The sequence below is a fragment of the Primulina huaijiensis genome, chromosome 2, assembly GCF_012295235.1.
Source record: "Primulina huaijiensis isolate GDHJ02 chromosome 2, ASM1229523v2, whole genome shotgun sequence".
NCBI lineage: Eukaryota > Viridiplantae > Streptophyta > Magnoliopsida > Lamiales > Gesneriaceae > Primulina > Primulina huaijiensis.
In genome coordinates this window covers 21,317,723-21,447,332 of record NC_133307.1, presented here as the reverse complement: position 1 = coordinate 21,447,332, position 129,610 = coordinate 21,317,723, and the positions used below count along the sequence as shown (strand labels likewise).

General features: G+C 34.6%; 15 protein-coding genes, 2 long non-coding RNA genes, 2 other non-coding genes and 1 pseudogene across 25 annotated transcripts; 5 read left to right on the top strand and 15 right to left on the bottom strand.

The window, feature by feature from the left end:
* The first annotated feature begins 13,755 nt into the window (after window positions 1-13,755).
* On the top strand, window positions 13,756-14,519 carry LOC140959873 (uncharacterized). Its single transcript, XM_073417909.1, has one exon. It carries the CDS (start codon window positions 13,823-13,825, stop codon window positions 14,327-14,329), a length of 507 nt encoding a protein of 168 aa, XP_073274010.1. The 5' UTR covers window positions 13,756-13,822; the 3' UTR covers window positions 14,330-14,519.
* A 4,336-nt stretch (window positions 14,520-18,855) lies between these two features.
* LOC140969334 (probable E3 ubiquitin-protein ligase ARI2) lies at window positions 18,856-22,800 on the bottom strand. Of its 4 annotated transcripts, XM_073430673.1 has the most exons (6): window positions 22,465-22,800; window positions 21,867-21,899; window positions 21,235-21,514; window positions 20,536-21,016; window positions 19,227-19,775; window positions 18,856-19,156 (listed from the first exon to the last, which is right to left on the bottom strand). In XM_073430673.1, exons 1-6 carry the CDS (start codon window positions 22,579-22,581, stop codon window positions 18,955-18,957), a joined length of 1,662 nt encoding a protein of 553 aa, XP_073286774.1. In that variant the 5' UTR covers window positions 22,582-22,800; the 3' UTR covers window positions 18,856-18,954. The 4 variants fall into 4 exon arrangements, with proteins under 4 accessions (XP_073286774.1, XP_073286758.1, XP_073286765.1 ...); XM_073430657.1 differs by lacking the exon at window positions 22,465-22,800 and having other exon boundaries at window positions 21,235-21,629; window positions 21,867-22,435; XM_073430664.1 differs by lacking the exon at window positions 22,465-22,800 and having other exon boundaries at window positions 21,235-21,590; window positions 21,867-22,435.
* A 930-nt stretch (window positions 22,801-23,730) lies between these two features.
* Window positions 23,731-27,303, bottom strand: LOC140969327 (uncharacterized). The gene is made up of 7 exons (XM_073430644.1): window positions 27,202-27,303; window positions 26,861-27,034; window positions 26,673-26,769; window positions 26,455-26,572; window positions 26,058-26,261; window positions 25,765-25,917; window positions 23,731-25,458 (listed from the first exon to the last, which is right to left on the bottom strand). Exons 2-5 carry the CDS (start codon window positions 26,981-26,983, stop codon window positions 26,258-26,260), a joined length of 342 nt encoding a protein of 113 aa, XP_073286745.1. The 5' UTR covers window positions 26,984-27,034; window positions 27,202-27,303; the 3' UTR covers window positions 23,731-25,458; window positions 25,765-25,917; window positions 26,058-26,257.
* Window positions 27,304-28,030: 727 nt separating this feature from the next.
* LOC140969317 (4-hydroxy-3-methylbut-2-enyl diphosphate reductase, chloroplastic-like) lies at window positions 28,031-31,674 on the bottom strand. The gene is made up of 10 exons (XM_073430635.1): window positions 31,349-31,674; window positions 31,035-31,231; window positions 30,153-30,332; window positions 29,918-30,049; window positions 29,732-29,806; window positions 29,557-29,662; window positions 29,381-29,475; window positions 29,054-29,239; window positions 28,891-28,977; window positions 28,031-28,357 (listed from the first exon to the last, which is right to left on the bottom strand). The coding sequence occupies exons 1-10, from the start codon at window positions 31,608-31,610 to the stop codon at window positions 28,292-28,294; spliced, it is 1,386 nt and encodes a 461-aa protein (XP_073286736.1). The 5' UTR covers window positions 31,611-31,674; the 3' UTR covers window positions 28,031-28,291.
* A 644-nt stretch (window positions 31,675-32,318) lies between these two features.
* LOC140959865 (uncharacterized) lies at window positions 32,319-34,224 on the bottom strand. The gene is made up of 5 exons (XR_012172071.1): window positions 34,123-34,224; window positions 33,782-33,955; window positions 33,376-33,493; window positions 32,686-33,182; window positions 32,319-32,379 (listed from the first exon to the last, which is right to left on the bottom strand). It is a non-coding gene; the product is annotated as an uncharacterized lncRNA (long non-coding RNA).
* Window positions 34,225-34,951: 727 nt separating this feature from the next.
* Window positions 34,952-38,595, bottom strand: LOC140969309 (4-hydroxy-3-methylbut-2-enyl diphosphate reductase, chloroplastic-like). Its single transcript, XM_073430625.1, has 10 exons — window positions 38,270-38,595; window positions 37,956-38,152; window positions 37,074-37,253; window positions 36,839-36,970; window positions 36,653-36,727; window positions 36,478-36,583; window positions 36,302-36,396; window positions 35,975-36,160; window positions 35,812-35,898; window positions 34,952-35,278 (listed from the first exon to the last, which is right to left on the bottom strand). Exons 1-10 carry the CDS (start codon window positions 38,529-38,531, stop codon window positions 35,213-35,215), a joined length of 1,386 nt encoding a protein of 461 aa, XP_073286726.1. The 5' UTR covers window positions 38,532-38,595; the 3' UTR covers window positions 34,952-35,212.
* A 1,604-nt stretch (window positions 38,596-40,199) lies between these two features.
* LOC140971913 (small nucleolar RNA snoR83) lies at window positions 40,200-40,342 on the top strand. Its single transcript, XR_012174387.1, has one exon. It is a non-coding gene; the product is annotated as a small nucleolar RNA snoR83 (small nucleolar RNA).
* A 1,030-nt stretch (window positions 40,343-41,372) lies between these two features.
* LOC140969298 (dolichyl-diphosphooligosaccharide--protein glycosyltransferase 48 kDa subunit-like) lies at window positions 41,373-45,479 on the bottom strand. The gene is made up of 13 exons (XM_073430617.1): window positions 45,123-45,479; window positions 44,868-45,004; window positions 44,600-44,725; window positions 44,327-44,380; window positions 44,118-44,231; window positions 43,866-43,921; window positions 43,755-43,796; window positions 43,315-43,390; window positions 43,017-43,088; window positions 42,789-42,914; window positions 42,582-42,686; window positions 42,113-42,196; window positions 41,373-41,740 (listed from the first exon to the last, which is right to left on the bottom strand). The coding sequence occupies exons 1-13, from the start codon at window positions 45,388-45,390 to the stop codon at window positions 41,693-41,695; spliced, it is 1,308 nt and encodes a 435-aa protein (XP_073286718.1). The 5' UTR covers window positions 45,391-45,479; the 3' UTR covers window positions 41,373-41,692.
* A 497-nt stretch (window positions 45,480-45,976) lies between these two features.
* On the bottom strand, window positions 45,977-49,027 carry LOC140969282 (isoamylase 2, chloroplastic-like; annotated as a pseudogene).
* On the bottom strand, window positions 48,563-51,274 carry LOC140969290 (uncharacterized). Its single transcript, XM_073430607.1, has 4 exons — window positions 51,186-51,274; window positions 50,931-51,084; window positions 50,348-50,439; window positions 48,563-49,051 (listed from the first exon to the last, which is right to left on the bottom strand). The coding sequence occupies exons 1-4, from the start codon at window positions 51,257-51,259 to the stop codon at window positions 49,048-49,050; spliced, it is 324 nt and encodes a 107-aa protein (XP_073286708.1). The 5' UTR covers window positions 51,260-51,274; the 3' UTR covers window positions 48,563-49,047.
* A 942-nt stretch (window positions 51,275-52,216) lies between these two features.
* On the bottom strand, window positions 52,217-72,872 carry LOC140969273 (phosphatidylinositol 4-kinase alpha 1-like). The gene is made up of 26 exons (XM_073430584.1): window positions 71,658-72,872; window positions 71,202-71,543; window positions 70,947-71,108; window positions 69,537-69,707; window positions 69,199-69,357; window positions 68,977-69,104; window positions 68,598-68,904; window positions 68,138-68,306; window positions 67,794-68,011; window positions 62,199-62,357; window positions 61,920-62,102; window positions 60,926-61,444; window positions 60,485-60,844; window positions 60,051-60,265; window positions 58,677-58,860; window positions 58,446-58,582; window positions 58,183-58,333; window positions 57,558-57,824; window positions 57,089-57,166; window positions 56,935-56,982; window positions 56,001-56,173; window positions 55,698-55,893; window positions 53,731-53,871; window positions 53,441-53,649; window positions 52,862-53,023; window positions 52,217-52,740 (listed from the first exon to the last, which is right to left on the bottom strand). Exons 1-26 carry the CDS (start codon window positions 72,612-72,614, stop codon window positions 52,482-52,484), a joined length of 6,054 nt encoding a protein of 2,017 aa, XP_073286685.1. The 5' UTR covers window positions 72,615-72,872; the 3' UTR covers window positions 52,217-52,481.
* A 7,011-nt stretch (window positions 72,873-79,883) lies between these two features.
* On the top strand, window positions 79,884-81,739 carry LOC140959856 (uncharacterized). Its single transcript, XM_073417894.1, has 4 exons — window positions 79,884-79,919; window positions 80,017-80,711; window positions 81,018-81,179; window positions 81,260-81,739. Exon 2 carries the CDS (start codon window positions 80,152-80,154, stop codon window positions 80,692-80,694), a length of 543 nt encoding a protein of 180 aa, XP_073273995.1. The 5' UTR covers window positions 79,884-79,919; window positions 80,017-80,151; the 3' UTR covers window positions 80,695-80,711; window positions 81,018-81,179; window positions 81,260-81,739.
* Window positions 81,740-82,605: 866 nt separating this feature from the next.
* Window positions 82,606-85,553, bottom strand: LOC140969259 (guanine nucleotide-binding protein subunit beta-2). The gene is made up of 6 exons (XM_073430568.1): window positions 85,247-85,553; window positions 85,067-85,161; window positions 84,137-84,561; window positions 83,666-84,023; window positions 83,430-83,543; window positions 82,606-82,861 (listed from the first exon to the last, which is right to left on the bottom strand). The coding sequence occupies exons 1-6, from the start codon at window positions 85,353-85,355 to the stop codon at window positions 82,826-82,828; spliced, it is 1,137 nt and encodes a 378-aa protein (XP_073286669.1). The 5' UTR covers window positions 85,356-85,553; the 3' UTR covers window positions 82,606-82,825.
* Window positions 82,835-83,429, top strand: LOC140969270 (uncharacterized). Its single transcript, XR_012173913.1, has 2 exons — window positions 82,835-82,956; window positions 83,004-83,429. It is a non-coding gene; the product is annotated as an uncharacterized lncRNA (long non-coding RNA).
* A 30-nt stretch (window positions 85,554-85,583) lies between the features above and the next one.
* TRNAE-UUC (transfer RNA glutamic acid (anticodon UUC)) lies at window positions 85,584-85,655 on the bottom strand. The gene has a single exon. It is a non-coding gene; the product is annotated as a tRNA-Glu (tRNA).
* Window positions 85,656-86,776: 1,121 nt separating this feature from the next.
* LOC140969253 (glucan endo-1,3-beta-D-glucosidase-like) lies at window positions 86,777-90,307 on the bottom strand. Its single transcript, XM_073430556.1, has 6 exons — window positions 90,157-90,307; window positions 89,314-89,688; window positions 88,656-88,945; window positions 88,060-88,383; window positions 87,415-87,706; window positions 86,777-86,959 (listed from the first exon to the last, which is right to left on the bottom strand). The coding sequence occupies exons 1-6, from the start codon at window positions 90,227-90,229 to the stop codon at window positions 86,922-86,924; spliced, it is 1,392 nt and encodes a 463-aa protein (XP_073286657.1). The 5' UTR covers window positions 90,230-90,307; the 3' UTR covers window positions 86,777-86,921.
* Window positions 90,308-99,132: 8,825 nt separating this feature from the next.
* LOC140969244 (probable receptor-like serine/threonine-protein kinase At4g34500) lies at window positions 99,133-103,566 on the bottom strand. The gene is made up of 7 exons (XM_073430542.1): window positions 102,844-103,566; window positions 101,029-101,133; window positions 100,822-100,944; window positions 100,416-100,586; window positions 100,160-100,289; window positions 99,820-100,029; window positions 99,133-99,548 (listed from the first exon to the last, which is right to left on the bottom strand). The coding sequence occupies exons 1-7, from the start codon at window positions 103,407-103,409 to the stop codon at window positions 99,435-99,437; spliced, it is 1,419 nt and encodes a 472-aa protein (XP_073286643.1). The 5' UTR covers window positions 103,410-103,566; the 3' UTR covers window positions 99,133-99,434.
* Window positions 103,567-112,869: 9,303 nt separating this feature from the next.
* LOC140969234 (uncharacterized) lies at window positions 112,870-114,566 on the bottom strand. The gene is made up of 3 exons (XM_073430531.1): window positions 114,355-114,566; window positions 114,156-114,274; window positions 112,870-113,123 (listed from the first exon to the last, which is right to left on the bottom strand). Exons 1-3 carry the CDS (start codon window positions 114,486-114,488, stop codon window positions 113,104-113,106), a joined length of 273 nt encoding a protein of 90 aa, XP_073286632.1. The 5' UTR covers window positions 114,489-114,566; the 3' UTR covers window positions 112,870-113,103.
* A 901-nt stretch (window positions 114,567-115,467) lies between these two features.
* LOC140969216 (uncharacterized) lies at window positions 115,468-117,158 on the top strand. 4 transcript variants are annotated; one of them, XM_073430502.1, is made up of 5 exons: window positions 115,468-115,510; window positions 115,682-115,780; window positions 116,029-116,121; window positions 116,213-116,337; window positions 116,771-117,158. In XM_073430502.1, exons 1-5 carry the CDS (start codon window positions 115,483-115,485, stop codon window positions 117,005-117,007), a joined length of 582 nt encoding a protein of 193 aa, XP_073286603.1. In that variant the 5' UTR covers window positions 115,468-115,482; the 3' UTR covers window positions 117,008-117,158. The 4 variants fall into 4 exon arrangements, with proteins under 4 accessions (XP_073286603.1, XP_073286618.1, XP_073286611.1 ...); XM_073430510.1 differs by having other exon boundaries at window positions 115,482-115,510; window positions 115,682-115,752; XM_073430517.1 differs by lacking the exon at window positions 115,682-115,780.
* Window positions 117,159-117,375: 217 nt separating this feature from the next.
* On the bottom strand, window positions 117,376-122,021 carry LOC140969208 (transcription termination factor MTERF2, chloroplastic-like). Its single transcript, XM_073430482.1, has 6 exons — window positions 121,242-122,021; window positions 119,755-120,163; window positions 119,292-119,507; window positions 118,569-118,676; window positions 118,172-118,446; window positions 117,376-117,774 (listed from the first exon to the last, which is right to left on the bottom strand). Exons 1-6 carry the CDS (start codon window positions 121,985-121,987, stop codon window positions 117,585-117,587), a joined length of 1,944 nt encoding a protein of 647 aa, XP_073286583.1. The 5' UTR covers window positions 121,988-122,021; the 3' UTR covers window positions 117,376-117,584.
* Window positions 122,022-129,610: the final 7,589 nt, after the last annotated feature.

Genomic DNA, 129,610 nt, shown 5'->3' with positions numbered 1-129,610 from the left:
TAATAATAATAATAATAATAATAATAATAATAATAATAATAGATTAATATTAATAATTAATTAAGATCTATAAATTAATAAAGTATTGGCTCTTTTATATAGGTAATAAATAATAGATTAATATTAATAATTAATTAAAATCTATAAAATAATGAAGTACTTAAAAGAAAAATCACATTTAGGTATAATAGATAGGTAATAGAAATAAATAAATTATATATTCTTGAGTTAATTTTAATAATTAAGTAAAATCTATAAATTAATGAAGGACTTAAAAAAATAAATCACAATTCTAAAAACAATTACTATTTTATATTGGTAATAGATTATATAGGTAATAGATATATATGTATAATAAATAGGTAATAGAAATAAATAGATTATATATTCTTGAAATTAAATTTCATTAATATATAGGTAATAGGAATAAATAAATTATATATTCTTGTATATACATTAATAATTAATTAAAATCTATAAAATAATGAAGTACTTAAAAAAAATCACAGTTAGGTATAATAGATAGGTAATAGAAATAAATAAATTATATATTCTTGTGTATATATTAATAATTAATTAAAATTTAGTAATTATTAATGAAGGTCTTTTCTAAAAAGATTGGCTGTTTTATATATGTAATAATTTATATAGGTAATAATAGATAATACATTAATATTAATAATTAATTAAAATTTAGTAATTATTAATGAAGGTCTTTTCTAAAAAGATTGGCTGTTTTATATATGTAATAATTTATATAGGTAATAATAGATAATACATTAATATTAATAATTAATTAAAATTTAGTAATTATTAATGAAAGACTTAAAAGACAATTCACAATTCTAAAAAGATTGACTCTTTTATATAGGTAATAGGTAATTAAAATTTATTAATTATATTAATAAAAGACTTAAAAGACAAATCACAATTCTAAAAAGATTATTTCTNAATTCACAATTCTAAAAAGATTGACTCTTTTATATAGGTAATAGATTTAAAAAATTATGACAGAATATAAAAATTAAAACTTTATTTTATCGACACTTTAAAAAAATCAAATTCAGGATGAAATGGTATGAAACATAAGAGGCTCTAACTTTTTTTTAAGCTAACAGTATAATACATTATTAACAAAGATCAGTTACAAGTAAATCAGAAACCGATAATCTCGACCAAACAAAGAAACAATGGCCGAGTGCTTCCCGAATATCCAATTCTTCCGCAAATAAAGTATTTGATAAACCCGGATTACTCCCATTAATAGCTGCTACCATAACGCCTTGATCATTCCGAATGATGCAATCATATCCCGTATGACTACGGCTTGAAAAAACCATGGCGTCAACGTTACATTTCAGGTAGTCTGTCGGTGGAGTAGCCGTCAATTGGGAAATGGTTGTCTGTGGGTTACAGAATGGTTCAAGGATGAGCGATGCACTTCTTGCTATTTCACGATTGCTGAAAACACCACGAGAAATTACGAACCTTTGCAGAGACTCTTAATGTCCAGATGATCTTCTACTTGATATTGTGTGGAATTTGAGATGGACCACAAAATATTTTATGATAAAATTATCCAAACTTTTTTGACAAACCATTGAACGAAGTTTACTACGAAAATCCAAAACGAATTTTTAGGTTTTTCATTAAAAAAAAAAAAATCAAGTTTTAATAAAAAAAAATGCAATATAAAATTGAATTAAATAAATTTAAATTTTATTAGAAATTTATATCTTAATAACTTTATTAGAAAATTTAATAATATATTAATTTTTTTTAAATAAAAGTTCGGTTTATTTGATTAACCGAAGTTTTATATTAAAACCTGAAATCGATCCAAACCGAAATAACTGATATTTTAAAAAACTAAAATCGAACTTCGAAATAAACGAACTGATTTTTAAAATTAATTCACTTCAATCGGATATTTTTGTTGAAAGTGAAATTTTGCTCACATCTGGATAGCCTGAATTATATTTGCCCTTATCTTGAATCCCAAACGGATTTTTCAATTTTTTTGACTCTTAAGAATCAAATAATCTCAAAATCCAAAATCATTGCATAGATTTGAAATTGACAAACATCAAATAATAAGATGAATATTAATAAGAAACAAAAAGTTAGGTACATCATTCAAATAATTATATTTGAAATTCAAATAATTGACAAATCATATAATAACAAATATATTATTATGATATACATCGAAATTTTGAAAATTTATTTTATTTTATTTTAATCAAAATCAATCCTTATAAATATACACTAATTCATAATAAAAATTTAAAATTCTATAAAATTTTTAGTATTAATTTAAATTAAATAAAGGTCTAATAAAATATGTAATAACTTCATTTTAACTCAATGGCCAAAAAAAATATTTGAAACTTAAAGATAATTTTAAAATTAATTTATATTAACTCCTTCAATCTTTTGATCAAAATATCGATCGACAAACAAATACTCAAAAATAAAAACTATTGTTTTTTTTAAAAAAAATTTGGGTGGATCTAGAGCATACAAAGCTTGGGTTGGATCCAATCCGAGCATCTAAAAATGTACCACGAGGAAGGTATCAAACGAATTAAAAATAAAAATTTGAGGGAGGAATTTATATTCCATAATGCTGCCACTTTCAAGTTTATGGCCGTTATTCTTTGTAAACTTCCGAACTAACGTAAAAACCTGTAAATCACGTTAATCAAATAATTAAACCACATTGAGTAAGTTACATGTGCCAGTCTTTCTCAAAATGATGTTAGTAATAAGAATCGAATTCTGATCATTAATTAAATACTCACCACCTACTCCACCATTTCAAACATCTATTGGAACCATCTTCGAGTCTTCTTTGCTAGTGTAATATAAGAAATTAAATAACATTTTTCACGTGAAACAAATTATATATATGTCTCATAAAAGTAAAAAAATCCTCGATTCCTTCAAACCCAATCAAAACCATAAATTAATTCCTCAGCATTTTATTTTATTTTATTATTAAAAAATATATATACCCATAAAATGGGGAAACCTTTGTAGTTTCTTTTCTCTGCAGCAACCCCGATATTCCACCATGAAAAACAACCAGATCTCCGTTCAAATGCGACGGCTGCAAGGAAGTCGGGATCGGTTCTCGGTACAGGTGTGCCGCATGCGATTACCATCTCCACGCCCATTCCGCCGTCCCCTCCCCTGCCATCTCCCACCGTTTCTACACCAAGTGCTCGTTCCAGCTCCTCAGCCGGCCGCCTGGACCATGCGTGAAGTAGATGTTAGTGGAGAGAGCTGGCACGAAATTTACGCAGGGGAGGGAATGTACACCGGGAACAGGAATCCAAGCCTAAAAGCTAGGCAGAGTCCGTCGGAAAGGGAAAGTGAGCAAGAGATGGGAAATGGCGCTGCAGTTTGTGATTTCCGCCGTTCTAGGGGATCCCACCCCACCACCTTCATTGCTAATTAATGTTTTATAAATTAATTACACTATGAGTCATTTTCAGTGAAAATGAAAAGCGTACTAAACTAAAATTGGTGGTTATACTCTATTCTGGACCATTAATGATGAAGTTAATTTCATTTATACCACTCATTTTAAAATCGAGTAGGTATTGCATGTGACCAGACGAATAGGCCGATTTATAATTATCATGAATAATAATATTTTTGATATAAAAATTAATATTTTTTCTTGAGTTCGGTGGATCATCTCTCATTGCCTGTCGGATAAATCAACCTTTATGTCTAAAATATATAACAGATAATCGTTGAACACTCGTTTCAATACATCATTTTCAGCGTAAAAATGAAATCTTGAAACCAAATGTAAACCATGCATTGATTTCCTCCTCCACTTCTGATTATTCACAGCTGCAAGAAATTGACTAATTAAATTTGTTTTAGGCTAACAATATTCAATCCTTGCTACCCAAATCTTCAAATGGAATTAGGAAAAAAGAAACTATACCCCTTAAATTGTTTTTGTTTTCCAAAAAAGATGTTTCTTCAAAAAAAAGAAAAAAAAAATCGAACTTCGAGTCTGCAAAACACACATACCACTCAATATCAATGAGTCATACGAATCACAAACCAGATATTATACTTAATCGATTATTTTTGTATTAAATCAGACTTTGAAAATCAAGCTAACTAATTTTGTACAGCTAACCTCCTAAGTCCTAACTACTTGCTAACTATCATTAGCCAATTAATCGACTAAGCTAGTAACTGTAAAACTCCCCTCAAGGAAGGTCGATGAATTTCATGCACAACTACGTATATATCTTGAATAATAATGGGAAAAATGTCGTGGCGGCCAGTGGTTTGATGAAGATATCGGATAGCTTGTGTTGAGATCGATCGAGTAGGCATGAGCTTGACGAATCTTTCTTTGACCTTATCTCACGAGAATGAAATGACATTCAATTTTAATATGCTTCGTTCATTCATGAATAATATGAATAACAATACGAAAAATATTTTTAACGCATTAAAATTAAATTTGTATTTATTTATATTTATCATAAACATGACTTGTGATGGCTTGTTTGTGTACACCATTTTCTAGTTGCTTTTTTATTTTATATATTGTAAATTGTTCCCAACCAAAATTTATATCTAATCAATAAATTTTTTGTGGACAAATTTGGATAATTTTGTTACAAAATTTATTAAACTCTATNTTTTAGTCCAGAAATTTAGGTTCTCTTGAGTGTTTTTGCCTAAGAAAGTCTGGGTAGTAAGTCCTTCAAGGCTGTAATCCCTAAGAATTGCTTAGGATTGTAGAGAGAAAATAAATTTTAAGAATAAAATTTTTAATTATGGATCCAATCTTCTCTAGATCTATCTCTTTAAACTCTGCTGCTACATCTTCTTATGATAATAATAAAATAATTAACACCGAAGAAATAATTATAGAAGATTTTTATAAATCCATTGATAACTGGGAAATTCCTAGAATAAATAAGGACCAAATTTATAAATATTCTAGATTCCAAATATTTAAATCTGATTTCACAATTAAAACAGAAGAAAGAGATATACAACTTACTAAGCCATTTGAAACAATCAATTTATTATCTCAAAATTCATTACGAAAACACAAAGATAAAAATTATAAATACATTCACATAGGATTGGTTCAAGTAGGAATAAAACCCTTAACTAAAGAAGGATTAAATACTTCCATTCTTACTATTTTAAGAGATGCCAGATTCACAAATTTCGAAGATTCATTATTAAGTTCAGTTGAATCTAGTCTATGTACTGGGCCAATCTCTTTTGATTGTTATCCAAACTTCTCAGTATCCCTAAATGATAAAAACATTTTAAAATCCTTAGTTTTACAAATAAAAACTCATAATTATAATATGCTTAAAGGATCAATACCGGTTGCTGTTATTTTTAGAATCCATTACAAAGCTATGAATTCGGCCTTTGCTACAAAAGTAAAATATCATAGTAAGAAAGGTGAAACCCTATTATTACAAACAGATTTAGGAAAATCCAATACTGTAATTCCAAAACCAATTCAATGGAAAGATATAACACTACCTGAAGAATGGATCTTAGAAGGTGCTGCTAACCCAGAACCTATAGGACACATAGAAACAAACACCCAATTAAAAGAAATAACTCAATATGCGAATGGAAAAGTCAAACTCTCATTTAATAGAAAAACTGGTAGTAGCAATAGATATGATGATTCTTCTATTGTTGATACCATAGATTTAGGAAGAATATCACAAATCCCTTCAGTCATAAATATTCCCTATAAGACACAACCTAGAAATTCTACCTCAGATATACCAAATTCAGTTTTAAGAAATGTAGACTACGCCTCTGAAATTCCTAGACCAGTCTATACAAAAATAAAAGAAGAAAGCTCTCAAAAACAATTCCATACTTCAGAAACATATCAAGAACCAACTAGTCCAACATTCTCTGCAATTACAGAAAACATTACTAATGAATTAAATGTTATAGAAAAAGACTTTCGAATAAATAAAAAATTCTTGCATGATGATTTTTATGCTAAACATAACCTGGAAAAAAGATTATGGTTTTTCCAACACTTTATAAATTCTAGAAAATCTATTCAAGAAAAATTCTATGAATTTGTAAATACAAATAAAATACATATTCTATTCTTTGATTGGTTTGAAATATATGCTGCTAAAAATTCATTGGAATATCCCTTTTCTAAAAGTGTAAATCCTGTTACAATAAGAAATAAAACACAAGAATGGCAAACAATTACTGATACTAAAATAATCCAATCTAATCATCCTCCTTTACAAGGAATTAAAATAAATATGCAAAATCAACAAATAGAAGCTATTCCAATAAAAAATCCAGGAGAAAATGATAAGGTCAACATAAAAAATATTATAACACAAAATAATTTCACAAATGTTAATTTAAATACCATAGGAAAACAATTAGATAAATTAGAAAAACATTTACAAAAACAACAAATAATAAACCCTGAAAACAATGATACTAAACTTAAAAATCCCGTTTTTAAGCCTTACCAAATATCTAAACCTAGTGTAAAAAATATTCAAGATAATAAGTCTGAATTTATAAAAAACATTCAAGATCAATTAAGTAGAATAATGGCAACAGCTAGTAGTTCTAATGAAACAATGAATCAGACTGCTCCGGATACACCTTCATCTATCCCTAGAATAAATACTTTAAGCCAAGATTCTGATATTAATGAAACCATAGAACAATTCCAAAATTCTACAAATATCAATAAAATAAGTTGGGACCAATCCCTACAAATTATCCCTGCTCCTGATTTAGGAGTAGTAAAACCATTGACCCAACCAAGTTTTAAGGCATCCTCAGTCTACAATTGGAATATAGACGGAATGACAGAATATAACATCTTGAATTTATTACAACAAATGACTATGGCTGCAAATGCCTATAAAACCCAAATTGGGACTCATGATAAAACTATTGCTGAACTACTCATAGCAGGATTCTCAGGTCAAATAAAAGGTTGGTGGGATTACTATCTCACAAATCAACAACAAGAAGATATTTTAAACTCTATAAAAACAGATGAAGAAGGAATACCAATTCTAGATGAAAATGGTAATCCACAACAAGATGCTGTAGCAACCTTAATATTAACAATTTCCTTACATTTTATTGGAGATCCTTCACATCTAAAAGATAAAAATGCAGAACTCCTATCAAATCTAAAATGTAAAAAATTAAGTAATTTTCAATGGTATAAAAATACTTTTTTAACTAGAATAATGCTTAGAGAAGATTCTAATCAACCTTTTTGGAAAGAAAAATTCCTTGCAGGATTACCAACTCTTCTAGGAGATAAGGTAAGAAATAAAATTAGAGAAAATAGTGGTAAACAAATTATAGCTTATAATGAATATACTTATGGTCAATTAATTAGTCTAACCCAACAAGAAGGGCTAAAAATATGCCAAGATTTAAAATTACAAAAACATCTAAAATGGGAAATGAAAAGAACAAAACAAGAATTGGGAACTTTTTGTAATCAATTTGATATAAATACTAATAAACCATCCTCATCAAAATGCTCAGAAAATTGTCAAAAAACATATAAAAAACCATATAAGAAAAACTTTAAAAGAAATCAAAAAGATAATTTTAAACCAAAAGAAGAATTTTACAAAAAACCAAGAAGAAAACCATTTAAGAAATTTAAAAATAACAAGTCAGAATTCAAAAGATCCTTCAAAGATATTGAATGTTATAGATGCCATAAGAAAGGTCATACGGCAAATTATTGTAGGTTAAATAAAAAACTAAATGAATTAGAACTAGAAGAAGAAATATTAAACAAAATTTCTAATCTCTTGATTGATTCTTCTGAAGAAAATTCAGAAACTGAAAATTCTATCAAAACTGATGAGTCATTAGTAGATGAACAAATCATAACTAGTAGTGAATCTGAAAAACAAATTAATATGCTCACCAAAGATCAATCACTTCTTTTAGATATATTGAAAAATATTAATGATCCAACAATCCAAAAAGAATATCTAGAAAAAATTCTAAAATCTCTAAATGAAAAAGAAGAAAACAAAAAATTCCCAAGTACTTCAAAAAATACTTACGACTTAACTGAAATATTAGAAAAAAGAAAAAAAGAAAAAGGGATCACAATTCAAGACTTACAAAAAGATATAAAAGAAATAAAATTAGAAATAAGAGAATTAAAAGAAAAACAGATTCAAAATTCTGAAGAAATAAAATTAATTCTACAAAATATAAACATTGAAAGTTCTTCAGAAACAGAAAATGATGAAAGCCAAAAGGTTGAAAATATTGAAAAAATTCCTGAAGATTTTCTTTTTGTTTTAAGAGAAATAACTTCTAGAAAATACATCTTAAAAATAAATTTAGTATTTTCAGAAAAATTCAAAATGAATACAATAGCCTTATTTGATACTGGTGCAGACTTAAACTGTATCAAATCAGGAATAGTACCTAATGAATTCCAACAAAAAACACAAGAAAAACTTTCGGCTGCTAATAATTCTAGATTAAATGTAAATTCAAAAACAGATGCATCAATAATAAATAATGGAATTTTCATAAAAACCACTTTTGTTTTAGTAAATGATATTCATCACACTGTAATATTAGGAACTCCTTTTATAAGTTTAATTACCCCATATAAAGTAAACAATGACTCTATTTCTTTTAAATTCAATCATAAAAAATTAAAATTTGAATTTTTAGAAAAACCTCGAACTAGAAACCTTAACTTAATAAAAGCATGTTCAATTTATGAAAATAATATTAATACCATAATCCAAGGGAAGACTTTTCAATTAGAAAATCTTAAAAAAGATGTTTCTTTAAAAAGAATACAAAACCAAATAGACACAAAAGAAATTCAAGATAAAATTCAAAAATTCAAAAAACTTCTAGAAACAGAAGTCTGTTCAGAAATTCCTAATGCTTTTTGGAATAGAAAACAACATATTGTTGATCTTCCCTATGAAGAAGATTTCAACGATAGACAAATACCAACTAAAGCTAGACCAATCCAAATGAATTTTGAATTAGAAGAACATTGTAAAAAAGAAATTCAAGATTTAGAGAAAAAAGGATTAATTTCTAAATCTAGATCTCCTTGGAGTTGTGCTGCCTTTTATGTTAATAAAAATTCAGAAATTGAAAGAGGAACACCCAGATTAGTAATTAATTACAAACCATTAAATAAAGCATTAAAATGGATCAGATATCCAATACCAAATAAAAAAGACTTATTACAAAAACTCCATAATGCTTATATATTTTCCAAATTTGATATGAAATCTGGATTTTGGCAAATACAAATTTCTCAAAAGGATAAATATAAAACTGCTTTTACAGTCCCCTTTGGACAATATGAATGGAATGTTATGCCTTTTGGACTTAAAAATGCCCCTTCTGAGTTCCAAAGAATTATGAATGAAATATATAATGATTATTCAAAATTCTGCATTGTTTATATTGATGATGTATTAATATTTTCTAATAATGTAGATGATCATTTTAAACATTTAAAAACATTTCTTTATATCACAAAACAAAACGGTCTAGTTGTATCAAAATCAAAAATAAGTTGTTTTCAAACAAGGATAAGATTTTTAGGTCATTACATATCTCGTGGTACTATAACTCCCATTGAGAGATCTTTAGAATTCACAAATAAATTTCCAGATAAAATACTTGATAAAACCCAACTACAAAGATTCTTAGGAAGTCTAAATTATGTTCTAGATTTTTGCCCAAATATCAATAGAATAGCAAAACCCTTACATGATAGACTCCGAAAAAACCCAAAACCATGGACAGAAAAACATACAGAAATTGTAAAAAATATCAAAAGGCAAGTGTTAGAAATCCCATGTCTCCATATCGCAGATCCCAACCTGCAAAAAATCGTAGAAACAGATGCATCAGATTTGGGATATGGAGGTATATTAAAACAAAAACAAGAAAACAGAGAATACATAGTACAGTACACATCTGCCCATTGGAATGATACCCAGAAAAATTATTCAGCTATAAAGAAAGAAATTTTGAGCATTGTTTTATGCGTCCAAAAATTCCAGAGTGATCTTTTGAACCAAAAATTTTTATTAAGAATAGATTGTAAAAGTGCAAAAGAAATTTTACAAAAAGATGTCCAAAATCTTGCCTCAAAACAAATTTTTGCAAGATGGCAAGCTATTCTTAGTATATTTGATTTTGAAATCGAATTCATAAAAGGAGATACAAATTCTTTACCTGATTTCCTCACAAGAGAATTTCTCCAAAACAGAAATGCCACCCAAAAAGGATAAAAAGCCTATTCAAACTCCTACCGAACCAGCAAAACCCAAAACCTGGTATGACATTGTTACGCAGGAAGAAGAAGAGGAACTTAAAGATACTGCACAATCCAAACCACAGGTAAGTGATGATTTGGAGAAAAGACTCAAAATTCTTGAATCCTTTCTCCAAACACCCGAAATAAAAAATGCCCTTGAAAAAACCCAGGCAAGTGAAAGCTCCGACAAGAAAGCTAAAGAAATCCTTACCAAAGATTCCTTCCAAACTGTTTCATTTTCCGATAATTCTTCAAAAACCTCTTATCACACTACAAATTCCCAGCTTGTTCTCACACAACCACCATTTAATCCTCCTTCTGATTATTTTGAGAAAAATAATTGGCAAACTATAATACATGTTGAACTAGGATTCCATGAAAAAGATCCCTTTGAAACACTTCAAAAATATTTTGGAAAAGGACGATATTATAAACCTTGGGACGAAAATAAGACCCCTTATTTCTACCAAGCAATTTTGGAAACTACTGACTCCGCAATGTTTAAAAACTTTTTCTTGGACCAAAGTCATAATGATCCTGCTTATTCAACCTGCAAAATCCTAAAAGTCATTGCTCCAATTGACTGGGGCTATGAATTTTCAAAACCCATACTATTTCCAGAAAAATATAAGGAAGCATCATTCTTTGAAATACCTTTTAATTACTGGGACTATCAACAAGCCTGGTACAATTCCTTCTTAATTCAAAACCAGAAACACAAGCACACTTGGTTATTCTATTTTGATACCAAGATTTGTAATCCAAAAAAGTTCCCAACCTGGTGGTACTCATGGTGGGAATATTTTGGATCCACCTATGAAATCCTCAAACACCCTGTCCAAAATTCCTTTAATCTTTTTAGAGCCCAATATGCCCCGACAGCAGAAGAGAAACGATTCCATCCTCTTGCCCTTTTTTGCATAAAATTTTATCTTCCTTGGGTCCTTTCCTGGACTGTTGAATTTTCAGACGAAAAAATTTTACATATTAGGAGAAGATTTAAAGTCAAATGGTGGGACAAATTTAAAATTCCTCCAAGCCTTACAGCTACCAATGTCCAAGCTTGGATCACCAATAATAAAAATACAAGAGTCCCAACTCAAAAACCGCTTTACAGGATTCCACCAAGACAACAGACAGAATTCCTGGCACAAAAATCCCAAATGACTGCAATGCTTGCAGCTGCCAAAACTCCTGAAGAAATGCAAGCTATACTAATGAAATTCTCACCAGGACCTTCAAGAAAGTCAGAATCCTCTGATGATTCCCTTAACCTGGAAGAAGATGACCTCCTTGGACCAGACGACCATGGACCGATATTTGGAAATAGTGGAGTGTAAATGTTTATTGTATGGTATTGTATTAGTATTTGTTTGTATTAGATTGTATGTCACTGTATTGATATGTACATTTTCATGTGTTAAAAAAAAAAAAAATTCCGAAAATACCCCTAAAAAAGTATATAAAAGGGGATGTAATCTCAGTATAGAGGCACCGAAAACATCCTACCACTCTCTACCCATATCTCTCTCTCCTCTCTCCCTCTCTCTATCTCGAATCATTCATTTCCAGATCCAGATTCCAGAAATCCGAATCCTTTAAACATTACCCAGAAATCCCAGAAATCCGAAACCTTTAACCTTCTAAAAACCTTTAACCATTACCCAAAAATCCGAAACCCTTTTTAATTTGTATCTTCCATTTATGTAAAGTTATTTGATTCCAAAGGTTAGTAATGAAATCTTGTTTTAAATTCTGAAATTCTTAAATGTATATATATATTTATGTCTGTTCAATATCTATGGCCGGTTAAACCGCCTACTTCTTTAGGATTTGTGGAGTTCTTTGCAAAAGTATGCTCTGTATATAGATCCCTTAAAGATTTATATACATCAGAAACTGGAGGAACCACGGCCTTAAAGAATTTTAATTTCTGCTATTCTGCAATTTGTGGATCTCCTCAATAGAGGAACCATCTTATTTATTTCTTGCATATTTAAATTCCTATATTTGTGGATTTCCTTCTCTAGGGAACCATTGTTATTTGAAATTATTTTACTTTCAGAATAATTTTTCTGGTGTTAAATTCCATAATCTCAGATCCTGGTCTCTATGTATCAGTCAGAATCCTCTGATGATTCCCTTAACCTGGAAGAAGATGACCTCCTTGGACCAGACGACCATGGACCGATATTTGGAAATAGTGGAGTGTAAATGTTTATTGTATGGTATTGTATTAGTATTTGTTTGTATTAAATTGTATGTCACTGTATTGATATGTACATTTTCATGTGTTAAAAAAAAAAAAAAAAAAAAATTCCGAAAATACCCCTAAAAAAGTATATAAAAGGGGATGTAATCTCAGTATAGAGGCACCGAAAACATCCTACCACTCTCTACCCACATCTCTCTCTCCTCTCTCCCTCTCTCTATCTCGAATCATTCATTTCCAGATCCAGATTCCAGAAATCCGAATCCTTTAAACATTACCCAGAAATCCCAGAAATCCGAAACCTTTAACCTTCTAAAAACCTTTAACCATTACCCAAAAATCCGAAACCCTTTTTAATTTGTATCTTCCATTTATGTAAAGTTATTTGATTCCAAAGGTTAGTAATGAAATCTTGTTTTAAATTCTGAAATTCTTAAATGTATATNATATATATTCTTTGATATGCATGTTTAAATATAATAATTTCATAATACTTTAAAATAAAACATGGTCTAAAACTTAATATATAAATTCAATTCCTAGAATCTAAAAGTATTAATTTTTAAAGTTCAGAAATTGGACTTGATCAAATTAAATTACCACCCAAAACATGTTCAAAAATAAATAAATAAAAACTGAAAATTGTCTTCTTCTTTTTTTTTAAAAAAAAACTTTTTGCTTATAATCTTGTTGTCACGCTCTTGACCTAAGCCCGAGTAATTCGTCATTGACAAAAATAGTTAACTAAAATTACTATCATTTTAATTAATTCATTTAAACCTCCAATTTTTATCTACGTGCATGGATGGATGATATATTAAATTGTATCAATAATCGTAAAAATTCTATCTTTTTCAAAATGTGTGGCAAGGCTATATCATCATCGTGTCCCTACTATCCAATAATGATTTTCCTCTAAATCTTTGGAAAGGACATGTTTATGTTAGACGCGTGTAGGAGTTGAATATGCGCCATATATATATATGTAAATATCTAATTTAATTAGATATAGACTTGATGCGTTCTATATATCACGAGTTCATGCAGTCCTTGTTATAGGCATTGATTTAGAATTATTAAAGTTTGAATTTTGCGACCAAATTTTGACCTCAACATCTGTATACAGTAACCGATACTCGGGCGGGCTAAACCTTCGAAACTTTCCCTCTATAAATATTCTGCATTCTTCAAATATTTTATACACAAGTGATTGTTCCAGATTTAGACATAATAATTTCATTAAAAATATGGGAAACTGTAGGTCCTGTGAATCCAGGTCTGCTGCAACGGCGAAACTGATTCTTTTGAACGGACAGCTTCAAGAATTTCAGTTCCCAGTTAAGGTTTCAAGTTTGATGCAACTTGGTACGGTTAATCTCGACAGATTCATATGCAGCTCCGATGATATGGATATCGGCGAAGCATTGGTTGCTGTGAGCGGAGACAAGGAGTTGAGGCCAGGAGACGTGTACTTTGAACTACCCACGAAGTGGCGTAACCACCGTCTGCAGGTGGAGGACATGGCAGCTTTGGCCGTGAAGGCGAGCTTGGCTCTGGGTGGTGGTAGTGGTGATGATGATACGGTTAGCTGCAGTTGCTATGCATTTAAAAGGGTTGATGATCATGCGGTGGTTGAGTTATATGAGAAGGAGAGGCCGCTCTTGGTGGCGGGCCGGGGCCGAGGCGGAGGTTGTGGTCGTTTTAAGGGAGGTAAGTTTCTTCCCAAGTTGAGCGTGATCGTCGAAGAATTGTGAAAAAAGCTACGAAGTTTAGCCGTAGTTATTTTCAATAGTTTGAGAACAAATCCACATTAAAGTATTGTCCATCAAGTTTGATGAAAGTTGTATGTTTTTCTGTATATTTGCTCAAAGTTAGTACTTAGTATCATCTCGTAGACGACAAAAGTCCTAAGTTTAAGACGAGATCTCAATTGTAACAAACTTCTTTTNTGTATTTTTTTGTGTTTCAAATGAGAATTATAATAACTAGCCGTCAACGTACACGTATTATATTAACATAATAGTTATATACATAAAATAAATTTTGTTATTACAATTTTTTTTTATCGTATATAATTAATTTAATTTGAAATGAAAGGAAAACAATATAAATATTTATAAGTATTAAATAATTTATATGGAAAGGGAAACTGAAGAGAGAAAATACGAAAATTTGGGAGAATAAAAGTGCTGAAAATTGAAAGTTATTAGGATCTTTATAGAAGACTTTACCAACATACCAAAATATTTAATATAAGAGGTTTAACTATTATAATAACTGATCGTAACACACACGATGCGTATATTCGGTAGAAAAATTAGAAAATGAAGTAGCATTTTTTAAAAAAAATAAAATAAAATGAAAGTTGTTAAAATTTGAAATTACAATAATATGAGAGAAATGTAAAGAAAAATATGGTATGTATTTATTGAATGATTAAAGGATGTTTTATGAATCATAAATAAGTTTTACCACCATAGATACCAAAATTAGTTAGTAAACTAGATTTAACTTTTAATAAATATGATATATAAAAAATGTTTTAATAGTTTTTGTACAACTTCAAAACGATACTTGTGGGACCCTTAGCTCCTAATCGTTATTACAACACAATTTGATTAGGGTTCATTAATCACAGCGGAAAACGAGTTTAAATTTTTCTTTACAATGAGCCCAAAACATATTATTTGAATACTAAAAATAGTATTCCATCTCATATCATAAAACATGCTCACACATAATCAAAACCAATCATATACAAACAACTCATATCCTCGGGACATGCTTCGGTATATAGATACATACATATACTGGGAACAAAACATAAAACATCAGCTCAAACTGTGACTCCCTCTAGAAGTACCATCTCCGGTCTCCTGATATCATGGAGTCCCTGTCATTGTCCACATACAAAGACAACAACAGCCCCATCTGGGGTGAGCAACGCTCAGTCTGAAGCAACCACAATATATACCACAGATATCTAAACAATGATATATGATATGCAATGCATGTATGTCGTGGAGGTATCAGGTCAAATGCCCATCCACTGAGCACATGTCAGAATCAAACGAATCGCTATCAAATCAATGCTCGAGCTGGCACACCGGCCTCAATAAGGGATACTCGTATGATAGCATCGACGAAGCGCCATCAAATCCCAAATCTCATATCCAATCATCGGGGCCACAAATGTCTATGCTTTAAGGTCATTTAATACCAAACATAGCATTGTGTTCACAAACCCCAGAATCAAATCAAATCATATCAGGGTATCCAAGGATCATAGCTCAACGTGCATGTCATGTATGCCACATAAACTCAACAAATAAGGCATATAGACATGTATTCTCAATCCAATCAATCAAATCAATCAAACATATATCATATGATACAGATACCTGTCGTATGTTACCCGGTCGCAACATACCTCAATTCTTCGTTTCCAATTGATGTAGCTTGAAGATTTCGGTATAATAATCTATCTACATCAATAACATATTCATTTCAATCAATAACATCATTCAAAATCAACAATATAAGTTTCAAATATCTTTTGAAACTTTGAAATTTCATATCAAATTGAAATCATAACATAATTCAATTTCGACTTCGAATACGAGTTTCTTGTCGGTTATTCTATCGCATATATTGAAATCACCTTCAAATACATGCTATTCCAGCACTTTAATATTTAGAGCTGCTGAAACCAAAAGAATCTTACCTCAAAAGGAAGCTCTCGACGCGAGGATTCCGAATATATAATTTGTTTCGCGTTTGGACAACGTTTCGAGGTGCTTTCGTACAAAAGAAATCGATTTCTCACTTTCTTCCTCGAAGCTTCAGCAAAGGAAATGAAGAAATATGGCCAAAAACTCATCCTTATCATTTTTATAACGTGTGCTACAGAGATATTCGCGCATATGCGCGGGTAGTTCTGCCCGCCCGCGCAGTTCTGCGCGGATGCGCGTCTTGTTTTGGCCAAAATGCTATTTTAGCTTCCGAATTAGCAAAAGTGGTCAACATGAAAGTTGTAGCTCTATGTCTTCGCTTTCATTTGCCACCAACCTCACTCAATTTGGATATCGTGTGCGAGAGTTATGCTCATTCCCCCAAAATGTGTCATTGCAAGAACTGCAACGCACATGATACACTTCGGGGTGATTTTGCCCATATTTCCAAATGGATTTAGACAAAACTCAAAACATGAAAGTTTTAGTACTATGTCTTAGCTTTCCAATGAAATTGGCCTCATGTCATTTGGACCAATACTCAGGTAATTATGCTAAAAACCGTAACATGTGTCATTTTTCTGTTGCGGTTCAGCACACGCTTCAAACACAAATCAATTTCTAATACAATCTTTCATCCTCACCATCTATTTTCTCACTCTCATTGTCATGATATACATCATATACATAATCACATGACAATTTCATGCATTATCGATAATCAACATAAGATTTACGATAATACGATACACGGTCCTTACAATACTTTATTTTGAGTAGGTCTCTTGTGAGGTGCCCTCACGAATTTTTATCTGTGAAACGTGTCAACTCGACCGATATTCACAATAAAAAGTAATACTCTTAGCATAAAAAGTAATACTCTTCCATGGATGACTCAAATAAGAGATCCGTCTCACAAAATGCGATCCGTGAGACCGTCTCACACAAGTTTTTGCCCTTTATTTTTATTTTCATTGAATGTTTACAATTGTTTCAATTTCGTTAAGAATTTTCAATATTTTTTCTGAAATTTATTATTATTTTTATATATAGTCAATACAAGGACCAACGTTGTTGTTTAATTATCCCTTTCAAATTCGTCAGAGGAATGAATTTAAAACGTATTAAAAAAAACATAAAGATGAATTTAAACTTTGAACCAAACATTTTAATTTGTGAATGAATTTATGTTATAATTATATACAATTACATGTTTCCAATATATATTTGAATTCACTTATTTAAGCTATGGCTGTACCTTTTCTCTAAATTTTTTAATACTGATAATAATAAAACTTATAATATTTTACAATAATTCTAAAATTTTATATTTGTAATTTAAATTTTAATTTCGAAGAATCCAGCACAAAAACTCACGTGAGACGACGGTGAGTAAACCTATCTTGTCTATTGAACTAATTGAAGCTAAAAGAGGGTAACATGGTACTGGAATTTAATGAGAGATATGGAAAAAGGCAGGTCTGATTAGGGCTGGTTTGATTACGTCTATTTAGTACCCTAGAATGAATCAAGAAACATAAAAGAATGATGGTTAAATATTTTATATGCATCCGCAAGGGTCAGGCGAGTGTTGCTGAATAAATTTAAATAAGTTGTCTCAGTCCTATTTTTATACTGTGAGTGGCTTTGGTTAATTGTTAGCTGTTAGATTTCTCCTCCATTTCAGTAGTTGTTCGGCAACCATGTTTCAACATTTTCTGTATGCAATCTGTACTGTAGGGTTGTTACCAAATAAATATTTTTTAGGATCGATTAAGTATGTAGAATTAGGTTGAATAAACACTAGAGCACAATATGTAAGTTTTTTCGATTAGTTTAGATGGGTTGACAACTAAACTGATTATTCTCCAGTGTCTATTTCAGTTTGTTAACATATAAGTGCGGAAAGAAACTAGACTGATCTATTCGAACGAATCACAGAATTAATGAGAAGATGCATGTAAGCTTAAGTGTATAAAAAGACATATATGTTTTTGGATGTTCGGAGAACTGAAGCTCCTACGTCACCCGGCCTTCTTCTTTTAGGAATGTTCGCACTAGAAAACTTTGGATAATACAAGTAGTTTGCAAAATTCCGATTCAGTTTAATCTTATACACTGTAAAGTTAAAATTCCTAGTATATATTAATAAGCAAAATANACATGTAAATAATTTAAAAATGATAAATTGGTCGGTACAGTAATCATTAATAATTTCAGTCATGTATCTAAAAAAATAAGTGTAATTTGTATACATCATTAAACCATCCAAATTAAATAGTTGCAAATACTACAAACATTCACTGAGACAATAAGACTTGGCGTAAGAGGGAAGTGAGTTCAGACAAGGTAGAAGAAAAATTGAGGGAAAGCTTATATTAATTATGCGGACACTCGCTAAAATTCATAACAGGAAAGTACAACAACTGGGAATAGGTGTGTTGAAAGCTACAGGGAAAGGTCATAACAGAACAACGTGACAGAGATATAACCATTGTTTGTGATATTGATCATCACTAAAAGGGTGAATTCTTTTATAGTCTTTCAAATGAAAACTAATTTCGGGAACATTGATTTGGCATATTACAATATTTACTGTAAGGATCTCTCACTAAACATAATACTACAAATTCTTTCCAGAGTTTTCCTCAGACATTAAATGCAAGCAAGTTCCCAGCATTTTTACCATCCAAGTGATCCATGGTTTTATGATTATTGTAGCCACCTGCTTGAGCACTTGATACAACCATCAGCTCTTCAGCCTTCTCAATGCCTTTTGACCGGTATGGAGCTATACTCTGAATAGTGAATTCAAGAGAACCCAACAAATCATTTTCGATACATTCATACCTGCAACATAATTGAGAGAGTAAGCTTCACTGTTTCTTGTGAAATTTAGGCAGCAGTCTTCGATTCTTACATCTGTTTGCAGAGGTTATCAGTAATTGCCGAAAGATTAATGATTTGCATCCTTACACGCATAACTCGTTTCTCAGAATACTCATCAAATCGCTCCTCAAGAAGTTTCGATAGTTTCTCAACATTTGACTCGAGCTGCTGTTGCTGGTCCTCAAACAAATTCTTTTTAATTTCCTTTTCCTCATTGGTCATTTCATCATTAAACAAGTCATCACCAAACATGTAGAATGCAAATGGATATGAATATGAAAGAGACCTTCTTGATCGAAAGAGCCTGTGAAGCCCATTTGTGACCCAGCTGAAATCTCTTAGTTTGGAATTCTTTGCTTTCAAATGTGATATTTTCCCAATTATAATTTCACTCAATCTAGACTCCTGCTTAAAGGAGTCCGTATGAGCTTTATAGCGATTATGATAATGCATGTATCTGTAAAGATCTCGCATTCCATACTCAGCCTTTTTCTCATCATCCTGTTTGTATCGGCCACAGCTGTGATTAGCAATCTGGGACCATGTATGCTCTCGGCCTGTAGCTCCACCACACAGCCAACTGTAGAAAGCACAAGAATAAACTAAAATATGAAATGGTTACTCCAACTACAAAACCATCGTCATGGATTTTGAAATTGTGGTCATAAGTTTAAAGGTACAAATGTGAAAGTCAAAGGCAATGGTGTCACAAAAATATGTTAGAAATCTCATATCCTTCTTACACTAGGCAACAATGTCTGATACGTAACTTACCTGAAAAAATTTGTGTTAATTGCAATATAAGACCTCCAAAAAACTCTTTCCAGCCTAATATATGCAAAACATCGGCGTATATCTTGTTTACAAATGAAGCAATAACACACAACAGAAAGCATCATCGCATGAGCCACGATTTGGAATTTGTTAAATCCCGCTTAAAATATGCTTCACATTCATTGACCCTCAAAATTAGCAAATTTGAAGCTAAGCCCGGATTCAAAAATGAGATATCACTCATCATGGGGGATGTGCTGACATAATTAGTTGTGCAGCTCTTCTATTTGCTCCAGAGAAGCTAAAAGAAAAAAGAAAAGAAGGAAAACAAGGAGATTTCCTAAACTTGCCAAACAAAAAAGAGAAAATGAATACGAGGGAAATAAGAATGGAATCTAATTGCCACACTGCAGATACCCCCAAAACAAAGGAGGGGTGAGACCATCTAATGATATAAGGCAAAAGCTAAGTCAATAAAGGAACATTTCTCAGTAGCGTGCTGTGTTATTGTGTCAGTACACATTAAGTAGCATATACGAGGAACGAACTCTAGCAAAAACTCTTACCAAAATGCTTGCCCGCAGATGCAACTAACTAAATTACATCCACCGTTCTTCTCAACAAGTTTATGACACTTAGGACATGGCTTGGTATGTACAGCAATCCAATTAACTGTCTCAGATTCATCTCTGCATTTCTTTGTCCATAGTTCCCACATCAAGCATGAGCAAGGGGAATGTGCTTCTGATAAGCAACTGAAACAGAATTGTGAACCACAAGAACATTCAACCTCACAAAATTCATCATTTTCTACCCGTATTGCATTCCCACAATGTGGTATGCTGGGACACCATTTAACCATTTTATTGTCTTCAATATACGACTCAAGGAGAAATCTCTCAAATTTCTCAGCCAAATCAGGGTGTTTGATGCTAACTAGTTTCCTGACAATTGCTTCATCACATATAGCATTGCATTTATGGGCCATACACTTGATCCGTTTGCTCTGCCCCTCATTTATTTTCACAACAAAATGCTCCGTCCAACCTGAAAAACTTTAATATAAAATACTAGATATTTCAACAATTTACTATTCTGTTCTGAGCACATGTAAATCTGGAAACTGAAAAGATGGAAAACGATGCACTGAAAAGCACAAAACTAACTACAACACAGTATTGAGGAATAGCAGGAATTATTACAGGATGTCAATTATACAATACAGACAGCCCTTGAACACAACCAATAAAAGGAAATGTGCTTACAATTGTCACAAAAGCAGTGTCCGCATTCCATTGTGGTTACCTCTTGTGCAGGGACATCATCCATACATATATTGCACTTCACTGTCGAGGAAGGCTCAAGTGGATCAAGGTTAACTAATTTGTCTGCAGTGACACCTGCTTCAGAAAACAAGAAAGCTTTTCCCTTTTCAACATACACTGCAATCAGTTTCTCAACATCCCAACGATGATGAATGAGAAGAGTTCTGGCATGCTGTTCTCTTAGTGATATCAAGTCCACTACCCTTTGCAAATCTTCCCTCTGCATGGATGAAAAACAACCTCATTCTTCAGGTCATCATGACATATGCTCCACCAATTTGTTCTTCTAATTTGACCTTACAGGATTAAGAAACCACACTGAGCGCATCTCCATCCTACATTTGATAAGTCGCTTATCTAACTCTTAAACAGACAAATTACATTTTGGGTTTGCATTTTAACATCAGCAAAAATTTCACCCATGTTAATATACTTAGGGGCATGACAGGTCTTACGGTGTAATTGAATAACTAAGTAAAGAAACTGTTTAGTAAAAAAATTGTCATGCAGAAGGTTAAAAAGTGACAAAGCATACACAGTGTGCACACAACAGAAAAGAAATAACAGTATACCTGTGCGGCCAAGAGAGACTCTTTCGTGATTAACTGCCATAAGCACAACAAAAATCAGTAAACACCTCTCAACCAATATACCAACAAAATAAAACTCATTCCACAGCAGAAATCGACTTTTCATTGAAGTAAGAGGACACTGCAGGGCTGAAACGTGAAAAAGCACCACCAGAAATAAGAATGGAGTTTCATCTCCATTAAATGATAGACCAAACCACGTCAAGACGATTCAACAGGACTCCACGTCAAGGATTAATAAACAAAGACCCAATTTTCCAAGAAAAGAAGAACACTCAGATTCTCTCATCAAAAAATAAAAACTCAGAATAACATCAAGAAGAAAAAGTACAGCCTTCACTCTGATTACGAAAAAAAAGTACTTCTTCTTTCTACCTTCAAATGAAAATAATTGACATTCTTAACAAAGGAAAACAATTGAACTAGAAGCTGATACAAGTATACAACCACGCGAGCTCCAGACTAATCCAACTTGAAAACTTACAGAAGCCAAAAAAAGGAAGAAACCTTGATCACATTATAATACTCAAACACAAATTTTCAAAAAAAAAATCTAAATACGTTCCTTGCAAGACGAAACTTTTGATGGAGCACACTGAGCATCGGAGTCTTCATTCTCAATCCCGTCCGACGATTCCGCCTCGCGATCGGGGGAGTAGCAATAATCCTCTTCGCTGCCACTCACAGAATCCTCCATCTCATTAACCCAACACCGAATACCTCTCTATGCAACTGTATTAAAATCAAGTGCATCAATCGACAAAAGAATCGGATGCCAATATTGATCGTCGTTTGTTTGACGACTAATATCGACTCCGGAAATCGGTCGATGACGACGTAACCGATCGAAATGGCCGGAGAAATTCCCGATGATGGGGGAGAGGGTTTATTGGGAATGGGGAGTGTAACGGCCTCACTTCAAGTTGTTCTAAATCCGCTGGAATATGGTCATTTGCGTTTACATAGCTTCGCGTGTAGTCGTTTTTTTTTTTTTTTGGGAAATTTGTTTTTTTTTAAAGAAGTGACCTATTGTATTTGAGTTGATAAGATTTAAAAAAAATTAATTTGAGTTGATAAGATTTAAAAAAAATTAAATAAAATTTAGTTTTAATAATTTTTTTAGTTTTTTTTACATAATTTAATTTTTCACGAATAAAAAAAAAAACTGAAAAACGAAAGAAAAATATTTTGAGACTTCAAAAATGAAGAGACTAGACTCTTTTCTCTCCTACTCAAATATTATAAGTAATATATACATTAAAAATATTTTATTTATATCCGAACAAAACTCACAAAATAAAATTGAAAATGTTTAATTTTTAATATTATATTATGATTAATTTGAATAGTATATATATGTGTGTGTGTGTTTCCACTTATATACGAGAGATGAATTGAGTGGAATCCCACATCGACTCATATTATTGGAGAAACTCATTATGACTGTCTACTAATATTCAATATTGATTAGTCAGCTTGACACGCGATAATAAACGACATCATATTATTGATTCTTTATCAAAACGTGAGACCAATCATATAGAGGTTGCATGTGATGAATTTGGGCTCTATATTTTGAGAGTTATGATTTGTTGAAATTATTCGAGATCATAATCAACAATTGAACTCCAGTTCTCACTAAAGAAATACGATTACTCATTTTCGTTAGTGGGTGATGAAAATATCAAAATAGTTGGGGAGTAACTCAAAATTAAAAGTCCATAATTTTGTCTTATTAAATTATTTAAAATATTCGACAATGTTTATCTGTTTAACACTCAATATATATTTCAACATGGTATCTCGTAATCCATTATCTTCAATTGTCAACAAAAATAAACTAATTGATCCTAGCTATTCAAACTGGCTAAGAAATTTATAAATTGTTCTAGTGTCTGAGAAGATCACATTTAAACTTACTAAAGCTCCTCCAAAAGAGGTGCCTTCATATGTTAGTCTTGCTAAACTAGCTACACTTGAAAAATTGTAGGACCACGATCTGCAAATTGAGTGTTATATATTAGCTTCTATGTTAAACAGATTGCAAAAGGGGTTCAAGGAAATGGTGCATGTTGACATCTATCTGCAGCTACAAGAGTTGCATAGTGCATAAAGTCGTTCGATGATGTACGCTACTGTCAAAGAGCTTATGACTGCAAGCATGCGAGATGGAGTCTCAATCCATGAGATTGTCACAAATGATTCGGCTCATTGAGAAGTTGATGTGCATGGAGTTGATGATTCCAAACGAGCTCTCCAGTGACATATTCTTGTTGTCATTCATTTCCTCATTCGACGGATTTGTGGAGAACTATAATATGAACAAAGCCTTGAAGAGTTTATCAACATACTTACTATATATGAGGCCAGCATAAAGAATGATAAACATGTTTTCTGTTTTTCTTGTGAAATCATCATTTGGATCGAAGAAAGGGCCCAAGAGCAAGGGAAAGAAGATTGCCGCTCCTATAAAAAAACCAAACTTGAAGCCCGACAAGTTAGAGCAAATCTATTTCCACTGCGACCAACCTGAACATTTGAAAAGTATCTGGCTCAAAAATGTTATGACAATTCTAAACAATGTTCAAACATAAAAAAATTAAAGAAAAGTAAATAAGATACTCAAAACCCAACCCATGACATGTTTGACTTGCCAAATATAAACTTTCTACCTATTTGTGAGCCCTGAATGAAAGAAAAAAAATGATCAAGGCTTTATTTAAGGGAAAAATGGAACGTGCACACGATCTGTTGAATTTTATCCATACAAAGTGTATAACATAAAACTGTTGATGCTTTTAAAAAATATTTTAGGGAATTAACTTAAAAAAGTGTTTTTTCATGCACTGAAATTTGATATTCCAAAGCAAAATCAATCATCGACTTAATATGGAGCAAACTGGACCCACGCTGTGTATGGAGAAAGTGGCCTCGTAGCAGTTGGCTTCACCGGTTCTGGCTCTTTCTTTGGGGAACTGCTTTCTGGAACTGAGCGAATGTTTGCATCATCTGTTACGGCCCAACCCACTTGTGATATTGTCCGCTTTGGCACGAGACTTCACGGGTTTAAAATGCGTCACAAGGGGTTGCTACACGCTCATTTAAATGCCCAGCATCTCTCCCGTTGTTTGGCGATGTGGGATTTCGCCTAAGGGTCCTCTCACCCCTCTTTCGAGACTCAGCGTCCTCGCTGAGATTTGCCCCACCATCCCAAACTCACACGGAGTCGCTCTGATACCAAATGTCACGGCCCAGCCCACTTGTGATATTGTACGCTTTGGCCCGAAGCCTCACGGCTTTAAAACGCGTCACAAGTGGGCTGGGCCGTGACATTTGGTATCAGAGCGACTCTGCGTGAGTTTGGGATGGTGGGACAAACCTCAGCGAGGACGCTGAGTCCCGAAAGAGGGTGAGAGGACCCTTAGGCGAAATCCCACATCGCCAAACAACGGGAGAGATGCTGGGCATTTAAATGAACGTGTAGCAACCCCTTGTGACGCGTTTTAAAGTCGTGAGGCCTCGGGCCAAAGCGGACAATATCACAAGTGAGCTGGGCCGTGACATCATCTGACACCTAAAGCCGAGATAAAACTTTCAGCCTCAAGGAAGAACAAGCATTGCAAAGATTTAATAAATTTCCCAATTTGGTATGCACAAAAATATCTTTCAAGTACCAGCAAGCAAGCTGTATGTTCTATTGATCGATCACAAATGCATTTCTCGTTGTCCCCGTGCATAAATCTAAGCAAACCAAATTTTAAACCAGGCTTGTGGCAACGATGGATCTTAACTTGAGAGCAGAAAGGGCAATATGCAAGAATTTAACACATACATGGATATTAAAAAATCGATGTCCTACGTATATTTGACAGAATTTTACCCGGGAAGCATAAACTTCAGCACGATGAGATGGTATCTTTTGAAGGAGTTCTCCAATCGGAGTCAAAGGAGCTGGAGTTTCTGCAATTACTTCAACAATTTTGAAGGATGAAATGCTACGATTTTTTGCCATGAATGCCAGTAGTTCTGCTACCTGGTATTCATAAAAAAAATTTTTAATTAATTCTGAGTTAATTAGGAAAAATCTAAAAACCGCTATCCATCTGTTTTTTTACTTGAAAAACTATCTTTTTAAAAGATCATATTGAATGGATGATTAACCCGACTCCGAACCTCGACAGGATCAGGTCAAGCTCGTATGACTTTCTCCAACACTGCCCCAAACAATGTAAAATAATGCATGTAAATATTGTAACAGGGAACCTGCAGATAGATTTTACACTAATCCACCAAATAAGTATCCTCCTCCGACAAGGTAAAATTATGTGTTTCTTTGAAAGAATCGGTAGGCCGCTCCATTCCTCCAGGTCTCACTATCTGCAATAGTTGTTCCGAGCATGAGTAGGAAAATTGTTTGTATCAGAAAATTATGTATCCCATTTCACATATTTCAATAGGCTATACATAGGATTGACTCCAAACACTAAAGCAACAACATGAGAGAGTAAAACAATTCTTAAGCATCATAGTCCAGAAGATTTCTCATCGAGTGATTAAGTCAAAAGGGCACCTCAGAGTTCGAGATCCAACTTTTCCAGTGGCGCCAGCAACAAACACAAGATTCTCGTCCTTTCCACCAACATCACTCGAAGTAGCATTTCGTGCCTCAACTTTTAATTTTGTGGTGCCTTATATAGCAGCATAGCAGTACAGTAAATAGAATGCAGGAGATACACCATCGGTAAACATTTACACAATGGGAGAACAAGAATTTGAAAATTCGCATACAACGAAATAAAGTTAGTTCAAGAAATCCGAGAACATTATTTCTGGCCGAATTCCTTCTTCCGAAACAAAGATTCAACAGATTTCTCCACTCTATCCCCTGCATTATATTCCCCCATCACACACAATTCAGACATGACTTCAAAAGAGTTGCACTAAATCATACAAAGATTCACCATAATAATTAATACCTGACACTCGTGCTTTGTAATCAACAAATTGAAGCTTTCTGGTACTCGGGCAGTTTCTGTTATCCAACGGAAGCTTGACATTGGTGAGCCCACATAAAAATGGCTTCTATGTAAACCCGCCATGAGAGATGCAGCTCACTGCACACGGACACTGCAGGGAACGGATGTCCATGGCTAAAATCAGGGGCGGAGACTCATGTTTAGCTCGAGTGACCTAATTTTTTTAAAAAAAATATATATGTAAATTTTTTATAATTTTAGAATAATATGATATTAATTAAGGTAGATCAATTTAAAATACTTAAAAATTTTAGAGTTTAAAATTCTAACTCGAACACCACATATTTCTGGCTCGCTAAAATAAAAATTATCCTGTGATGGCCTATGGATAGTTCCCTGGATGGATCCTATTATTTATTGATTGGTCGCCGCCAAGAAAGCTGCGATCACATATTGAAGGTCCACGTCATTTACTTGTACAGTGATCCGTTAATAGAATAGGCACAGTTATTATTTTGAACAATTTTTTTTGTTAATTATAATTAGTCTCGAACTTTTTTTTAAAAAAAAATATAAGACATTGATGTTAGATGATTTAAATTACAGAAATTCACTTGTTTCAAAATTTGAAAAATTTCGATAATTAACTTTCTTTAGATGTATCTTTGTATAAATAAAGTATATGTTATATTTTTCTTGCTAATATCTGTATTAAATTATAAACTGTAAAAAAGATAAAAAATAGTGAATTTCACAAAATACTAGTCACCAAATTATAATTAAAATCAGCATTTGCACAACTGTTATATATCAATAACCATCTTAATTATGAATCCGCTCATCCACGTTTTTACGTACCTTTTTCATAAGACAAACAAGATGAAAATACTAAAAATATGAATCACAAAATGATGACTTCCCTATTAATATAACTCAATGTAATTCATATTCGTCTGGCTCAAAATTTCATATGTTCAAATTTTTTTTCTTTTACAAACTTAACAGCCCAAGGCATCCAACCTGTGGTATCCAGAAGGGGTATTACAGATACAAGCACTGCCCCTCACGACACATTCACTACATTACAATTCACTCAAAATGATCTGATAATGTTAGGGAGAGAATTTGAGATCGCTAATCTCTTAAAAATTGAGCTGAGAAACGAAGAAGAAAGAAAGAAATAAAGGTAGATTGAAATTCAGAGAGAATTCATTCTAAGAATAGAGTACAATTACAAGTATTTTCTATCTCCTCTCGTATCTTACTTTTCATATTTATGCTCTCAGTTACAACTCTACTAATTCCACCAACTAACTTGCTTAGCATTCAAATCCTCTTATTCTTGACCCATTTGCTCCACCATCGTATTAGATAACTTTTAAATCGAGGTGAACCTAGTGAGTATACTTGTGATGCCCATAGCGACACAGTCTAGATATATTGTAATGCTTCCTCACGCTTCATGTCAAACACCTTTACAAGGACATCCTCCACAACCTGGCCGATATCATAAGAACCAAATGAATAGAAAATCGTTGCAGGCAACATTGATAACATTGAAAGCTGTAAGATGAATGCTGGATTGATGTGGGGTAAAAATTAGGCCTAGACAAAATATAAGATTTTAAAGTTGACTGAATATGCTTATAGATAATCTTCTATTTATCCAGTAGTGGTTTTCAGATATGTCTAGTTTCCTTTGATCTCGATAGAGATAATCTATTATTACCATGTGGTACAAACAAAAATAGCACAGATTAAGACATTGCTATAAGATGTTGGGAGACCTAAATATCTCAGCTAAATTTACATAGATCGCAATTATAATCAAGTTCTTAGGTAAATTATGGCGTTATCTGCTCATTTCCTCTGAGTTATGATACACCTCTATTAGATCATTTTTAGTCCATTTAGAAACACTTTCATTCATCCTCAAACAGAAAATAAAACACCATTTCGGAGAAGAGATCTGGACTGCTGAAGAAATATATACCCAAGTGAAAAACTATAGAGAATTCTTCCAGAATTACCTTATCAGGAGTGGATGCACCAGAAGTAATACCAACTGTGATAGGACCCTCTGGTAGCCAGTTCTCTTTCTCGACCAACTCTCCATGCTGTAATACACAATCATATCATGTTTGCAAGACTAGCATTTCCAATTGCAAGATAGAACAATTAGCAGGCATGTACCATCAACTTGTAACTTATTCTGTTTCCAGGTCCGATTCTTTTCTCGCTGTCAATCCAGTATGATGGAATTCCCCGATCCTCGGCAATTTCTTGCAAGTGTGATGTATTGCTTGAGTTCCATCCACCGACAACTAAAATGAGATCCACTTGTTGATCCACCAGCTTATACATGGCATCTTGCCGCTCCTTAATATAACAAAAAAGGGCGTAAAGATGAGAAGGTCCATATTGAAAATGGCCACAAAATAGTTAAGTTTGTGGCTCTTGCATATTACAAGTTCGTATCAGGTGATGATATACACAGAAAATTGATGGAATAAAAATTACCTGAGTTGCGTCGCAAATAGTGTTGAAACTCATGAAGTGGTCATTTATATTTTCCACTCCATATTTGCGCATCATGGTTCTCTCAAGTAATTTCCCTGCAGAACAAAGAATAAGCATAAGTGTTACAAGTTGCATGTTCAAGCATCTTGAGAAAATATGATTCTTTAATAACTAACCAATCTCCTCTGTCTCTCCTTTTAACATAGTTGTTTGATTTGCAATACCAAGTTTCACAAGATCCTTGTCAGGATCAAACCCTTTCGACACGGCAGATTTAAATTTCTGCGACCAAACAAATTAGATGAAATTCAATGGTAAGAGAAATTTTCAAGAGTAAGATACTCATCCTACCTCAAGAAATGCCTCTTTGGTCGAGCTAGATCCATCAAGTTTACCACCAAGAACGTAATCACATACATATATTGCCTGTGATTTAAGTAAAACCATTCTATAATTAGTCTGACATGATGATTAACATTGCTATATTTTTCACGAATGCTGAATGGATGAACAGTATAGGTAAGAAGCAAGAAACACCTCTATCAAGTTATTCACAATTAGATATTTCCCAGCAAAGGAGGCAGTTGCAATAGTCTCTTCATGAGCATATTTCCCATGTATTATTGAAGTATAGTCTCCTCTCTTGTGCTTTTCAACTACATTCCAAACCTGCGAGTATAATAATAGAATGGGCAAATTTCAAAGGGATTCATATCAAGGAAGTGAGAGATAAAATTTTTGTTTGTTAAAACTTATCATCTTGACATAATACCTTGGTTACCCATGGGCAAGTTGTATCGACTATCTGCACGCTTTTGTCACTCAAAATCAGCATCTCATCTACAGCAGCTCCAAAAGCCGGAAGCACAACAACATCACCCTTGTCAACTAAGTCAAATTGTTTGTTGCCATCCTCAAGAGGAATAGTTTTTACTTCCATCTCTTCAAGTCTCTGGTGGGATAGGATTGAATCGTTTAATTGCATCCATTAAAGTGTGTCTCCTCGCTTGATTCATGAGTAAGATTTACATTCTCAATGAACAGTATGCATAGTAAGGGTACCAGAAACAAGACTATTTATTCAAAGGTGCACAACCAGAGCTTTCAAAACCGTTGATGTGTTTCGGTGAGCATCAGGAGCAGAGTCATGAATCATGATCCTGGGTGAGGAAGCAGCGGGCGAGGTGTCCATTTAATATGATTGGGGGGTGGATTTTGGATTTTGGGAACAATTAAGGAGAAAATATATTCAAATTGGTGGAAGATTTCCACGATCCATAGGGATCATACACAATTCAGTTGTACAAACTGATGGAAGGAGTTAATGCATATCTCGAAATATAAATCATACATAGAAGGGACCGACCGATGCAGTACATATTATACTCCTTAAAGGTGATCATAATCAATCATAGAGTTAAATCGCAAGTGACAAGTTCATCATTTTACCATGTTATTCAGACAAAATTATAGAGAAAGGGCCGAGCAAACAAAAAAATCAACATTTAACTGAAAGGAAAATCAGCCAAAATTTTTATGGATTCACACAGAACCATGAAACTAGTATTGAATTCTTGTTTTTTCCTCACCTATCATCCATATCCAGAAACATCGAAATTCTGAGCAAACAGTGAACATTGAAAGAAATAGGAACCTGATTAACAGTGGGGTTATGGATGATTTCATTAGTTATCCAAATCCTCTCCGTTGGAAATTGTTTTCTGGCTTCATAAGCAATCTGTACAGCTCGCTCAACCCCCCAGCAGAATCCATAAGCTTCAGCGAGCTTCACAGTTACATTTCCCCATGTATACTCATATCCGTTCTCCTTCAGTTTGTTTATAATATCACCTGAAAACTCAGAAAACAAGCATATCCGCAGTTAAAACAAATTCAGTTATTCCAAATAAACTAAATAGGAACCTCACAGACTTTCATCAAACCAGCGAGAACAAAATCGAATATTACTCGTGTATTCGCGGTTCATTAGCTCCATAGTCTCTTCCTTATGCCCAAACCCCTTGCGGTTGTAATTCTTGCTCCTCGTCAAGTTGCGGTGGAACGCCTTCGCATTAAAGTCCAACTCCGCGGAGGCAGTAGACGAATGATCAGCTTCTCCGGCTGCTTCACATCGTACGGAGGAGGTTATCCGGCGACGGGGATCTCTACTCTGCGGCAAGCCGAAGTCCAGGCAAGTGGGGATACGAGAGAACTGCAGAGCGATCGCCATGTGGCTGAAATTATCTCAACGCGCACGTTAGTACAGGTGCTTATGTTAAGTTGAAGCGTATGCGTGTATGGTGCGGAATTTATCTCCCACGTCACACGTGTGGTTTAAACGTGCTGTGAATATGTGCCAATGATGATGGACCACGTGTCACAACAACCGAAGGTTGGCCAATGATTTTTCTGATTTTTTATTTCTGCGGCAGAGGCCGATGTTAAATGGGTGACCAACAAAATTGGCATTTAATTTTAACCATAGATTGAGTTCGTACTATCTTGATACCACACTATCCGATATTGGTTAAGAATCAACATATCTATATTATCTATATTATATTTTATTAAGTTTGAGACATTTAGAGTAACTAATTTTTATGTCATGGTTTATTTTAATAATTATATATATTAATAAAATATTAAAATTTTAATACAATTTATGTGTAGTTCAGCGGATAGAGTTATTGTTTGTTGGAGTTTAGGTTATAAGTTCAATTCTTATTGATGTCATTTTTTATTCTTTATTTTTCAATTTATTTTTAAATTTATATATCAAAATTACAGTGTAGTCCTTCACTTNTTTTAATAATTATATATATTAATAAAATATTAAAATTTTAATACAATTTATGTGTAGTTCAGCGGATAGAGTTATTGTTTGTTGGAGTTTAGGTTATAAGTTCAATTCTTATTGATGTCATTTTTTATTCNTCGTGAGGCCTCGGGCCAAAGCGGACAATATCACAAGTGAGCTGGGCCGTGACATCATCTGACACCTAAAGCCGAGATAAAACTTTCAGCCTCAAGGAAGAACAAGCATTGCAAAGATTTAATAAATTTCCCAATTTGGTATGCACAAAAATATCTTTCAAGTACCAGCAAGCAAGCTGTATGTTCTATTGATCGATCACAAATGCATTTCTCGTTGTCCCCGTGCATAAATCTAAGCAAACCAAATTTTAAACCAGGCTTGTGGCAACGATGGATCTTAACTTGAGAGCAGAAAGGGCAATATGCAAGAATTTAACACATACATGGATATTAAAAAATCGATGTCCTACGTATATTTGACAGAATTTTACCCGGGAAGCATAAACTTCAGCACGATGAGATGGTATCTTTTGAAGGAGTTCTCCAATCGGAGTCAAAGGAGCTGGAGTTTCTGCAATTACTTCAACAATTTTGAAGGATGAAATGCTACGATTTTTTGCCATGAATGCCAGTAGTTCTGCTACCTGGTATTCATAAAAAAAATTTTTAATTAATTCTGAGTTAATTAGGAAAAATCTAAAAACCGCTATCCATCTGTTTTTTTACTTGAAAAACTATCTTTTTAAAAGATCATATTGAATGGATGATTAACCCGACTCCGAACCTCGACAGGATCAGGTCAAGCTCGTATGACTTTCTCCAACACTGCCCCAAACAATGTAAAATAATGCATGTAAATATTGTAACAGGGAACCTGCAGATAGATTTTACACTAATCCACCAAATAAGTATCCTCCTCCGACAAGGTAAAATTATGTGTTTCTTTGAAAGAATCGGTAGGCCGCTCCATTCCTCCAGGTCTCACTATCTGCAATAGTTGTTCCGAGCATGAGTAGGAAAATTGTTTGTATCAGAAAATTATGTATCCCATTTCACATATTTCAATAGGCTATACATAGGATTGACTCCAAACACTAAAGCAACAACATGAGAGAGTAAAACAATTCTTAAGCATCATAGTCCAGAAGATTTCTCATCGAGTGATTAAGTCAAAAGGGCACCTCAGAGTTCGAGATCCAACTTTTCCAGTGGCGCCAGCAACAAACACAAGATTCTCGTCCTTTCCACCAACATCACTCGAAGTAGCATTTCGTGCCTCAACTTTTAATTTTGTGGTGCCTTATATAGCAGCATAGCAGTACAGTAAATAGAATGCAGGAGATACACCATCGGTAAACATTTACACAATGGGAGAACAAGAATTTGAAAATTCGCATACAACGAAATAAAGTTAGTTCAAGAAATCCGAGAACATTATTTCTGGCCGAATTCCTTCTTCCGAAACAAAGATTCAACAGATTTCTCCACTCTATCCCCTGCATTATATTCCCCCATCACACACAATTCAGACATGACTTCAAAAGAGTTGCACTAAATCATACAAAGATTCACCATAATAATTAATACCTGACACTCGTGCTTTGTAATCAACAAATTGAAGCTTTCTGGTACTCGGGCAGTTTCTGTTATCCAACGGAAGCTTGACATTGGTGAGCCCACATAAAAATGGCTTCTATGTAAACCCGCCATGAGAGATGCAGCTCACTGCACACGGACACTGCAGGGAACGGATGTCCATGGCTAAAATCAGGGGCGGAGACTCATGTTTAGCTCGAGTGACCTAATTTTTTTAAAAAAAATATATATGTAAATTTTTTATAATTTTAGAATAATATGATATTAATTAAGGTAGATCAATTTAAAATACTTAAAAATTTTAGAGTTTAAAATTCTAACTCGAACACCACATATTTCTGGCTCGCTAAAATAAAAATTATCCTGTGATGGCCTATGGATAGTTCCCTGGATGGATCCTATTATTTATTGATTGGTCGCCGCCAAGAAAGCTGCGATCACATATTGAAGGTCCACGTCATTTACTTGTACAGTGATCCGTTAATAGAATAGGCACAGTTATTATTTTGAACAATTTTTTTTGTTAATTATAATTAGTCTCGAACTTTTTTTTAAAAAAAAATATAAGACATTGATGTTAGATGATTTAAATTACAGAAATTCACTTGTTTCAAAATTTGAAAAATTTCGATAATTAACTTTCTTTAGATGTATCTTTGTATAAATAAAGTATATGTTATATTTTTCTTGCTAATATCTGTATTAAATTATAAACTGTAAAAAAGATAAAAAATAGTGAATTTCACAAAATACTAGTCACCAAATTATAATTAAAATCAGCATTTGCACAACTGTTATATATCAATAACCATCTTAATTATGAATCCGCTCATCCACGTTTTTACGTACCTTTTTCATAAGACAAACAAGATGAAAATACTAAAAATATGAATCACAAAATGATGACTTCCCTATTAATATAACTCAATGTAATTCATATTCGTCTGGCTCAAAATTTCATATGTTCAAATTTTTTTTCTTTTACAAACTTAACAGCCCAAGGCATCCAACCTGTGGTATCCAGAAGGGGTATTACAGATACAAGCACTGCCCCTCACGACACATTCACTACATTACAATTCACTCAAAATGATCTGATAATGTTAGGGAGAGAATTTGAGATCGCTAATCTCTTAAAAATTGAGCTGAGAAACGAAGAAGAAAGAAAGAAATAAAGGTAGATTGAAATTCAGAGAGAATTCATTCTAAGAATAGAGTACAATTACAAGTATTTTCTATCTCCTCTCGTATCTTACTTTTCATATTTATGCTCTCAGTTACAACTCTACTAATTCCACCAACTAACTTGCTTAGCATTCAAATCCTCTTATTCTTGACCCATTTGCTCCACCATCGTATTAGATAACTTTTAAATCGAGGTGAACCTAGTGAGTATACTTGTGATGCCCATAGCGACACAGTCTAGATATATTGTAATGCTTCCTCACGCTTCATGTCAAACACCTTTACAAGGACATCCTCCACAACCTGGCCGATATCATAAGAACCAAATGAATAGAAAATCGTTGCAGGCAACATTGATAACATTGAAAGCTGTAAGATGAATGCTGGATTGATGTGGGGTAAAAATTAGGCCTAGACAAAATATAAGATTTTAAAGTTGACTGAATATGCTTATAGATAATCTTCTATTTATCCAGTAGTGGTTTTCAGATATGTCTAGTTTCCTTTGATCTCGATAGAGATAATCTATTATTACCATGTGGTACAAACAAAAATAGCACAGATTAAGACATTGCTATAAGATGTTGGGAGACCTAAATATCTCAGCTAAATTTACATAGATCGCAATTATAATCAAGTTCTTAGGTAAATTATGGCGTTATCTGCTCATTTCCTCTGAGTTATGATACACCTCTATTAGATCATTTTTAGTCCATTTAGAAACACTTTCATTCATCCTCAAACAGAAAATAAAACACCATTTCGGAGAAGAGATCTGGACTGCTGAAGAAATATATACCCAAGTGAAAAACTATAGAGAATTCTTCCAGAATTACCTTATCAGGAGTGGATGCACCAGAAGTAATACCAACTGTGATAGGACCCTCTGGTAGCCAGTTCTCTTTCTCGACCAACTCTCCATGCTGTAATACACAATCATATCATGTTTGCAAGACTAGCATTTCCAATTGCAAGATAGAACAATTAGCAGGCATGTACCATCAACTTGTAACTTATTCTGTTTCCAGGTCCGATTCTTTTCTCGCTGTCAATCCAGTATGATGGAATTCCCCGATCCTCGGCAATTTCTTGCAAGTGTGATGTATTGCTTGAGTTCCATCCACCGACAACTAAAATGAGATCCACTTGTTGATCCACCAGCTTATACATGGCATCTTGCCGCTCCTTAATATAACAAAAAAGGGCGTAAAGATGAGAAGGTCCATATTGAAAATGGCCACAAAATAGTTAAGTTTGTGGCTCTTGCATATTACAAGTTCGTATCAGGTGATGATATACACAGAAAATTGATGGAATAAAAATTACCTGAGTTGCGTCGCAAATAGTGTTGAAACTCATGAAGTGGTCATTTATATTTTCCACTCCATATTTGCGCATCATGGTTCTCTCAAGTAATTTCCCTGCAGAACAAAGAATAAGCATAAGTGTTACAAGTTGCATGTTCAAGCATCTTGAGAAAATATGATTCTTTAATAACTAACCAATCTCCTCTGTCTCTCCTTTTAACATAGTTGTTTGATTTGCAATACCAAGTTTCACAAGATCCTTGTCAGGATCAAACCCTTTCGACACGGCAGATTTAAATTTCTGCGACCAAACAAATTAGATGAAATTCAATGGTAAGAGAAATTTTCAAGAGTAAGATACTCATCCTACCTCAAGAAATGCCTCTTTGGTCGAGCTAGATCCATCAAGTTTACCACCAAGAACGTAATCACATACATATATTGCCTGTGATTTAAGTAAAACCATTCTATAATTAGTCTGACATGATGATTAACATTGCTATATTTTTCACGAATGCTGAATGGATGAACAGTATAGGTAAGAAGCAAGAAACACCTCTATCAAGTTATTCACAATTAGATATTTCCCAGCAAAGGAGGCAGTTGCAATAGTCTCTTCATGAGCATATTTCCCATGTATTATTGAAGTATAGTCTCCTCTCTTGTGCTTTTCAACTACATTCCAAACCTGCGAGTATAATAATAGAATGGGCAAATTTCAAAGGGATTCATATCAAGGAAGTGAGAGATAAAATTTTTGTTTGTTAAAACTTATCATCTTGACATAATACCTTGGTTACCCATGGGCAAGTTGTATCGACTATCTGCACGCTTTTGTCACTCAAAATCAGCATCTCATCTACAGCAGCTCCAAAAGCCGGAAGCACAACAACATCACCCTTGTCAACTAAGTCAAATTGTTTGTTGCCATCCTCAAGAGGAATAGTTTTTACTTCCATCTCTTCAAGTCTCTGGTGGGATAGGATTGAATCGTTTAATTGCATCCATTAAAGTGTGTCTCCTCGCTTGATTCATGAGTAAGATTTACATTCTCAATGAACAGTATGCATAGTAAGGGTACCAGAAACAAGACTATTTATTCAAAGGTGCACAACCAGAGCTTTCAAAACCGTTGATGTGTTTCGGTGAGCATCAGGAGCAGAGTCATGAATCATGATCCTGGGTGAGGAAGCAGCGGGCGAGGTGTCCATTTAATATGATTGGGGGGTGGATTTTGGATTTTGGGAACAATTAAGGAGAAAATATATTCAAATTGGTGGAAGATTTCCACGATCCATAGGGATCATACACAATTCAGTTGTACAAACTGATGGAAGGAGTTAATGCATATCTCGAAATATAAATCATACATAGAAGGGACCGACCGATGCAGTACATATTATACTCCTTAAAGGTGATCATAATCAATCATAGAGTTAAATCGCAAGTGACAAGTTCATCATTTTACCATGTTATTCAGACAAAATTATAGAGAAAGGGCCGAGCAAACAAAAAAATCAACATTTAACTGAAAGGAAAATCAGCCAAAATTTTTATGGATTCACACAGAACCATGAAACTAGTATTGAATTCTTGTTTTTTCCTCACCTATCATCCATATCCAGAAACATCGAAATTCTGAGCAAACAGTGAACATTGAAAGAAATAGGAACCTGATTAACAGTGGGGTTATGGATGATTTCATTAGTTATCCAAATCCTCTCCGTTGGAAATTGTTTTCTGGCTTCATAAGCAATCTGTACAGCTCGCTCAACCCCCCAGCAGAATCCATAAGCTTCAGCGAGCTTCACAGTTACATTTCCCCATGTATACTCATATCCGTTCTCCTTCAGTTTGTTTATAATATCACCTGAAAACTCAGAAAACAAGCATATCCGCAGTTAAAACAAATTCAGTTATTCCAAATAAACTAAATAGGAACCTCACAGACTTTCATCAAACCAGCGAGAACAAAATCGAATATTACTCGTGTATTCGCGGTTCATTAGCTCCATAGTCTCTTCCTTATGCCCAAACCCCTTGCGGTTGTAATTCTTGCTCCTCGTCAAGTTGCGGTGGAACGCCTTCGCATTAAAGTCCAACTCCGCGGAGGCAGTAGACGAATGATCAGCTTCTCCGGCTGCTTCACATCGTACGGAGGAGGTTATCCGGCGACGGGGATCTCTACTCTGCGGCAAGCCGAAGTCCAGGCAAGTGGGGATACGAGAGAACTGCAGAGCGATCGCCATGTGGCTGAAATTATCTCAACGCGCACGTTAGTACAGGTGCTTATGTTAAGTTGAAGCGTATGCGTGTATGGTGCGGAATTTATCTCCCACGTCACACGTGTGGTTTAAACGTGCTGTGAATATGTGCCAATGATGATGGACCACGTGTCACAACAACCGAAGGTTGGCCAATGATTTTTCTGATTTTTTATTTCTGCGGCAGAGGCCGATGTTAAATGGGTGACCAACAAAATTGGCATTTAATTTTAACCATAGATTGAGTTCGTACTATCTTGATACCACACTATCCGATATTGGTTAAGAATCAACATATCTATATTATCTATATTATATTTTATTAAGTTTGAGACATTTAGAGTAACTAATTTTTATGTCATGGTTTATTTTAATAATTATATATATTAATAAAATATTAAAATTTTAATACAATTTATGTGTAGTTCAGCGGATAGAGTTATTGTTTGTTGGAGTTTAGGTTATAAGTTCAATTCTTATTGATGTCATTTTTTATTCTTTATTTTTCAATTTATTTTTAAATTTATATATCAAAATTACAGTGTAGTCCTTCACTTTTTCTTATAATTATATTTTGATCTTTATTTAAATATAAATCAAATGAATTATAAAAAATCACTAGTCTTAATAGAAGACGGGTGTGTGCGACCGTCTCTTCTCAAATTTTTTTTTATTTTTTATTAATTAGAGGTTTAAAAATAATTTTATTTTATTTTTTTTTATCTTTTTCTTTAATATTTGCTCTTGTCCCCCTCTCCCTAAACTTTTTGAAAAAGTTTCTACCCCAACATCTATTTTCTGGTTTCGTCCTTGACGTTAACCAAACGTGTTTCGACTAATTGTGATCGTTAGATAGTACTTAAAACTTATATGTGTAAGGCCTCTTTTTATTAAATTGATTAAAATTTAATAAATCTTGACCATTTAATTTTTTTTAAAAAACTATTCTATATATTTAACTTGATTTAGTTAAATTGTTTGATTTCCTAATAATGAGTCGTTTCAGATAAAAGAGTTGTGAAGATGTCTCATATGACCATTCCATGTGGTTGTAATTTTTTTATACCACATATTAATCTATGCTGATTAATAATACACTCTGAAGAAACTAATTTGGTCATTTTAATGAATAAAAAAAATACCTATCATCTTCTTTAATTCAATAAAAATGATTATAAAAGCTTATGAATAAGTCTCTTGTGAGACGCTCTCACGAATTTTGATTTGTGAGATGGATCAACCCTATCGATTTTCACAATAAAAAGTAATACTCTTAGAATAAAATTTTTTTTTCATGTATGACTCAAATAAGAAATTCGACCCACGAAATTGATCCGTGAGACCGTGTCACAAGATTTTTTTGTGAAAACTTATTTAATTATTTCTACAAATAACTAACTGATTTGTTAAAAAATAATTATTTATCACAAGCCATGGAGTGTCATATCGATGTTGTCCACTTAAAGCCCACTGGGCTTCTTGATGATTCTCAAGTCCAACCTAAGTATCTTTAAAAGTCATTGGTTTCACTTCACCTTCACGCCGTCTCGTCTATGTAGCCTTTTTTTTTTGTTCCATCGATTTTTGGTCATTTTCTCTCCAGTTTTTCCTAATGGCTTCGATTTCTCAAGTTTTTATTGATTGGCCTTCATAATCCCAGATAAGCTACATTGATTCTTGTCTGATTCATGGGAGGCCCAAATGGATTTTGCGGAAGTTTCGCTGATAACGCCGTCGTTTCATAGTTTTAATCTATGGTGAGAGATGGTGTTTACTAGTAGCTTTGCCGTATATCGCATCTGAAAAATTCAATCTCTTCTATTATCTTCGTTTTCCTGACCTAAACAAATCACGTTCTCTGCAACAATGTAATCCAGTAGCTTTGATTTTGAGCCCCGATAAATTCTTTAAAACACGGCTAAAAACCCATGTAAAAAGTATTTGAAATTTTTTATCTATCATTTTTATTTGTTTTTTATTTTTATTCATTAAAATAAATTTGAACTTATTTGTTAATGAAATCATTTTAAATTCGATCTTTTGATTCTTTCCGTCAAAATCAAATCAGTTTACACTATAAACAGAAGAAAATGTTTTTATGTTTCTAAAATTTCTACGATGTTCTTTTGTTTTCGGAGCAATCTTTTTTCTGGATGATTTAATATGCAGATGCATAAACATTTTGTGCAACATATTGATGTTTATGGAAAATTTTAACCGTTCAGAGTTTCAAATTTTTTCATGAATATTTTAGACTTTCCAAAATAATAAAAAAGTCGCATTTCTCAAGTACAATTCGCCCTCGATTTGAGCAGCTACGTGCACACTCATAACGAATTTTTTAGAAACTTCATCATGGTCATAAAGGCAAACCAAGCTGAGTGTTTACTTTGAACCAAAAATATTACCATGAAACAAGATTTTCTAAGATTGTTGTGAGAGTTAAATGTGCGAACTTGAGCTCAAACTCTATTACTTTACACCGTACAGCAGTTTATACCCCAACCTCGAACTAATGAGCATGAAATGACTCCGCTACCGATCAGACTTTCTAGCCACTTCATGCTCCGCTACTGATCAGACTTTCTAGCCACCAGAAACGGACCTAACCCCACTTTTCCAAAAAAATGCGAAACATTTCATTCTTAAAAAATGCTTTACAACAAGGTGAGCAGTCAATAATTTCATTCTTTTTCTTTCTATATGGAGGCAGGTTTGATGACTGATTGAGAATGGCGAATTTATCTTACCATACATTGTGAATATGTATGTATTCCCTTTCCCCGAGATTTAGAATACATAGATCGACAAAGAGAAAAAGGCTGCTTACACAAACGCTCTCATTGTTCTTCAATTTTCCAGGAACAAAAATTTGAGGTTCATAAGCAAACGGCCCCTGATTAGAGAGTAAAAACTAAAAACAATGGACAGATAGCAAGATTAAAAACAGACGTTCAAATAGAATTTGGCCTATTGATGTAGATGTAAAATTGGCAATTCTCATCTTATATATGTGTCTTCTCTATGGTTTCACATGAATCCATTAGAATCAGGCTCAAGATACCAGCCGTTGGCTGAACTACCTTATGTCATTCCCAGCTGCTTCAAAGATCGATATTTGCGGTCTTCATCAAAGAATTTTGCAGCTATTTTGTGTAAAGATACGCCATTGTGAAAATAAAGAAACCAGCCATCTGAATCATTAAACAGATTCATAAGAGAGCGTTTAGCATTATGCAATATGTAGTTTAACATCACAACGGATGCCAAATGGCAACAAAGACAATAAAATATACTTTTGTCGCCCTCAAAACTGTATGCTGCATTTGGGCTTGCAATCGGTCAATTTTTCCTAGTCAAAACTAATATTTGTGTCCATTACAAGAAGAATAAAATTAAACTCCACCAACTTATCTAAGTACCCATAAAACTACCAGGCGCTGAGAATTGGTAGAATACATCTACTACTGAGAAATCAATTTAACACAAGACAACCTTGAACTTTAACTACCATTCAAGTTCTAGAACACACAAAAGAGGCAGCGAATAATAAAAGAGGAAGGTACCATTGAAAATGATGCTCCATAATATGGATAAGCAGCTGGAATGAATCTCTCATATTCGTTATGCCTGAATGGTCGAACTGGAATCTGTAAATCACAACATTCTAAGTGAGTGGTTCATGAACATTAGTCAGAAATGTTACTTGTTGTCAACTACATGAAAAGTCATAGGACCCAAAAAATAGACGATATTCATAAAAAAACCTACATGATATTCACCACAAACACCACTTATTAAAACAATTCAAAGAGAGTGCAACGGAAAGTGTTTGGCTTGAAACATCTACACATATGTAACTCGATAAAATACTAAACAAAAAGACAGTTGCGGTGACAATAATTTTCTAATACTTGGAACTAAATCATTTGCTAAGTCAATTAGTATCGAATTAGATAAAAAGTAACAAAACTATGAACTCGTAGGGTTTTATCACAATAAACATGGACATGCTACGAGAAAGGGAAACAATACCTGTTTTGATAAACTTAAGCTTGTATATCCAAGTCTTTGGTACTCGACCTTAAATTGGAAGACACCATAAACATCGGGAACCCTGAATGATGAATGATAAAGACCCTGTAGCAAATGACATAAAATAACAATGAGACATGAATCTCATCCATTGGAGCAGCTACAAAATAAATTGTTTGGAAGGTTTGACTACTATAATCAACTCACCTTCTGATTGGTTGACATGGTTTTCAAAACATAAGGACTCATCATATAAAACTGAAGCTGCACATCATCAGCAACATATGGTTCCCAATTTGCGCCGGACCACTCATAAATCTCCACTGAATATTCCTTTAATCAAATTGAAATGTCAATTATCAGCTCATAGCAGACATTTCAGGCTTCTTCAAGGTTATAGACACATACTTTAACATTCAGTGCACAAAAAGTTACCAGGTCATCTTTGATTCTGTAGAATGAAGGTTCAACAACTTCACCAATTTTATGATGCCTCACAGTAACTGCCTACAAAAACACCGACATTTTGAAACATAAAACTATGACAATATGGTTTTACAAAAAAAATAAAGTGCATATGCATGTGTGGATAAATATATACACTAAGACAATATATGCAAAAGAAGAAAAAACAGAGATACAAACACATATTTGAAGAAATGAGCTCTGGGGATCAATACTTGTTGGGAAAATGAAAAACTACAGAGTGGTCACAACTTGAGACAGAGCACACCTTCAGGTGACCTCTTTCATGGAAAATCCACTTGCTGAGTTCAGTCAAAAATTGCTCATTCCCAGATTTCTCATGCCTGTTGACATGATATTAGGCACAATCATTTCATGTTCTCCAAAAGAAAAAGAGCCAAGGTAAGGGCATATTGAACACATCACAATGTAAAATTAACTGATACTAGCGCATTTCTAACAATGTGCGAGCTCCCACTTTCTTATTAAGTTGCATCATTCCAATATCACTTGCCAACACAAAAACTTACATCTTGTGATGCCGATAAATTTTTAGAAGAGGGTCTCATCTTCAAGGGGAACCACCTTCTGGTATGGGACTTGGCAAAGAAAATTACATGCTAGCAAGGAACATTACAGTAACTAGAACTATCACCCAAATATTAAAAATAAGATTTCTGTCTCATGCCAGCATGTCAAATCACTCACTTGATAGAGCTTCCAGCTTTTTGTACTCGAGATTGAAAGAACCTGAGTACAAAGCCAAATCTTTCAACCACTATAAATGGAGACAGGAAGAATATTGCATTATATACTAACCTGTTGCTGAACACGCTTAATGAGCCAGATATCAAAATCCGGGCATTGTTTCTTGCCTGAGTGTAACAAGTATCCGTGTTACTAAAGAAAAGAATTGTAAAATAACTTCACTGTCTTGAAAATTGTGGAACTCAGGCAATTTTTTTGAATACAGAAAATTTGAAATCAGTTTGCCATCTATTGAAGAAAATATATCCCCACAAAGCACCTGGAAACACATACATAAAGGCTACTACATAAGAACAGAGATACCTGCACTACAGAAACTAAAGATATGGAAGAACCAATCAAAGAGGGAGGGTTTGACAACTTGGAATGTGGATTGGCTGAATACGCTGCAGGTGAAGCCGAGAGAACTTTTAGCACCTGAGTAAAGTCAGATAAGATCTAAGTTGTATGGTTAAGATATAAATTGAATCACAATCGTAGTGTTTTCTACAAAGTGCGTCAAGAGATCTTACCATACTGTTGGCAGGATTTACTGAGTGGCCAATACCCTTATAAAGTACAGGAGCCTATTGCAGAGTAAATAGCGAAAAATGGAGATCAGACTATAATGGTTGGGCAAAATGACAAATGGCCTTTTCAGCTCTGCTTTCAACCAGAAAATTCAACGGAAGAAACAAATAGAAAATGATGATAAAAAGGCTTTTTACAAGCATATTGCATATATGATTATCTACGTGATTGACATTTGTTTACATGTTAGCTTGGAGTAATACAAACAACTTTACCTCAATTTTCCTGCTTCCCAAAATCACTTCGGATTGAATAAAATCATCACTGGCAAGAAGAGTATGATGCCCCTCGATTTCTGAAACTGCATAGCTTGTATGATCAATCACCAAAGCTTCTGGATCCTATTATCCAACTACATGTTATCAACCTCTGCTGAAATGTATTTCCATAAACCTATTCTCTTCTAGTTTTCTACGAAAAAACAAGCTACCAATAGCATTTCCATAAAATGGAGCCAAAAAACAAGAAAAAAGAAAAAACTACCTCATCAAAGTCAACACCACACTCAAAGGCAATGTCTCGAATCAATTCCGAAGCCGATTGATCAGCAGCAATGATCAAATCATTGCCAGAATCAACGAATTCCAATATCGATGCTGTATCAATCGACCCTCCAAAACCTAATTTCACTCAAACAATAAACAATTCAATTAATCCTCTAATTTTCATATGCATAAAACAGGTCTCTGTACGGACAAAAATGGATAAAATTTTCACAAATTTCGCGTGATTACTTACGGTCGACGGTGGGGCTGAAGAGAATAAGTCCGTCATATAAATACTTTCCATATCTCTGCAAGGCGATTTGGGGATCATCGGCGAGCTTAAAATCGAGGTCAAATCCTCTGGTTTGGAGCGACTTGAAGAAGAGCGAGTGAGAAGATTTGAGTGCAAAATCATCGAGCAAGACCAAAATTCGCCCATCTGTGGGGCTCTCGGGGGAAAATGAACTGCAGAGAGTCGCGAAGAAGGGAACGAGAATCAAAATCGTCCGAAACATAGTCATGAAGCTCTCTTGCTAAGGTTTACGCGACAGAAGTTTTTGCCCTTGTTCTACTGTGACAACAGCCATGAGAATTTCTATTCTAATTTATAAAAAGCTAAAATATTGTTCAATGAGAAAAAACCTCATATAAATATTATTAGGAAATGTGACACACCATTTTAGGTGAAAATAACACACAATTGGAGATGAGTATTCGTTTCGATCCCACTTTTTCTGGTTCAGGGAATACCCGAATCCGCGAGGATCAAATCTTCATCTTCGTCCTCATCTCGTTTCAAACATATTAATAAGAGAAGACCGAAATTTTCGTACCAAAACTTATTATTTTATTATTATTATTATTTTCAGGACGGATTCTGTGATGGAGATAATATCCTCGTATCCGTCCCGAACTATTTCGGAGATTTTAAAAAATCCCGGAACGCGAAAAAATCGGAGATCTCCATCCCCCTTCCGAGCTACACACAATCGAATTTGCTTTCAAATCGAATAGACTGAACTACCCTAACGTTTCATGGAAAAAAACTAAACAACTTTTACCAAAAAGGGGAAATCGAAATAATCAAAACTGAAATAGCCAAAATAATCCCATACTCCAACTAAAATATGCAAATAAAAGAGGGATTATTATTGTTCATTTTACACACTTAGTCATGACTATAAATCAAAGACCATAAATTCCCGTGAATGGTTGTACTTAAACGTCGCACTAACCATACCAATAGTCCAATACCAAGAACATTGAGTCACTCAGCTCCACATTGTGCAAGAGCTAGAAATTTAAAACGTGGAAAACGAAATCAAAACTCCGAATTAAAGATGCCAAATAATTCTTTACCCTCATATTATAAAAATAAATATATACTAAAGTAAAGAAAAAAAGATACAACAGGAACTGGCAACCACCCCTCAATCCTTCCTCATCTATCGCCTGCTGAGGCTTCCTCTAAACCTTCGGCAACAGCTATGACTGCATGGCTACTTGCAGTTTCTGTATCCATACAACAGTCGTTCTTGCCCCCAGTGTATTTCTGAAACCGCATTGGCTATTTGCTGCGTTCTTCGCCATGTGTAAGCTTTGCAAAGGTTTCCATATGTAAGAGACAAGGTATTACGTAGAAGTTCAGATCAATCTTGTACTTCCAAGCATCGCCCATTCAATTTTCATTCTTTGCCTGTTTAAACAAGGGACAACACACAACATAAAAAGACAGGCATGTCGAAATCAATTCAAGCCTGAGATAAATGTCATCTAACTTGGTTAGCAAATAAATTGATAGCGGATGATGTAGATCAAGAGCTATACAAAGATCAGAAACAAAGCTTTTGGAAGGGAAGAATATGAGAATTAATAATGCTGTCCATGCAATTCATTGCTTTCCTCCGTTGCCTCTAAGCTCAGCTTTGGGCGTAAGTAACTGTTGCAGAAGTTTTTAATGGTCGAAAAAAATTTTATCGACGAAAAAACACAGAAGTGAATATGCCGTTGCTGGAAACATGGTCTGATAGATGAGAAGGCACCATTCCCACACATTATGTGTGGATCACACAATAGCCACTATCAAGATGTTAGGTAACAGTGATCTGAAGTCCAACAGAACTAAATATTCAAGATAGCGATTCTGCACAAGGGTATGAGCTAAGTGTACCTGTTTTAAAGAGAAACCTCAATCTACATCAAGGACAGAAGAATCCTAGGTTGGCAGCAAAAGAAAATCTATCATCAAGTGTTGGAACCATCGGTAAAAATGATGAATCATGCAATTGGCACAGAACATTATGTAAACTGTAAAAGGAGGCTACTTCAATTGCGAAAATAGCTAATCAGGTAGAGATCACGGTATAGTAAAAATAAATTTGCACTTTAGTAAAGCAACATAGTGCCAAATGAGAAATGTATATATAAAATGCTCATGAAAGTATGGCATGGGTCCATACCCGGACTATAACTACAATTCTGAGCTTCAAACAGCACACAACTGTGGGACTTCATTTCATACGTCGATAAACCATCTTCAAGGGGAACACCAACCACAGAGAAAAAGCCTAGACAAGGAAGTGCTGCATCAACCAAACGAACCCAAGACGCATTATCTAGAAGTGGTGGGAGAGCAACTTCCTCAGACTGATCAGCACTGTTGAAGGCGACAAACAAGTCACCACTTGGCTTTGGAAAAGCTGAAGTCGGTTGGCTTAACTTTGTGTCAACCTTCAAAGTCACAGCTACAAATTTGCATGATGGATCATCCCAATTTGGTGGAGAAAGATCGGTTCCATGCCACTCAATGTTATCTTCCGTCAAGAAGCTTCGCCTCTGAAGAAGATCACGTCGTCTCATTTATAATGACCACAAAAATGAAATAAACTGTGTGACCTGAATACTAAAGCCAGATTTCTAAGGAATTCCAATCCAAAGGTTTTTGGTCGGCATATGCCAGTGATCCTGCACAAGATTGACAGCATTCGTTTTCCATGTTGAGAACTGGCACGCCCAAAGAAGTATACAAAATGAAAAGGAAATTACGGATCTGTTTAAGCCTCCTCCCTAGCACAGAAGTATTATTTGTGGGCCCTTCTTCCCCGCAATTCCAACTCAACTGAGATGCAACTTCTTCGCTACTAAAGCTAACTAAATCTGTTAGAGTGAGTTCAACATTTCTGGTAATAAATTGAAAGAGAATGCTGGGCCTCGATCACCCAAAAAGATATCTCCACTTCCACAAAGTCGTGTTGCTAAACTGCTTATAGAACCTTGACCCCTTATAAAGTTTCTTGCATCAACACAAAATTTTCTGTTCGTTTCTGCCCAACGTTTCCAGTGAGGGAACAGTAATTCTTTTGTCTCCATGTCAAGTGGATCCTAAGAATCTGCTATTATTTTGATCATCGAAATTAATGGATCAAAATTAATAGCTTCAACCAAAGGAGGGCGTGAAAGGAACTCACCCCTCAAGAGTGAAGAGGCATTGGTGAGACAGAACCCATCAATGTGATACTCAATCACCCAATGCCGGAGACTCTCTAAGGTCACTTGTTGGACAACAGTGTAGTTACAATTCAGCATATTTTTAGATTTCAAGTCCTCTTTGACGTGATAATATGAATCATCGATTCCTCTCAGTGTTACATCCTCTCCGGTATGGGTGAAACAACTTCGAGCAAAACCTCAATACCACTAGCATGCAGCTTCTTAACCATCTCTTTCATGGACTTTGCAATAAACTTCGGGTCACCAGAAGGTGTACATGACCTTCCAGGAGAAAAGAAATGCCAGGGAAAATAAGGTCCTTTCTGGTCATCAGAAGGAATGATCGGCTCCAATAAGACGGCATTGATGCCGAGATCTTTGAAATGGTGCAATTTATCATAAACACCATAGAAAGTTCCAGCAGCATAGCCAGGTAACTCACTTGACTCATCCTTCGTAAAACGGATAAAATTTAATTGATAAACAATCAATTTCTCCAAAGGTAAGCTTGGATGGGACTCACCACTCCAATCAAATGCAGGTTCCTCAAAAATTTTCCTAACCATTTACGAGTTAAACCCAACCCAAAGTCCTTTATAACCTTAGCATTAGCTCGATTTGGGTGATTATTGTTCGAACCATTGCATGACTCCACTTTATTTCACCCTTGCCCCGCCACATTGTCATCCCTACCTGCGGAGATGGGGATTCTCCAAGTAAAAATTCGAGTATAGGGACAGAGATGAGGACTTAGTCCCCGTAAAGACGGAGAATCTACGATTAGAAAAAGTGGGGATTGAGACAGGGAAGAGATGAGTTTTGGATTCGGGGGCGGGGATGGGGAAGGCCCCAATTGACATCCTTAGTTTAACACATAAACATATTTAAAAAAAAAAATTTGGTCATATCATTCTAAATTATCTGGATCATACCAATGCTAATATTTTGGGTTGTATTAATGTTCAGTAAGTAAATTTTGTATCTATTTCTTGATTATTTTTATAAGTATGGGCATACATTTTATTATTCCCAATTGAGCTAAAAAAATGTTATCTTAGTTAATGTATTTAAATAATGCTATATTAACTAAATGAATGAAATCAAAATTTCAATATACAATTATTTTTAACAGCACCTTCCTTAAAATAAAAATATTTATAATGCCACAATTTTAATTTTTAACTGATACATTCCTCATAAAATAATATTAGACAATTAAAGATGTATGAAATATTTGGCGGTAAATCTAAAAAGGCAAAAACTTGTGTGAGACGGTCTCACGGGTTGTATTTCGTGAGACAGATATCTTATTTTGGGTCATCCATGAAAAAAGTATTACTTTTTATGCTAAGATTATTACTTTTTATTGTGAATATCGATAGGGTTGACCCGTCTCACAGATAAAGATTCGTGAAACTGTCTCACAAGAGATCTACTCATCTAAAAAAGTGGTATACATCATGTTAAATTAATCACACTGAATACTACGTATTATTTTATTAAAATATAAAATTTACCGTAGATTATATTATATACTTCATCTTAATTCGAAATTTCGTAATAAACTTTAAAGATAAAATAATCGACAAGATTTAGTATTAATCTTAGTTAAAGGAACATGTTTCTTTATACTGTTCAGGCAATTAACTAATTAATAATCAGTATATATATAATAAAATTCATTAATTTGATTCGAATATGATACTAATATTTTATGACAAAAACTTGTGTGAGACGGTCTCACGGGCCGTATTTTGTGAGACAAATATCTTATTTGGGTCATCCATGAAAAATTATTACTTTTTATTGTGAATAAGGTTGACTCGTCTCACATGTAAAGATTCGTGAGACTGTCTCACAAGAGACCTACTCATATTTTATTCATATGATTTCACGTTTATTTACTTACCAAATCTATTAATCTACACTCATTACCTGGAAATTAGTTCATAATTAAAGCTGTTACATGTAAGTTTGAAGAGTGTAGACCTGCCAAGTCGAATCCCGAGGCACTTATCAAGTAAGGCTTTGCTCCCAGTTTTAGCGACATTTCTTGCTACACCACTTAATGCACAGCGAACCTGAATAGGTAAATCCCAAATCATACACAAATATAACAAGGAACCAACACCACTAAGGGACAAGTCGAAATTAAAATAAAATAGCTGATTCTCAACGAACTGCGGAGATGCAAATAGCAAAACATTTTATGCATTCATATGTATACACCTCCATAGAATAGTAGTCTTAGTCTTGATTTTGTTCTGACAGAGTGACTGAGTTTTTGAGTAATATCTATGATACAAAAATTCACCAATATTCTTTATTTTATTTATTTCCTATAGGAACACAGAGTTATCTTCTGAAGAAAAAATAACTTCCCACACAACCTTGAATCAAACAAACAGTTGATTACATGACCCAGAGCATTTTATACACCAATTTCCTTACCGCGGAAACATTACATTTCACAGACCAATAATATTAAAAGAACTAGGACACGGATAACATCAAAAGCTGCAACATGGATATCAGTTTACTCAGTATCGGTAATTCGGTATACATACGATACCATTCCAGGAGTGGTGGTCCAGGGATTTGCAGGCACAAAAGGGGTGGAATTTATGTCCAATACCATTCCTCCTATCACAACTGGCTCTGCTTTATCACCTAAAACTTTCCCCTTTTTATCCAATTCCTGGAACAAACTCGCGCAAACACAGCTACTGTATAATCAATCGAAAGCTTGTAAACTCATAACATCGAGAACAGGAGTTACTGATTCATATACGAATAAACCCAGAAGGGAAACTCGACAAGAACTTACCATGTGAACGAATTCTGTGATTGGATTCCCGTCTCTGAAATTTGATCAGCTAGGTGTCTGCTCTGTTCATGCATCGGGTAAAACGGAAAATTTGATGGATAATTTTATAGTTGGGCTTTTTTCCAGATGTTTTGGGCTAAGAAGTTTGTAATGCTCATTGTTAATGGGCTAAACTTTGAAGGTTGGCCCGTGAAAAAGGATACTGGTCGCTTATTTTAATTATATAATATACAGAAGCAATGTTAACCTCGGCCCCTTGGATTTATTTTAAAATTTAAATTTTTTATATTTTGATAAATATTATTAATTTTGATTACATAAAAATAATAAATCTTATTAACTAAATTATTAAAAATATTTATATAATGTTTAAAATTTTCAAATTTAAAAAATTAATAACAATAATAGATAATAATTTTGTAAAATTAGAGATGAAAATAATTCAGCTAAACAAAATTGATCGAGCAGATCGATTTAATTTGAATATTAAAGTAAAAAATTGAACAGAATTAAAATTGATTATTTTGATTTATATACGAAAATAACCAAATTTTGGGAAATTTTTTTTAAAAAATAGATTTAATATAGGTAAGCATAAAAAATTGAACCTCAACTATATTCGATTTAACCAATTTTTTTAAATAAATTAACAAAAGCCAAATTGAATACCTCGATTCCCCTACTGTTTTTTTTTTTTTTTTTNTTTTTTTTTTTTTTTTTTTTTTTACCGCACGTGGGTGTGAAATTGACCGAAAATGCCATTGTCAATTTGTCATGCTACTCAGATAATAGTAAAACCTCTTTTTTTAAAAAAAAAATAATAATAATACATTACAATTGGGCCATATATTTAGAAATTTACATTCACAATTACAATATATATATATATATAGTGTTTCTTTTCCAACAAAGCAGAAAATACAATTTTATCTCATTTATTAGAGAAATGATTTGATATATATATATATAATGATCATTTCTCCAATAAATGAGATAAAGTTGTATTTTCTGCTTTCTTAGAAAAGCAACACTCATCAACCATGATATCAAATTACATCATGCAATTTTTTTTTTAAATCCAAAACATGAATCCCGTAGATACAGAACAGTTCCTTCTGATACTTTTCTGTTCTACTAAAAATGCACATACTCCCTTCCCTAAAGAAAACAAACATCGGCTAATCTTTCTTTTTTTTTTTCCTCTCAATTCCTCCAACAACTCGACGCTAACATAAAAAGAATGATAACTAAAAGAAACTAAATATACAAATCTCGGAAATCAATTAACATGTTACCTCATTTTTCGATGCCCTGTTGCAAATACTGTATCAAATCGTAACCAGCAGTGGTCCACTTATTGTAGGCATCGGTGCAGGTACGAATCATAAAATTGGCTGCTTCACGCTCAGTCATTTCTGGGTGAAATCTCTTGCGAAGATTACCGATAGGATCACCCCTGCTAAAGCAAGGCAATCCACTGTCTATCATCAGTGACACTGTGTTTATGATTCCATCCATGTAGCGACGTGCAGCAAGGTAACCTTTCACGCAGAGGCTGCACACAACCATTAGAATCTTCAAGTAAATATCACCCAAAATATTAAAAAAAAAACTCATAAGATCGGAAGAAGCACAAAAGCTGAGAAAATAAGTAAATACTTGACTTCCGATTTTACCTAACAAATTGGTGCCATGTGTCACTTTTCATAACTCCGGAAGGGTCAAGTAATTGAGTCATCTCATGACTCAATTTGAAGTGTGCGCTCTCAAAACGCATATTTCCACCAGGTGAAGTTTCCAGAATGAAACCAAAATCAATATGAACAAGCCGCCCCAGGCTGCATTTAATGATAAATTAGGGAATTAAAATATTGTTCCCGTTAAATGGAATGGACAACAACAAATGCTGAAAATCAATGAGCAGACAGTCGAGTCTAATGTATTGCCCAAACAAATAGCATAAAGATTTGTTTGATTAATTTTAAGATTTAAACTACAAAAAATCAAGTTAACACTGTTCGAACCCAGAAATATATAATACAACAAATGAGCAAAAAACTCATCAACCTAGAAATGGAAAAGAATTTACAAATGATGCTTGGCATGCCTATGACCCACGAACACATGGATCAAAAAATAAAAAATGCTATTGATAAACTAGTCCACTCCCCCGAGGCCAACAACTAATCCTGTCCAATTTTAAACATGCAAAGAATAACCAACCTAAGAATCACTGCTTACAATAGGCTGCTTACCTGTCAAACAAAAGATTCCCATTGTGCCGATCCTTTGGTTGAAGCAAGAGGCTGGCAACTGCATATCCAGCACTGCTTATGAGGAAGTTCTCACGAGCTGCTTCAAAGCTGGGAGAACCAACAGGCCCAAAGTCCTGCTGGAAAATCTCGTATAAACCACCATCAGTAGTCTCACCCATCTGACTTCTGCTCCGTGTGTTTGGCACAACCTGCCGATATAAAGGATAAAAATTTCTCATCAGGTGAAAACCTGCTGGTGGAAAAACTATCTGATTGGACTTATGGAATACCTCAATAATTCCTCTCTCTGGGTCAGTTGGAAGTACTCCATAAGGAAATACATAGAGATTAAGTCCAACAGCTTCGAAAATGTCCTTTAAAAGTGAAATAACTTGCAAAGCAAGAACGTCTTGTCGACAGTCATCTCCAACCTATGCAGAGACTCAGGCCCATCAGGTTATGATCATATAATTTGAAGTGAAAATTATGAATTGCATTCCCCCAATCTAGCTTCACTTAGTATTTATCAATATTTGTTGAAATTGATCTTCTGCATTGAAGGCAAGGCATTTTTCTTCTCTTTTTTTTTTTAGTAAAAGACAAGGTTTTGAATGAACTTAACCTTTTAAAGTATTAGGCCACGTTTAGAGCTAACACAAGTGTTTATAGTTCCACATTAGACGGTTAAAATCATAAAAATCTATAGAAACGAACTCAATAAGAATCCAAGTCAACAAAGTCAAAGTAGAACTTGGCAGCCCATATTGACATCCTATAGTGCAATTCGTGCTCTGATCCACCACTTCAAAAGTAACTTCTCAATTTACAATGCTGTTTATAATCCAAGGAATTTGAAAGAAAATTAGAGAAACTAAGGTGCCTTTTTTATGTACTTAAACTATTGGATTAGAGTTTTTCCCATTTGAATAATTATCTGGAAATGATAGATTAATATTTGAATTTTAAAGTTTTCTAGATTAGGTATTAGTTTAAGATAAGACTTCTTCAGCCAGGAAGATAGGACTCTATAATTAAGTAATTTGTATTCCTTATTTTTCTAATATAATGAAATCAATTTTTCAACCTATATGTTTCCCTTCTATAACTTCATGGTATCGGAGAGCTTGATCGGGTGTCAAAGGAAATCCAGGTAAAAGGTTGTTCTTCAAAAAGTTCTAAGTTCAAGACATTGAAGTGTGTAGTGATGTTGATTGAGCTGAATTGCACATAGATAGACGCTCTACTTCAAGATATTGTACATTTTGTGGGGAAATCTAGTAATACGGAGAAGCAAAAAGCAATTTGTTGTGGCATGCAGCAATGCTGTCGAGCTCTAGCTCATGGGACATGCTAAGGTATGTGGTTGAAGCGACTACTCACATAATTAAAGTTTGAGGATGTACAACCCGTAAGATGTGACAATCAAGCAGCTATAAGCATGGTCATAATTCAGTTCACCATTATCAAACAAAGCATGTTGAAGTGGATCGACTATTTACAAGTGAGAAGATTGAAAATAAAGTCATTGAGCTTTGACTATGTTCCCACTCACATGCAGACAACTAACATATTGACTAAGATGCTTCACGGGCCTAGTTTTGAAGACTTGAGTTCCAAGTCGGGCATGACTAATATATACGACTCAGTTTGAGGAGTGTTGAATATTGAATAAAAGTTTTCCTATTTGAACAACCAAGATGAGAGTTTTTCCTATTTGAATAACTAGCCGGATATTATAGATTAATATTTGAATTTAAACTTATCTAGATTAGGTATTAGTAGAAGATAAAGACTCTTTTAACTAGGAAGATATAACTTTATAAATTAGTAATTTGTATTCTTTATTTTTCTAATATAATGAAATCAGTTTTCCAGCCTATTCGTTTCCCTTCTTTAACTTCAGTATCGTATCTAACTAATTAAAATCAGGCGATTTTAATGATATAATTGTACATAAACTTAGTACAATATTTTATTCAATTAACTCAAATCTAATTCAAGCCGATCCCACTCTTGCTATTTATATTTACATTGTCTCAAATCCAACTTTAACTAAGCGTTCAGCTCAAACCCATTTCAAGTTTTTTAAACATTCTCCGTAGAAATATACCGAATGGAACTCATGAACCTTGAAAAGCATTGAGCTAATACACAATAATTTGACTGGAGTGGGCTGCCGCCACCATTTTGTTTACAGATGAGTGAATCTGGGAAGGGTCACCCTAAATAATACAGGACAGAAGGGTTAATATGATACCTTGAAAATGCAAGCTTGAGGTTTCACATCTTTGTAATCCCCATCACGATCTACCACATTGAATGTGATCATTATAGGGACTTTTGCAGCTGATTGTAAAGGAATTCCACTATCAACCTGAATACTTTGGACTAGTTTATTAGGAGCAGTAGGCAGATAAAGATCATTTCCTTCAACTTGAATTTTCTCCAACTCCCTAGTTTGCATGAGAAACCGTATTGTGATTATAGTTGGTTTAACAACAAAATCAATAAATATTTGATCACATGTTCACCAATTACACAAAAAGCACTAAAAATGCACCTTTTTATGCCAGCTCGTCTTTCCTCTTTTGGAAGTGGAAATAGAACACCTGATATAGATGTGACTTTGTCAAAGAAATCGAATTCCCTTCGAAACAAATCAAGGGCTTTCGGGTGGAAACCATCAATGATTCGCTGCCTAACGACCGGAAGAAGTGCTTGGAATGAGCTATTCTGAAACCAAAAACAAAGATTGCATTAAAAAATTGAGTGAATGACTGGAAAAATTGCAACTAGAAAGAGATCATGAAGTGGATAGCATAACATATATTGTTAAGTGGAAGCCAACTTCAAAGTTCACCATCATAAAAGAGCATTGAGTTAAATAGATGGAAAAAATTGCAAGGAAAGAAACCCCTTGGGGGGACTAGCATGCAAAGCCATACACCTGAAGAAAACAAAATAACACCTTATATATTGCTCAAAATTTGGTTTTTAATTTAAAAAATTTGGAATAAAATAGTTGCAATTAACATTTAATGCCAAAAAGAGTCGAATTCATTAGTAAAAAACCGTTTGCGCAAAAGCACACATAAGGTATAACCACATCTGCTCTGATATATCCATTGTCAGAAGTGATGGAGCAGGGAGAATACAATGGTTGAATAGTGAGAAATTTGGGAAGGCACAGATCAATTTTAAAGAACTGTAAGTAAAAGTACATAAATTAGATGTCAGAACATCTAGATTCCTCGCAAGCATATCCAACTTCCGGCACATATCAAACTATCATAAAGCTTGAAATATAAATACATGAAGGGTTGACCAAATGTGGAACATAGATTGATAACCAACAACAGAGAAAGAATATACAGTCATAGACTTATTACCATTTAACAAGAATAATATACAAGAAAATTTTTGGCAATTAAGATACCAGTCACCCTCTTCTAATGGTATTAAAATTATTATGTAGGTGGTCAAAACAAGAATACCTTTACAGAGGCTGGATCTTTTCCTGACTCAGGAACACAAGTCTCACCCTGCAAAAACACTGTATCTGTTATATAACAAGCTAAAGCATCCTTGCAACTTGTAACGGATCTCTAAAAAGTATCCATGACTGAATTTGTATAACATTTTTCTCACTTGTAAATGCCATATCAAAATATGGGCGAATATATCACTTCTCTGTGCAGCTCTGAGCAAGTATCCTTCAACCAGCCTCTGCAAATTAAGTTGTTCAGCATAAAAAAATGTTACAATTTGATAACAGAAGCACAAGAACTACATTTCATTTTACCACAAGTTTGTGAGAGCAGAAGCTCCATATGAGATATTCTTTGAATTACTTGATTTATACACTTTTTAACGGTCAATGCTGGCACAAATTGTTTGCTGGGGTGAAAAATTTATGCACCGATGTATCTTTTTACAAAACCACAAATGACCCAACATGGCTTGTGACAAACACCAATAACCAATTTAGCATCAGCAGAAAGATGCTTTGTCCAAGCTTGTCTAGTAAAGATTCCATTTATACTAGTAGAATTCTTTAGATTGTTGAGTAATTGTGTAGAAAATGTCAAAGGACAATCATGTGAAGCCAAGAACCCACCCCTTCATCATATCTTAGTGACTGCACCAGCTGTGGCATAAAGAACGTCACTCTCTCGGGTGGATAAGATTCCAGCACCCTGAGAACATAAGCCATGACTCGAGGGTGACCTTTATATGCTGGACTAAGGAAGTCCAAGGCCTGTGTGATTGAACAAGCTGCCCAGTGCGGCAATTGTTGCAAAAGTGTTGAGTTCTCGTCCACTGCTTTTGAGGTCACAAAGTAAGGCAAAGCTTCAGGAATGCTTCGGATCTCCAATATATGTGACTTGCAGAAAAATTAAAGCACAAGTCAAAAATAGATCAAAAGAATGTTGAATAATAAAGAAAATGAAAGGAACAAGATATATATATATACATATAGATAGATATCTTCACATAATGGTAATTATATTCACACCATTAATTGGAAATCATAGTTTATAATTAATGGCTTCAGTCGGCAGAACAATACTATCAAATATCAAAACAACAGGACCGGGAAAATTGATAATATTAATCACATGAAGTAACTTTTCCAAATATTATTCCAGTGTCAAATTTTACTTTCATTGGCTTGATTTAAGCAATACTTGTGCTTAGCTAGCAAATTAGGTAGCAGACTTGCATCAATTTTAATAACATACTTGTACTAACTGGGTGGTTTCAGTCTTCAGAGCAGCAACTGATGGAAATCTTGCAGCTAAAGACAGGGCAATTCGAGGATCAACAGAGAAAGCAGTCCTGGCGAATTCTGTCCATTTTTCAGAGCTAGTTTTAACCCGAGAAGTGTTTTCCCTGAAGATGTAATCACACAAGAAATTAAGGATTCAAATAGGACTACCACAATCGAATCAATGAGTAACAAATGATTGACATAATAAGAGATATAGATTTCAGTAACAGTTACTTTGGTCCAACAGGTTGTGCCCAAACCTCAAGTCGGTCAGCCTCATGCTGGCACAGCATCAGTAGTAACTGCCTCCTCTTCTCCCGTCCCACTGCATAGTTTTCCATCTGACCCCAGACAGGGTGATGCTGATCCTTCTATAAAATATAAGATTTATTTCTAAATAGCTTCATAAACAATACGGCACACACAAAACAACATTTTTCAAGATCTTAGATCCAATTTACTTACAACATCATTCAAAGAGCTACCAGTTTCGAGTCCCCTAGCTCTTAAATCAAGTTGAGAAGTGTCTGACCGGTCATTTAAAAGATGGTGGACAAATAAAGCAATGGATTGAGCTTCACTCTGAGTAAAATTATTGTTATTCAAATCAAACCACTCAGGTGTGTGGGCAAACCACCCTAAAGAAGCCCTGTTTTTAAACAAAAAAGGATAGATACGTGAGTGTTCTGACAACAGACTTCAAAGTGCTCCAAGCCAAACTAACAATATGAAAAACGCTAGAGAAGGTATTTTTGTGCACAACTTCCTGTGGTAGATGGAAAGCAAGGAGCTGATAAATAAAGGAAATTAAAATAGTCAATCTAGGCAAGGAGAGAAGCATCAAATGGTGATATAATGGTGCACTGCACATAGAATAAAATCCATCGCTGGAAAGTAAGCACAGTGATGATAGTTCACGAGTATCATTAACTAAAATATGCCGAACTAACAATATGCAAAACGATAGAGAAGGTATTTTTGTGCACGAGAAGTTCTTGTAGTAGATGGAAACCAAGGAGCTGATACATGAAGGAAAATTAAAATAGTCAATCTATGCAAGGAGAGAAGCATCAAATGGTGCGCACTGCATCATATAATAAAACCCATTACTGGAAAATAAGAACCGTGATGAAAGTTGACTATCATTAACTAAAATATGCCAATTATTGTCGACAACTACTGGGTAGCAGCAATATCCTCTGCTATCTAGTGTGGCAACAAATATAGCATAATGATTAAACATGGTGTTCGGAATATTTTATGGTTCAAAAACTGACTTGTACGATTACCACAAGTTGTAGCTTTTGATCCAAGGACAAAAAATTTGTTTTACATCAACATTTACGCGGTACTTGAATTTAAAGAACCTCTAGCACACCAACCTTATATTATATCAAGGCGCTACATTCTTCCATTGATTTGTAGAATCGACAAGCAACTCTTGGTCCATGAAATATAATGTCCTCTTAAAGAATAATGTAACTTGAAATATATAACAATTTTGTATTGTCTAGATCTAACTCATCCCTTAGATTCCAGAAAATTTTAATGAAGGCTTTTGACATCTGTTGCCTCGTGAATGCACTTAGACAATAATTTTTTAGCTTTAGGAAAAAACATGCACTTGCTCACAATTAAAATTATGAGCAGCATATAGTTGATAAGAAACAAGAACTCATTAGCGTGTGTGAGTTTTACACAAGCAACGGGCCACTCGTTAGTCTCGTTTTGTTAGACAGCTAATAAATTGCATATTTTGTTGTTTGACTCTAAAAATATGCACACTAATATAGGTTTCCAAACGTCGGTATATGAGTGATTACTTTTGTCAAGTTGTACCTATAAATCCTATCTTCCAGCAATTGAAGCCCTGATCTGAAGTTGTGAAGATTCCCTTGTGACTGGCATGAGCAAAACTTTAGGCCAAAAAGCATCAGAGTGAAGAAAGTTCCTGTAGCAGCTGGATGCCGGGAAAAATTCCAAGGGAGTTTTGTTGATCCTTGCAACATACGACCAAGTAACAAAAGCTGTTCAACACTGGCATGCCGTACTACCTAGATGATGATGATATTCAAGACAAATAAATTCGCTTTACATAGAGATACAATAAAGAATGGGATATATTGATTCACCGAGAAGGAAACAAATATTCAACAAGCATCAGAGGATATTAGCAGAACAACAAAAAGTAAAGATTGTGATCAAAACAAAAGTTCGATGGACAAAGCAGTTTGTTAATGAGAGCACTTAAATTTACATCTATAAAGCCTTACCTCAAACCGGTCAATAAAAAATCCAAGCCACAGTCTATGAGCCAAAATCTGTTCAACAGGGTCTTTCTTGGGATGTGGCTCAGGCTCACCAGGAGCAAGGTGGGGCCTCAACTTGGCAGAAGGTCCTGAGTACCTTATATCAGATGCAAAAAGGCCTCTCTTCGTGTCTACAGTCCAAAGCCAGGCATCAACAAGCTCAGCAAGGACAACGGAACCCAACTGTGGAGCAGCAGAAACTAGCCATGTCCATATATACACGCCAGTATCAACAGCATCAGGCGTGGTAATGTAAGCAGGGCACCAGCAAAGAAGACGCAGAAGTTGGGAAAAGCTCTCAATGTATGATTTTGAATCTGAATCCTGACAAAAACGTGTACATCATGTTTAACACAATCAAAACTTACTTCATATTGAAAGAATATGAAAGATAAATCGTTTTACCATATTGGAAAGAAGTAGTGCGGTAGCTTGAGAACAAGTTTGACGAAATTCTGATTTGTCCACCTCACCACCCTTCTCTGCGATATTTACAAATTTCTGAAGCAGCCGCACAAACCTAGAAAACAATATCTCATTGAAGGATTCATTTTTAGGTACTGTAGGTTGTACTGATGAATCCAACACTGGAAGGTCAGGATTAAGACCAAGGGATCGAGGCTTTTCAAGGTCTCCTAGACTCTCATATAATCTTTTCATGCCGGCAATTTCTCCAGCATGGTTGCACTTCACTGTTGCACTAACAATACCAGTACCAAGAACCTCCAAATTAAATGCATCACTCAACTTCAGGTTTCCCCCTGAAGCTGCAACCGCCGCTGCCATAATAGCGGGAATATTTGCAGTTTTGGTACCAACCCAACAATCATTCTTTCCCATACCAATCCTGATTTCTGACAGAAGAGAAACCACATCGGCAGTAGGTTGTGTTCTCTGCCATGTATTAGCTTTGCAAAGATTTTCCTGAATATAAAAGGTTTTCATATATATGAGATTAGGAGTTAAAAATAAGTTTGAATCGATAACACATTTGCACGATCCAACTATTAAATTTCATTCTTTGCCACTTTAGACCCAACAAACGGACTTGGATAATTTTTTCCTACTATGTTTCTTACTATCTTTTATGTTGTTTTTTGCTTGGGATGATGGGGGATGTAGGATGCAAGCTAATATACACGCTAAAAATGTAGAAACTCAAGGAAGAATTGTGCTTACAAAGGCGATATGAGGTTAATCAAAACACAGCTTATCATCAAAGCATCTACCCATCAATAAACATAAGAAAAACACAAACATAAGAAAAACACGCAGTTCAGTCAATTCAAATATGAAATTCATGGTTTTTGTAATTAGCTTAGCAAATCGATTTGCAGTTGATGAATAAACAAGAAATGCAATCACTAGGTATGGCTCACAACTAAGAGAAAAAATTAACCTGAAGGAGACCCTGGCTAGTGCAAGGAGCATGTGAAAGTGAAACCATGATCCATTCCCGGACCATCTTTTGGTACAAGGAGCGAACACTGGCAACATAAGCAGGATCACTCACAACATTTGAAGGTGGATCATTATGCATTGAGAGTAGCAGAGAATCCAGACAAGACGAACTCCACAAAATCTGAAAGTCGTGTAAACCACGTTTAAAATAATATTATGGTCATGACATGATCAATAGAGGTTTTGTGTGATGCAACATAAAAATAGAGCAGTTTACCTGAGGAAATCTATCTCGGAGTTGAGTTAACAAACTAACTGAGATGTCTCGTATATGCTCATCCCTTTGAGACAAATTTTTAATAAGGAAACATGCATGAATAGAGAGAGTGGACTCTCTAACCTCAGCATCTAGTCCAGTCTCAGACGCTCGATCCTCCTGCCCCAAGTTGGAAAGACCATAAATATGTTAAACAAATCTCCAAAGAAATGTTAGCAACACATATCTAATCTAAAACGTAGATTTGAAAGATTAATTTCAAAATGCAAACATCAAATGTACATATGGTGTGAAATAGCATAAATAAAAGAAAATAGTAATACAATACATCAACAATACTTTTGTCTTAATCATTATAAATAAAATGGAAGGGAAGGTGCACAACTACTTGGAAATAAATAGCAGAAACAAAACTATGCTACGAGCAATGCAAAGTCTAAATCTGTAACAATGCAAGCATTCAAAAATGAATAGATTTACTGGCATTCCAGCACACTAATTTTGTCTTACTTTGAAGTAGAAGTTCAGCTACATCAATTGGCTAGTTGTCATGACCACCTCCGTATAATTATAAAAATACTTCAACTTGTCCTTTTCTAGAATTTGATAAGATAAATCCTGGTGAAACTATTTATACTGAATTATGAGGGACTGTGGTTCACGGGATTATTTAGTACAATCGTTATCTGTGATGAGTACCTCTTTTCAGTTTTCCCACACAAAAACTTTTTCATAAAATCAGTTTATTTCTTAAACTAAATCACTGAAAAGCCTAGTTGCACCAAGAAAGACACCATACAATTGAGCTCCATTTTCTATGGCCACTGATTTTTAGTGATGTACAAATACTTTCACAGAAACTAGTGCCATCGTCCAATACCTTAGTCATCCATCTGAACAAGCAATGCACCAGGAATGACAACTGAGGTTTTTTAATAACCGAGTTTAAGAGAAAAACCCATCTGTTTCATTGAATGGATAAACAAAGTGCTGTGCAGAATATTTAAAGGAGAAAATCAGATGCTATCCTAATCTAGAAGAATTTAAAATACTAAGAAAGATACGTAACTATCTAATCTCCTTGTTAGATAATAATCCAATATTTATTATTTAATACTCCCACTCAAGCTGAGTCATATAAATTGATCATGCCAAGCTTGGAACTCAAATCTTCATAAATGGGCATAAGTATGTCTGCAACTTGCAATTGAGTAAGAGTGTAGCAGAGGTCTACAATTCCTCTTTCAATCTTTTAACTTATAAAGTGTCGATCAACCTCAACGTGTTTGGTCCTATCATGATGGACAAGATTTTCGAAATGCTAACAACAGCTTGATTATCACACAAAACTTCTATAAGATAACCATCTTCCACCTTTGATTCACCAAGAAATCTCTTGAGCCATATTCCTTCACAAATTCTGTGAGACAATTCTACTTTAGCACTACTACGAGCAACTACAGATTACTTCTTGCTCCACCATGTCACTAAGTTCCCTATACAAATGTGCAATATCCCGACGTAGAACATATTTCTATAGGAGATCCAGTCCAATCACCATCACCGTACACTTTGTTTTCTCAGACGTCTGTAGGAGATCCAACCCAATCAACATCACGGTACACTTTGATTTCTCGGACTGATGATTTCATAAAGAGTAGTTATTTCTCAGGAGCCACTTTTAAATATCTCAAACACCCGATACGCAACACCCATGTGTTATTCAGTCGGATTGTTCATGAATTGACTGTTAACACAAATCCAATATCATGTCGTGTATGTGCTAGGTATGTATGTTTGCCTACTATTCTTTGATATCTCCCTTTATCAACTGGAGGAAGATTCTTTTTCATACCTATCTTGATGTTTAGATCCATTGGTGTATCCACAAGCTTGCATCCTAACATGTCAGTCTCTTTCAGTAGGTCAATAACATGTTTTCATTGTGAAATTGAGATACCAAAGATGATCTTGCTACTTTCACTCCCAAAAAATACTTTAAATGTCCAAGATCTTTCATTTCAAATTCTTTCGAGAGTATGATTGATCGTACCCGTTGATTCAAAGGCTAGAGGATTGTTCATGTACACTACTTCTTCAATATCACCTTTGAGAAGTGCATTATTGACATCAAGTTGATACAAAGGCCAATCTAGGTTGAATGCAATCGACAATACAACTCGAACAGTGTTGAGTCTAGCAACAAGGGCGAAAGTTTCTCGATAGCCAATACCATCTGATTGCATATACCTTTTAGCCACAAGTCTTGCTTTGAACTGTTCTATACTGCCATATATTGTTCTTTTTGAGTGCCCTTATTCCAACATAAACAACCTTCCAGTTTGGATCACTAAAAGCATTATCATTGTTACTTGGAACCAGATCTGGTCTATATTGGAAAAAAAGTACGATATATATGAGAAAAACGCTTAGTGAGACAAAATCACCTATAAGATGAATTGTACAGTTCGGACTCCCTTCTTTAAGGCAATGGATCTATCATCAAATTCAATGTTTTCAGTCACAGGAGTATCAGGATCAAACATACCTTGTGTGGTTTTTTCTGAATTTGGCAGGGGAGAGCAGTCATAAACTGGTTGATTTAGAGAGTCATTCCATTTAGGGCGAGACAGAATGTTTGTACAAGCTCGTGTACATTCTTTTGATGAGGTTTTCATCGGGAACAGACACGAGGCAGTGGTCTGATGTTTAGTTCATTAGGGATAGAATGTAACATGTTGGCTCAGGTAGTGCTTCGAATTATGGTGTAGTGGGTTCCCGATGTCGTGGTTCATCGTTGGAAGACTCCTCCTGAACCGTGGTACTGGGGTAAAATGATTCGGACTCAAAAAATGCAACATCCATGGATGAGTAAAATATTTTGGTGATGGGAGAATAACACTTGCATCCTTTCTGGTTATGTGAGAAACCAAGAAAGATGCACTTTACAGCGTGTGGTTTGAGTTTGCCGATATTATGGGAATGGATGTGAACAAAACATGAACAACCAAAAACCTTGAGGGGAATTTCGTGAAGGAGATGCGAGTTGGGAAAAAAAATTAAAGAAGGTGTTGGAATATAAATCATCATAAGTTTTGATAATAACAATAACAACATCGAGCTGTTTTAGGGTTCCAGCTACCAATTTCTTTGTATTACAGGACTTCCGACCGCTGGACCAACTCAATTGTTAAGCATATTTCCAGTGCTTCAAGCTGCAAACTTCAGAAAATCATGTCTCCGACCGAATCGCTGGAATGATAAATATCTGACCGTTCAAGTCTAACCGGTCATACTTCAGTAGATCAAGGTGGATACTACAACTTGAGCTGTTCAGAGACTACCAATTAAAGTATTAATGCACAATATCATATCAACTCTCGATTCACATAATATTCCCAAAGTATCAAATGTCAATCGGTTTTTTCAGAAGCTAAAAGCTAAAGAAGCATTAAATGAACATTTAATGATGTGTACGATGATTAAAAACGACTAGATCGTTCTGTCGAGAAATAGTAAAGATGATCGTTGAAAAGCATTTCCAACCGTTAGAGCTTTTCAACTATAAATACACAAATTCAGAAGTGAAGAAATACCAGAACAATTATTCAACTTAACAAACGCTTATCAGACTACATCAGATCTTCTAAGAATCATTTGGTGTTATCCAACCAACTCAAGCTGTCAAAGCTCACCGTTGGTTTGTATTTGTTTCTGGTGAACCGAAAGTTCTTAAACGGCCAAAAATTGTTGTGTGATCACTATGAGTTTCGATTTGGGTGTTAATAAGTCTAGTCGAAGTAGGTTGTTACAAAAGTTGTAAACACCAAAGTCTTTAAGTGGATTCTTTCATAAAAGGAAGAAGGAATTTGCCGAGTGATGGGCGGGATTGTGATTGTCGCATTGCACCAAGTTCATCGACAGTGGGGAACGAATGATTCAGCGTAGCCAGTGTAGAACCATCAATAGAAGGTGGAGTAGCCAGAGGATCCAACATAACTTTGTTGCAACTTTTCTCATGACGTACTTCTGAAAACACAGCCTGAAGACTAGGTAGAGGTTTTGTGCCCAAGATCCATCCGCGCACTTCATCCGGTGTTGAGGCCCCATAAAAATTTGAATACGTGTTTTTTTCCACATTCGCACGATACATACGACTATCATTTGGTCATTTCCACTCATGAATTTAGAAGAAGTCAATTTGTTGCCATAGTCGAGTGATGGAATTAAAATACATCGTAATAGTGGAGTCACCTTAACGGAGTTCCTGAAGGCTGCTTTCAATGGCAAATAATTCCAGTGCATTATCCTTGGACAAATAGGTATCATGGGCTGCATCCCATATGCCCTTGGCAGTGGTATATAGGAGGAAATTTTCGCTTATTTCAGTCGTTATGCAATTGATCAACCAAGACATGACCATATAATTTTCGGAATTCCAAGCCCTAAACTTGGAATCGCTTTTTGCTAGACACGTCGAAGTACCGGAGACAAATTCATCTTTTCCTTTTCCACGGATGAATATCATCATAGATTGTGACCATTGTAGGTAGTTTTGGCCATTTAATTTCTTACAAGTGATCGGGATGGAGGAATATTGGCAGCTGCTGGAGTCGGAAGTTGAAAATTGAGATGAGGATGACATGCCGTACTTGGTCATGAGATATATTTTTTCCCATTTAACTCTTCGATCGATACCATGAGGTTTTTTAAGAATCGAGTTTGGGAGAAAAACCCATATGTTTCACCGAATGAATGAAACAAACTGTCGTACAGAATATTTAAAGGAGAAAATCAGACGTTATCCTAATATAAAAGAATTTAAAATACAACGAAAGATAAACTACTATCTAATCAACTTATTACATAATAATCCAATATTTATTATTCAACAATAAAAAATATGTAACACAGCATAATGCTTTGGAAAGATTAAAGAAGATTGGTGGTTCCTTGTAGTGACCACTACATGTGCAACATGAATGACGCAATGACTAGGATCACTCTTTTTGACCAATTGAACCAGTTGTTTGGCTCACCCACATTGAGCATGGATAACAGGTGGACAGTAATGTAGAAAACAATATTTAATCACCAATGAATTACAACTCCATGCAAGAGTTTATTTATTGTTTGTAATATGCTGCACCTAACAACTCTGTAAATTTCCCCTTAGGTGCAAAAGAAAAATGAAAATATTTTTCTAAAAAGAGTGGTGGTTAGACTTGAAACCAGGGCCTCTCCCCCTTTGACCCGAATCTGGTTATCTCATTTCATCTAAAGCTTAACCAGGTACATATGTGAGACATTATGATTACTCTCTCTAATGGTACACAAGCTACAGGATAGCAAGGTTAAACGTGCCAAATGATCGAACCCTCCATAAGTCCATGTGGACACAATTCACAGAGCAACAAATATATCAAAGTCAGATTTCTTTCTTTATGACCACAATATCAATAAATCAAGTCATAAAATTGGACCAAAATCTCTAATGTTTGATATTATCCCAATAAAAACGCTAAACTGTAAGATGGCCACATGTATATGACTGTGCATAAGAAGTCAGTAGGAGGAGGACAAATAGGAGAGTACCAGCCAAGACATTGCCGTTTCAAATGACTGATGAACAATTGCCGTTAAACATTGAGAAACAGCTGGTAAAAGATTTGGACTTTTCAAATATTCAAAGACACAGCTGAAGGCACTCTGAGAGGTAATGGCGCTGTGGCCACCATTCAGAACACCACCATTGCTACTGAATCTTATTATCTCCAAAAATGCTACAGCTAAAAGATAAGTTGCTTTGACACCTGCAGAAGTGAGAGCATATAATATCCCCCTTATGTTAAACTCAATATTCCACCATTGCTAATGGAATCTCAAATTTACTGCCAATAACACAAACTTTGATACTCCGCTAAAAAGAAAATATATACCCGAAATTGTACTCATTGTGGAAACCTCCATTCGTCCTCCCAGGGCAGCAGATAGAGCAGTTCTTTGATTCACAGCAGCTTTCTCATTTCCATTCCCCCGGCGACTACCTGGATCATGAAGTGCATTAAGCTCCAACTCATCCTCCAGCCATTTAACAGAGCTCACTACCTGAAACAACAATATGTTTTCTATCAAATCCCGAACTGTCTAGTGATTAGTACATGCTATATGTGATGTTAACAAAAATGACCGATGGTTTCACATATAAACCCAATACGTTTAAAAGAATAATAATAACCTTCTGTTTCCTAAAACTCACATGCTACACAGGTATATTATTTTCTACAAGTAACAACTAAATATAGATTGTGTGGGTAAGAGTGGGAAAGGGAGAGTAAAAGCAAAACACCAAGTAACAAAGAAATGAAACCGGCCCACACGTTTTCTATGTATACTTACAAGAGGTGGGGTCCCTTGTGAAATACGCTGCACTGCAGAAGACCACGACAAATTCCACATATATGGTCCACCCACTGCTTGGAGAGCAATGATGCCATTGCTTCCCACGCTATTCAGGGTAGTTGAAATTGGCTTTGGTATAGCCTGGACTTTTTGTACTGGAGGTGCTAACCCAAATAGAGCAATATAGAACCACAAGTTCCGGAAAAGCTTTAACAGGGAAGGTTCCACGTCAACACTGGGGTCAAAGTCTGAACACATTTCAGCCACAGCAGGTAGTAGGGGCCCAAGAAAATCCGCTCCGCTCCTGAAGTGTCAACGCCAAATGAGAAAATCTAACAGCATTACACGACAACTCCACATCCTCTCAAACTATTACCTTCCACTTTTCGACTCCGCAGCCAACCCAACATCTGAACATAGAGATAACAATCGCTGGCGGTAATCTGGACGCAATTTATTGCTTGTAAGACCTCTAGCGATCAGCAAAAATCCAGCAGGTAAAGTCTAGAACATAATTGAACCGGTGAGAAACAATTTGTCATAACTAATACCAAAATTATTTCAAACTGATGCTGTCATTCTAAAGAGATGTTTATACCTCAACACGTTCTGTTGTGGCTTCAGGTACCTGAGTTCTGCTTTCAGCAGAGCCGACACTAGATAGTTTACCCAAGTAACTCCGAGTCATTAGAACCATAGCTTCACGGTAGGACTTCTCGAAACCTAAACTCGCCATGCGAGAAACAGCATCAAGAAGCTGCAGTACTTCAACAAAAGCAGGTTGAGAAACATGCATTCCAGCAATAAAATATATTTTATATTATTTACATGGCAGGTAGAATCATGCTTTCCTTAATTGGGTTTATCAGTGACACTATAAGAACATAAAATAAACATAGGTACAAAAGTTAGCAAACTGAAGAGATAGGTTCGTACTCGAAGTCTCAATAAACCTGCAGTTGAAGCATCACCCTCTTCTAGACTCTCAATAAATAGCGGCAATATCATGTCAACAATTTCAGGCTTATTAACAGAAACATTCAAGTCGGCAAGTAAACGTATGACATTCAGCTGTACAGGTGGAGCAGCCTGCTTTTCTTTTCCATCCTGAAACAATACAATTTAACCGATAATCTAAGAGCAAAATACCAATATTTATAACTTAATCTAAAACCCCAATTGAGAAATAGACTGGCCAGAGTAATACAGTGATGGATTGGTAGGTATCGATTCTAAATAATAAGATATAGTCCTGCTATTACAGTAGTAGATCCAATAATATGTAGCACAACAGTATTCCAATTAATTCAACTCTCTTTGCTATGGAAAAAAATTAGTGAACGCCAACTGTAAGTATGTAACAGAAGATAAGAAAGTGTAGAAATCTAGGACTGTTGCTCGGTCCCCTTCGATTCTGTCGGCCATAACGTCATCAATCAGCCAGAAACTATTAACAGCTTTAGTTCCAGCTAAGCCAATGTCATATTCAGCAATACCGCCGGCCAATTGACATACACAAGGAAACATACAAAGATATTTCAAATTTCAACATAGGTGCCCCCATATGAGATGTATGATGTAGTCCCATTCTTACATCAACAGTACGATCAATCCTTCATTTTTCACCCCTCCATACAATACTGAGCATAACTTTTGGGGTCTCATAAAACTTTCCAAACATTCCAACTACAGTGTTATCTGTTAATTGATAGACCAATAATCAAATGGAGGAAATGCACAAGTATATATAAGTGAAAAGAAACTCAAACTTCGACGACAGTCAATGTCCTCTTGTTTAATAAGTATTATTAGCTGCTGTTGTTGTAGAACAACTCCTAAAAAAGTTAACCAAGAGAATACAGGAACAGATGACATTTGCAACAAGCGTGGGTAGGAAGTTGTAAGTAATAGGGAGCTGCTATCCATAAGAATTGTGAGAGGGAAAAGAGGCCTCAGGTCAAGAAGAGTAAGGTATCATTAGTGTGTGTGTGTGTGTGTGTGTGTGTGTGTAGTATAGTGTGTGTGTTGGGTCATTCCTTTATGCAGGATAAATTTCCTGGCTCCAAGCACAACAGAAAGGCAGTGATGCAGCTATAAATTGAAATTCCATCAGAAAGCTGTCTTAAAGAGTTTTGCCTTATCAATAACAAGTAAATTAACAAACTAATAACCATTCATATATAAGATCATGAGAATTGCAGCGAGACCCATTTTTAGGTAAATAATAATGATAGAAAATTACAATAGTGGAAGTCATGATGTTGATTAACGACAAAGAATAGAACATTCAAATTTCACAAAACAATATAATTACTATATATATAACAGCCAAGCGACGTTCTTAACCTCTTCTTCATAATCATTTCGTTCGCGAATACTAGCAGCCAGTCCCATGATAAAAGTGTCAACAGGAGACCTGTCCTTAACCCAACCAAACTCAATTATCTCACGGCATGTTTTCAAGATGCTGTCAAACATAGCTCCCTGGCTGCTAGCCCAAGTGTCAGCCTGTTTATTATTGACAAACCAAATAACACATTAATAAACAATGCCATAGTGGCTTAGTCACTGACTACGTATCCAACAACAAACAGAACGCACCTGAGCACAAGTAGCCAGCACAAGCGGTTTAAAACGAATTAAGAGAACACGGAGAAGCTGACCACCACGAGTGACAGCTGCTTGAGAAATCCCAGCAAGAAAAGAGTAGAAAAGCTCTTCACAAGCCCTCAATTTCCGCCAGACTGAGAATAAGCATGCCTCTGCAGCCTCTATCAACAAAGCAAGAGCTCCATGCAATAATCTCTTCGATGTTTTTCCTTCCGTGTCAAGAGATGAAAGAGTTTTCACTTGCAATCTTGCTGCAGCATGGTAAACAGACAACTTTGTGTTGATCCTAACTTTCAGTAATTGCCCTTGCTCTGACCAATCACGCTTTCTTATCTGTCCACACATTAAAATCAATATCACCCTTCACGACTCTTTGCTCATGTAAAGAACAAAATCTGATTTCCGTTTAACTTTATGCACAACACTGTAAGTTTTATGTTTAGTTACCTTTAAAAAAGCCATCATTGATTTGAGTTGTTGCTTTGCTATTCCTCTCACCCGCTCCAAAAGCTTGGAGTCAATGACTACCTTTTCCAATATATGTCCGACCAACTCAAAAACAATCTGTTGCTTTTCAAGGCTCTCCACCGGTTCCTCCTCAAAAGCCGCCACCACCTTCTTAAAAGCCAGAGCACCACCAACTCTCCCGCCATCACTTAGCCCAACACTCCCACTAAATAAATCTCCATTACTAGCCCCATTCATCAAAATCCCCTGCGATGCTGTTGGATCGTCCCTTGAAACTGTGCTGCCAGAGGAACCCACAGAAACAACGCTGGCTTCGTTACCAGGAGACTGATAATGGTTCAGGCTCATAGGAGAGCTCTGGGCTGAAGCAGCATCAGGGGTCGAGATTGTCTCCCTTGGCGAGCCAGGGACTGCAATTTCTAACCGGTCAAGGAGAGTGGAGACCAATTTATTTCCGTCAGAGGGTAAAATGGGTGGGAAATGAAAACACAATGCCTTCAAGAAAGCGCTAGAAATGCTCGAATCGGTGTTACTAATCGTCTGAGTCACGATTTCACCCGTAAACCCAGCCACATCGGTAGCGAAATCAGGGGACAATTCGGACGCCTTGGAGATGTAATCCAAGAAGTCTTTGAAAAACGAAGAAATCGCGTCACTTGAAAACGATTGTGGCCAGAAGGAGGGATGGAAAGATGACGGAATCGAGCGATAAAACGCAAGGAGCAACGATTTGGGCGTCTCGTGATCGTGGTTCGGGCATTTTGAGAGGAATCGAGCAAGGGCCAAAATGGCATTGAGCTGAGACCTCGACACCCTAGGCGATCCAACGAGCAGAAACTCAGTCGAGGGGCACCGGCCGCAAATCCACGTGAGTTTATCCGCGAAATGGGTCGGGTTTTGCGCGATCAGATCACATAGCTCCACCAACGACTCCATGACTCAAGACCCAGTCCCGAATGTGGGTCCAACCTGTGGAAATCAGCTCAATGCTTCCATAGATTCACATTGATCGACGGATAAACTGGAAAACAGATGCATAAAGATCGGAGGGGGGATTAGGGTTCAAAACCCGCGCCGGATGAATCGGATTCACGATTCAGCAGCTTCCAAAGATCGCTGTTGCTTCTTCTTTTCCGTTGGCTTTCTGCAGAGCTTTTTCTTGATTCTGCTTTTTCACAAAACATAAATCATAATAAATTAAAGATTATATTTTGATTTAAAGATATCAATGTCCATCTAAATTCTAATTCAAAATTTATATGTTTGAAGCATAACATTTAATTTGTCAAAATTATACAGCTCCTAGAGACATTATTTTACAACTTATACAATTTTTTAAATTTCTAAAGTATCGTTTAATCACTGCATATTTTTTTAAAAAAATATAGAGAAATAAAACTATTCATTAAACAGGTCGTACGAATCGATAAATTATATATATATATNTAAGAAATATAATTTCACATCTCTTATTCCCTCATTCATTAAGCAACAATCATCTTCTTTCTTTCTTTTTCTCCATGTGTTGAGGTTAACTTTGTGTGAGTAATACTGAGATGAGTGATTTTTTAAAAAACATAAAAGAGTAATGTCATATATTAAAGGGTAATATTATCTCTGCTGGGAATTGGGTCGGCAGTGGAAAAATGATAAGACTTATCTCTAAGTGATATGAGGCATCACCAACAAAAAGACACACACATATCGAGACTAATGACCTAACAGCCCGACATATTAGTACTCAAGTAAGTGCACTTTGCGCTGCTACGATTATAAGAAAATAAAGTTATGCACTGGCTAACAGCTATAGTTTCTAGCCTAGTGGTGAGCGATCGATCCTAACAATTGATATCAGAACAGGTCATAGGTTCAAGTATCCCAAGAAGCGTATTTCTTTACTTCTTGGAGGGAATGTCAGGTTAAATATGCATGAGTAAGAGTAATATTGGGATGAGTAACCTCCTAGGAAGCTCTTGTGTGTCACGTTACTGACGTTGCGCCGGTTGATCTGGTTGGTTAAGTGAGATATAAAAGAGTGACGTCAGATTTTAATGGACAATAATGTTTTTGCTGAGGGCAAGGTCGATGGTGAGGAAAGAGTAATAATGATTTCTCATAGATATGAGACAGCATCAGCGGAAAGACACACATATCTCCGGACCCATGAGTCTAACAACTCGACCTATTATCACCTAATTAGATGCACTTTGTACTACCAGAAGTATAATAAAATAAAGTTATTGTCTATCAAGTATAACTTTTGGTCTAGTGGTAAGTACTTGATCCTAATAATTGGTATCAAAGCAATGTCATAGGTTCTATACTTATTGTTGGAGTGTTGGGTTAAACATGAATAAGTAAGAGTACTACTGGGTGGCCTCCTGAGAAGCATTTGTATGTCAAACTACTGATGTTGTGGCAGTTGACCCGATTGGCTAGGTGAGCCATAAAAGAGTGACGCCTGATTTTTAATAGACAATATCGTCTCTGCTGAGGACAAGGTCGGCAGTAAAGAAAAAGTAATAATGATTTCTGAGGGATATGAGACAATATCAGCATATAGACACCAACATCTCCAGACTCGTGGGTCTAACATCCTGACCCATTAGCGCTCAAATAGGTACACTATACGTTGTCCCGAATATACAAAAATAAAATTGTGTTTTGCCTAACAATTATAACTTTTGGTCTAGTGATAAGCATTTGATTTTAATAATGCATGTTTGTTTCTTTTCCACGAAACTCATTTATTCTTTTCTTTATTTTCTATTTCTTTTGCAAAGTTACTTTGAACAATTATTCTTAACAATCTTGTGATACTCTCTATGCATAATTTTTTGTAAACCATTTTCATTTCAATTTTTTCCTTCACAATTCATTTTTTATGAAGATCATCATCACTGCTAATTTTTTCCTCTCCCACATAGATAAGTATAAAGAGCAGTGTGGATAACTCTCAAAATCCAGATAAATACAAAAAAATTATACTCAAATAAACTGTAAAACGCGCAAATTTCAAATTCTGTATCAAGAAATGTATTATATAATTATCAAGAATTGTGGAAAATTTTGTCCAAAGATGTTCTAGATTTTAACTAAATAAATTTACGCCAAATTCAAATTATGCATGGATATGACAAGATGTATAATTTCGAAATTATGTGTATAAGCCTGTATATTTATCTAGATAAATAGATAAGAAGACCTCAAGATAATAAGATGTTGGATATACATAACTAAATTTATGGTTGAGAACTTGATCAAGATGATTGGATAATGATCTACTTGACAAGAAGATAACATGGTGGTGATCTTGAAATTTTGAGATATTCAAGTGCCAAGAGTAAAAAGAGAAAGTTAAATCTTCGTGCACAAATTATCCAATAATTCGAAAGTTAAGGGATAAGCATATCATATTTTCAATTTGGATAAACACACACACACACACACACATATATATGAATGGTTTTGTTAAGGCGAGAAGGGAGTCACCAGCGAGGGTTTGAATAAGATGTGAAAAATTTGACATGAGGAGTTGGAAAGGATAAGGATGAGGTGCGGGAGAGATTGAGGAGAGGCAGAGCCAAGAGAGATGTTTGAACAAGGGTAAAGAGCAAGGCGGGGAGAGGGAAAATCAAAGAGTGGGTGAGGTAAAAGTAAGGCTAGGCAAGTGCGGGAGAGGTGAATCAGGTGGTGGGTGTAAGAGGCAGGGGGTGGGGCGAGGTGTCGGACGAGGTACTGATGATCGGTGATGGAGGGGCACTAGACTTGGGTGAGGTGCTGGGCAGGTAGGCGTGAGGTAAGTTTAGCGATATTTTGCATTGATGGGGCTTGTGGACGAGGAAATCATGCATAAGGGTATGGCGAACAGATGTTGTGGAGATGGTGTGCGAGGCAATGTGATGGTCAGGAGGCTTTGATATGATTAGGTGGGCGTTCGAGAATGGGTGGGTGAGGTGAATGTAGATAAAGAAAGTAGAAAGTGAATGAGAAATGAAAAGTCTATTTTTCCTTTGTAATTTTGTAAGAGAGTTTCACATCAAATATTAACTAATCAAATATAGAAGAATACAATGAAAGTATTGACCGTGATAACATCGGGGATGTTTAAAATGTGGCTTTGTTACATCAATATACCCATGACATCAAGTGCAGGGTGTTCCTAAGCACTATAGTGAGATCGACACAACAATGGTTCATCATGTTGAGACCTGATTCTATAGGGTCTTTCAAGGATTTTAACACGACTTTCTTTCATCATTTTGCTTGTACCAATAATTACTGAAAGAATTATCTAAGCTTGTTTGTGATAAAGCAGCAGGAGCAAGAGATATTGAGATAGTTTGTTTATTATTTTAGTAACATGATGTTGGAAATACCATCAGCCACACCCAACATCTTAATTAGTGCCTTTTCACACAAGGATTGAGTGGTGGAGAGTTTTTCAAGTCGCTTGTTAAGAAACTCCCATTGAGATACAATGATATTTAAGATCGAGCAGAAAAAATATGTGAATTTGGAAGATCTACAAATACATACATTAGATGTTTGTGCATATACAAAGAGGATATGAGATGAGCAGAGGATCAGAGACGAGTAGAGACGTGCATAGTAAAAATTTGTATTTTCATTATTCCTGATGAGGCTATGTCTAACATACATACATATATATATGTGTGTGTGTGTGTGTGCGCGCGCGCAAGCACACATCACGATGAGTTGCCTACTAACTCAATAAAATTAAATAGATAGTTGCCTATAAATACCAAGTATCTGTGTTTTCAAGCGTATTTTGTTGGAGACATGAAATCCTTTTTCATTTCTATTGGTTTTCTATTTCTTGCTGTGGTATTATAGGCGCACAATCTCACTTTTATATATTTTATTTTCAGGTTGGTTAATCGTTCTAAGGCTATCTCTAATCCATATCCTCTATTTTTCATCTTCTATCCTCCAAAATAGAGATCATGGATCTCTATTTTCAAAAACCTTCTCCAACCCATATCCTCTAAATATTATCAAATACTCTATTTATTTAATTTATTTCATTTTCAACCCATATCATCTAAATATTATCAAATACTCTATTTCTTTAATTTATTTCATTTTCAACCCATATCCTCTAAATATTACTAAGTCTTTTCTTTTTTTAATTTATTTCATTTTCGAATACACATACACACACAAATAATTAATTAATTTCATAATATATTATTTAACTAAACTTAATTAATTCGCTAAACATGACACAACTACATGTGTATTTGACTTGATATATTTAAAACAATACATTTATTTTTTCATCAAATTGCAAACAAGAGACAACATTCATCATACGGGAACATAAAATAGATATCAAGACAAACATAAACGATACATATGATTTAAAGAACAACACACAAATTGACCATTAAAATTACTAATATTCTGAATTACTGTACTCCTCCCACAAATGGTCAATAAGAGCATCTCGGAGTGCATAGTGAGCCGATTTATCTTTTATTTTACGATGGCGTGCAAGAAACTCTTGAAATCGAGCATGCTCATCACGTGCCATTTCAACATCTGGGATGGGTGCCTCGCGATAATCTGTGACGTGCCATTTCAACATCTTATAATTAATTCATTAAAAAATTAAAAAACGTTTGATCAACAAAACCGACCCACTTCCAATCTTTATCTTGGTCGACCAAAGCAAGATACCAAAACATCTTGCTTGGTTGACCAAGCAACCAAAGCATGGTGCTTTGGTCGACCAAAGCAAGCATGGTGCCAAAGCACCATGCTTTGGTCGAGCACCATGCTTGCTTTGGTCGACCAAAGCACGATCAAATCTGTTTTGGTCGACCTAAGTGTGGGTGTATGAGTCGATCAAGTTTGTGTGTTGGTCGATCTTTTCTTCTTTAAGTCACCAGTCGATCGAGAACAGTGATATTTTTTCAATTTTTTTTCAAAAGGACTATATTGCAATTTTTAAAATATCTATTTTGTAATTATTTCTCACTCCTTTCCAATCCTCTATATGAACAGTGATACTCCATAAATAGAGGATCACTGTTGCATACTCTAAAATAGAGGAAACAAATAGAGCACGGTTGGAGAAGATTTCATCCTCCATAATGGAGGAATCCTCCATTATATATGGATGACGGTTGGAGATGCCCTAATAAATTGTATATATGGTCATTCTTGAAACATGCAGCTTGCAAGCAATGCTATTGCAAGAAAGGATCCAGGGGAGTACTGACAACATGTTACGAAGGATGAGCCAAAGGCCTCGTTGGTGCAAGTGAAGTTACATGCACCGACAACAATAACCACAAGCAAACCAAAGACATCTCATCCCAGAAAACTGGCTTGGATCCGTTTCCGAGTCTGACGTCCTACACAGATGATGTTAAACCAGAAAATGCTAAATATTTCATGAAAGATCAACTTAAGCTGAGTCCTAATATCCCAGTTTACAGAAACAACAAGCACTTCCACGTCTCGTCCGAGAGAACTAGCTTCGATCCAATTCCAAGTGTCACGGCCTACACCGATGATGTGAAGCCGGAAGGTGAGAAGATGTTCTCAAAGGAATTTGAGCCGGGCCCCAATATCTCAGCTCATAATGATGGTATTATTGGGTTAAAAGCAGAAAATTAAAGGATTTCAAGCCAATGCCTAATATTCATGTTTATCAAGAATAGAAAATTAAGATGCTGCAGAAGAAAATAAATAAATATATGATAGTAAACTTTTGAAAAAGTACTGGTTCATGTTTATATGTTCAGTGTGCATGGTGTCAGGACGTTGTATGTTTAATGGTGTTCAACTTGAATATGTGGCTGCTATCAATGTATTGATCTTCTTCTTTTTTTTAATAAATTCAAAGTATATATTAGAAAGTTCACAAATTTGAATTTTTTTTTTTGGGCATATAATCGTGTTGGTACATAAGACGATCATAAGATTGTTATATGTTTTTTAAGTGTAAAATTACATTCATTAAGAAGAAATTAAAGTTTATAAAAATTTTAGACAAACTTATATTTTTTGTTCTGTGATTTGTAAATTTTCCATTTTTATTATGTTTATTAATTGTATTTTTTTTTAATTTTAGTCCTTTTAACTGTGGTGCTAGAAAATGATGACGTGACAAAATATATTGCTGGTATGGCTTTGATGAAAAATGCAAAAAAAAAAAATACAAGTTAATGGATTAAAATTGTGAATTGACTGATAACATAACTAAAATTAAAAATAAAAATGTATAATGTTACATGATTAAAAATATAAATTTTCCAAAATTTTATGAGATTAACATCGTATCGTCCCTGGATTGTGTGTTTTTATTTGGACATTGCATATGATAAATAAACCACTTCCATTCCATTGTATGAAAATCTTGTATTTAAATATAAAATAATTCTAATTAAGATAAGATCCATGTAATGAGCAATAATCAATAGAATAAAAATTCTATTATATCAAGATATATAATGCCTCATCTTACGTTCGATCGAATCAAATCGCCAGGAGTTTGCAAGACCACCAAGGCGAGAAAGCTCCTGTCGATCAGATTTTAATTTCTTTATTCCATTTCTATTGTTTTTTCTCATTTATCCTTTAAATCCATATTAATACTTGGATGCACACGAGTTACTATTTTATATACATTAAAAAATAAGAAAAGAAAAGTACTCTATGTTTAGGCACATATTTTACCATACTTGGGCATATTTTTTTCCATGTGGTAAAGTTGTATTTTTTTTTTCCATGTAATTAATTTGCATGTTTTTTTTCCATTTTCGATCATATTACGGTAAAATTTCTATTAGTCATGTATATTATTTTTCAAATTTAGTCATGTAACTTATATACAGTTTTCACTTTTGGTCACTTTTTATTGGTAGTAACGATGGATTCTGAAAAAAAACAAAAATGAAAATAAACATAAAAGTTATCATACGGAAAATGAAAAATTCACTCTAACAATATGACATAAAATGATAAATAAAAAAAATCAAAGTTACGTGACAAAAAAAATAAATTCATTCTCAATATGACTAAAAGTTGGGAAAATTGAAAATTAGTTGACAAAAAATGTCATTTACACTACCATACTTGGAATTAGAAGCCAACACTTGTTTGGCCAATAACTTTGTTGAGTTAGATGTAAATAGCCATGGACCTTTTTTCTCCCACATGATTTCTTTGAGAGTCGTACATTAATTATCCTCGACCCTTCTCCGTAAGGTATATTACGGAATTATGTTCCGTTCTTCTTCTCCCGGCCTCCTTAATTTCCCTTCATTTTTCTATAATTTTTTTTATTATAATGTAATTTTTACAGTTGATACATAATTCATGGTCGTTCTCTTTGTCACGAAACGTTCATGAATCTTGATATCAAGTTATTATTAAGGAAAGTGACGGGGTTAACAAGATTTCATCAAAGATTTTAAATAAAGAACTGAAAATTTTGAATATGTCGCAAGAGGATGCTTCGCCACCCTCTAATTCATCATCGCCCTCTCCGCCCCCACCAGACTCGTCAGATTCATCGCCGCCGCCGCCGCCACCATCACCATCCGATTCATCAACATCACCACCGCCAAAAGATGATTCATCATCGCCACCACCTCCTGACAACGGCTCAGATTCTCCATCTCCACCACCTCCATCCTCCGATAAAAATTCTCCACCTCCTAACAACAACGATAACAACGATGACAACAATAACTCTCCACCTTTGAACAACAACAAACATCCTCCACCGCCCAAGTCAAGTTCATCAGACGGGTTTTCACCTCCCCCACCACCATCATCTCACTCAGGATCACTTCCTCCGTCAAGGGATCAGACGTCGTCAAACGATGAATCATCCAATGGTCCAGACCAAAAGGCCATCATAGGTGGAGCAGCAGCAGGGGCAGGATTGCTGCTCTTTATCGTGATTCTCTTCATGATATGTTGTGCTAGAAGAAAGAAAAAGAAGGGCACGAGACCATATGCATTACTACACAGATAATTCCCTAGGACACAAAAGTACGTGCAACATTCCCATTATTTTCCATCAACCTTTCCTCATGTGATACAAATGCAATTATTATTTTTTTTTCTGATAATTTTCATGCTAGAGGTAACACACATCACACGAAATTTTTAAATTCTTGAGCAACCACGTTAATTTTTCCGAATAAATATTAATCTTCGTTGTATAACTTTTTCTCCATTTGGGATGATAATTACTGCATTCGAGATTGGAAAGTATATAAAATTATTAATTTAAATGTCATAGTTCTAATTTTCTTAATTATATCGAGCTTCATGCATTAATATATTTAATAACAGGCTGGACCAATTCTAATCCAAGCAGTAGAGGGAGGAAGCTATGAAGAGTTGGTGGATCCACGGCTTGAAAACAACTATGATCACCATGTTATGCTGCGTATGGTGGCTAGCGCCGCCGCCTGCATTAGGCACTCTGCGAGGCGACGTCCCAAAATGAGCCAGGTAATAACAAATCAAGATTTTTTTAACTCAAGTTTCCCATTGTTTGTGCATTATGATTGTATATATATATCTATCTACAGATTGTGATAGCACTGGAAGGTGATGTATCCCTAGAGGACCTCAACGAGGGAGTGAGACCAGGGCACAGTAGGATGTTCGGGTCAAACAATGGCTCCGAGTATGACAGTGGCTCATACACAGATTTGAGAAGATTCAAGAAAGTAGATGGGATGTCGAGCCAGGAATTCACCAGCAGTAGCGAACATGGACTCACCGGCGAGTTCATTCATCCTAACAAAGCACATTAGCGAGAATTTCGTCCCAACCATGCAGTGATTCGAAGAATGAGTATGAAGCATGTGATGCACCCCGACGTCATGGCGGAATCATGATTTTGTATAACACACATATCAGACCTATGCAATGTGTAGTCACATAGGTTCCATGACAATGTTTATTCAATTATTTGGGAGTACTACTCAACTTCAAATTGTGCATGCACGTGTTGGCAATTGGTCATATTTGTCTAATATTTTGTATGTTGTGTGATTGCTAGTGTACTTTTGAATACATGAGAGCCGGATATATTGGGATTGGTGCATACAGTTTGAAGAGTGCGTAAAAAGAGGGAAAAACTCCCAATCCTCTGAAAAAATGAATGAAATGGGCAAGATACTACAAAAAAAGTAGCGAGGAGTACTTAGCATCTTCTTTTGTATTGTTCTTGTTTTGAGTTCTAATTCATACACACTTTAATTTCAACAACCCTTCTTTCTTTCTTTGTTTTTGTGACGTAGTTATCATTTGGATGTGTAATAAGTAAAACATCACAGTAACATGCAATAAGATGACAAAAATGCAATGATTATGTGTTAGTTGAGAAAATAAAGATTTTTATCTACATAAAAATGAAATTTAAATATGATAATAATGTTGATGCAAAATTAAAAAAAAAATTATTGGGATATGTCATATCACATATCAAAATCGGTTATTCTAGTATCCTCGTGATTTATAATATAATAATATAAATAGTATAGATCATATAGGTCAAGTTATGATATTTCTTTAAAAAAAATTACCTAAAATATTTATTTTATCCTTTATCACAAAAATGATATATTTAGATTTTATGTAAAATTATATATTTGATATTATGAATAGATTGAAGAAATAAATAATCTTTAATAACTAAATCGATAATTATAAAAAGAGAAACTTACCATTTCGATCTTGTATGTTAGCTTATCGATTTTGGTATCTATTTTATTAAATTCAAGTGTCATTCATGCATTTTTCAATTTTGTATAATTTTACTTTTTTTTCATCCAAAGTGACGCAACACTCTACACACGTCAACAATATATCAGTTTCATGTTGTTTGGTGCAATAATTATCTCTATCGAGTAGGGCAATCAAAACACATCATTTGAAATCAAGACTCCATCAATCGATCCTCCTCTAGTTTACATTTTGCAAGTTACCTAATGACCGACTGTCTTTCAGAAAACATAAATATTACTTACAGGCAAAAATACAAAACAATTACATCTCTACAACCCAAAAACAGAAATCATAAATAAAAACATAGCTCTGAGTGTCGATTTACCAGAAGCCAAAGCAATGAAACTAAACACTCCAATCTCTCAGCTCACTTTTCTGTAACCTCCAAAAGCCCAAATCTGCCATGCCATAGAATAATAACAAATTAAATATGCATATAACGTTGGAATGTTGTGGGAATCAAATTTTGATAAACTAAGTCGCAGCTTAACAAGTAATTTTTGAAATTAGAATAACATACAATGATTAATGGACAACTAGCCTTGCAATTTCAGTTATATACGATAATTGGTTGCCCCGATTTCTTCGTTAATTTTGACCAAATTTTAAATAAATTCCATGCTTTACAAGCTAAACAAATTCTGCATGTATTTATGTGGCGTGAAATACTACAACGTTTGAAGCCGATGATTTCATTCCATAAAAAGTAAATATATCTAAGGGGATTTCTATAATCGATTTAAAGAATACAGGAGGTTTTAGCATACTGGTTTTTCACCTAGGGATTTTAGCATATTTCAAATAACACAGGAGGGTAATATGCAATCTAGACTTGAGAATATTTTAGAAGATATCATTCAAGTTGATATCTATAAACGTGTTCATCAAAAATGGCACTAAGTAAATCGACCTGGTAATCACTAGGAACGACAATATACACAGCAAAAACCATGATTTGACACTCACCTTAAGGTTTGTATCCCAACTTCCTGTACATAATGCACTCCCATCAGCAGATAGCCCGAGACAGCTAATCCGAGATTCATGAGAATTTTGAAGGGATCCCAAGTTCAAAACAACCTAATGGAAAATACGAGTTAAAAAGAGAGTAAGGATGCATAAAATCGACCCCACAGTGAGATTGAAGACAACTTTTCAACATGATAAGATGAGCAGGAGGGTACTATAAGAATGCCATATACCTTAGCTAGCAGAGTGTCCCACACATAGCAGTCGCCATTTGTAAATCCAGCAAAGAGGAGTCGGCCTGAGATAGAAAATGCAATAGAAGTTACATGAGGGACCTCGTTATCACCATGTGGTTGCTGGTACACTTGTAGCTGGTGCCCAGTTCTAATGTCGAATAGTCTACAAGCTCCATCATCTGAACCAGTTCCAAATCTATTGCCATCTGGAAAGAACTTTACAGTATTAACATCTCCTTCATGTCCATGAAAAGTGCGAACAGTTCGACTGGCAACACGAGTATCCCAAAGGCGGGCAGTTGAGTCGCACGAGCCAGACACAAACATTCTCGAGTTGGATCCGTTGATGGAGACACTAAATTGAAAATGTTACATGTCAGAGTCCTAACTTTGCAAGGATAAATTCAAGCTCAGCAGGCCCGATAATGCATTTCAAGAAAGATACATCAGAAAGACTCTCCAGTATACCTTAGCACATCAGCAGTGTGGCCAGACTGAAATTCGCCTCCAAATACAGAGGTCCTCAGGCCAGTGGTTATATCCCATAGAACACACGTATGATCACCGGAAGCAGTTATCAGATGTGAGTCTTCGTCGGGTACATATTGACATGATGACACATATCCTTTATGCCCTGTTAGCATTCTTGACACCGGCAGATTCCCATCCTTGTCAGATGGTGAGTTAAGGTTAAAGATAGAGCAGACACTATCTAAGCCACCACAGGTAACAGACTGCCCACTGGGAGAGAAGGCACAGGTCATGACCCATGCACAAGGTAGCTTAATTGCATGAGTTTTTTGGCTTGTGAGAGCATTCCACACTATTAATCTGCCATCTTGAGATGCACTTACAATTCGATTCCTTTCAGCAGTCCAATCCAGGGAATAAACCTACAAGTAATTCAAAACTTATCAATCATAAGATTTCTGGCATATAGACATTTGCACGCATTCTATATACTATGCGGAAACCAATGAGGAACTACAGGCTGGTATGAAAGAATAGAAAACCTAATTTGAAATAGAAAAGATTTCTTTATGGAAAAGTGCTACATTCATGGAGCCACGACGATGTTCCGGGCATTGGCGGACTGATGTGTTGATAGGCTGAAACACCATGTTCTGAAAGAGGGACCATTGTAATATCCTTGCGCCACATTGCTTTGTAGGAATTATTGGATAAAGTTGTAGTGTTACACAAATAAGTTCCAAAATTCTCAATTCAAGCTTAGAGTAGGAAACTAGTTAACTAAAATTTATAAACCAGAGAACATATTCACAACTTCAAAAAATGGCAACCACCCAAATTAAATCTTAGAGCAGAAAATGAGCATAATCAGGCAAGAAACCGCAAATTTAAGAAAATTGAAACACCAAAAATAAAGAAAAAGGGTACCTTTCCTGTGTGACCCTGCAACGTTCGACAACAAACCAGATCGGTTGGCCCAAAATTAACCGGCATTTTCCCCTGCAACCTCGAGTAACCAGCAACTGCAATTAAAATCATCACGGGAAAACAAATCAAGAATCTTCAACCAAAGGCAGATTAAGCACAATTACGTAAAGAACGACAAACCATCAGTGTCGAGAAGAAGAAGACGTTTTTGCTTCAATTTTTCCCGTAGCCCATTAACGGTTTCGGAAGCAGCCAAGTGACGCTGTTTCAGCTCAGTAACTGACGCCATCGTTCTTCGTCTTCACAACAAGACGAAGATTCAGAGCTCCATTTTGAACACTGATTCCAGCACCCGAAGAAAATCAGGGCTCTTGAATCGCGACGGGGCAGCAACAAGAAATTGAAGTGAAAAGTCGAATTGATGTTGACCGTGGGGAGAAGAGAATGATTGTGAAACGGGGATGATCACTAATTTTACCCAAAAAAAAAACACACAAAAGAAGAAAAATTAAAAAGGTTCCATTGCCGGGAATCGAACCCGGGTCTCCTGGGTGAAAGCCAGATATCCTAACCGCTGGACGACAATGGATTTGTTGAAGATTGACAATTTAAATATTTTATATACGTATATAATATTATATAATAAATTAGTAATTGACTATAATCAGCTTTATAATCATAAGACATACACTAGCGGATCATGACATGCTATAGGTAAAAAAAAATAATAAATTGTTTTAAAAAAATTTAAAACTAAAGTTGTTAATTTTAAAATTGAAATGATATGTGAAAAGAGTTACGATGGAAATAAATTGTAAAATATGGAATTAAATTATTAAAAAAAATTGGAATTTAAAAAAAATTTCATCAACGCACCAAAAGTTGGTTAATATATGAGGTTTTGTCCATGAAACATAGAAATAAAAATGAGAAAACATTTTTACTCAAGGGTGGGTCTCACGTGAGACCGTCTCACGGATCTTAATCTGTGAGACGGGTCAACCCTACCCATATTCACAATAAAAAATAATACTCTTAGCATAAAAAGTAATATTTTTTCATGGATGACCCAAATAAAAGACCCGTCTCACAAATACGACTCGTGAGACCGTCTCACACAAGATTTTGCTTTTACTCAAAGCTTAGCTATCATATGTATGTATGTGTATGATGTCCTTTGCGATAAGAAAAATTGAAGAAAGAAATAATATTGTTACATAGATTCAAAAGGAAAACCTTTCTCAAATCAATAAGGAAAAAACCAGCCTAATTACAAGATATTTTAGGTGCTTAGAGGCTAAGAACTCTATTAATATTTAGTAGGTATCTTGTGAGACGATTTTACGGATTTTTATCCGTAAGATGAGTTAACCACGTCTATATTTATAATAATAAATAATACTTTTGAAATAAAAAATAATATTTTTCATGGACGATCTAAATAGAAAATCTGTCTCACATAATTGACTTGTGAAATCGTCTCACGAAATTTTTTGTGATCGATATTACTAAGATTTCTTGAAGAATTTTTACCAGTTACTATTTTTATATAGACTGTATAATAGAAGCACTTTTTTTCATTGCAAGTTATTTCTAAAAATATAACAAAAATTATTCCAAACTTTCTAGAAGGTTTCTCCAATAAACACACAGGTTGAAGCCTGAAGGGGGTTGTGATTAATAAAAAGGAAAAAAAGAGAGTACATAACTACTCTGAATAATAATATATTAATTACTATAAATACAATCGCAAAATAAACAATAGGAACATAAAAATCTTTACATTCAATGGAAATTATTAAGCTATAAAACTGCATCAATAACTGAAGTTTGCCAAAATTACACGTGCTCCTCGTCATGTATTTCCACCGGGGTAAACGCAAGCATTGTAACCTACAATATAAGAAAACAATGATGGCGAAAAAACAAAAAAGTTTCACCTGATAGGATAGACTAAGGATGTTGAATCTCATTTTTCGTACCAAATGATGAAAGTTTTCTCGGGTTAGAGATGTAACCCAATAACTTTTCAAATCTCATATCTGATTTATTTTCTCTCTTTTTGAAACTCGAGTTTTGACTCCATGTTAACTCGAGATAGATATATAATATATACAGATATGTTTTTTGTGATAGTACTGTTTCACGTATTTTTTTCGTGAAAGTGATTTATCGGATTTAAAATAATAAAATTTTTTCATGAATCGATTTGGAGATCTGTTTCACGAAATTATATATAGTGTGAGATTGTTTCGTAGGATTTTTTGTATGCATACAAAATAAATAAGATATATCTCTTAATCATGAGGAAGAATTGTAGGACCTTGGGTATAAATGGAAAGACTTACTAGGATTTGTAGAAGTGATTGTTGCGGTCTGCAGGAAGTCGCAGTTCCACGGATTTCTACCCGCTGTTTGGTATAGAAGATTCATGGCGTAACAAGCATGCGATAGAACAGTTGGTGGCTCGAAACATGCACCACCGGGCTGAATCGGAGTACAATCAATGCCCTGTCCGCATGCATAATCAAGATTTTCCTGTAGCTGCGCGTCAGATATGCCTGCCTTGGGTACACACCAACCTGCTACTGGTTTTGGTGCAGGAGTCACCGGAGTCGTGGGCGTTGGGGCAGTTGGAGTCTAAGAAAAGCAAAATATCATCAAATTAAACAAAGTAGAATCATCGAATGTAGGATATCCTGTGCACATGCAAGCAGGGAAACATCGGCAAGTGCAACAGAGGGGTATTGACTGTCGAGGGAGGTCGACTCGAGCTCAATCTAGTACTCCAAGAGAACAGATAACTTATTTCTCCAAGTGGTTTCATTGCATCAAATAATTCTCTCTGATGGAACACTAGAAAAATGCATTTTACTAAATTCTAAGATGTGATTTTTTTCCCCATCAACATGTTGTACTAACTCCTAAAAGCATAGCATATGTCATACATATAATAGGCTTTGACTATCCAAATGTTAAAGGAATCGTCTAACCTGCGAGCTCTTCGAGAGACCAGCATCGTAAGTCACGGAAAGATCGGTCCTGAAAAGCCCAAACGAGCGCTCTGAAGAAGGCCCGGGTTTCAAATCTTCATCATAAAGTGCAAAGATATAGGTATCAACTGATTTCCCAGGCATAAGTGGAGTACCAACCATGGACCTGAGGTGGTTTATCAAGTTCCCATTGTAAGCTTTAGCGTTATCCAAACTCGGACCGACTTCGTTAGGATCGCCTTTATAAGGCCACCCCGTCTCAGCAACAACGATCTCGATATCCTTAAATCCGATTTCACCCAAGGCCGAATATACAGCATCAACCTACAAGAATTTAAAAACCAGAAGATTTTATCAATAAAAATTGTCCAAGGTGTTATGTTTATATTTCCTTCAAGCACAACCCCCCAAATTAAGGTTCCATTAACTCGTAGCACAATATATACATTGTCATACTGCTTGTTACACAAACATATAAAAGGAACATTCAGCCAACTTATAAGTTTTGGAGAGTCTACTGCTGCCACAGATTGGTACAGATCAGGTCCAGGGACGATATCAACCCCGAGCAATTTGCGCAAAAAAGGTCTAACTACCTGAGCATCAAACATGTTCATGTAGTTGATGCCAGTTTTTGAATCCATCCTTCCGGCATTAGGTTGGAACAAGCAAAACGCCAACGTTTCGGGCCTCGGATCGCTCTGGTAAGCGAAGAAAGGATATGGATTGATCATAAAAGGCGAACCGTTTGAACTATGGAACTGCAACAATGCCTTCATTGCATCGGTTGAAGCCGGATTGAAAGCCCCTAATGATGGCGGATCCGATTGGCTTAACACCGCCATTGAATGTACAGTTGACACCTTTATTTTCCCACCAAGTGATGCTGTAAAATACATACATCACAAGCAAGCTGAGAGCACATGCAATTTTCATAGGACATTTTATATTTTTAAAAAAATTACCATAAAATTGCAAAATTTCCTTTTGTTGTTGATATTACACAAAGTTCACTGGAAAGCCGAAAGCCTTTTGCCAAAGACAACAAAATAACGCCCTCCCTTCTGGTTAGACATCCATAAATATTAAATTTAAATATAATTTAGTACTTTTTATGGGATAAACTTTTATATTATATCAAATTATGTCACAATTATCCTGATTTATTACAATGTCAGAACTCCGGCCTAAGTGTAATCTAGCATCAATGGTGGGATGTCATTTGTCTTGATTAAAGAAGAGAAGATATTTCACCGGCATTGAGGGCGTTTTGGACATTTTGCATGGCGGGCAGGAGCAGAGCCACTAGGTTCGGATCTTTTGAGCTCATCACCTCATTCCCCACAGTGACAACGATGATGTTGCTGGCCGGGTAGTACGGCAGCACATTCGAATTGACCCAATTACCAGCGAAGTTCGGGTCGGACCCCAGCGCCGGGATATCACCATTGGCTGCGCCGATCACGATCCCCAAGCCGCTGTTCGCCAGCGACTTTATTATTCCAGGGTCGGCGCCGTACAGCCTCACCTTCTCGATGGTCGTAGATTTCAGTAGCTGCGCAGTCGCCTCCGGCAGAGGAAGGTTGTCGGCCACCTGCCCATAATTAACTCCGACGAAAGACTGTGAATCTAAAAATGGAAAAAAAGAAAAGAATCAGCAAACTTGACTGATCAGAATCACCAGCTAATCAAGATAATCATTAGGATTCATAACTGTACACAAAAAGGGAGCAAGAAAAGTTAAATCATCAAAGACCCGAAAGAATATAATATTGTATAAATCAATAAAAACAATTTTCTAAAAGAAACCGAGTAAAAATTACTTGCTTTGAAACTCTGAATTATTTAATTAATTAAAACGAGATCACATTAAATTAATATAAAAAAATGGTTTGTTGAGTACAAGTGTCTTCAGTCACATGAACCAAGCTTCCGCCATTTGCGTAAACGGTGGACTGAAGGAGAAACAACAAATAAAAAAAAGGAAAACAATGCGAGGAATCTTGGAGAACTACATGTAACCAAATAACAAAGAAATTGACAATGAAAATAGAATTTTTTTAAAAAATAAATATATGTAGCAGATGAAGTGATTACTAGCAGAGTAAAAAGAGAGGAGGAGAAGGCAGAACACAGCGTGTGATTGGAGGAAGATTGGAGGACCGGCCATTGCTAAATCTGCTAATCTGCTGCAGGTAGGTGGGTGGGCTATCACTCTATTTCTATGCACATGTGTCTGTAATGCAACGACTGTAAATGAATTGAATAAAAAAAATTATTATGATGCAGTTTTATGGATTTATTTTTATGAAAAATATCAATTTTATTTATATTTAAAATAAAAATAAAATAATATTTTTTATTAATAAAATCGGATATAAGTTTCACAAAATTAATCATTAATCCATAAAATAATTTATAAAACTAAGCATTTTTAGAGTTGAGTTGAATTATTACAAAGGAAGAAAGCTAGAAAGGTTGAAAGTGAAGGGGGTGGGTTAGAAAGTTGGAACCGTGGGGGTATGATTGGGAAACATTAATCAATCAAATCAAAAATTGATGTGAAACGGTCTCATGAATCATATTTTGTGAGACAGATCTCTTATTTGGATCATTTATAAAAAAAATATTACTTTTTATGCTAATGATAATAATTTTTATTGTGATATCGGTAGGATTTACCCGTCTCACAGATAAAGATTCGTGAGACCGTCTCACAAGACACATTCTCATCAATGAATAGTCAAAATGGATTTAGTCTTCTCTTATTTAGTATGTCATTTGAAATTTGAAATAATACCTCCTCTTTTTAAAAAAAATTAACTAAAATAATTGAGTTAGCCACGTATCTTAAATTTTATCGTATGTGGATTTAAGTACTTTATAAGATAATATGTAATAATTTATTATTTAAAATATAATATCAAATTCAATAGATAATTAACATCACTTCGTATCTGCTTATATACTAGTTCCTAATCCAAAGGGGGTCTATTTTTTTAGCATAAAAAATTATATTTTTTATTTATATGAATTTAATAAATTAATGGAGAGATCGGTGTATTCGGTAAAATTAAAAGCTTGGTTGTCTTTGAAATTACTACATTCGGCCAACAGGGACAATATTTCGGACAGAGCTCTAAAGGGACAAATTTAAGTTACGTTGTATAATAAATATAGCTTTTATTTTATAAAACTTATTAATTAATTATATCATAAATTGACATTTGGACAACGATTAATTGTTATTTTCTGCGTTCACACATGATAAACTACAATAATAATAATAATATTATTTTTTTTTTTAGTCCCATGGTAGTATGAATGAGAATAAGGACGAAGTTCTACCACAAGATCAAAAGTTTAGTTACTTTTTGTTTCTATTATCTTAATTTTGGGTATGTTACGTATGACTTGTCAAATGTGATTTATCTGATCAATGTAGTTTGTATGCTACTGTGTTGACTCTTTGGGTTTATTCAGAACGCATCAAAAATAGTGACTACGGGTTCTCAAAGTTTTAAAAAAAACTACATATTTTTTTTCCGAAAATTATAACGAAGTGCCTGGAACCTCAGATTCTGTTCTTTTTAATTAATTAATATATATAACAGTATTTTTTAAAAATTTCAAACTTGACACATAAAATTGAAGTATTGTTATTTCAGCCATAGTAACTATCAAAAGTTATTTTTGGTTATTCCTCCTAAACAGCCCTTGTTTGTACTTTTAATATAGAGGGATGTATTAGTTCCAGATTTTTAATGATTTTTATGGAATTTAAAAGTCTATAGGTATTCAAATTAGAATTTTATATACTCTATAAAAATTTAGTGGTATTTAATGTAAATTTTTTTTGTAAAATTTTAAAAAGTCGTGTGGTATTCAAATCTGACTTTTAAAAACTCTATAAAAGTTTATAGGTATCAAAATATCAATAGACTTTTAATGACTCTATGGAATTCTATTAAGTACAAGAATTATAACCTAAAGTACAACAATAAAATGCAAAAAAAGTCTTTGTTTCAACCTAAAGATTTGGATATATATTTAATTGAGAAATCTTCTAAACTCACATACTCAATACAAACACTAAAATTTTCATTCTTTTCTTATTTATTTATTTTTCTTTTTATTTGTACTTTTTAAAAACATATTTTTTATTGCTAACAATAGTTTAAAATCAAAATTATTAACATTGTTCATTTTATTTTTGTAGTTTCAGTCACAAAACCTCATAAAATTTAAAATTATATTTATTAAACTTTTTAACAAATTATTACATTACATAATAAAAAAAATTATAATATTTTATTGATCTATTCATTAGTTAATTAATTTTACAAATATGAATTGATGGGGTACATATTTTTTAGTGGATGGTAGATATCCAAATCAACGTCAATTCTTGGCTCTTTTTCGAGATATACGTTATCTATCATCTTCAAGAATTCATAGGTCAAGGTCATCATGCTAAAGAGTTGTTCAATCTTCGTCATACTTCTTTGAGGAATATTATTGAGTGGACATTTGATATATATTTAAATCACAACTCAAAATATTCAAGATGCTTATTCCATTTCCATATACGACCAAACAGAGCTTGTATTGACTTGTGTTGGATTACACAATTTTCTTCGAAAGAAATATCAATTTGATGAATTTCAAATTGAACCATATAATGAAGCTCAATTGTCTTCATCGACACAAGTTTATGAAAGTGACAACCTTGATCAGTTATTTGATACTCAAGAACAACAATGAGCAAATGCTAATGCATGGAGGGATGCCATAGCCAATGCAATGTGGGGTGATGTTGATCAAATTGTCAATAATGATTAGATTTATTTTATTAAAGACTATTCATTATTTTGATTGTTCCTTTAATAAAATTTTATTATGAACTTATAAAAATATTGTTCATTAATATGTTGAATTGACATAAAGAATTGAAATTTTGATTTCAATAAATTGGATAGTTTATTTATCGTTGATGCGATCCGGGTTAAATGGACGAGCCGGGTCGGGTGCTCCACCGGATCTACTATCAAGATAATGAAGGGAATAAGAGCAGTGTGAGATATGGCTTTCCCTGTGACCTGCAAACAAGGAGATGAACTCATGAATGGACGCCGGACGCCCAGAGGGGTGTCCGGCGTGACCACTCCGATGCTTAAGTCAGCAGGTGAAGATGATAACCAATGTAGCTTTTAGAGAAATAAAGACTACTGATGTAAATATGTGTGTTAACATATGTGCGGGGGTGAATTCTCCAGAAAACCAGAGAGGGATCCAGAATCCAACCCTTTTAAATGAGAAGTATACATGTTATTTATAGGAAGGAAAATCAAATATTACCTCGATTTGCGCGTACACCTACCACTCATAGCTTTTGATGTTGACTTCCTGTCAAGCCACCCCACCCCACCTCTGATAGCTTTTGATGTTGACTTCCTATCAAGCCACCTTATCTCTGATAGCTTTTCTGACACGCCAAACCCCTGTAGTTCTGACAGATAAGATAGCACTCGAGTGCGGCACTGTTATCAAGGTAGCTCGGGTGATAAGCTTCTCGGGAGATGGCTCGAGAGCCCGAGAATCTGGTCCCGGGCATTCTCATGCCCGGCTTCTAAAGAATCCATCCTGCAGATTAACCCAGATGTGGGCTATCCATTCAGTGTCCCGGGTCGTCCGTGACCCAGGCACAATCCATACCCCTGACCCGGGCACAACCCATGACCCGGGCTATCCCGGGGATATAAATCGTTTTTCACAAATTAAATTGATTTAACTTTAAAGTAATTAAATTTCATTTATTCATAAATAAAAAAATAATTTAAAATTGAAGATATTATATATGTCCAATAATTATTTTAAAAAATTAATAAAAAATAAATCACAATTATAAATTACAAATTTTACACAATTCTATGAAAAAATTTATAAAAATCTATAAGAGTCTATAAAATTTGTTTTACAATTCTATGAGATTTTATAAAAGTTAATAAAAATCCTTCAACTTCACAAAAGTCCATCATTTAAAAAAAGTCATTAAAAATCTTTAAAAGTCTAGTTTGAATATTCCTATACTTTTAAACTTTATAAAAATCATTAAAAATCTAAAACCAATACACCTATTGTTCTATGGAACACAAGCAAACAACTTGCTTCCTATTTTCAAAACCATTATTATTCCAGCGATCGATGGGAGGGCCTCGTATTCTTGTAATTTTGCAGTAATTGTGCCATTTTAGAACAATTTGAAGGCCTCTAACCGGGTTTGTGAGTAATTTTTCGTTCTTATATGGAAAAATCCTGATTCAACCCCTAGATTTTCGAGTATAATTTTTTTATTTTTTATTTTATTATTTTTATTTTTATTTTTTGCATGCTGAGGTAAGGACCCAATCCCGTGGTTGCTACGCCAAACAACCGGTGAGGAAAAAAATGGCATTCGCTAAAAGTCAAAATCATAATTTACTTGTCTCAATTAGGTTAGGACAACCAACGACTTGTTGGTCTAATTTTTGGGTTGATTCTATCTTATATCTAGGAGCATTAGCTCATGATAGAATAAAGGGTCCAAATTTAGTCACATATATATGAGGTCTACTAATTTGTTTAAAATCACATGTGTGTGTGAATCTTGTCCATCCAAACCATGTGGGGACAGTGCCCCCACATATATCATCGAAGCTACCCAATTTTTGGGAGGTGCCATATTGGACCCACCACCCCTTCCCATCCGAATGTCGAAAAATAGGATAAAAATAATACTACATACCAATATTTTCAAAATGTGATTATCATATTTATCTTAAAATAACGGTTCATCCAATTCAATTATACCGTAATATTGTTATATTATATAAAATAATATAAAAATTACATTTTAAATTCAAAAAATCTTAAATTTATATATAAATTATAAAAAAAGATACATATAATCAAATCATCAAATGTAATAGTATTATTTTAAACAAAAAATTACAAATAAAATAAGCCCAAGTACTACTAAAATACTATTTTTAACAAAGTTTAAAATCCAAATAATCGTATACATATAATCAAAAATAAAATTTAAGATTTTAAACATAAGAAACAATTAAATCCTAACAGAAATTCTAAAAAAAATAGTGTTATGATCGAACTGACTGATCCAGTTTTGAAAACATGGCTGTATGGTCCAAGAATTAAAGAATTTGAACAAATTTTCAAACCCAAATCCCATCTCTCCCCCCTATTTTTACACAAATTTTTGGTCACATTTTGACTCTCTTCAAGCTAAAAAGAAACCAATGAGAGACATATATTTTCCACATCAGAAGAAATTGGGATTATTAAGCATGCTTAACGGATCGATTCGGGCCGAAATCGACTCGGAACGGACCCGTTAAGCCCCAAAACCGGATCCGGTATGGACGAACAAGACCCGAAACTATGTACATTCCATTGGTTGGTGGGTTGAACCGGTTCCGGATCCGGTTTCGAACTGGTTCCTGTCCGTATCGGGAACCGGACCCAGAACCCGGAATCCGAAATTTTAAAAAAAATAAAAAATTTTGTAGCCATTGGCCCAAAGGCTCTTTTTTTTTTTTTTTTTTTGCAATTTGATATAAATTTTTTTATCCTAAAAAATCACCTATAAATACAATTCATTTTTTTATTTCACATATCAATTTTATCTCAACTTTTCATTTATATACAATCAATATCTTTCTTTGTATCATTTCTCCAAATATATTCAATAATTGTGTTATAATTTTATCTATAATCAATATTATTTTTTATTGTTATTTTTTTACTATTTCGCAATTTACTCAAATAAATAAATCGAATTTCAATGGCATCATCTTCAAACCGTCGTGGTGGTGGTAGCGAATACGCTCACGACTTTGGTGAACATTTTGGCTACATCTCCGACTTTGATGAAGTCGAACCTGGCCACGAGGATGAAGAAGCCATGGAACTCCCCAACAAAGATGTAGGGACGCCATCGTCTACTCGAGCAAGCAACACAATGTCAACGAGCACGACGACAAACCGTGCAAAACGAAGCAAAGTTTGGAATCACTGTGATATTGAACAACAAGATACGAATAACTCTTTTGCCGTTTGTAAAATTTGCAAAACGAGGTATTCTTACAAAATGGGTGGTGGTTTCGGTGGTATCGGCACTTTGAAAAAACATTTAGTTAAGATACATAAACTTGACCCTAATACGCTACAACCATTTGGTAGAAAACCAACACAACAACAAATTAATCCTTCAAGTGGTAAAGCTTTCACAATTACAAAAGAAATTTCTCGAAAAACCATCGTAAAGTTTGTTACCAAATGTTGTCAACCTTTTATAATAGCTGAATAAGAAGGTTTTGTTGAATTTACTAGTACTATTCAACCTGATTTTCACAATATTTCTAGGCACACACTTAAGAAATATTGTTTTGATATTTATAAAGAATATAAAGAAACACTAAAATGCATCTTTCAAATATTTCTTGTAGAATTAGTTCGACAACAGATATTTGAATTAATTTAAAATATGAATCTTATCTTGTTGTTATATGTCATTGGATTAACGAAACTTGTACTATGGAAAAAATAATTTTAGCGCTAGATCATTTAGAATCGTCTCACAACGCATACACTATAGCTAGATATGTTTTAAATGTTGTTAAGATTTATGAAATACAAAATAAAATAATGTCGATAACGCTAGATAATGCGAGTGCCAAAACTCTTGCAATTAAATATCTTAAAGATTCACTAAAACAAATTTTAGATGGTAATTTGCTTCATGTTAGATGTGTGTGTCATATTATCAACTTATGTGTTAAATGTGCATGTGATGAGTAAATGTCCACTGTAATATAAAAATTCAAAGTATGTAGGAAATTATTACGTCAAAAAAGATATGGACGTGACTGGAAAACACTAGTCGAATCAAAAGGAATTAAATTTAAAAAATTTCATCTTCCTGTTGAAACTAGATGAATTCTTTATATCACTTGCTTCATATTTTATTACGTTTTCAAGATCTAGTTCCTCCATATTATAATAATATTGCGATACAATCTTTAATGTTAACTGACGATGATTGGAATATTTTGAGTAAATGTGTTTCTTTATTAGAAGTTTTTTAAAAGGCAACCGAAAAATTTTCTGGCATTAACTACCCTACTTCAACCATGTTTCTACTTTTGCTTTTCAATATGTTTTATAAATTTATTAAATATCGTGTTGATGCTGTTATGCGTGATTTTGTTTCAAATATGAAAAATAAAATTTTAAAATATTGAGAAACTATACCAATTGTTCATGGTTTAGCAACATTACTTAATCCTACTCAAAATCAAGGAAGATTAGACGTGTTTTTTTGAATATTATGCTAAATTTCTTTGGAAGAATGTTGACGATCAAAAGAAGTCAATCATACATTCTCTCCAAGAATTGTTTGATTTGTATGCTAGTGAACAATGTGATGAACCGAGTGCGCAACCGGAGGAGATGCCGACATATAAAAGCAAAAGTGGAGTACTGAACTTCTTTCAAACAAAAGTTCAAAAGAAAATTGATGACAACAACCAATTACAATGAGATTCAAATTTATCTAAACCAATATATTGAGACTACGGAGAATTTCGATGTTCTTGATTGGTGGAAAGTAAATTCTAAACTGTATCCAGTGTTAGCTGCAATTGCAAGAGATGTCCTACCAATTCAAAGTTCAAGTGTTGCTTCCGAATCAGCATTTTCAGTATGTGAAGGATTATTGATGAACAAAGAACTAATTTAAAGCCAAAAACACTTTCCATGCTAACATGCCTATAAGATTGATTTTCACACGAAAAAAGAATAGGACCTGTGACGCAATCGATGAATTTCAAAGCTCAAGTTCTGATGAAGATCCATAATATTCAAAATATATTTTAATAAATCGTGATGAATTTTAGATTTTCAATTGTAAAATCAATCTTTCAATTATTTTATTTTTATGATTGTTCAGTATTGTTTCAAGTAGAAATACTAAAAAAAAATGTTCACTAATAAAAGTAATTATATATTAAAAATAATAATATTCGGTCAAGGAACTCCGAACTGGTCCAAATCGAACCGGTTGACCTGGTCCAAATCGAACCGGAACCGGTCTCGAAGTCGTCGAACCGGTCCGGAACCGGTTCGGGTCCGGAACCGATCGAAACCAGTCCGGAACCGGAACCCCAGAACTGGTAAGCATGCCTAGAGACTATATAAGTGGGGATGAAAAGTGCAATATGTTAGGAAAGTTGCGATCTTTCCAAAATCAATGAAAATGACGAAAGGGAAGCCTAATCAAAACTCTTCGTCTCAACCCATATAAATATTCAATCGAGTTTGTATGTGAACCCAACACCAGATAGTGACAGTAATAATTCAAATAAAACCGATTAATTTGCCAGCTACACAAATCCTAAGATTATGTTTGATTGGAGGATAAAATTATAAAATGATTAAGAGATAAATGATAAAAATAATGATTGAAATGGAAATATAATATATAATGATAAAATAATATTATATTTGATATGATTATTAAAAATGAGATAATTAAGAATCTTTTGATAAATTGACAAAATTGTCCATCCACTTCGGCGGCGACGGCGGCGGCGGTGTGGTGGCCGACGACAGCGGTGGTTGGTCAGTCGGGGGTGGGCGGTCGGTGACAGGAAGTGGTGGTAAGTTTGGATATAGGAGAAGAGTAAAATTGAAAAAATATGATAATTAAAAGTTTGATAAATAATTCTAGAGGTTGAGGAGTGATTATTTTATCCTAATTAATATAATCTAATCATTTATAGGAGGGATTGACTTGTTTAAATAAAAATCCTACCAAACATGGTATTAGATGGGTTAAAAAACCATAAATCTACCTAATCCCTTTACCAAACGTAGCCTAAATGTTCATTGTTGATTCTTAAACATAGCAAACTCAGCCACCACAACCGACACATTTTCTCAGGTGAAATCGATGAACAAGAATATCCTTAAAATATGTGACATTTTATTAAATACACCCACGAATGAAGAAAATTGAGTCTAACCGATTCTCCAATGATAAATATTCCACTTACATGCATTTTCACCAAAATTTTATAAATACATCAAGCCAAGATTAAATATTTGTCAAATATATATTGAACCAACCTAAATATTATTTACAACCTTAGATTATCGTAGCTTTATATATAAATATCAAGACTAGATTTTATTTTTAAAAAAATTAACAGCCAGAGAAAAAATGTTTATGACTCAGAATACTAGAACATAATCAGATCCTTAGCATATATGATAGAAGCTAGTACAAACCTTTACGCAGCATCAAAACTGATAATTTACGCCTTTGGTTTTCCTTCATTATCATGAAGCACTTCATTTTGGGCTGCCAGAATTTTGTCATTACCAACTGTCGATGGTTGTGGAGCTGTGTTACCAGCAGATCTAGGTTCCTAAACGTGAAACAGGTAGAAATCAGAGGATGTTACATACCAGCAAACAAATACGTGATCCAGGCTATCAAATTCCGTTTGACTAAATGAAAATCAACAACAGTGCACCAGTCATGGTATTATTTGAACTGAAATAGTTTGCGAAGGGAGGGAGAGCATGGAAATTGCACATGTTTTGGTCGTAATATGTTAGTTATAAATCCATATGTTCACTTCAAACTTGCTCGTTTCCCAAACTATGTATCAAGATAGGGGTGAGGGGGGAGCTCACCGCGCGGTATGGAAATTCATCTGCCTCAAGCATGTGTACAATCTGTCCCATCTTTGGACGCTTATTGGCATCCAAATCAACACACCGAAGGCAAACAAGTAATATTCTTTTCAAAACTCTTGGGGGAGGAGGAACCTCAATCCGGGGGTCTACCAACTCTTCACTACGACGACTTGATATCATCCCTTTGAACCAATCGATCAAGTTCATCTGAAAGTGGGAAAATGGGTTAAAACAAATTAATATTTTGGAGGTACGTAAGAGCACATTTCAGCGAAGAGGGTTGAGCATGGGATGGGATATACACAGAAGAAATGGTTGAAAGTAGAACTTTCTTCACCTCTCCAGGCGGTCTGGAATAGTCTACCGGGCTCCTTCCAGTTATTATTTCCATGAGTAGAACTCCATAGCTGTACACGTCGTTGGCTTCATTAAGCATGCCAGTACTTGCATAGTCGGGGGAGACATATCTGTCATAAATCAAAAAAATGGAGCAGATGGGAAATTATGAGAACTGCTCGCACCTATACAATTGAAAGATTAATGGAATATGTACACCAAAGACATGTACACCAAAGACAGAACAAAAAACAAACCCAAATGTTCCCATTACTCGTGTAGTAACATGGGTTTTATCAGATTCCAATAATTTGGCAAGTCCAAAATCGGAGACTTTAGAGTTCCATCTTTTATCTAAAAGAATATTGCTGGATTTCACGTCACGATGAACAACTTTGGGTTCCAATCCTTCATGCAGGTATGCCAGTCTGGGAATGAAAAAGAAAAAAAGAACAACCCAATATCAGCAGAATGGTCCTTGATGGGGTGAAAATTATGTCAATAAAAATTAACCATGGAATTTCTAGAATAATCTTTTTCCAAATAGTAACTACTCGAATTTCCAGAATTAGTTAAGATAATATATAATGGATGTTTCAAAGAAAGCACAAAGATACTAATAAAGAAAAGGCAGACAGAAGCAATAATATTACTATGCCTCACCCTCTTGCTGTCCCACTGGCAATTTTCATCCTGATCTCCCACGTTAAAGGGCTAATTGGCCCCACCTCACCATGCAACCATTGCTCCAAATTTCCATTATCAATGAACTCATACACAAGCAACCTTAATCAGAGTGAAAAGATCAGTTGACAATCGAAGAAAAGCTAGTCACATGTTCTACGTTAACCAAGAGCTAATTAGGTGTACCTATGAGCACCTTCCGCACAATAACCTATCAGTCCCACAAGGTTTTTGTGTCTTACTTTGCCAATTGCTTCGACTTCCACCCTAAACTCCTTTTCTGCTTGACCCCTGTCACAACAGAATACTCAGCATTAAGTATTTGTGCTCATAATTGCAGCTTTTTCTGGCAAGTCTTAACAAAGCATATGTAGGAACTTTGCAGTCACATTCAGAATTGCTGTCATAGTGATGATCAAATTCGTGCTAAAAAACAAAGTGGAAATTTACTGCTTCATTTTCTTCAGAGATTAGAACAGTATTGGCTCCATGTTTTATAAATGAAATTTATACTTTCTACCAGTGCAGGATTACACCATCCAGTACCTTCTGCACGCAGCATTATTAGGACTCATAATGTCATGATCGCATTCCAATGTGGATTACGGAGTAAAAGTGAGGTGCAATTGCTAGTGCAAATGCCCACTAGCAATACACTTTCAACAAAAAGTCCTTCCCACTCAAAACATGCAATTGCAAACAAGTCGTGGTCAAATATTTCCCACATGTATAATTTTTACACTTTTTGGCATCATTTTCACACAGTGAAATGTCTTCTGCAAAATTTTTAAAAAAACGCATAATACAATATAGGGGAAGAAGCCGCAAATATAAACTGAGAAATAAATGTAAACTGAGAAATAAATGTAACACGACAGAGTTAATGAAGATGAGATAATACAACACCTTGCTAAAGAAGACCAGAAATGATCGGCAAAGTAAGGGAAAAACGGCAAATGTAAACTGAGAAATAAATGCAACACGACGGAGTTAATGAAGATGAGATAAAGCGAAAGATTATAATGCAACAGTTAACAAAAAGATAAAAAGTGTGCGACACTTGATCTGCCGAACAGAGCACAAGATGAGAAAAATCAGAACCAAAAGAAACAAAGGGGAAAAACCACCGTTCACTTCGTGTTTCTATGTCTAATCACAAAGGACAAAATCAATCACCAATACCCTTAATTCCACATAATCCAGATCTAGGGAGCTTTAACTCTGTCTCTCTATTCCGCCAAAAAAATAAAGCCACAAAATCAAAGACAATAATATTTCTTCTTACTGTGGACTAAGAATTTGTTAGTTGTCCCACATCGGATGGATAAAATACTTGTGACTTGCATATATGGGCTTAGACAATCCTCCCCCTTGAGCTAGCTTTTGGAGTTGAGTTAGGTCCAAATTTCATTCTTAACATGGTATCAGAGCTCAGGTTCCACCGTTATATGTTGGACTGCCTATAATTAGGTCACCCGTTCTGCCCATAGTTGGGTCATTTACAAACTTCACGCTCCAGATGTTCATTACTGGACGTGAGGGGTGTGTTAGTTGTCCCACATAGGATGGATAAAATACTTGTGACTTGCATATATGGGCTTGGACAATCCTCCCCCTTGAGCTAGCTTTTGGGGTTGAGTTAGGTCCAAGTTCCAATCTTAAACGAATTAGATTAAAATAACCATTAAGAAATCATAAATGAGTAGTAAAGCATGAAACCACAGGCTGGCAATAAAGTCGCCCCTCTACTGAATATTGTCTATAAATCTAATGTTCCACTTGTTCTAAATTTGACTATGTTAAGAGAAATACAACTTTAAACATAAAGAGAAAATACTTTCTATGAACCCTCAAAACTTGCCAATCCAGGGTAATTGTCCTCATAAGGAGATTCTCAGGCTGCATAATATGAGATGCCTTCTGCAATTCACAGACTAGCTATGCAAATTACACGATTTAGATATATATTCCGATTTCCCATGCTGAAAACAGTAAACTTACTTGTTGTTCAGAAGATTTTTGACAGCAATAACAGAACCATCCTGTAAAACACCTCGATAAACAACGCCATAACCTCCTTCCCCAATCACATTCGCACTGGTAAACTGATTCGTAGCGACTAAAAGCTCATTTAAACTGTACCACCGCCCCCACCCAGCATTCCCAAAACCGTCGGTGGACGCGGAAAATGCCGATGAAGATTCACTCCGAGTCACACTCGACTCGTTGCTCTCCGAGCTCCCCTTCTTACTCCCCGATTCAATTTCCCCAACCTTCCCGACATCTTCCACCAGAACTAACGCTTTGATTTTCTCATCAATAACTTTGATAGCCTGACCTTGATCGGACTCATTAACTTCACCGATCTCCTCAAAAACCAGAGGCAGTCGCCCAGCGCTACGTTTTCCGCCAATGTGGCGCAGTTTTGACTTTCGTCTCCAACGAAATAACAGAAAAAATATGAGAAAAACAGCAATCACAATCACGACGGTAACGATAACTACGGCGTACAGTTTCTGGCCGAGAATCGGAGTTTTTGAGGTCAAAATATTACCAGAATCCGCCATTTCTCCGGAGAGATACTGGCCTAGTCTCCCTCTCTCTTCGAGTGGAACTTTCTAGAAACGAATGGAGTGGGATACGGAAAGAGAAAGCCTTTCTCCTAGCTAAATAGTCTGCACTCTGCCAACGGATACTGAAAGTGGAACTGGGAGTTGAATCAGCGGATGAGAAATTAAAGGGGCAAAAAATCATACAGAGGAAGTTGCTTTGACCGTTTTTGGTATTTTGTTTTGAGAATATTACAAGAGTGCCATTCTTATAATTTCACAACATCAGGGGCGGAGACAATTTTAGGAATTAGGTGTGGCGGGACGCCGGTTCTTGTTAAATGACTATTGTACCCTAGGTTTTATTTTGAATTCGCCAATAACCCATGCATCCCGCATTATGCTATTTGCCATTTTACCTATCCAATTCGTTTATTTTATATCCATATTCTATTTTATTAAAGTTGAAAATATGATAGAAATCGTCAAATATATCAAAATATATATTTATTTTTGCCCTTCAATTATGAACAAATTCATCAAAAATTTTTCTATCAAAATTGTATTGTAATCCATCACGATTTCTTATAATTACATTTTGATACTCATTTAAATATAAATCAAATGAATTATAAAAATATTATACAAACACACAACGCGTTTATAGGTGTATACTAGTATTAATTAATTATACCGAGCCAAGTAAATTTTGTGCTGAATTTAATTAGGTGGACATGTTCATCTATTGTTAATTCAACTCACATATTTTATATGAGAAAATGAACCTAACACAATTTGACCGTTTTAAATATGATTATTCTTATAAGTCATTTTTATTTTATTTTAGTTAATTATATTTTATAGTGGAGGGGTGGAGTAATATTAAAATCAAATTTAATTAATAGCCTAATTTTTAAATATAAAAATAAAAGTGAGGATAAAGAAGTATGTATGAAAAGTTAAGAAACTAAAAAAAAATATTGGAATTATTGCAAAAGAGACACACAAGAACTTGGTTTGGGTCAATTAATCATTATAATGAAGGCTTGTTATAGCTCTTTGGAGTATTATTATTTTAAGCAATAATTTAATAGAGTTGATGGAATTATCAATATATATAGATATTAGTGCTAGTGGGCCAAAGCCAATAATATGTATTTTTTGATTTAAAATCCCTGTCCCATGGATTATGAGTTAGAACTTAGAACGGTCAAGGGATGATTATCATGAGAGCATATGTTATACGAGAATGGTAAAAATTTGTGTGAGACGGTTTTACGGGTCGTATTTTGTGAGACGAATATCTTATTTAGGTCATCCATAAAAAAATATTACTTTTGATGCTAAGAGTATTACTTTTTATTGTGAATATCGGTAGGATTGACCCGTCTCACATATAAAGATTTGTGAGACCGTCTCACAAGAGACCTACTTTATATGAATAACCCCTTGTTGCGGTCACACATTCGAATTTACTCCATGTACACTCGTAAGCTAGTAAACCTTCTATTGTGGTTGCGGATAATGGATGTATCCTAATTTACTCAACACATAATTAAAAGATAGTAACGGAGAATTCCTTGTCATATAAAGAAAACACATTTGTTGCATATGATTCACTTTGTAGCCAGCGAATTTTGGGGGCTGCATCGAGTTTTAATATTTGGGGTATTTATAGAGCTATACTTTAAAAATAGGTAATCAATATATGCATGATTTTCTATTATTTGTTTGACTTTTAGGATAGCTTAGGCAGATGAGGTGGGCCCAAAATTTGACTTTATCATGTTTTTATTTAAAATATGGTAAATTATATACTTAATTGAATAAACAAATTATAGAAATACTCTATAAATGATAATATCAATATTGATAGAAAATGAGATAATGTTAAAATATTAATTTTTAATTTTATTTTATTAAATATAGATAATTAAAACGAATTAGAAATTAAACATAATTAAAAAAGTTAAAATATACATATTACCAAAAAATACATGAAATCAAAAAAATTTAAAATAAAAAATTACAAATAATTAAAATAAATTACTTACAAACTTAATAAATTACTGTCCAAATCTTTTCTTTCTCTTTTTTTTTTCCATCTAAAATTGAAGGCTCTACAACGGCCAAGTTATCTTAACCACTCCTTTATTTTTTTGTTAAATTTTTTTTATTAATTACTTATTTTGTTAATCATCTATTTAAATTTTTATTAATTATTTGAATTATTTAATTTAAGTATTTAAAATTTTGCCATTTGATTTAATAATTTAAAATTTTTTAAAAAGGTAGCAGATTTCACTGCTCGGAGAGAATCCGTTCGAGACCCGTCTGCACCATCGTGCTAGGAGAAATCCTCGCTTGTCCATTGAAAATGGCCTAAAGAAATATACATATGGACTGAATTAGCAAATCAGTTTATCAAACTTTTATCTTTTACTATATTATAATAAATTACAAAATTATGAAAAGGGGATAATAAAATGGCGTAAATTCGTAATGATACTCACGGAAAATTTTAAGGTCCGTTTCCAGCAAATATCACTAGTCCAGACGCAGGTTCGAAATTACCCTGAGCCTGAAATCACGAATAAGATCGTTCGGGGGAGCAGCTAAGGGTGCTGCTAAAAACAATATAGTGAATGAAATAACCGTACGCTCAAACCTGTAGGAGAATATCTGGTCTTGTCTTGGGTCCTTCACCTGTGGGCCCATCCCTAGATATGGGCCGGATCTTGATGGGCTCATCCATGGAATATCACGTAAATTTTAAGTGGAATTTCAGAACTAACACCCAAACAGTAAAAGAAAAAAAAAAGTACATAAAATTCGTAGTTTATAAATGTTTCTGCAATAATTAGAGTCCCCCATGAATTCCATACAACATCTGAAATTTTATTAATTTCTCAAAATTTCTATACAAATAATCATTTTGTTTTTTATAACATAAGCACACGATGTTGCCGACTACTGTGATACATTCACTTTAATGTCTTAATCAATATAATGATTAAAAAAAACTACAAATTATATTTTAACGTTAATTTAATATTGAGATTAATAACATGGAAAGGGATTGAAAAGCATGGTATATCAATTAAGTCAAAGAAAATCAAAATTTAACGTTACACTCCAACTGAAAAGGCCAATGCAAGTTTGATTAAGTTATCAAAGAATAAAAAATATTCCAACCAATTCATGCAAACCTGAAAAAAACAAAACGCAAGACACCAACTTCAATCATTAAGGTGTCAGAAGATTTCGTCGAGTATCTTCTTACACATCTAACATTGTTCGTGACTCCAAAGTTTTCTTATTGAAGAGTTAAATGTTCATAGAATCAAAATAGGAGCTCCATCGAGTTAGATATTTATGATGTAATTATTAATGTGTTTGAAAGAATTCTCTCTTATTATTATTATTATTATTATTATTATTATGTTCATGATTTTAATTGATATGTACTATTTTATTTTTCATTAAAAAATTTTAACTCGGATAGATTTAAAATCTTGGTTCCGTCATTGGTCACCCATACTCAGTCGCGACTGTCATATCCACATTATCAATTCCAACTCTAGCTCTTCCGACAACCTTGAGCCTTTGGGCGGAGGCTTTGAAGACCTCACGACTCACATTGGTGCCGCTCCTCCCAGTCAGCACGTCAAATAGCGAAGTTCTGTGCAAAGTTTTTGGAGGCTGATCAGGTTGTACGAGCAGTCCATTTTTAGGGGATTCTTTGAGCAGCTTCAACCCCGGACTTCTCATCAACGAGAGCATCGTTGGCTTCACGTCCATGGAGAAAACAAAGAACGGGCAAGGATGATGGTGGCGATGGAAGGATAAGGAGTTGATGCCCAAAGTGGAGGAGAGGGCATGCCGGCATGGTGGTCTAGCAATGAGACGACGTGAATTGTAGTGAAAGTTTAACGTTGGTTACACATTTATGAACTTCTTGCATTGAAAATCTAATCGGGATAAATAATTTGTACAGTTATGGAACGACATATTTGATGAAAGATAATAATTAGGGGCGAACATTCGGTCGGTTCGGTTACCTACCGAACCGAAATATTTAGCCATAACCGAACCGAACCGAATTAATTTTCATAACCGATGAAAATCGAACCGAATTAAAATCGGTTAATTCGGTCGGTGACCGAATTAACGGTTAGTTTTAAAAAAAATTTGTGTTTTAACTTTAATTATATATAATAATTTTTTTTAAAAAATACAGTCTATACAAATGGATAATAAAAAAGTGAGAACGAGAAATTGGGTTTGAGAAGTGAGTACGAGATCATAGATTAGAATTAGGGTTGATTTTAAAATTTAAAATTAAAATATATATAAAAAGCGATAAATAATAAAAATGTATTAAATAATAGTATTTATTATATCGGTTAATTCGGTTAACCGATTTTAAAATTTTGAAAAACGTAACCGAATCGAATTAACCGATATAATCAAATTTTTTTAAATTTGAAAACCAAATTGTCGTAATAATCGAACCGAATTTTCGAATTGGTTCGGTTAGATCGGTTAATTCGATTTAACTGAAATCTTGCTCACCCTAAGAATAATATGATAATCAATTAGTGAAAAAGTAGAAATCTGGTAAAAAGTTTGACCAGGCTTGTTGCCAAAATTTCTCAAATCGGACATACCATTTTTAAATTAATTAACACTGCTCTGATTGAAGTGGTAGGTGAAACCACCGCGGCAACGACGACGACGACGACAACACGATGGTGGAGGTAAAAATGGAGAATTGAAATAGAACGACAAAAAACAAGAGATGGACATATGCTACAATTTGAATGGATTAAACCAGTGTCGAGAATATATAGAGAATTATTTCGGGTGTAACATAAATTAAGTCGATATGTTTTGTTAGCACTTAACTGGGCTTGCCCAATTAATGAAATTCCAAGTGTAACATTTTACGTTAATGTTCATAAATGCAACAACTAATAAACAGCTGTAACCTTGATGGGGCATTATCTCTGCCTTTTTGAAAATCCAGCGCACAAAGTTGTACGGTTCACATTATTTATTTTAGAAACATCTGTAATTCTATTTTTTAATCATTTAAATATCTTCTATTTTTTAATCATTCAAATATATTGATGCAGCCAATAAATATTCACATAAGGTACCATTTGGTTCGGCAATACCATTTTTATAAATAAAAAAAATTTGTATTCCCCTTGATCAAGAATTTGGACTTGGTTTTATTTGAATCGTTCTAACAGCTAGGGGACCAAATATGACATCCATCGAGTTTTTGTAAGATTTCATATCATCCGTCTCTATCTACATTTATTATATTCATCAATATGGTATTCAACTTCATCTCCATCTTCATATCTGTCGGATGATTGAATATTTTTACTCTACGCAAATATCATATTACCACCTATAATTATATTTTCTTATATATGAATTATTTCGAGTAAATTATCAATATTTACTAAATTGTTGATAAAAATAAGAAAAAAATTAATATAAAAATTATCAAATTAAACATTATAGAAGAAATAACAAAATATTATAAACAATTTATCATAACATTGTTATCCTATAAGAAAAATAACATCAATTTTATACTAATAATTTTCTTTATTCAATCCAACTAATATCATTTAAAAAAAATCATATTAAAATCAACACCACCATTTGGTTCAGATATCGGATTGTCCATCAGATTCCAAAGAAATTGTCATTCTTAATTATGAACATTGTTTATAATGAAATAGTGAATTCGGTTACTGCAAACCATGACAATCAAACAAAGCGTATACAAATTATAACAGTAAAATATTATTACAAAACATTAGATATGAAATTGTTGGGGCCAAAGACATCTTGGCTCCGTGACATCTATCGTTCCAACGCGGGACATGTCTCATATTCGGAACATGTTACACTCCCCTTCCCGATTGTCCCAAAAATAAAGGGAAAAACATCTGTGGTGGGGGGGTTGGGGGGGGGGGGGGGTGGAGGCAGAGGAATTTATGAATGACCCCATGAGGTTTAATGGGGGGCATTAATTAAGACCATTTTTTTGTAAGACATCGGAATCTGATTGTTGTTTTCTTTTTTTGATTTGTTGGGCTCATTGCATGATTTTGTCTGAGACAAGCAGTCCCAACATGAGCCATCGATATTTTTGAAAATAAATTTGAAATTTAATCAAGACCCACCTCTAACATTCAGCTCCCCAAAATATAATACAGACAAGTTAACCTAAAAAAAATTCAAACCACAATCAAAGTCAATTAAAATAATAAGCAAAAAAGAAATAATCTTTTACTATTATTATGAATTTCTATAATAGAGACAAAAATGATGTCTTGGTCTGTTTTTGGCTCTTCCAATTTTACCCTTATGTGATACTAATATTACATTTTTATTTTTAATTTTTTTAATTCAACAAATACTTTTTTTTATTTGTTTTAATTACAACAATTCAAATAACACTTTAATCTCTCAATAATTTTTCAAACTTCACTTTTGTCTTTTAATAATTATAAAAAAAACTGTACACACACCCATTGTATGTGCATAATAGATAGTGTAAAGAATGATTATCATAGTTATTGCGATACGAAATGATATAAATAAGACAGACTCTCATTTGTAATCATTCAACTATCAATAATAATGTCTTTTTTATCTCGATTTCTCTCTAATTCTCACCCCATTCTAAAGAGTTCGAGTAGTCATCCTACCATGAGGAATGCAAGTCACAAAATTAAACGAAAAATTCTCTCAAGACTCACGACACTTCAAGAAAATGACTCAAAAATTATCAACAAAAAGAGCAGCAGTCTCGGAATTCTTACGAATACTGTGAAGAATCTTAAGCTAGGATTCCTAACTTTGAACGTGAAGCTCGAGCAGTATAACCGAAAAATCCCAAATTTTTCTGCCGATCCAACACCACCAACCTGGAACAACCCCAATTCTACTAGTTGCTGACTGATAATGAGTTAGATTGGTACAATAAGATGCAAAAAAATAGATTACTTCCTAGTTGGCATGAATTTTTGTTGGCAATTGTGAAGAGATTTTCCGGTTGGGGAATGAGTTACGACCCCAAAATGATTTTGCAAAGAACTGAGGAGACAAGAAAATAAAAAGGAAATCAATGTAATAGAGTTTTTTAATATGTATGATATGCTATAATTTTCCCAGAGTTGCTCTGTACAAGGAATTTTACTTCCTTCAATCCCTAGCAAAAACTAGTTAAACAAGAGAACACAGAATACTCAACAACCCCAACTCTAACCAACTCCTTTCTTTTTATAATCCCTTTTCTCCTTTCCCAAGCTACCACTTCTCAAATTCTCTTCATTACTAGCCCACTGATTTTGGCCCAATACATTTAGGGCCATAAAATAATGCGGATTCTCTCCGCAACTTTAGAAGAATCCCACTATATCTATTTGATCAACTGTCCGACAAGAGTATTGAGGTTCCTGACCCTATAGCGACAAGTTATTTTGACTCGGATTTGCAACCGGAATTAAGGAAGGAAATCGAAGTGTACAAGCCCCACTCTCTAGTTCATGCCATGAGTCTGCAAGATTATCTGATGACAAGAATAGGGATCACACTTTCAGTTTTAAAGGGCTTGAGAATCCTTACAGTGGAGAGAAACCAACAGCATATTCAAGAAGCACAAATCTTCAGCCAATTTTGCCACATCCTTCTTCGGATGATCTGCCCAAACCAGTGAAAACTCAACTATTGGTCACTATCAAGAAACTTTATGTGTACGCAGTACACAACCAGATTTTGAAGAAAGCATGGGAGCAGATTGAGCCTCTCTGCAGAAGAAAAACACCACCGGATTTTGAGCAGAAGTGCCGAAAAACGTCCTAATATTTTCTTGTTTCTGCTACATATACTACTACGCTTCACTGCCAAGATCATGTTCCAATCTTCTCATTGCCGGTGGCTTGAATTGCTAATCAATCAATGCTCCCTCTCCCAGCCATTATTCATTGCCAGCAAATTAAACCAAGGGACAGAGAGGCATCACTCCAATATTGGATCAGTGGCACAGGTTGTCATTGGAAGCCAACTTGTAGGAAGAGCTTACCTACATATACTCTGATTCCATCGATAGACTCCAGGGGAATGGAAACCAAAGGCTGGCCATCACATAGAGATTAAACAGCAAGTTTCTGAGGTGAGTTTGCTAATGGAGCACAGAGTTAATCAAACGATATAGTGGAAGACTGGCCGTACATCCATTTGAATCTGTATTAGCTGCTATTCTAGAGGTTCTTTGTGTGTTACTACTTCAGAATGCTGGGCTAAAATCTAACAATATTATTGCTGCAATAATGGACAGTAACCTACTGGATACATTCTCTGCAAGGTTGAAGCACGGTGTTGTTCGCTGTAAGACTGTGAAATTGTGAATGTTGCAGGAGTTCATCCAGGGTGAAGTATTCATCCAAGTTACAAAACACACGTTTCCTCTGTTTGTAAGGGTGCAATGGGTGGAGGATCTTTATTTGTGTCAAAACAAGTTCTGATATTTTCCTTGTCAGCGGCTCCACTTGCAAATCAACCAATGTTCACTTTTTTAGCCATTTTTATTTTTTGACTGATACACAGAAAGGATGGCGGTGGATCACTCAAATATTGGTGCAGCGGGACGGGTTGCCAGTGGAAGAAACTTCTTGGGATGCGATTGCGACTTTTGGAGCACATATTCCGACTTCCACTTTGAGGACAAGGTGTTTCTGAGGGGAAGGTAATGATACGAGTGCGAAACAAATGAGTCATGGATAAGAGGATTTGAAGGCTTAACAAGTTAGTCTAGTTCATGTGATTGTAAAAGAAATAATGGAAAGAATGATTACCATATTTATTGTAGTACCAAATGATATAAATAGAACGAAAACTCTCATTTGTAATCATTCAACAACTATTAATAAAAATCTTTTTTTTTTGTATCTCAAATTTATCAATAATTTTTTGCACCCTATTCTAGGAGTCCGGCTGACTCGAACTACCCATCCTATCACACAAGCAAAAACATATCCAAAATAACTATATCGTATCATAATGCATTTTAAATTTTTTATAACTATCCCATATCTATTTCTTGACATATCTTAACCTACGTTAAAAGTTTCATCGAATTATTTTTATTTTTTTAAATATATAGGGAGAGTTTAGTTTTACACAGGTTTCAAACTCAAGATCCACATTAATTTTTTCAGCAGATTATTAGTGAACTAAATTGTCACATAATTTAGTTTTCCGTGGACTGTATAAGTGAGAATTACTCCCATCCGACCTCCATCCATCTCAAACTTCAGAAAAATTTATTCAATCCTCCCAAATGACTTAACTTGCTAATAAAATTATCGGAAGGATCCTACTCAACTTGAATTCGAACCTACCAAAACTTATTTGGAAATATTTATATCCAAATATGAACTCAAATCCAGACTAATCAAAATAGCAACCACGTTCGATTTGTATAGCTCAAAACTTGAAGAACTATCCAAGTGTATAAAGACAGTATAAACAGAAAACTATAACTAAATCAACATTATCATCCAAATTTCAAAACAGCATCACTAAGAATGGCCGAGCTATCAGAGTATAAATTGTAGCGAAGACTGGTTGAAGATGGAGAAGACGAGCCACTTGAATCCAAGTACGGATTTTTCGTCCTTGATCACCGAGGAATAGCAAAATCTAAATAATACATAGAACAAAGAAAGTTGGAAGATCAATGGAAAAATATCACATGATCATCATCACTGTCACACAAGACTTGGATCCAAACTATTAGGGGCTGATAACAGGGATAAGACAATACTATGTAAACAATTGGTTTGAAAATGTACATTAATAAGCATTTTTGGCAACCTGAAAGGATGATAAAGTCTTACACTCTACAACGCAAAATGGGACTCCTGGAGCACAATTCAATCATGCAAAGTAAACAAAACAAGAAACAGGGAGTTACTTAGATAATTTAGAATGTAATAATGATGTGTCAACGACAGCAATTGTCCACTAATACAAACCAGCTATAGGTTTCATTGATCCTACAATTTATATCAAATCCAAGGTCACGTGTTCAATTCACTAGAGCTGCAAGTTGGTGCAATTATTATATGAGGACGTTGAGCAACACATGCCTCTCAACAAATGCGACTTGTATTACACTTTTAATATGATCAAATTGTAATTGCAAACAATCTGTCACCTGAATCTCTGAGGAACCATCACATAATTTGAAAAATATGTCAGAAAAAAGCAGCATGAAATAGAGCATTCTTTGCAAGACTACAACCATATGGAAAATAAATGACTAAAAACCCGTTTTAGCTCGATAACTTAAACAAACAAAATTCTTTGGGATAAGCGTGTAATATACCTATACATGAATACCCTAAACTAGAGTATTTTAAAGTAAAAAAATATGTTTTTTAATTATTAAAAATATAAACATGTTTCTTTCTTCCTTATTTAATAGCAACCAGAAAGAATCAAATATTCTGTAGAGAGATTGTCTTAGACACGAGTAAGAAACAAAAAAATTTATTTTTCAGATAATTAGATTGACATTTCAGTGTAGATAAATGAAATGTAAAAGGGCCTATATCACGTAAAAATATAGGCAAGAGATGTGGCATCTCCAAAAAAGAAACAAGGCCCCTCAATTTGTTAAACACAACACGAAATTATCAACAAAAACATCGAAACAAAATGCAGTGTGACCTTGAGACAGCCAACTCCAGGACGCAGAATCAGTTGCGATATTGGACTTCAATCGAGAAATGGCTACCGTACTATGTAACGGCAGCATTGATTCGACAATTCCCAGCACTGAAGCATGCCTGTCAAATAACACAGAAGCAATTATTTTGAAAAAAATGCATATGAATCAACTGAAACTTGCAACAAAAATGGTGTTTACCTTGAAGCCGTGTAAGGGATTGGTCTGGCGGCGGAGGGAATTGGCCTCCGAGATAGGGTTTTGAATATTGAGTGCGTGCGAGCGCTCATGGAGCTTTTACAGATTGCTGCAGCTGATCTCCAAACCTGCGCCATTTCAGTTTGGACGAGGTCTGCGGGACTGAAAGTCTGAAACGGAAGTGGCGTCGTTTCAATTGCGATCCAAAATATTTATAGTTTAGTGGAAACTGTTTGTATTTTTTTTTTATATAATTATTAATTTAATTTAACTTAAAATGATGATAATTTCATAATTATAATAATTAATAAAAATCATACGGTAATTTAAAATGATAAATGAAAAAAAAACAGAAAAATACATCAATTTGTCTATATTACACATTCATAATACAATAATAAATTACAAAAAGTCGAAAATCTTTGGTTCAAAACTATACTAGACATAATGTAAAATTATATATAACTAGTTACTATGCACACGCGATGCGTGTGTGTACAATTTTTTTTTATTATTATCGATATATTAAAGTGAAATTTGACAAATTATGGAGGGACTAAATTGATATTTGAATTGTTGAAATAAAAATAAAAAAAATAAAAGTGTGTGTTGAAATTAAAACAAAAAACAAAAGTGTAATATTAATATCATACAAGGGTAAAATTGAAAAAAAATTGATGTCTTCCCTAGTAGTTATTATCACGTCCTCATACTTAATATAATAGTATAAAAGTATAGATATATGAACGATAAATTTATTTATATATTATAACATGATGATTTGTTTGAGTGAAGCTTGTATACTAAATTAGCTAGTATTTTTAAATATGAATAAAAGATTGATCAAATAATCAAAATCGATTATTTAAAAAATTGATCATTGAATGAAATATCATTAAAAAAAAAATAAAATCAGTAGTGGTTAACTATAAATTTAGTTAAATATTTTGGAGTGATATAATGTAATTATTGAAACTTGATTTGGGTCAGACCCAGACCCGGTTTGTTTATATACGTGTAGTGTACTTGGTCATTTCATTTTAACGGGAAAGGTACTGCTTCCTCATCTCACTCGCTCATACTTTTGAATTCATGCTATTTCTTTGGTTTTCTGCTTAATTCCTGTGTTACATGAGATTCTCTTCATGCTATTTCTTTGGTTTTCTGCTTAATTCCTGTGTTACATGAGATTCTCTATGCGACATAACGGAGATGTAGATAGCGTCATCATTTCTGTTAATGGATGATGTAAACTGTTTGATGAAATGTTTGAATTAGTTTTATGGGCCGCACTGATTATTGTCTTGGATTTCTCATCTCCCTGCTGTAGGTTTTATAGGCCAATTAATATTAACCTTCCCAGGGGCATTTTTGTGTTCCCCGCTCATTTCTGTGATTCGGGTTTGCACGAGTTCAGCTGGACCGATCAGTTTGTTTGTTTGTTTTTCCCCTTTTTTATGCTTTGGTTTCTGTCGGTTGTGAGTTTTATGTTAATTTAGATGTGGTCTGATCGGGTGTTAGTAAATATCGTTAGACATTAAATATATGGCTGATCTAAGATATGAAAATTGAAATTTATGAATTTGTTTGTCTATATGATGTTTGAAAGTTGTTTGAATAAATCAATTTGTATGATGTAAATTCGGGTTCTAAAACTGGTTATGTGTTTTCACATAGTTAACAAAATGATGAATATTGTGGCGTCACTCCAGAGAAGGTTGAGCATCCGGGATTTGATCACTAGCACTCCCGTCTATAATTCTGCTAGTGGTATGATTTTGCTCTTGCTTTTTTGTAATAGCGGCTCATGTACTTCGCATTGCTATATATGGTGAATAATTATCCGATTTGTACTATCCAGATGTATCTGGAGAGGGATTAAGCTTAATTTTCAGGCGTTGGGCTACTAAAAAGACGGCAGGATCTACAAAAAATGGCCGTGACTCACTTCCCAAAAGTCTCGGGGTTAAGAAATTTGGTGGAGAGGTGAGCATCAGAGCACGAAATGGCGAATGAACTTTATTACTGAATTATGCATGCAAATCTTAATAACAAGGAGTCCCCCTCAATTATTTCAGACCTAAAGCATCCGTGTAAAAATATAAGCTTTTAATTATAACCTTGGATTAAATTTATGGCTCAGCTGAAAATAACATTTATTTAACCATCCCTTTCTTCTAATTGAATTTATAGGTCTTTTAAACTACAAAATTAGTGACAAGCGCCACATGAGATATTGGATATTTGGATGTGTGAGTGCATAAATCTCTAGTTCTTGAACTAAGTAAGGATACAAGTACGAATGCACGACGCTGCATCTCTTGATGTGAACTGAGTATCTTAACCTTTATAGCCATCCTTCCTTCTTCCTATCACAAAAAATCTTGAATTTTACAACGCAATTTCACTTTGGGTGCAGAGAGTGATACCTGGAAATATAATTGTTCGTCAAAGGGGAACTCGTTTCCATCCTGGAAATTATGTTGGAATTGGGAAAGATCACACTCTCTATGCTCTAAAGGAAGGTTGTGTCAAGTTTGAGCGGCACAAGCTAACTGGTCGCAAGTGGGTCCATGTTGAGCCTAAGGAAGGTCATGAAATCCACCCGGTATATCTGGGTGCTGGTGCAGCTTCAAAGACGAAGACAACTGCTTGACTTTGTTCCTCATCTGATACACCAGTACAGAATGCTTACTTTTTCACAAGATTTTGCTTTTGAATGCTTTGAATCCAAAAGAAAATTCATTTTCTGCTGACTACGTGACGATTTTCCTGCTCTATTAATTATGACCTGTTGGTTATACTTAGTTCACGCCGTTAGGCTTGTGTTTGAGTTATAATTTTGAAAGGATGCAAGTTCTCTATCTAATTGAATCGGCCACATTCAGATACAGAAAGCTCGTTCTAGGGGGTGCAATAAGTTTAGGTAATCAGTGCAGTGTGTGTATGATGTCTCTCTATTAGGGTTCATAAGGCATTTAACGTTCCGTAATAGATTTAAGAATCGTTATATGTCTCACTTGGGCTCCACAACTAAATTTAACGTGGTCAACGATCTTAGGAAACTCTCCAGTCCAGAAGATAGTCCCACGGGTTAGGACTCTAGTAAACATGGAGTGATGTGCGTGAGTCAAAATTTTTCTGAATATTCTATAACATGAATATGTACAGTCTATACTAAAACTATCCGGTTGGTCACTAAATACATCGCATCATTTGTAAGTATATCAATATCAGTCTGTTGGCTGTGCATCCCTTATACCCGATTCAAATCTTCTTCGTCTCTCAACTTCATCAGCGACCCTCGAGTGAAATTCATCATCTGTACTTGCCAACATGCATCGTAGCTTAAAATTTATTCGATTTTCCACCATAATCTTATGCCTTGGGATTATTCGTTCTTCAAGTGAATAGCTGAAAAACCTGCAAAATTTCAGTATACAATTTTTCTTATTACGGTCACCGGGGGTTTGATTTTTAATTCGTTCTCTATATAACTTTTATATCAGTTGTATTTTCCGGCTAACACGGCTCATCCTTTTCGATGAAAATATGGCCATTAATTTCTCACTTACAATCCGCTTCTCGTTTTTTCACTACTACAATTTTACAAAGTATAGGTCGATATTTGAGACTTCCCATTCGAATTTCCACAGAAGGGTTGAGAGTAAATATCGGCTCAATTTGGATTTATTCGAATATGAATCTCTGCATATGTTAATTTGACTAGATTCAAACTAAACTAGGGTTGTATACGCAAATGGGAAAGTATCACTTTCAAGATCAAATGAAAGTAGTTGCATTATTGGTGGAGTGATACCTGGGAAATTCGATGAGATCTTGCAAAGGCTGTACCATCATTCTCCGAAGGTAACGATATTTGGGTCGAAGGATGTCTATATTGTATCGCAGCAGCATTGGAAAATCCGCAATCATCTCACCCAACTCTGGTAACTTGATTCCCAGTGACAGAAAATACTTCACATTGTTATCAAGTTTATTGGCTATGCTGCATCCTAAAAGTTCCGGTGCCAATGCAATCACCTTCCCAATGTCCCGTTGGGAAACCCCGGCGTTCGTCAACAAGAAAATGACCTGCAGATTAATATCATATTTTAGGTATGAAGATCATTAGAATTTCTGAGTAAAAACAATAAAATTCAGAAGAGACATCACACCAACAAAGAAAGGAAAAAGGATTAGAAGATGAGATGTACCACGGGTCTAATCTTCTTGTATAGACTGTATGTCATCAAGGAGGGAAACCTAACGAGCATGTTGCCGATGGCATCATGTTGAACTCCAATATCTCGTAAAAATTGAACCTGCAAAAACCATTGAAGTAAATGTTAACATATAGTACCTGAGCGGCACTAAATGCCACAAGACACGAATTACGTGGGATAGTTATCCTCTTATGGTGTCATGACTTTGGTAGTCAATCCCAATTAGTTTTGAGAAAGGGTCGTTATAGATGGGAATTCGGTAGGTTCGGTTATCGACTAGGCTGAGTTTTTTCAAACTCAGAAATAATTGAGCTGAACTATCATAAAAAGACAAACTATCGAAGTAGTCAAAATATTCAAGATAACCGAAATTTGAAAGACAAGAAATTTCCTCTGAGTTAGGTTCAAGATATTTGCTCATCATTCTGATCAGCCTAGGAAAAAGTAAATGAAAGCAAACTAAAATAACCCACCTGAGGTACTGAATTAACTTTGGTTCAATGTGTTGGTTCTGTTCACCCAAAACTTTTCTTACCCCTATGTTCGATCAATGACGCGATGAGTGATGTAGGAGGTGTTCTGATTTTGGATTCTGACGCTTTAGGAGGGAATTTGGGAGTAGTTAAATATATTAAATTTTCCTTGATCTACTGAAGTACCATCTCTTTCCCAAATTAAATTACAGATAATGCGACATCAGCAAGCAAGGCATACCTTCGGGACAATGGTGCTTTCAAGATCAATGCAGAAAATAATTGGTTTTACAGTTAGGATTCTTCTCATGCCATCTTTAGAAATTCCAAGGTAATAAAAGTATTTAACGAGAGGAATCCACCGTTCGTTGATGCTACATGCCATCAACTGTGGTTTAAATGCTAATAATCTCCCCACATCTTCATTATCAAGGCCAAACTCCTTCAAATAAGCTACCTAGATAAATAAGAAATAATCGTCAGATGTGATTAAATATTGGGAGTTTTATGTGCATGAATAATAAATAAACTAAGCATTTGCTGAATATTTGGGATCAATATGTTGACTTCGAGTACAAAATAAGCACACATTTATAAAGTTATGGCTTGTGAAACTTCACAAATTCATAGAAAAATCCACACAATGATGAGAAAATAAGCATGATAATGTACTGGCTCTTCGAAAAGCATAGAACTTTAGGTACCTTTTTGTTCATCTCTTCCATAGAAAGGGAACCAAGAACCTTGGGACAGTCAAAAAGCATCGTTCCAAAGTCATTTTTATCCATGCCCATATTCATGTAAAACTCGACACGAGACCTCAGTTCTTCCATGCTAAAACACAGTACCTCTGGACATCTGCTCACTATGTAACCCATCCAATCCTGCCTCACACCATTGCTCTCAAGATACATAACAATTTCATCTAATTCTTCCAAGTCCCGTTCCAGTACAGTTTCTCCAGCTCGGGTCATAGCAACTCCGATAAATCTCCCTTTAACATGAATTGACTTCAGCCATTCAGCTAACTTTCTGATGGAATCAACATTTCCTCTTGAAGCACATATCAACTTCCCAATTTGGGGATACGACAGTGAATTATATTTCAACCACCTACATGAAATTCATAATCAAAATTCAGAGTAGGAATTTCCGCTTTTGTATCAGACAAACTAACTCATTTCAGATTCAAAGTTAGATGACCAAAGGTGATATTCATATAGCAGGCATTTCTGTTTCTGTATCATCCAAACTCATTCAAGATTCAGAGCTAGATGATCAAAGGTGAAAGATATAATTCACAGTAACGTAACAACTTCTTGTACTTGGTAGTAGGAGCTTATCCAACTGATTTAAGAATTTTATAAACAAGCAACCAAGGGTGCATTTGTGAGATGAATTTGAAATCCATAAATTTCGATTATATTTTGTTATTAACAATGAAACACTAGATCAAATATTAAACTCATAGCTTACTTATTTATACATAAGTTAAAAAAAAAGAATAGATTTTAAATGATACCATTATTAGGATAAATTCACCTAATTAACATGAACCATGTATAAATATAAAGGTAGATTTGAAGTTCATGGTCTTGTTTATTACATTTGACATTCATCAATTCAAATGCAACGCAAAGGTATTTTGTATTTTGAGGCAAAATAACATGAAATCTATTTTTCCCTCCCGAAAGAGCAACACCTCTTTTGTCACTTAGAGGTGCAAAAGGCCAAGCCATCAGTTATAAGCAGCTCAATCAAAGCCTAGTCAAACCGAGCTTTTTTATTCGTCGTCACTCGAACTCGAACTATTACAATTATTTATTATTTATTTATTACAATTATTTATTATTTATATATCACAAATAAAATGTTGAACCCACTTTGGTCATTTTAGTTTTGAGCTTGTTGGAGCTCGAGATTGAATAATGCTCGAAAAATTGAACCAGTGGAGTTCAAGTAACTCGAACGTACATCAAAGTTGAGCGCAAAATTCATTTCCCGATTGGATGAGTTGAGCACCAAATTCATCACTCGATCAAGCTCTAGCTCAAGTCAATGTACCCTGTAGGTATTAGAATTGAGCCCCAAACTAACTGTTGATTTGAAGTTCGAGAAAAGTTTTGAGCTTGAGCAGCAAGTTGTTCTTCTTGATATATTTTAGCTAAACAAGTCATAACTATCTATTCACCTTATAAGAGGAACAACACCAGATTCATTAATGAACGCCTTGGCACGATTATTGTACGAGCAACCAGAGAATTCAGGCAACTGCTTCATGGAAGCAGCCTTAATCATGACACAATCAAGAAAATCAGCCAACTTCGAAATCAAATTATCAGAATAAGTGATTCCAAACTTCCCCTTTTTCATAGCCTCTTTGAAAACCTCCAAAGTCACTTTCCTCCGGATTTCAAGTGCCTTCATAAGCATTTCATCATCTACATCATCAGCAACATCATCAAGTCTAGTGTTTTCCGCTTCAAAAACAGTCTTTACAAGCTGGGACGAATTACTCACGAAAATGGAGCCCGGAAACTGTCGGGGTCTTTTGTTAAGTAATGATAATTCCAATAGCTTCTCTTTATCTTCTTTCGAGAATGGCAGATGGTGTTCTTGTCTTTGCGACGGCGGCGGATGTGGGTTTTGCTGATCTTGGGGTGAGAGGTGGTGGAGGAGTAGGGCCGTGGACTTGGCGTTGTGGGTCCGTAGAGAGTCATCTTCAGTGCTCAGTGATGCGTCAGCGGGGACCGGGGTTTTTTCTTGGTCTGGGAGGGTATGATGGCGGTGGTGGAAAGATGTGCAAGTGTGACGGAAATGGAGACGTTTGGAGGCGACAGGAAAGAGATATAGATTGGTGGCGCGTGGAGAAAGCCGGCGATCTTGGTGGCGGATGACGGTGGCGATATGGTGGTTTTGTGGTTGGAATGCCTGCATTCTAGTGTCGAAGCAAAGTGGATAGAGAACGATTGCAAACGACATAATTTATTATTAAGTTATTAGCGAAATTCCTTTTTTTTTGTTGAGAATTTTAATTTTAAGAAAAAAGATTTATGAAAATTCAAATACAGGTTAATATTGCGGAGAGTTTAACGAGAAGGAAGAAAGCTGATCTTTCATATACCAGAAGAATAATGAATGGAATATTGAAGTTTACAAATCACTTTCTTAATTATATATTTTGGTTTCTAACTTCTTGTAACTAACTGCTAATTGGTGTCTCTAACTGATATTAAGGCTAACTAAGCTACATCATCCGAGTTCACTCTAATAGCCCCTCCTCAAGATGGACTATAAATGTTTTTTTATAGACATCTTGGACATTAAAGAGGAGATAGTGGAGGATGGGAGAGGCTTAGTAAACATGTCTACGAGTTGTAAATGAGAATTGATTGGCAATAGTTTGATGAAGCCTTCCTTGATCTTATCTCGAATGAAGTGGCAGTCGATCTCGATATGTTCGGTTCGTTCGTGGAAAATAGGATTGTTGGCTAGATGAATGGCGGACTGATTGTCACAAAAAATGACAACTGGTGTGACAATGTCGAACTGTAAGTCCTTGAGCAATTGTATGAGCCATAATATCTCAGTGGTTGTGGTGGCCAAGGCTCTATATTCCGCTTCAGTTGAGGATCTAGAGACTGTCAGCTGCTTCTTTGTTTTCCACGATATGAGAGCATCACCAAGGAATACACAGAACCCAGTCACTGATTTTATGGTGTCCTGACATGCTGCCCAATCAGCATCGGAGAATGCCCGGCGCTGAATTGGTGAAGAAGCTGAGAAGAGAAGTCCTTGACCGGGATTGGATTTTACATATCTCAAGACATGATGGATGTCATGCAAATGGGAGGTACGTGGTGTGGCTACGTATTGGCTGAGTTTATGTACCGCAAATGTTATATCAGGTCTCGTTAAGGTTAGGTATAAAAGGCGTCCAATCAGACGGCGGTACGCGGTGATGTCAACGAGGGGATCACCACCAGCGGAGGTAATGTGAGAAGGTGGTTCCATTGGCACAATGGCAGGTTTACATGCTAGAAAACCCGTGTCGTCGAGTAATTGAAGTGCATAATTGCGTTGAGAGAGGTAAATTCCACTCGATGATCGAGCTATTTCAAGGCCAATAAAGTATTTTAGATCACCCAAATCTTTAAGTTTGAACTTACCTTGGAGATCAGATTTAAGCTGCTGGATTGCGGTAACAGAAGGCCCTGTGATGATTATGTCATCGACATAAACCAGTAAGGTGATAAAGCTATGTCCTGAACCTTTAGTGAACAAGGTGTTATCAGATATGGACTGCACAAATCCTGAGTCCAGCAATGCGGCAGAAAATTTCGTGTACCATTGTCTTGATGCTTGACGGAGTCCATAAATTGACTTATGTAAACGACAAACAAATTTTTGTCCTGCTTGGCAAACTGAAGAATGAGAGTTATACCCCAGGGGAAGATCCATATAGACCTCTTCGGAAAGATCACCGTTTAGGAAAGCATTGTTGATGTCTAACTGAGCGAGATGCCAATTTCGGCTTGCCGCTAAGGCAAGAATGACTTTGATTGTGGCAAGCTTGGCGACTGGAGAAAAGGTCTCGAAAAAATCCACGCCTTCCTGTTGAGTGTAGCCCTTGGCCACCAAACGAGCTTTGTATCGAGCAATGGAGCCATCGGAGTTATGTTTTATTTTGTATACCCAACGACAACCGATAGGATGTTTGCCCGGTGGGAGTGGCACCACTGACCAAGTGTTGTTTGCATCCATGGCAGCAAGTTCTTCCCCCATGGTTGTTCTCCATTGATCATACTTAATGGCTTGATGGTAAAACTGAGGTTCATCTTGAGACGATATGGTGAGTGCCAAATTACGATACGATCGGGAGAGTGCCGCATAGGAAATGTAGTTGCTGAGAGGATATGTATATGTGGAAGAAGGGGTGGAATTATGTTTGATCATGTGGCAATGATAATCCCGTAGACAGGAGTGTAGTCTTGAAATTCTCGTTGAAAACGAATGGGAACTAATTGCGATGGTTCAGTGAATGCTTCCGTAGGTTCATCAGAATTACCTTGTTCGGGTTGTATAACTGATGGCATATTGCTGACTGCATGATCAGAGGTGTCCAATGGTGCTGAGTGAGGAATAACAAGTTCTGGAAATGGATCGACATCCTTGCTTTGAGGTAGACAATGGAAGGGGAAAATTGATTCTTGAAACTTGACATCACGTGAGATGAATATCTCTTGGCTCTTAATCTCCATCAGCTTGTAGCCCTTTATTCCAGGAGGATATCCTAGGAACACACATACATGAGCTCTCGGCATGAATTTATCTCGATGTGTGGCTAAGGTGGATGAAAAAGCAAGGCATCCAAATGCTCGAAGGTGCGATAATCCACTTGTTGGTGGTAGAGTAACTCATATGGCGACTTATTCCCAGTCCATGGTGAGGGGATACGGTTCATCAGATATGTAGCTGTCAGTATGCATTCACTCCAAAAACTGATAGGGACCCGAGATTGGAAAAATAGTGCTCGTGCCACATTGAGTAAGTGTTGGTGTTTCCGTTCTACAACATAGTTTTGTTGAGGAGTTTGAACGCATGAGAACTGATGAATGATACCCTTTTGCTGACATAATTTAGTGAAGGTGAGCTCTTTAGCATTATCAGTGCGGAATGCCTTAATTTTACTACTGAATTGTGTCTCAACCATAGTGCAAAATCTTGAAACAACCTTTGTTGCTTCAGATTTATGTTGGATAAGAAAAACCCATGTAAATCTTGTACAATCATCAACCAAAGTAAGAAAATATCGGTGATTATTGAATGTAGGAACATGATAAAGTCCCCAAATGTCACAATGTATGAGTTCAAAAGCAATAGAGGACATTCTATGAAGAGAGGCAAAAGGTAAACGTTTCTGTTTTGCTAATGGACAGATGGAGCAGATATCTTTGCTACAAACAACATCTGGTTCAAGTTGTAAACTAGATTTTAAAGCATTCATGACCTTCTGTGAAGGGTGTCCAAGTCTCTTGTGCCAAGTTTGACTTCCAACTAGATTTATGTGGTGATCGAAACCCATTACATCCGAGTCTAGAACATATAGCCCTGCTAGTCTTTTACCCTTTCCAATCACCTTCTGTGTGTGGGTGTCCTGGATCATAAAAGAATCACGGTAGAAACTTATCATAGTTTGTGTGCGGGCAAGTAGACAGCTGACGGACAGTAGGTTAAATTTGAATTCTGGAATATAGAGAACATATGAAAGAATCAAATTTGTTCCCAACCGAACATCACCACAAAAGTGCACCTCCACATGATCATTATTGGGCAGAGTTACTCTTGCATCATGTATTGCCTTAAGTGAAATAAAAGTATCTTTGTTGGAACAAATATGTTTAGATGCACCGAAGTCCACTATCCAACATGTAGCAATATTCAATGCATTTGGAATCGATATGGAGAGGCAAGTACCTGTGATGGGAGGAGAGCTGGAGTTTTCCAGTGGGTTGATTTTCTTGTCTGCCAAAGAGAGTTGTTGGATAAACATGGTCATTAGTTGTTCCATGTGACCTTTGTTGATATTCTGGAAAATATTGGTGTAATCTTGGGTTTCAGGGACATTTGTGTGATCAGACACATGATTGACAGGAGCAACTGAGTTTCGAGAGCCAATCTTGAAGCGAGTTTTGTATCCAGGTGGGTAACCATGTATCTTATAGCACGTATCAATTGTGTGTCCTGGAACATTACATGTTGTGCATTATGGCCTTCCTTTTCTGATATTTTTGTGGTGGTTTTCGATTGCCCAGTTGTGCCTGAGAATGATCAGTTTTGAGTGTAAATTCCATACCTTGATTTGGCATGATGGTGCTTTGATGTCCTCCAATCTCCCTGTGTCGCTCTTCTTGAACAATTAGAGCAAAGACTCGACTGATTGATGGCAGAGGTTCATGAAGTAAAACTTGACTTCTGATGTGAGTGAACGATTCATTGAGCCCATGAGAAATATCATTGTATAATCCATTTGAACGTACGTCTAAACATTTTTGATTCCGTCGCAAATGCATTTCCCACAATTACATGTGGGGCGAAAATGATTCAGCTCTTCCCAGAGAGCCTTAAGTTTGGTGAAATAGACGCTAACCGAATCTTGATCTTGCCGAAGATTGAGAAATTCGCGATGGAGTTGGAAAATTCTAGGGCCATTGCTTTGTTGAAATCTTTCCTTAAGATCGTTCCAAATTTCCGCAGCTGATTCCGCAAATAGAATACTGGCTGAGATATATCTAGAAACAGAATTCAATAGCCATGAAATGACTATGTTGTTGTTACGACTCCAAGCGTTCAGCAAATTTGATTCAGACTCTGCTGGCTTGGGAATGGATCCATCAATGAATTCAAATTTGTTCTTGACTGAAAGTGCAATCTTCATAGCTCGGCTCCATGAAGCAAAATTGTCACCTGTGAGTGGTTGAGAGACAAGCGTGACTCCTGGATTATCAGAATGATGGAGAAAATATGGAATCGATGGATCGTCAACCACAGATCGAACCGGCAAATTCCAAGTTGATGAGCTTGTGTTCGCCATGAATTCCTAAGCCCTTGATCCAAATGAAAACAGACGAAGATGAAACAGATCAGCGAAAATGTTCAACTGATTATTGAGCCAACTCTGATCGACTTGAGTTGGTTATTTCCGAAGAGCAGAGCGGTTTTGCTCTGATACCATATTGCGGAGAGTTTAACGAGAAGGAAGAAAGCCGTTCTTTCATATATCAGAAGAATAATGAATGGAATATTGAAGTTTACAAATCACCTTCTTAGTTATATTTTGGTTTCTAACTTCTTGTAACTAATTGCTAACTGGTGTGTCTAACTGATATTAAGGCTAACTAAGCTACATCATCCGAGTTTACTCTAATAGTTAATTATTTTTTCTAACACTGTTAGATTATAATAAAATTCGATTTAAAAAAACCTTTGAATGAATATTGTGAATGTTTTAACAACAATATTTAATAATTTTCTTAAATTTTTTAATAATTGTAGCAGGCTATAACCTTTAAAAAAGAATATATAATAGAGAGCGGAAAAAAAAATAGATCTCGTTAAAATTAAGATTTAGACCTAATTCAATCTTAAAATAGATCTCGTTAAAATTAAGATTTAGACCTAATTCAATCTTAAAAACTATCTCAAGTCTCAACTACCAATGACCTTGGCATAAGCATCTGCATCAGCAACTGCTTTGATGAGTTCCTCAACTTTCGATTCTTCTGTCTTCGAATAATTCTCAAGCTGCTCAGCACTATGTATAAGGACAGTTCCTTTTGTTTATGTACCTGACGTATCAACAGATGAAACGATGAAAAGATGGAGAAAAGACAGTTAAGAAAAATAGATTTAATGAGAAATTCAGGATATAAGAATAATTATTGAGATTATTTTGAACAAAACTCACACAAAAACTTTCTTGAGATACGGCTGACGAGTTAATTTTGAGACGGAGCTCCAACTCGATCCAATTTATGAAAAATATTATTTTTAACATTAGATATGAAACATATTGACTTATCTTATATAAATAGATATGTAAGAGACCTATTCCAAAATTTACGTGATGTTAAGAAATGAGTTTAAACTATTCGAGTTTTGGCTCATATTATTTTCATATATATTTTCGTTTTAAATTTTCATCACACACAATTTTGAAAGCCAAATCGACTGAATTTCTAAGTACAACTTCAATTGTCCAATACTAGTCTACTTCTTATTGTATGATTTCATGCAAGTATACAGTGGCGGAGTCATAGTAATAACATCACCCAAATTTTTACATTTTCTACTATCAAATATGTTTCTTTTTACACAAAACTCCCGTGATACGGTCACATGGGTCAATTTTGTGAAACATATATTCTATATGGGTCACTCACGAAAAAATATTTCTTTTTATGTCAAATATATTACTTTTTATTGTAAATATGGACATGATTGATCCGTCTTACGAATAAAGATCCGTGAGACCGTCTTATGAAACACCTACTGTTCTTTTTATATATATAAGCATAGAACAAAAATATACTTTACTGATATATGCTACATTTAANTTATGTCTTTATCTTTATTAAATAATAATTTTGATACATGTCTTTTTGTTTATTTGTTTTTTTTTTCATTTATCAATTAATGAAATCTAAAATAAATTGAAAAAAATGAAATTTAGTCTTATTTTTTGAAAAGAAATTTACAGTACTCTATATTTTTTAAAAAAACTTTATCTTTAATAAAATTTAAATTAATAGTATTAAATTTTTTTGTTTTTGTTTTTTGTTTTTTCACAACTATTAATGAATTCTAAAATAAATTGGAAAAAATTCAAATTTAACCACCTTTTTTGTAATGAAATTTACATTCCATTTTTAAAAAATTAACTATATCTTTATTTTAAAAATATTTATCTTTGTTTGATTTATATTTTTTTCTTTTGTTTGATTTATGAACTCTATCTTTATTTTTTGGATGTCCATGGTTTGATTTCTATTTTTCCATTAATTAATAATTTTACAATAAATCGAATGAAAGTGAAATTTACAGTCTTGATCAAAATTTTATAGTTCTCTAATTTTTTAGTAGATCTTTTGTAAGACGGTTTCATAAATATATATCTTTAATATGGGTTGACTTTTTTTTATTAATTAATGTTAATAATTTTAAAATAAATCGAAGGAAGATGAAGTTTATATTCTTTTTCAAAATTTTATAGTTTTTCAATTTTTGAGCAAGTATTCTGTGAGACTGTTTCATTGTGTGTGTGTGTGTTTGTGTGTGTATATATATATATATACATCTGAGACGAGTCGACTCAGTCATTTCTCGAGTGGAAACAATGTTTTTCATGATTCGGGTCGGATAGGAAAATGTTTCACAAAATTGAACCGCGCAACAGTCTCATAAGAGTTTATGTGCCAATTTTATTTTTAATTTAAGTAAATTAACATATATGATGACCTAAATAATAATAATTAATACATATGTCTTTGTTTGTTTGTTTTTTCATCTATTTATTAATAGATTCTAAAATAAATGGAAGAAAAAAAAATTTAGCCTCCATTATTTGAAATGGAATTTATATTCCATTTTTTAAAAAAACTATATCTTTAATTAAATTTTAAAATAATAGTAATAAATAAATGTTTTTTTATTTGTTTTTCCTCAGCTATTAATGACATCTAAAATAAATTGAAGAAAAATAAAATTTAACTACCATTTTTTTGGAATGAAATTTAAATTTAGCTCTCATTTTTTTAATGAAATTTACACTCTTTTTAAAACAAAAAAAATTATATATTTAATGAAATTTAAAATAATAATAATAAATTCATTATTTATTGTTTTTTTCAGCTATTAATGAATTCTAAAATAAATTTAAATTATTTAAATTTAGCTACTATTTTTAAAAAAATGGAATTTATATATATATATATTTATAATATATATATATATTTATAAAAACAAAATTTTTAATAGAATTTAAAATAAATAGAAGAATAA

Coding starts and splice junctions, on each gene's coding strand:
- LOC140959873 (XM_073417909.1), top strand. CDS start 13,823: ATGGGAAACTGTAGGTCCTGTGAATCCAGGTCTGCTGCAACGGCGAAA.
- LOC140969334 (XM_073430673.1), bottom strand. CDS start 22,581: ATGGAGGATTCTGTGAGTGGCAGCGAAGAGGATTATTGCTACTCCCCC. Junction 21,900..22,464: donor CTCAGTGTGCTCCATCAAAA/GTTTCGTCTTGC, acceptor TGCTTATGGCAG/TTAATCACGAAAGAGTCTCT. Junction 21,515..21,866: donor AGTCTCTCTTGGCCGCACAG/GTATACTGTTAT, acceptor TCATCCATGCAG/AGGGAAGATTTGCAAAGGGT.
- LOC140969327 (XM_073430644.1), bottom strand. CDS start 26,983: ATGGCGGGTTTACATAGAAGCCATTTTTATGTGGGCTCACCAATGTCA. Junction 26,770..26,860: donor TTACAAAGCACGAGTGTCAG/GTATTAATTATT, acceptor AATATAATGCAG/GGGATAGAGTGGAGAAATCT. Junction 26,573..26,672: donor TGAACTAACTTTATTTCGTT/GTATGCGAATTT, acceptor CTGCTATATAAG/GCACCACAAAATTAAAAGTT.
- LOC140969317 (XM_073430635.1), bottom strand. CDS start 31,610: ATGGCGATCGCTCTGCAGTTCTCTCGTATCCCCACTTGCCTGGACTTC. Junction 29,663..29,731: donor CCAAAGAGGCATTTCTTGAG/GTAGGATGAGTA, acceptor GTTTGGTCGCAG/AAATTTAAATCTGCCGTGTC. Junction 29,240..29,380: donor CTATTTGCGACGCAACTCAG/GTAATTTTTATT, acceptor TGTTATATTAAG/GAGCGGCAAGATGCCATGTA.
- LOC140969309 (XM_073430625.1), bottom strand. CDS start 38,531: ATGGCGATCGCTCTGCAGTTCTCTCGTATCCCCACTTGCCTGGACTTC. Junction 38,153..38,269: donor AATGAACCGCGAATACACGA/GTAATATTCGAT, acceptor CTGAGTTTTCAG/GTGATATTATAAACAAACTG. Junction 35,279..35,811: donor GTGCATCCACTCCTGATAAG/GTAATTCTGGAA, acceptor GATATCGGCCAG/GTTGTGGAGGATGTCCTTGT.
- LOC140969298 (XM_073430617.1), bottom strand. CDS start 45,390: ATGACTATGTTTCGGACGATTTTGATTCTCGTTCCCTTCTTCGCGACT. Junction 44,232..44,326: donor TAAATCCTGCCAACAGTATG/GTAAGATCTCTT, acceptor GACTTTACTCAG/GTGCTAAAAGTTCTCTCGGC. Junction 42,197..42,581: donor GCTTAAGTTTATCAAAACAG/GTATTGTTTCCC, acceptor TGTGATTTACAG/ATTCCAGTTCGACCATTCAG.
- LOC140969290 (XM_073430607.1), bottom strand. CDS start 51,259: ATGCATGAACAGAGCAGACACCTAGCTGATCAAATTTCAGAGACGGGA. Junction 51,085..51,185: donor TCACAGAATTCGTTCACATG/GTAAGTTCTTGT, acceptor TTGATTATACAG/TAGCTGTGTTTGCGCGAGTT. Junction 50,440..50,930: donor GGACCACCACTCCTGGAATG/GTATCGTATGTA, acceptor TTACCTATTCAG/GTTCGCTGTGCATTAAGTGG.
- LOC140969273 (XM_073430584.1), bottom strand. CDS start 72,614: ATGGAGTCGTTGGTGGAGCTATGTGATCTGATCGCGCAAAACCCGACC. Junction 61,445..61,919: donor CTAGCCAGGGTCTCCTTCAG/GTTAATTTTTTC, acceptor TTTTATATTCAG/GAAAATCTTTGCAAAGCTAA. Junction 57,167..57,557: donor CACTAAGATATGATGAAGGG/GTGGGTTCTTGG, acceptor CTTAATTTGCAG/AGGCTGGTTGAAGGATACTT.
- LOC140959856 (XM_073417894.1), top strand. CDS start 80,152: ATGTCGCAAGAGGATGCTTCGCCACCCTCTAATTCATCATCGCCCTCT.
- LOC140969259 (XM_073430568.1), bottom strand. CDS start 85,355: ATGGCGTCAGTTACTGAGCTGAAACAGCGTCACTTGGCTGCTTCCGAA. Junction 84,562..85,066: donor TGCAGGGTCACACAGGAAAG/GTACCCTTTTTC, acceptor AATTACTTGTAG/GTTTATTCCCTGGATTGGAC. Junction 84,024..84,136: donor CACACTGCTGATGTGCTAAG/GTATACTGGAGA, acceptor TTTTCAATTTAG/TGTCTCCATCAACGGATCCA.
- LOC140969253 (XM_073430556.1), bottom strand. CDS start 90,229: ATGGCCGGTCCTCCAATCTTCCTCCAATCACACGCTGTGTTCTGCCTT. Junction 89,689..90,156: donor CCTCTCTTTTTACTCTGCTA/GTAATCACTTCA, acceptor TTCCATTTTTAG/ATTCACAGTCTTTCGTCGGA. Junction 88,384..88,655: donor TGAACATGTTTGATGCTCAG/GTAGTTAGACCT, acceptor AAATTCTTGTAG/GTTGATGCTGTATATTCGGC.
- LOC140969244 (XM_073430542.1), bottom strand. CDS start 103,409: ATGGCGGATTCTGGTAATATTTTGACCTCAAAAACTCCGATTCTCGGC. Junction 100,290..100,415: donor CGAGTAATGGGAACATTTGG/GTTTGTTTTTTG, acceptor GATTTATGACAG/ATATGTCTCCCCCGACTATG. Junction 99,549..99,819: donor ATGAATTTCCATACCGCGCG/GTGAGCTCCCCC, acceptor TTTCACGTTTAG/GAACCTAGATCTGCTGGTAA.
- LOC140969234 (XM_073430531.1), bottom strand. CDS start 114,488: ATGGCGCAGGTTTGGAGATCAGCTGCAGCAATCTGTAAAAGCTCCATG. Junction 114,275..114,354: donor ATCCCTTACACGGCTTCAAG/GTAAACACCATT, acceptor GTTATTTGACAG/GCATGCTTCAGTGCTGGGAA. Junction 113,124..114,155: donor CTGGAGTTGGCTGTCTCAAG/GTCACACTGCAT, acceptor TGTATTATTTAG/ATTTTGCTATTCCTCGGTGA.
- LOC140969216 (XM_073430495.1), top strand. CDS start 115,617: ATGTTTGAATTAGTTTTATGGGCCGCACTGATTATTGTCTTGGATTTC. Junction 116,122..116,212: donor CGTCTATAATTCTGCTAGTG/GTATGATTTTGC, acceptor TGTACTATCCAG/ATGTATCTGGAGAGGGATTA. Junction 116,338..116,770: donor TTAAGAAATTTGGTGGAGAG/GTGAGCATCAGA, acceptor CTTTGGGTGCAG/AGAGTGATACCTGGAAATAT.
- LOC140969208 (XM_073430482.1), bottom strand. CDS start 121,987: ATGCAGGCATTCCAACCACAAAACCACCATATCGCCACCGTCATCCGC. Junction 120,164..121,241: donor GGTGTTGTTCCTCTTATAAG/GTGAATAGATAG, acceptor AATTTCATGTAG/GTGGTTGAAATATAATTCAC. Junction 118,447..118,568: donor ACAAGAAGATTAGACCCGTG/GTACATCTCATC, acceptor ATTAATCTGCAG/GTCATTTTCTTGTTGACGAA.